This window comes from Phacochoerus africanus, chromosome 5 (assembly GCF_016906955.1).
Source record: "Phacochoerus africanus isolate WHEZ1 chromosome 5, ROS_Pafr_v1, whole genome shotgun sequence".
Classification (NCBI taxonomy): Eukaryota; Metazoa; Chordata; class Mammalia; order Artiodactyla; family Suidae; genus Phacochoerus; species Phacochoerus africanus.
The window spans coordinates 113,015,736-113,143,928 of record NC_062548.1 but is presented as its reverse complement, the minus strand read 5'-3'; the positions used below and the strand labels follow the sequence as shown (position 1 = coordinate 113,143,928).

The 128,193-nt window shown below is 46.9% G+C and overlaps 1 protein-coding gene and 1 non-coding gene across 3 annotated transcripts; both read right to left on the bottom strand.

The window, feature by feature from the left end:
* Positions 1–29,685: 29,685 nt before the first annotated feature.
* On the bottom strand, positions 29,686–118,520 carry CAPN13 (calpain 13). Of its 2 annotated transcripts, XM_047779230.1 has the most exons (23): positions 118,348–118,520; positions 98,066–98,295; positions 89,436–89,514; positions 87,565–87,680; positions 76,154–76,287; positions 70,506–70,680; positions 69,349–69,423; positions 64,470–64,555; positions 61,197–61,271; positions 60,034–60,179; positions 57,892–58,025; positions 56,618–56,629; positions 54,131–54,333; positions 53,056–53,092; positions 52,412–52,474; positions 50,232–50,289; positions 50,078–50,136; positions 48,438–48,506; positions 46,288–46,363; positions 44,255–44,383; positions 42,960–43,015; positions 42,355–42,412; positions 29,686–30,132 (listed from the first exon to the last, which is right to left on the bottom strand). In XM_047779230.1, exons 2-22 carry the CDS (start codon positions 98,261–98,263, stop codon positions 42,386–42,388), a joined length of 2,007 nt encoding a protein of 668 aa, XP_047635186.1. In that variant the 5' UTR covers positions 98,264–98,295; positions 118,348–118,520; the 3' UTR covers positions 29,686–30,132; positions 42,355–42,385. The 2 variants fall into 2 exon arrangements, with proteins under 2 accessions (XP_047635186.1, XP_047635187.1); XM_047779231.1 differs by lacking the exon at positions 118,348–118,520 and having other exon boundaries at positions 52,412–52,468; positions 60,031–60,179; positions 98,066–98,284.
* LOC125128581 (U6 spliceosomal RNA) lies at positions 116,473–116,579 on the bottom strand. The gene has a single exon (XR_007135280.1). It is a non-coding gene; the product is annotated as a U6 spliceosomal RNA (small nuclear RNA).
* Positions 118,521–128,193: the final 9,673 nt, after the last annotated feature.

Below are 128,193 nucleotides of genomic sequence, written 5' to 3'. Positions count from 1 at the left end.
TGTTAGCCCTCCCAGAACCTGCGCCCCCCCCCCCTCCCCAAGTCTTCCTCAAGCAAAAAGGAAGGACCGCAGCTTTTGCCTGGTTTCAGGAAGCCAGGCACTCTCGGGTCTCTATTTAGCCATGCCTGTTAACATGCAGAGCCGATCCGGAGCCTTCCACCTTACTCCACGCTCCGGATGGAGTTTGGCACTGGTGTGGAATGGTCTGAGTGGTGTGTGCAAGGAGGCAGTGGAGGGGGCAGCAGCAACACCCCACCCTAGTGGCAAATATCTGCAGCTGGAAGAGCCCAGCATCCCCATAGAATCACAGTGAACAGGCGAACCGTATTTTCAAGTCAGCCTGGATGTCCAGCGTTGTGCCACTTGCCAGATGAGTCACATGGCACTCCAGTGAGCTAGACCACTTCTCCATGTGGGGATCAGAAAAAGTCACAACAGCCAGCAGAGTCACCTCGCTGGGGAAGGATACAGGTCCCGGAACTGGCTGGAACTGTGATGCCATCGATGCATTCTCTCCACGCTGGGAAGCTCCTACAGGAATATGTATGTGTACCCTCGGGCCATTCAGAATCTGGTCACAAGCATATTCCTGCCTTCACTGACTTCCAGCTTGTCACAGTTTAGAGGGCAGTTTACTGTGTTTGCCCAGTGGGCTGCCTTGGTTATAGGTTATACATAATTTCTTGTGAGAGTTGTAAAGCTTCCTTTTTTCTTTGGGGTTACATTTTACCCTTTCCACGTCCTTTGCCTTTCTGGGAGAATGTTCTTGGGGATGAGTAACTTTGGTTTGCCAGATGGACTTCCTTTCAACCACTTTCCATATTTTATTTTTATTTTATTTAATTTTATTTATTTTATTTTATTTTATTTATTATTTATTTATTTTTGTCTTTTCTAGGGCTGCACCCTTGGCATATGGAGGTTCCCAGGCTAGGGGTCCAATCGGAGCTGCAGCTGCTGACCTAGCCACAGCCACAGCCACGCCAGATCCAAGCCGCGTCTGCAACCTACACCACAGCTCATGGCAACACCGGATCCTTAACCCACTGAGCAAGGCCAGGGATTGAACCCACAACCTCATGGTTCTTTGTCGGATTTGTTAACCCCTGAACAATGACGGGAACTCCCACTTTCCACATTTTAAAGATGCCTTATGCTTATATATATTTTTGAGGGAGTTCCCGTAGTGTTCAGTGGTTGGAGAAACCGACTAGCATCCATGAGGATGCAGGTTCGATCCCTGGCCTTACTCAGTGGGTTAAGGATGCGGCATTACTGTGAACTGTGGAGTAGGTTGCAGACTCAGCTCAGATCCCTCATTGCTGTGGCTGTGGTATAGGCCAGCGGCTACAGCTCTGATTCAACCCCTAGCCTGGGAACCTCCATATGCTGCAGGTGCAACCCTAAAAAGACAAAAAACAAAAAACAAAAAAACAAAAAAAAAGAAGAAGAAGAAATATGTTTGAGATTCGAGGCTACATCATTGCTTTTTACTGCAAATTCCTGCCCATGTGCCATGGCTTCATGGTTTGAGGGGACTGAATGAAATCTGCCCGTTAGCTGAGATCATCAGAGCAACATTTTGAAAAGTCAGGTCCATGTCCCCCATCAGTGTTCTCCCCAAAAATGTAGACTGCTGAATCTGGATGCAAACACACACTGATTACAAATCTGGGTGGGGCAGGACAAGGCCATGGGATCTGCATTTTTTGCAATTGCAGCAGGTGATACGGGTACACTGTAAAGTGTGGGAACCACCATCCCAGTGGAAGGAGCAGGAGGAGTGAGCCTCCCAGATGTCCTCAAAGGCCGTGTCTCTGTGCACATCTCAATCCAGGGAACCCACGCTGTAGGAAGGACCCCGTGCTGGGTCTTCTCACCTGCCCTGGTGGCCTTCGGTAAATTTCCTATCAGGCAGCATCCGATGGCCATTCTGAAGGCAAGCTGCACTAGCTGAGTTGGACTCTGCAGAGACCTATTCAGCCTAGGATGAGGCTGAGCAGGCAGAAGGTGACACTTAGGAGATTGGTGCTCCCCCCTCATTTCCCACATGGAAGCAACATTAAAAATGATGACATTCAAAGTGTACCATGAGATGAACAGATGAGGCGTCCCAAGGCTGCAAGATGCTGGTCTAAGAGGCTCCAGCCTCCACAAGCCTGGTCCAGCTGCCCTGAGGGCTGAGGAGATGGAATGCTCTGCCCCCCTGTCCCCCCGTGTGTCTGGAGTCCTGCCTAGATGTCTGTTGCTCTCGCCCAGGTAAGAAAGGAATAATGGCCTGCAGGAACAGAGAGGTGGAGATGAAGCAGCAGATGTTGAAGGTGGGAATTTTAGACTTAACAGCTGATTGGCTGGGGGGAAAATAGAAGAGAAGGCTTCAGAGGGCTGTGGGGTCTCAGCCCAGCTGGGAGGTGGGGCCTCGGACAGGGCAAGGACAGAATCTAGACTTGTTGCTGCAGAGCTGTTCCTTCTCACCTCTCTCCTCCGTGTCCTGGCTGAAATCACATGCTTTTTCCTGGTCATCTGTTCCAGGGGCTATCGAGGGAAACTGAAGGACAGCAGTGCTCCAGGTGTTGGGGCAGAAGGCTGCTTTCTCCTCCACAGCCTCTTCACTCCTGCCAATGATGGAGAGTAAAATAGGTGCTTCCCCTTTTATTTCTTAATCAAATATGGCACACATAAGCCAGGTACCTTGTGCCATGACCTGCCAGGGGCTGAGATAGAGGGTTTATCGCTGGACTTTTTCATCCCTAAATCATTGTTTTGTGTGTTTTTTGAAATCACCACTGACACAGTCATCTCAGCACACTGACATGACCCATTTGCTTTTTTTGTTGTTGTTTGTTTCTTTAGGACCACACCCATGGCATATGTAAGTTCCCAGGCTGGGGTGGGGGTTGAATTGGAGTTGTAGCTGCTAGCCTATGCCACAGGCACGCCAGATTCAAGCTGCATTCTGCAACCTATGCCACAGCTGCCGTCAACGCTGGATCCTTGACTCATTGAGTGAGGCCAGGGATTGAACCCGCACCGTCATGGATACTAGCTGGGCTCGTTAGCTGTTGAGCCACAATGGGCACTCTGACCCATTTGCTCTTTATAGCAATCTTAGCTGTGGGCAGGTCAGGCTTCTCATTTGCATTTTACATTACATCCCAGGCTCAGAAGCTCCTAGGCTGCATTCAAGTCTTCCGGCCAGTAGGTGGCGAGCAGGGCACTGCGATGCCCCGAGGACCTAGGTCCTGGTGTTCTTTGTGATCCAATGAATCACCAAATTCTTTAGCTCATAGTGCAACCCTTTCTACGATCTGCACCCCTCAACCCACCTGCTGGCCCTTAATATAATGACAGGTGGCGGGGCGGGGGGTGGGGGTGGTTCCCAGGCAGGGGACAAAAACAAAAAAATTTGCTTTAAACCCAGGGGTGGATTCAGTTTTGCGAAGCTTGAAGTTTGTACAATTTTGGAAAGCATCTTTGGAAGGAAAAAGAAGAAGAAACATACTACTTACGGAAATTTCACAGAACACTCAGGGCTGTGCAGTTGAGGGGCCCTGAAGATGACGCTCCATCAGCTCCCCGATCATCTGCCTCTGCTCAGGGCTGATGAGGGCGTGCAAAACCTGGGGTCATTTTTCCCTTCTGCTCTCATCTGGCTCGGCACAAGTGCAAAATCACAGTATCTTTGCATCTGAAAAAGGCAGTGTCATCCCAAGGCCCTCGAGGCCCTTTTCTAAATGTCGAGCTAATTATTAGATGATTAGATAATAGCTACAGTGTGTGCCGTCTGGGTCAGCTGCTGCAGCTGCTACCAAAATACCCCGCGGACGCTGAGTGACACATCTGCAAAGATGGGAAGGACTAAGTGCTTCAGGCCTGGATGCTGAAAAGAAGCTCCTTGGTCCCCTTTGTCAGGGCAACATCTCGGAGGCAGAGGATGGGCGGGGCGTGTGTGGCGGGACAAGGCTGTTGCAGGTGCAAATATCTTGCTCAGGGAAAGGGTAGCCGCAGAATTTCCTGAACCAGCTAAGCTCTTTACCTGCATCATTTCTTTTAATCTCCCAACCAGGCTATTAGTATTATTCATTAAGAAATAAAACAAATAAAATAAGATATCCTAGCAGAAAAGGAGTTCTCTTGTGGTGCCACAGGTTAAGGATTTGGCGTTGTCACTGCAGAGGCTCAAGTCACTCCTGTGGTGTGAATTTGATCCCTGGTCCAGGAACTTCCACATGCCTTGGAGCAGCCAAAAATATAAAATAAAATAAAATATGAATTAAGGCCACCCAGCTAGTAAGTGGGAGAACTAGTATTTGAACCCAGAACTCATGTGAAGAGTGCCCTGGGCTAAGATGCCTCTCTCTCTCTGTCTTTTTTTTTTTTTTTTTTTAGGGCTGCACCTGCATCATACGGAGGTTCCCAGGCTAGGGGTCGAATTGGAGCTACAGTTGCCAGCCTACAGCACAGCCACAGCAACGCAGGATCTGAGCCAGGTCCGTAGCCTAGACCAGAGCTCATGGCAATGCCGGATCCCTAACCCACTGAGGGAGGCCAGGGATGGAACCCACAACCTCATGGTTCCTAGTTGGATTCGTTTCCGCTGCACCATGATGAGAACTCCACCTCTCTCTTGTTTTATTCACACAACTTACCTTGAATTTTTAGTAATTTTTTTTTTCTTTTAGGGCTGCATCTGCGTCATATGGAAGTTCAGGCTAGGGGTCAAATTGGAGCTGCAACTGCTGGCCTACACCACAGCCACAGCAACGTGGCAACACTGGATTCTTAACCCACTAGGTGAGGCCAGGGATTGAACCCACATCCTCATGGATACTAGTTGGTTTCTTAACCTGCTGAGCCACAATGGGAATGCCTTACAATGCATTTTAAATAACACCCCCACCTGCCCCCAAGACCTGCCCGTGGTCAGGACTTCCATGGGCCGGGCAGTATGGAAAGTCATGCTGCCCATAAGGTGACACAGTAGCACAGCCCCTCTGGTCCCCAGAGAGCCCTTACATTGGGTGGATGATTTGCAGATGCACGCTGGAAACCTGGGCTCTCCCTGGAGATTTCCGGGAAGGGGGGAGGGAGGAAGGGCATCTGATGGGGTGGGGTGAAGGGGGGGAGGTCAGGCAGCTGCTAGAAACCCCCTTTCCCAAATCCAGCCAGGGCAGCTCCACCTTCATCTGATGGGCTGGGCTGGGCTTCCTGATAAACTTTGTATTTGGACCAAGGGACCTGAACCCCCAAATGTCACGGGACCACGTGGATCCTCCCAGGCCTGCACCCACCATACTGCCTTTGTAGGGGGAGGATGACACCAGGTTCTTCGGGGCCAGCAGACCGTGAACTTCTCTGTTAAGGCAATCTGGTGAAGCTTATCCCCTCCTCTGAGCAGTATTTGCAAATGCATTAGAAGACATGAGACTACAAAGGAAACCAATCACACTGAAATACAGTTATCAAAATATTTTTTAAGACCTCACATCTGTGATAGAGTATGGCAAGTGCTTCTTTGTTAACACATTAATGAGATCTAGTGACAGGTCTAACCACCACCCTAATTCCTCAGCCAAGATGAGCTTCCCCAGTAATTGAGGATATCTGCAGCCAGTGCCCTGTGATAGAAAGAGTTTCTGGGATTTCTACTGGGGACAAATCATAGATGCTGGGAAAACATCTGAGGTCCCTTGCCTACATCCGTAATAGAAGGAAGTGTTAAATGTTGGCTGAAGATTGGTGAAAATAAAGATGTCATATTTTTTCCCATTCAAGTGTTCAGATTCTTTGAATTCTGTCCGTGGGCCGCGCAGCCCCTAATGGAAATCCATCAGGATGGTGCATATCTGCCAACCAAATTCGTATCCCTAATGCCAATGTTGGTATGTTTTTCTGGAGCAGCTGGCACAATGGCCCAGCTTGGCCATGCTGTGCTCATTCCCGGTAACCAGCGAAGGGGCGTGCTTCTCAGCATCTTTTCCCACTAGCTTGTGATCAGCTGCCCCTGGCCCCGAGACTGTCTTTAACTGTCCCTCTACCAAGGAAAGCTGCAAAAGAGGCCTGCAGCACTGGGTCCATGGGCCTCACCCTCTGCCCCAAGATCAGACACTCACTCCCATCCCAGCCTGTCCCCATATGCACGCTGCAAGCTCACTCCTCAAGAAGGAGACTCCAGAATCATCCATCAGGTGGCTCACTCTGCCCTGTCAAAATAACAGAACATCTCTGCTGCAAAAGCATGAGATTAGGCAGACTCCAGAGAGCTATTTCGGGACGAATGGTTTCTTTTCCTCCCTCTGATGGCTGGTGTTCAGACTCATTCACAGAATGCCACAGAGGTCAAGGGAGCCGAGGAGAGGGTGGGGTTTTCTCCCCGCGCCAGGGGCGGGGTGGGGAGACCAGGGCTCAGAGAAGGGCACAGCACGCCTCCCCTCCTTCTCAGGACGGAATAGATAGGTGTTTGCAATTTTTCAGAAACCCCATAGCGGTGCCCAGTCACCTTTGGGGCAGCCCCCTGTTTGGTGGGCTCGTAGCTCAGGCAGGAAGATGGCAAATGGCAGAGCTGGGTCTGGATGAGCCCAGACAGAGTCAAGGATGTCAGAGCCAGAAGGGACCCCAGAGGGCGTGCAGCCCACCCCCCTCATTGCCCAGATGAAGAGCCCAGACCGTATGCCCAGAGCCAACACCGGCAGCCCTGCGCCCCTCTCCACGGGCCTCACCCTCAAGGGCTCAGCGAGCCCTCTGGGCTGTGTAGTAGCTCCTGCCACCAAGGGTCTAAACAAAGGGACTGTAGCTCCCCCGCCTGCGGGACACTCCCTGCTTGTCTGCCCCTGCAGTGCTGCACTGACGCATCTTCCCGCCTTGGCGCTGGAGGTGCGCCACCCTTGCCACAGCACCACCCAGAGCTGGTCCAGGGGAAAGGGCTGCTCCTGATGGTGACCTTGCCCCAGGGCTTTATGGGTTGGTGAGTCCTGAGGGGACCAGCCTGTGTTTTCCAAGCTTATATGGTTCATCCCGACCCTTGCTTCAAATTTCTCCAACACGAGACACCTCCTCCAACCCTCTGCCATGGGTCACCTGCAAATGTCTGCAGATCTGTGCCCTGCCACGTCTCTGAAGACAGGGGCAAACTCCCCATTCTGATGCAGCCCAGCCACTCCCTCTGGGCCTTCTCTCCGGCTTTCTCAGGCTCCTTCAGACTCTGCTGGGCAGAGGGCTGAGCACACGAGTTCTTCATGCGGTGCAGGAGGGAGGATGGTGTGGGGCCCTTGACTCCCTCTTTCTGGCTCTTTCCCTGTGGGCAGCCCCCAGCCTTGGCTCCAGGGGTCCCATCCTCCCGGCTCTCCTCCCTGGCCTGTGAGATTCTTTTATTTTTTTGTCTTTTGTCTTTTTTTTTTTTTTTTTAGGGCTGCACCTGCGGCATATGGAGGTTCCCAAGCTAGGGGTCCAATCCGAGCTGTAGCCTCCCGCCTATGCCACAGCCACAGCAACATGGGATCCGAGCAGCATCTGCAACCTACACCACAGCTCAAGGCAATGCTGGATCCTTAACCCACTGAGTGAGGCCAGGGACCAAACCCGCCACTTCATGGTTCCTAGTCAGATTCGTTTCCGCTGCGCCATGACAGGAACTCCGGCCTGTGAGATTCTTTCTCATGAAAGCCTGTAAGCTCCTTCACCCCAAGCAGACATGCCCAGAGCTCTCCCTGCTCTGGAAGGTTGCCCAGGATCTGAGCCTTAAGCTGGAAGAGCAGCAGCTCCCCATCTCCCAAGTCAGGGAGTGGGAAAGGGGTTCAGAGCTGTGGCCTCCCTGGAGGCTGAGGGTGGTGACACGGGCCCTGAAGCGGGCCTTGCATGTGGAGCCGTGAGAGCAGCTGGTGCACGTCCTAAAAGAAAGCCACTCGACGGCCCTTGTTTGGGCCAGGAGCCCCGGGGGCTCACAGAACAGGTAGTGGAGGCTCTGTGGGGGTGGGCCAGTGGGCCAATAAAACCCAGACCTCCAGACCCCTCTGGCTTCGACCTGGGCCTGCTGCTCCCTTCACACAGGAGAGTGGGCAGGCCTAAGAGAAGCTGTCTGTTCCTACACAGTTTGGGGGGCCTCCTCCCCAGCTCTCTGGTCCCTTTTGTCCCCTTGTGCTGAAGCTGCATGGAGCAAAGAGTGCTCCGAGTGTGGCCGGGGTGGGAAGAGCCACAGAGGTGAAGCTCTGCACACACCTTCCCCACCTAGAACCTTCTCAGCCTGCCCAGTGCCCACCTTCTCTCTCACCATTCCCTTCCGTCCCTTCCTGAGTTCCAGCCAGAACTGCCCAGTGACACCCAAACACGGCAGGCATCTGCAGGCCTTTGCACGTGGCCTCGCATGGCTTAGCCACCCTCAAGCCCAGTTCAAACACCAGCCACTCGGCAGAGCTCCCTCCACGAGGGCCTGACCGTGTCTTGCTCTTTGAACCTCCAGTACCAGCCACAAAGCTGGGCTCAAAGGACGTGTTCAGAAAATCATCATTATTCTTTTGTCTGTTGTCTTTATAGGGCCGCACCCGTAGCACATGGAGGTTCCCAGGCTAGTGGTTGAATCGGAGTTACAGCTGCCGGCCTACAGCAACAGGGGATCCAAACCGCATCTGCAACCTACTCCACAGCTCATGGCAACGCCACATCCTTAACCCACTGAGCGAGGCCAGGGATCGAACGCGCGTCCTCACGGATACTAGTCGGGTTCATTAACCACTGAGCCATGGCAGAAACACCCCAGAAAAATCTTTACTGAACGACTTAGGCACCAGCTGTGTACCAAGCCCTCTGCACCATCCGGAGCATAAGACAACTTCATAAGCCAGGAGGGGAAACAAGAGGCCGACCCTGCCTGGAAGGAGAGGTACTGCCTGAACTGGACACACCAACGAGCAGGACTCAAGAAAACAGAAGAAAAACAGAATGTGAGTGTGGTTTATATCACCTCCAGAGGGGGGCAGGCCACCAGCTCATTTGTTCCAATGCGGGACCAAAATGTTGGTTTTCTATTTCGATTTATTTTTAGCCTTTTACTTTGTTGTGTTTATATTTTTCGAAAGCCTTAATGTACATCAGAGGGGTTCCCGTTATGGCTCAGCGGGTTGAGAACCTGACTAGGATCCATGAAGATGCAAGTTCTATCCCTGGCCTCGCTCAGTGAGTTGGGGATCCAGCGTTGCCGTGAGCTGTGGCAGAGGTCACAGACACGGCTCGGACCTGGCGTGGCTGTGGCTGTGGCTGTGGCGTAGGCAGGTGTCTGCAGCTCCGATTTGACCCCTAGCCTGGGAACTTCCAGATGCCATGGGTGTGGTCCTAAAAAGAAAAAAAAAAAAGAAATTAATGTGCACAGTCTATTTGTACAGTCATTTATGCCATTTAATTCCAATATAAATGTGCATTTATTGGAGGGCATGCCGAAAGCTGTTTTACTGATAAGAGGGTTGGTTTAAACTGTGCTGGGTGAGAGCCTCTGGCAGGAGAATCAGGAGCGCCGCCTGGGGGTCTGCCCCGCCCCTCATCCCCTACCTCCCCACAAGGGACACAGTCCCCTCAGTGCTCTCACTTCCTTCCCGCCCATCTGTGCTCCTGAACCAGCTACCTGCTGCTCTAGCCCCTGTCACTCCGAGCCATCACCCCCCAGGCCTGGGCATCCAGCAAGCGAGGCACTCAGGTTGCCCTGTACTCACTGTTACCCCCAGCAGAGGGTCTCAGCCCTGCCTCTGGGGAGAAGTGCTAGAATGGGTCTCAGCCCAGCCAACCTGGGAAGCAGTTCCAATGCTGGGAAAGCAGATGGAATGATTTTCTGTTCAGCTTTCCCAACAGAAACCACTTGGAATTTTATGTCCCTGAACATATCGTTTCCATGTTCCACGTTTCTGCTCAAATTCTTCTCCCTGCTGTCCAGGAGCCTTTAACTTTGCAAATAGCCCTTCCTTGGCCACGCTGGGGAGGTTAGAGCCATCCGTCCCTCCCTCCAGCGTTTTATTTCAGTAGGGATTCTTGAAGTCCCTGCTGAGAGCCTCGCCTGGGGACAGGTACCTGCGATTCCAGACAAAGTCAACCAGAGGGGAGGCAGGCAGAGATGCCTCTTACCGGACCTCATTTTAAACTTTGTGCCAGGTACCGGGCTGGGCACTGTGTAATGTCACTGGTCCTCCCAGCAGACCTGTGACATATAGGCTAACATCCTCATTTTACAAATGAGGAAACGGAGGTGTTGGAGGCTGGGGAGTGTCCCCTGTCCCTGCCTGAGCTGCCCGTGTCCTAATCCTCAGAGCCTGGGAGCAGGTTCCCATCCACGGCAAAGGGCTTTGCAGATGTGATTGAGGATGTGGGGATGCGGAGATTGTCCTGGATTATCCAGAGGGACCCAGTGAAACCACAAGGAGTCTTCTTAGATGGAGGCAGGAGGGCCAGAGTCGGAGACAGAGATGTAGTGATAGGGCAGGGGTCCAAGTGATGCAGGGCTGGGGGCCAAGGATTGCAGGAAGCCTCTAGAAGCTGGAAAAGGCAAGGAAATGAATTCTCCCCATGAGCCAAAAGGAGCAAGCCCTTCGGACACCTTGGTTTTAACCCAGGGAGACTGATTTTGGCACCTTTCCTCCAGAACTGTAGGATGATGCATTTGTGTTGTTTAAGGAACTTAGCTGGTGGCCTTTCATTCCGGCAGCAATAAGAAACTAAGATACAAGGCACTACTTTTCCCAAGGCCACAGGGCTGGGGAGTGGCTGAGGTGGGATTTGAACCCAGGTTTAAATCTGGGTTTGATCTGACTCTATGGGTCCAAGAGATGTTAAGAAAGTTTTTGTCAGGGCTCAGAGCCCATGAGCTGAAGATGCTCTTCCTTGGCCAGGTGAGAGGTGTCCCCAGCCTACAGCAGAGTTGGAGGGACAGATGCTTGAGGCCCTGGACGGGGGCTCCAGGCTGAGTCAGGAGGTGAGGGGGGTGCTGGCTGCAGTGAAGCTCATACCTGCAAAATGACGCCCTCTCTCCTCCTAGAGGACCTGCAATGATCTGACAACCCTTGGTTCCTACAGGGCTTAGGGACTACAGCTGGCCAAAGCATCTGCTAATGGGCAGGGCTGGTCTGGGTGCTGACAGAACCTCTACCCTCCTCCATGGGGTGGCGGGGTGGCCTTCCCAGACACTCTTGGAAGAGACAATGCCTGACTCTGCCATGACCAACCATGGGACCCTGGATCAATCACTGAGTCACTCCTGTCCTCAGTCTACCCACCTGAAAAATGGGCTGGCAATGCCTACTCACCAGGCTGTTGGATGACTGATGCCATGTGGGTCTAAGAGAGCTGAGTCTCAGCTGGCACGCAGTGCTGTGATGACCATACCTCCCCCTTTGTCAAATGTTGGGGTCCACTGTGGCTATTAGGTGCCTCTGCTGTATTGGTGGCCAAAGAAATTTTTTCTTTTTATCTCCTTTTTAAAATTGTTTAGATTTTTAAAAATTATAGTGGATTTGCAATGTCAATTTCTGCTGTATGGCAAAGTGGCCCAGTTGCCAAGCAATTTTAATGGCACTCTTGAGTCCAAGTCATGGGTCCTTAGCTCCAAGTGCCTGCTCCAGTCATGCCACCTGGTCAATACAACTCTGTGGGACTGCGCTCCTGTTCTGAGCTTTCATTCTCCGGTAACACAGAGAAGTGGTCTCTCAGCCTCTTTCCTGGGCCGGGGGGGTGACATCTGGTGACTTGGCCCCTCTGGCCAGCAGCTCTTGGTCCTCACTCTTCCTCCTGATGGTTGTCAGGAGCACAGGGGACAGAGGAACAGCAGGGGAGAGCCAGCAGGGGCAGCCTCTTCAAGTCAGTCTTTCCAGATTTGTTTTGAAAGTTTCACTCAGTGACACACGTACCCATGTCACTATATTTATCTGTGAGAGAGGCAGGATATTTTTAAACGGATGTAATTTCTGGCTCTTTCCCTCTAAAAAAAAAAAAATGTTTCTCATTCCTATTCATTTCTTCCTGCCTCTGCTCCTGCCTCTCACACACTCCCTTTGCACAAACATATCTATGTGCGCACACAGGCACACACGTACACACACACGCAGAAAGACAGACCCTTGGTTCAACAACTAACTATTCTGAGACTCCGTGATTGACTTAGACCCAGTTAACGTGATGGATAAGAGAAAGACAGATAGACAGAGGGAACAGAGAGAAATTAGATTAAGTGACCAAACCCACAGTGGAGAAATTGTGGGTTTGGACATTTATTTTTTTCCCCCTTCTAACCTTACTGAAGACACACTTAGTTGAATGGAAATCGGCCGAGAGCAGGAGAGAAGGCTCAAGAGGCACCTGCCAGGGCCGGGGTCTGGGGTCTGGGGTCTGTGGTCCAGGGTCCCGGGGCTGGGATAAGCACTTTGCTCCCTGGCTTCCATGAAGTAGCCAAGCAGACAAACCAGACTTGGAACTGACCCGAAGCGGAGTGCAGGGGTGAAAAACCCGAAGCAAGGTTCCGGAGGGCAGGGCAAGCTTGAGAAACAATAAGATGAACTGTGACAAGGATGGACACTTTCGTTTCTGCATTTTAGCAAAAATAAATAACCTGCAGATGTCTCCAGGAAGTAACTCGGAGGGGGCGGCTAGGAGATGTGGAAACTCGACTGGGGGCATCTGCAACCTCATGATGCATAGATTCAGGGTGTGAGAGGTCCAGGCAGCTGGGGTCACAGAGATTTTCTTCTATGTTCCTTCTAGAAGCTTTATAATTTTAGGCATGACATTTAGGTACATTTAGGTCCACTTCGAGGTCATTTTTGTATAGGGTGGGAAGTATGGCTTAAGGTTTGCTTTTAAGTTTTTTTTTTTGCATAAGGATAGTCAACGGTTTCAGCATCATTTATGAAAAGGAACCTCCTTTCTCCATTGAATTGCCTTTGCACTTTTGTGAAAAATCAGTGGACTAAATATGTGGATTGACTTCTGGATTCTGTTCCACTGAGAGTTACATATAAAATGTATTTTTATATTATATAAATATATATAGCAAATTTTCTGCAAAAGTATACATACATAAAATATATATAAGGTAATTTATTTTTATATTTTATATATGGATACCCATACCTTCAAATATTAATGTATTATTATTATATATGAGTATTATTTGCATTTATTTACATATGTATTTCCTCCCAAACCAAACTGACTTCTTTTTTTTTTTTTTTTGTCTTCTTGTCATTTCTTGGGCTGCTTTCATGGCGTATGGAGGTTCCCAGGCTAGGGGTCTAATCGGAGCTGTAGCCACCAGCCTACACCAGAGTCACAGCAATATAGGATCTGAGCTGCGTCTGCAACCTACACCACAGCTTATGGCAATGCCGGATCCTTAACCCACTAGGAAAGGCCAGGGATTGAACCTGCAACCTCATTGTTCCTAGTCGGATTCGTTAACCACTGCACCACAACGGGAACTCCCACACTGACCTCTTTATCATAGCTTTATAGAAAGTCTAGTAATTCTTGAAATCAAATAATGTGGTGCCTCCAATTTGCCTCTTACTTTACAAAGTTGGTTTGGCTATTCAAGTTCCTCTGCCTTTCCATATATATGTTAACATTAACTTGTCAATTTCTTTTTTTTTTTTACGATTTTTATTTTTTCCATTATAGCTGGTTTACAGTGTTCTGTCAACTCTCCACAGCCCAGAAAGATGACCCAGTCACACATAGATGTACACATTCTTTTTTCTCACATTATCATGCTCCATCGTAAGTGACTAGATACAGTTCTCAGTGCTATATTCATTTTTATTCATTCAAAAATATTTGTTAAGCATCTATTATGTGTCCTCTATGAGATTTTTTCTTTTACTTTTTATAATCATTTTTATTTTTTTCCATTATAGCTGGTTTACAGTCTTCTGTCAATTTTCTATTGCACAGCAAGGTGACCCAGTCACACATACATATATACTTTTTTTTTCTCACATAATCATGCTCCGTCATAAGTGACTAGACATAGTTCCCAGGGCTACACAGCAGGATCTCATTGCTTATCCATTCCAAAGGCAATAGTTTGCATCTATTAACCCCAAATTCCCAATCCATCCTACTCACTTCCCCTCCGCCTTGGCAACCACAGGTCTGTTCTCCAAGTCCATGAGTTTCTTTTCTGTGGAAAGGTTCATGTGTGCAGTATATTGTATTCCACATGTAAGTGATATCATATGGTATTTGTCTTTCTCTTTCTGACTTGCTTCGTTTAGTATGAGAGTCTTTGTTCCATCTATACTAAATTTCTATTAACAATTTTTGCTGGGAGTTTTACTGGAATTGCACCAACCATACAGATCAACTTGGGTTGAGCCGCCATACTCAATTCAGAGTAACAAGCCCTCACTCTGGGGCTTCCCTGGGCCCTTGTCTCTCAGGGAAAATTTCTCTTCATGCTCTTGATCCTCCCCTGGCAATGGTTTGCTGTTAGTTGTTACTCAACACTTGCTAGGCTGGGGTTGGTGTGGGGGCAGCCTCTGCTGTTCTGCTCTGGTTTCCGTCTCCGGCAGGTGCAATGTCTTAGAGGGGTCCTATTGCAGTGATCCTGCCCTTCCCACATCCGTTGGGGGCGCAGGGGTCTGTGTGGATTTCTCCCTTCACACCAGGGTAGAGGGATCTTCGGTGATGGATCATCTCTCTTCCCTTCTCTCTGTGGCCACGGATTGTCACCTATGCCCTAAGGATGCTATTTGTTGCCCTTTCCCCAGTGGTTGTATATTTTTCCCATAAGGGACACAGGGAGAAGGATCTGTGTAGAACTTCATGCTTTTCTGGAAGCACTCATCCCCCTGCCCCCCCAGACCTGAACCGAGACAGGTCTTCAGGGTCTCTTCCCCTCCCCCCATCCATGGAGAAGAGCCTGCAGGTGGCTGTGCATTTCTCTGAAGTCTGCAGCTTGCAAGGGCGCTATGCATTCATGCAGGCTCCACAAGTGGCTTTAGCAATTCAAAAAAAAAAAAATCTGACTGGATCATTTTTTCCAGCTTGTGTGGCATCCAACATCTTCAACAGGTAAGCAAGGAGCTGTGTCACATCTCTCCTTGGAGGTGCCTGTTTTCCCTTAGATTTCAGCTTAGTTTATTGCCCTCCATCTCAGTTCTCTGATGCGTTCAAGAAAAGGTGTCATTTGGAGTTCCCGTTGTGGCGCAGTAGTTAACGAATCCGACTAGGAACCATGAAGTTTCAGGTTCAAGCCCTGGCCTTGCTCAGTGGGTTAAGGATCCGGCATTGCCTTGAGTTGTGGTGTAGGTTGCAGACGCGGCTCGGATCCCGCGTTGCTGTGGCTCTGGCGTAGACTGGCAGCTACAGCTCCGATTAGATCCCTAACCTGGGAACCTCCATATGCTGTGAGTGTGGCCATAGAAAAGACAAAAAAAAAAAAAGAAAAAAAAAAAGAAAAGAAAAGGTGTCATCTTGTAAATTATTTGGTATTTGCTTTGGGTTAGGATGAGAGCACCGCTCTTTACAGAGTTCTGCACCCTAAGTGGGAACCAGAAATCCAACAGCCTTTTGCGTTTCAAAGTCTGGAGGCTTACTTTATCCAGCAATGTAAGAAAATCTTTAAAAATAGCATCTGTATTTTGACTTTGGATTCTTTGAGAGTACACATCGCTCCACATAGTTACAGCAAGAGACAGATACACGTCTTCATTTTTGTCTCATGCCACTGTTTCCTTTTTGTTCTTTGTTCTTCTGTGTATTTTTAAGTTGTGGAAGGTCTCTATGCTCTCACATGGTTCAACATTCAAACGGCTAAGCAATAAAAAGTTCCACTCCCCCTCCTCGGCTCCCCCACCCAGTTCTCACCAGGAAGCCAGTGATACACATTTCTTGTTATCCTTCCAGAAATATCTGATGCAATTACAAGAAGATACCACTATTCTTTCCCCACTTACTTTCACATGTATTTTACCCACTGTCCTATTGCCTCGCTTCTCCCTTCTAGCAACACCGGTGCTGGAGAACATTTTCTGATCTTTTCTCATTTTTGTGGCTACAAGGGACCCCACTGTTGAGCTACCATCTCTGGTCACTCCCCACCGATGGCCATTTAGTCTTTTCCTGCCTCTTACACTGTTTACAAACAAGGCTGTAAGGTCATTTCCCTTCTGTGCTGAGATTCCCTGTAGCGAGCATTTCTGTTTGTGGGATTTCTGGGTGTATTTGGATTGCAGGTCTTGCCAAACAGCCCTCGACATCAATTCAGATTCTTACTCACAAAGCACAGGAGGGCCGGCTTCCTACACTTTTGCCAAAACAGAGCATTCCCATCCTTTTGGATCTCTGCCAATCTGATTGAGCAAAAGCAGTATCTCAGTGCAGTTTTAATTTGCATCTATCTTCATAAGCGTTAAGCTGGATGCCCTTACACTGGTGACAGAGACCTTTTCATTTCCCTTTCTGTGCCCCCTGTGCAGGTGGGGGAGATGTGGAATTGGGTCCGGATCAGGAGGGCTCTTCCGCTCTGCTTCCTCCAGAGTCAGCCCAACAGTTCTGTTGTCATTATTTTATGTGTAATGGGGTTCCTGCATGAATTTTTTTTTTTTCCTTTTTGGCCACCCCATGGCAGGTGGAGGTCCCGGGCCAGAGATCAAATCTGAGCTGCAGTTGTGATCTCAGCCGCAGCTACGGCAATGCCAGATCCTTAACCCACTGTGCTGGGCTGGGCATTGAGCCTGAGTCCCAACGCTCCTGAGAGGCCACCGATCCCATTGTGCCACAGAGGGAACTCCATCCTACATGAAATTGTATTGTGAGTAAAATGTTTCTGTTATGTTCAAAAAGTTAGAAAACTATTGATCAAATGCCATGTAATTTAATCATAGGAATAAAGACCCTCTATTCTATTCCTTTTGTCTCCTCAGACACCAGGCTCCTCGGAACAACTCCAGTGAACAGTGGTGAGGACTTCTAGGCCAAGGGATGAGTGAGATTTCAGACATTGTCAATAAAACTCACTTCTAGGAATGTGAGCTTCGGCCTCTGTATCTCACACAAGAGCTGCCAGGAGACAGCGGCTCAGGCTCCAGCCTCTGGGCTGTGGTGGAAGGACTGTGTTGCAGGACTGGGGCTGGCAGGGGTCTTCCTGCTAGGAGGCAACTCCCTGCTGGCCCAGGGCTAGCTTCCGTGCTTTGGGCTAAGCAGGCAGGACCCCAGGGAAGGTCTGGAACCCTTCATCCTGAAGAGTGCAAGAGAGTTTAGTTTGTATTTTTGTTTGTCAGTATGTCACAGACAGAGGGAACGAAACAAGATTCTGGTGATGAGCCAGCACCGGGGGGCACTAAGGGCACAGCTGTGAGCCCAGAGTGGCGCTGGATCGTGCAGAGGCAGGGAGTCAGGCCCTGCGCTTACATCTCCAGGAGGGAGCTCAGTTTGCCCAGGGAGGGGGAGCCCATCTTACCTCCTCAGGGGCATGGTGCCTGCTGACTCGTGGGTCACCAAAAATACTGCAAATGTGCCTCAAAGATGAAATCATTTATCCCGGTTCATGGAACTGACACCTGCAGCCTCTCTCTGTCAACTCCCCTGTCTGGGCGCATCTGGGAGCACCCTGTCTGACCCACTAGGCTGGTCCATCCCTTCCAGGGATGCAGGGCTGCCTGACCCAGCCCGCCTGCTTCCATGGCTCCTTCGTCTCTCCAGCTCTGAACCTGACAGTGGCCGCCCTGCCATCTCTCCCGCAGGGAGCTCGCCTTCTCAGAGGCGCAGGTGCTCAGCCCCTCCCCCATACCTGAACTGCGGCTGCGCCAGGAGCCCCCAGACCCGCTCGCACAGCCGCAGTGGCTCTCCCACTCTTGTATCGCTCCATCAGTGAGAGGAGCTGCTGCCCTGGGGCCCAGGGCTCCAGAGGTGGGAGAGAGAGCAGCGCCGTGGTCATCACTGAGGGGTGGGGGTGGCAGGGAGACACTAGGTTAACCACAGCTAACCAGCTCTGATGGCTCGTTAGATCTCGTTAGAGTCTAGGCTCTGCCTTAAGCTCTTTAAATATGTTACCTTCTTAAATCCTCATATGCATTTCTACAAGGCAAGACTTTTTTTTTTTTTTTTTTTTTTTGGCTATAGCGTGCCATGCCTTGATGTGGGATGTTAATTCCCAGTCCAGGGATTGAACCCCAGCTGCAGCAGTGAAAGTACCAGGTCCTAAACCCTAGAGCATCAGGAAGCTCCCCATTTTTATCCCCATTGACAAGAGGAGGAAACTGAAGCCCTGACTTCAAACAAGAGCACCACTCTGAGAATCGTGAAGTGGGGAGGATGGGGAGGGCCCTGGCTTCTCAGCTGCTGGCGGCCACCTGCCTGTCCAGGCCCCCCGCCATGCACACACCTAGGCTTCTCCCGCCTTGCTGTCCAGGGAGACTCGCTGGAAGGCGGAAGGAAGGCAGACTCAGGGACAAGGCTGTGGTCCCCAGTGTGCCCAGGGCAGACCCGCTGGCCGCGGGGCCACAGCAGGACACAGGTCTGCACATGTGCCTTCCCAGGGGTATTTGGGCCCCCAGGGATTAGAGGCCACCAGCTGCAAATGCAATCGCTAAAGAGTTCAGTTCAAAGAGGATTAGCCGGGGATTTAGAGGAAGTTTTCTCCAAATCACTGTGGCTCCCGGAGGTGAAGATTACTTGGGGATCGGATGAGGTCCTGTTGGATGAGCAGAACGAGACAGCAGGACATCAAGCGCTCACTTTCCTGGGGCTCCCAGCACCCTCAAGAGAGCCCAGGCTGCGCTTCATGGCAGCGGGGGCCTTGGCCCATGGGATCTTCCTGGGAGACGCGGCCCTGCAGGCAAGGTGCTCTCCTGGGGGCGGGCCCTGGCTTCCGGTCCCTTCTTCCCTCCTCGGGCCCTGCAGTCCCCACCCACTGAGTGAGGCTCCTGTAACCTGTAACCCACCAGGAAGCCGGGCTGCCTGCCGGGGAGCGTTTGATTTTAGGCTCTGCCCTATCACGGATCCTCCTGCCTGAGCCCATCACTCAGGTACTGAACCTCCTTCCATATGATCTTACAAGGCTTAAAGGAAGGTGTTTCCCGCGCGTGCCCAGCATGGGAAAAGCTCGATACACAGTCTATGGCTATTGTCACTCAAGGGTCCCTGCCAGCACTCACCTTCTGTGAAGTGACAGTCTGGGAAAGATGGCTCCCGCCCACGGCCCCATGCTGCCACCTGGCGGTCACAGGGAAGGAAATGAAACCCGATTGAAGAGGGCGAGGAAGACAAGGATGTGGGGGTTTCATCCAGGCACTGTCCTGACGCTTTACCTGGATTCTCTTGCATCTAAGGACAGGGTCTCTAACAGCTCATATTCAATAAAGTGGTACTGCTGTTTATGTGGCCAGAAATGCTACTTGTGTCATTTTACTTAATCTTACAACTCCTTTTCAGGGAGAGATTTATTTAGAGGACCGCAAGGTTCAGAGATGTTAAGTAGCTTTCCAAGATCACACAGCAAGGAGATGTCAGAGCTGGAATTGGAACGCTATCTGGAGCCAAGCTCATGCTCATTTAAGCACTCCGTGCTCCCCCCAGGGACGCTCTGGTCGCTCTCCTGAGGAGGGCGTTTGGCAGGGAGAACACGTGTGACCACAGAGCGGGGCTCAAAGGGAATCAAACGTTTGGTCATGAGTATCCCCTTTTGTCCTGCATCAGCCCTGGACAGGCACTGAGGGCAAGGTCACAGCCCTGGAGTCTGGGAGTCATCTAAGCACTTTGCAAACAAGTGCTCCCTTCCCACGTGGTGGGCGCAGACGTGGGGACTTAAAAGGCAGAGGCTGGGAGCAGGTGCACGCGTCTGGGAACCTTGATCAAGGGAACCTCTTCATTTTCATCTTTATACTTTGCATTTTATATTTGTCCCAAGGCAGTGGAGCTACACGGAAGAAAACATAATATATCACAATAGCAAGGACCGTCACGAGTGTCATGCTTGCAGTAGGCACTCTGTCGGGTATGCAGAGAAAGAAGAAAGGAAGGGATCCGGTCTGGGGAAAATGAGGCACAGAGCGGGCAGAGGTGCTCCCAAGGTCACACAGCTGCCAGAGCTGTGTCTAAATTTGGGGGCCCTGGACACCCCCCTGTGCTCTTTCTACTCCACTGAATGGTGCCCAGACTGGCTGGAAGGAGCAGGAAGGCCCATGTGCCAGACGAAGGCACTGGGGAGCAATTGAGGGCTTTAGAGCAGGGGATGGCCAGCCAGATTTATGCTTTTCCCAAACAGCCAGTCCCTCTGGTTCCTTCTGTTGGCCACAAGAACGTTTATCTGGGGGCAGGGGGACTGATCTTACAAATCCTACACCTGGTCCTGTGATCATATCCAGTCCTGGGCCATACGTGCCACCCAGTCTTCTGATTTAATAACACTTGGCCCGGTCTGGTCCTCTGTTCTTACACCTGCCCGCACCCCCAGAGGGCTCCCTGAGGGAGATGAGATGACAGAGATGAGCATCACGTTTCTTCCACTGCCGGGGTCCAGCTGGCTCTGCACCCAGTGACCAGTCCCTCCGTCAGCTGCCAGGGACCCCGCCGTGTACCAAGTCTGGGATAGGCCTTTTCCCAACCTCATCTTATTTAACAAATCTCACAACAATATTAAGAGGCAGCAGTTTTTTGTTCTCTTTTAAATAGACTAGTTTTTAGAGCAGTTTTAGGTTTAAAGAAAAATTGAGCAGCAAGTATAGAGATCGCTTATACCCCTTGACCACACATTCCTATCTGCCTGCCCATAGCCTGCCCCACCACCAACATCCCCCCATCAACATCCCCCACCATCAACATCCCCCCATCAACATCCCCCATCAACGTCCCCCCATCAACCTCCCCACCGTCAACATCCCCCCATCAATATCCCCCTATCAATATCCCCCATCAACGTCCCCCCATCAACCTCCCCACCATCAACATCCCCCCATCAATATCCCCCTATCAACATCCCCATCAACGTCCCCCCATCAACCTCCCCACCGTCAACATCCCCCCCATCAACATCCCCCACCATCAACATCCCTCCATCAACATCCCCCATCAATGTCCCCCATCAACCTCCCCACCGTCAACATCCCCCCATCAACATCCCCCTATCAACATCCCCCCATCAACCTCTCCACCGTCAACATCCCTCCATCAACATCCCCCATCAACGTCCCCCCATCAACCTCCCCCATCAACCTCCCCCCATCAACATCCCATCAATGTACCCCCCATCAACCTCCCCACCATCAACATCCCCCCAAACATCCCCCATCAACCTCCCCACTATCAACATCCCCCCAAACATCCCCCATCAATATCCCCCCATCAATCTCTCCACCATCTACATCCCCCCATCAACATCCCCACCATCAACCTCCCCCCAAACATCCCCCCATCAACATCCCCCCATCAACATCCCCACCATCAATCTCTCCACCATCTATATCCCCGCCATCAACATCCCCCACCATCTACATCACCCACCATCAATCTCCCCACCAGAGTGGTACACATGCCACAATCAATGAACTACACCAACATGTCATCATTACCCAAAGGCCGCAGTTTGTATTAGGATTCAGTCTTGGTTATTACAGTTCTGCGGGTTTGTGTGACAGAGCAGGACTCTCTGGGCCCTCCTGGGACCGACCCCTCCCCTACATCCTCTGCTTTAGCTCCTCTCTGAAGTACCTAGATAACAGTCTCCAAGGCACACTTCCCGAGAGATGCTAAACCCCCACCAAATGGAAGATGTTAACTACTTGAAGACCACAAGCCCACAGTCCCCAGGCCTCCTGGAGCCTCAGATTGATCAAGTTCACTCCTGCGTCTCCACCCTGTTCCCTCACGATCAGTCAGTCAGAGGATGTGCCTGAGCTGACCACACACCCTGTGACCACCCATCCCCCCACCCAACTTGACCTTTAAAAACCTTGTGCTGAAACCCTCCAAGGAATTCGGACTTTTTGAGCACTAGCTACCCTGGACTCCTTGCTTGGGGTCTGCAATAAACGCTGCACTTTCCTTCACCACAACCCGGTGTCAGTAGATTGGCTTAACTGCTTGTGGTCAAGCGGACCCAGGGACCCAAGCTTGGTTCCATAACATTTGGACAAGAAGGTGGTATTTTTTTTTTTTTATTAGAGTATACTTGATTTACAGAGTTGTGTCAATTCCTGCTGTACAGCATAGTGACCCAGTAATACATGTATATACCTTCTTTTTCTCATACTGTCTTCCATCATGGTCCATCTCAAGAGACTGGACATAGTTCCCTGTGCTGTACAGTAGCACCCATTGCTTATCCATCCTAAACATAATAGTTTGCATCAACCCATCCCAAACTCCCCTGTCCATCCCACATCCTCCCTCCTTCCCCCTGCAACCAAAAGTCTGCTCTCCATGTCCATGGTCTGTTTCTGTTTTGTAGATAGGGTCATTTGTGTCAAACATACAACAGAAAATTACTCAGCCATAAAAAAGGACAAAATAATGCCATTTGCGGCAACATGGATGCAACTAGAGATTGTCATGCTAAGCAAAGTAAGTCAGAAAGAGAAAGATAAATACCATATGATATCACTTATATGTGGAATCTGAAATACGGCACAAGAGGTGGTATTTTTAAATGCTTGTTTACAGAGGAAGGCAGCTGGGCTAGAGGGGTAGGGCCAAGAGCCCAGAGGTGGCAGAGGGTCTGAGCCTGGATCTTTCTGACTCTACACGGGGCCACAGTGTTTCCTGTGTGGGCCCACGTTTGGAGAGAAACCCGAGAAGGCAGAGCTAGTGGGCATCACAGATGCACCTGGGCTAGTTTTTTTTTTTTTTTGCTTTTTAGGGCCGCAGCACTTGCTGCATATGGAGATTCTCAGGCTAGGGGTCAAAGTGGAGCTACAGCTGCTGGCCTACACCACAGCCACAACAACACAAGATCCAAGCCGTGGCTTGTGACCTACACCACAGCTCATGGCAATGCCAGATCCTTAACCCCTGAGCGAGGCCAAGGATCAAACCTGCGTCCTCATGGATGCTAGTCAGATTTGTTTCTGCTGAGCCATGAAGGGAACTCCATTTTTTTTTTTTTTAAGTTTTTGCTTTGTGCTCACCAGGCCTAAGGCAGGCGATACTGAGTTTTCTCACATCTTGGGCACTGTGATGGGGAAGAAGTTAAGCACGTCTCACCCTGTTATGGGATTAAACAGGCTGGCACTTAAGACTTTTCTAAACACCTCCCCTTCTGAGATGTGATGTTACAGGGGGCTGTTTCCACAGTGACTCGGGAGAATTGGTCAGATAGTGTAACATTCATAATCCAATAACTGCTGAACTGGATTCCTGTTCCTTAGGAAGGCTCCCTCACAACCCCTCTCACCTCCAAGCCCATGTCTGGCAGGCCCAGGGCATGGCCTCGGCAGCCCCTTCTCCCCTCCGGGGCCCTCCTAGGGTTTCCTGGCCTGAGTTCTGGCCCTTCCGCTGGCTCTGCTGAACCAGCCTCCCTGGGGCAGCGAACGCTCAGCCCCTCACCCCACACAGGGGCTCCAAACCAGGAGCTGGTTCCTCTCCCCAGGCCATGAACCTGACTTTGGAGTGAGGCCCAGGGGTGCCTGAATTTCAGCTCTGCCCCTTGTGCCTGTGTGGTGTTGGGACAGACCCCCAGTTTCCGTGTCCCCAACTGTAGTGTTAGTCCTTGCAGGTGGGGTTAAGGATTGGCAAGAGTTAGGCATAGTTCCTGGCACAGTGGTAGGTACTTGAAAGTTGGATGGCTCTTATTCCTGAGCCAAGTGGGCCTGTCTGGCATGTTCTAGCTCTGAAATACCTCCTGTCCTAAAGGGCTGCCAGGCCAGGGGGCCAGAGGTCCTGAGCCCATCTTCCCATTTTCCCACTTTCCCACTGACAAGTAGGAATCAATTCAGCCTCTGTTAGAGTCATCACAGCTTCATCACCCATGAAGCAGATCCACGTGCCCTATTTGATTTTCATTTCAGAAGCCAGATATCAATACTGATCTTTCTGTGGGGGTGCTGGGGCTGAGAGGACTTGTTAGCATGAAGTCCCCCTCCTTTTTGCAAAGGCCAGGCAGCACCTCATGTTTCACCTCTAGCCCAGTGGAGGCTGCTGCTCCTTTCTTGGGGTGCAGCTGGACTCCTGGGGAGCGCATTCAAGGCAGAGTCCTGCTCCTCTACAATCTATTGAATTGGGACCTGCAGAGAAACCTAGGAGGCTCTGTTTTCACCAAGCTTTCCCAGTGATTCTGCTTTGGGAATCACTATCTTAGAGCAGCCCTAGGGCATCTGCCTCACTGGCCAAGAAGCAGTGTCTGAAAGGTTTATGTGAGTTCATGGAGGAGGAGGGTAGAAAGCAGGATCTTACTGTCCTTCCTCCTTTAGAGATGGAGCCACTGTTCCCCTGGGAGTATGAGCCCAGATTCTAGAGTCACAGAGCCATTTAAATACCAGCTCAGCCACTTGTATTAGCTGCATGGCTTTTTCAATTTCCTTCTCACTTGCAGTGTCTTCTTAACATTCAGATGGGAATTCTATTACCTATTTGAAGGAATGATGCTTGAGAGTATATGAGATTGGTGAGAGAAACACCTGCCATGGAGTAGCTGTGCCTGTTATCAATTTGTTGCCTTTCAACTTCCAATTCACCCTTCTTTGCCCTGTTTTGTAATAGTGGAGCCGGACCCTGTCAACGTTTCTCTTTTGCCAGCTGGTGTAATGTCGGGCTTCGTCAGTAGAGGGTGCTAGAGGGACGCTGCAAGACTTACAGAGGACAGGCTCCCCTTCCTGGCTCCAGTGTTTTTTTCTTCCTATAGCGTGACTGCCAGCAGCACCTAAGCTGTCTCACCCAGGGGTGCTTTCTCCAGGGGCACCTGTGGGCTGGAGCCCCAGTGAACTTTTCCACCATCCAGTGGGCTGCAGCCACATTCTCTCCAAAGTAATCTGAATCTCATCCAAGTTCTTCCATCTTTGAGTTGCCTCCCTCATCTTTAGAGGTAGCAGCTGCTCTAAGCATTTTCTATTCCTGTATTTCTTAGAGTCCTCCAGTGCCCCTTTTAGTAGTTAACTACCTTTCACTAGTTAACAATTCTTTGTATTAAAATTTCCCTCTTCAAACAGCAAGCATGATTTTCATCTTCTGACTGAACCCTGATTAAGATACAGTAGGAATTTTAAAATGATAGTTCAGGAGTTCCTGTTGTGGCTCAGCGGTTAATGAACCCAACTAGTATCCATGAGGAAGCAGGTTTGATCCCTGGCCTTGCTCAGTGGGTTAAGGATCCGGCATTGCCATGAGATGTGGTGTAGGTTGCAGACACAGCTTGGATCTGGGTTGCTGTGGCTGTGGTGTAGGCCGGCGGCTACAGATCTGATTTGACCCCTAGCCTGGGAACCGCCGTATGCCACAAGTATGACCCTAGAAAAGACAAAAATAAAAAAGATAGATCATGTGCCCTCCATCCCTCCAAAAGTGTGTTCACAGACATGATTTAATAGTCAGGGGGAAATTACCACACAGTACCAAAAGCTGTGGCAATTCTAGAAATTGCATCCCCAACCTGAATGCCTGGCTTCCTTCTTCAAGGGGTTCCAGGGTGCTACCACTGGATGTTTTTTGGGGGCAGTTTGGGGAAGTCATAGGAGTGATGGTGACATGAACACAGTCATATTGGAAAGCACTATGGTTTCCGTGGATGTCACTCAAAGATTATGCTTGAGAAAGACTAATAAATACAGACCAGAAATTCGTGATAAGGGACATGCCTCAAGAGGCAGGAAGCCTAGTTCTTCTAGGGTAAGAATGATGTAGGACTCAGGAAAGACCTCAAAAGCTCAGCCTCCGCATCCTCAGCCACGCTAAAATATCATGAGTGCTTGAGCCCAGGGGCGCGGGCATTCAGAAGCTTCAGCACAAAACCCTCTTTCTACGCTTTGTGGCTTGTGGGGGGTCAGTATAGGGAGGGAAGTATGTTAAAAAGCATCCATCTACATTGTTCTTTAGGGATACGCAAACCCTATGGATCCTACCCATAGGGCAAGATTCTGGTACCCAAAGTGGGCAAGAGCAGGTAAAGTCCTCCCACCCTCCCCGGTAGAAGTCTGGCTCAGTGTGGCTTCTTTCTGGATGGTTCTGTTACTTTTTCCCACCTCAGGAGCTGGCAGCTGGGTTAGAGGCAGGCCTTGGATGGAATATCTATGGTCCACGGTGTGGCCGTGTGGTCCTGTCTCAAGGCTGTTTGGAGGTGGGTGTGTGGCAGGACTGTGCTTGATCATGTGGGTGGGATCCCAGGGTTCCAGTGGTAAACCCTGGGCTGTGCCTTCCCAGTAGGGACATCCTGCCCACCGCATGGACCTAGGATCCCTGACTACACACCTGAGTCATGGCAGACCAGAGAACGAGGCAGCTGGAAGAGAAGGACTTAAGGGCCAAACTCGCATTTGAAGAAACTGAGTAGAATCAGACAGAGAGGAAGTGCATGACTGAGATTACAACTCCGGGCCCCGCATTACTCGCACTGAAGGGTAACACTGCCCTTTAGCCAAGAGGAGGATGGAGCTTTTTGTGGCAGGTGCTGAGAAGTGGGGCTTGGCTGTGATTATTGGAGATGGCCACCAGGTGTCACTGTCTCACCACAGTGGTTGCACTGCAGCCTGGATTCTGCCTTTGCAGGGCAATGTCAAAGCTAATAACCAACTCCAGGTGACTGAAGGGGCATTGTTTCTTCATTCTATGCATCTAATTCTTATGTATGTATGTATGTATGTATGTATGTATGTATGTATGTATTTATTTATGCTTTTTAGGGCCACACCTCTTGCAACACATGGAAGTTCCCAGGCTAGGGGCTGAATTGGAGCTGTAGCTGCCATCCTACACCACAGTCATGGCAAATGGGTGATCTGAGCTGCGCCTGCGACCTACACTGCAGCTCATGGCAATGCCGGATCCTTAACCAATTGAGCCAGACCAGGGATCAAACCGCATCCTCATGGATACTAGTCAGGTTTTTACCACTGAGCCACAACAGGAACTCTCTATAGTTCTTTTTTAAATTGCAATATATTATTTTCAGGTGAACTACAAAATTATTTGACATTTGCATACAGTATGAAACGGCCACCATGATAAGTCTAGTAACCATCTGTCCCCATTCAAAGTTGTTACAATATTATTGACCATATTCCTTATGCTGTATTACAGAGTGAAGGGGCTTTTGAATTTCCATCATTGAAAAACGTCATAAAAGGAGCAGCAACTCTCAGGTTGAGGGAGAAGAGCACTGCTTATTTCCCAGAGAGTGGATCCCACTAAGAGCTGTTGCTAATGCATTGCTAGGGGCTTTTTTTCCTGCCTAAATCCTGCCCTTCATGGTGACAGTGGCTTAGAATCCTTAGGATCTGGCTCCCTAAGGGTATACCATGGAAGGGACCTTAGAGATTTTTAGGTTCAGCCCTTCCATTTTAAAGAAGGAAGCCCAGAAAGAGAGGGCTGGATGGAGGCAGAAACAGGACTTGAACCGGAGACTCCAGAGGCCTTGCCCAGTGCTCTGACCACTCCACTGTGCTCCCCGTCTTTACATTACACATGCCTAGTCCACCATTCTCTTAGCTCTACTGAGCACTGACTATTTGTCATTTTCATTTCTTTGTGTCTGGACAGAATTGGAAACTTAGAGACATAAGATGACATAGCATGTCAGTGATCCATCAGAGTGTGCAGCTGGGGCTCAGTTTCCTTCCTCTTGGTCAAGAATATATACCAATGTCATCCATTTTTAATGAACAAAAAGGGCAGAAATAAAATGAGAATTCAGACAGAGTCAGACAGATGATGGCACCATTCCACAGATAGGGCAGCTCAGACGGCAAGCTCTGGCCAGGCTGGCTGGAGCCCACACTGGGTACTGAAATGGGAAGGAACTTTTGGAAGGTGGATGCTTCAAAGCTGTGACCACCAGGGGACAGTGTTTTTAACCATAGTCTGCTTGGTCAAAGAGACTTTTTTTGAGCACTGAAGAAAGTAAATCTTTTAAGGGAACTGAGGAGTGTTTGAAATGAGAGTCTAAGTGTGGGGGAAAAAAAAGAAAGATATATCAGTCTGGACTTGAACTTGATCTCTGAAAGGCAGCCATTTTATCATTTTGCCTGTCTCTTTTCTTACTCCGGCAGCTATATAGTTGACACAGCTGTAAAGTTGGAAAATTATATCTTCGTGCCCAGCCCCTTTCCCATGGCCCTTCTCCCGTGGCCCAGAGTTGTTCGTAATCTTAGAAACCCTCTTTGGGGACATTCAGTGGTCTCAGAAAGAATGGTCCAGAATCTGGCTGGGGTGCCCCAGCCTGTGCAGCCTCAAGCCTCCCTCCTCTGCACTGCCCTCCACCAGGCTGCAGAGTCGACCCAACTGCCCATCCTGCGTCAGGCTTCTCAGATTCAGACATCACCTGCTCTGCTGCAGCCCAGGGCCGCTGCTGTACTCATTACCCACTGCTCTGCTGGGATATTAAGCACTTTTGGCTCGGCTGGGGGATGGTTAATCAACAACCTTGTCAGAGTGATGGATTCTTCTAGGATTATTGCTTAATTAGCTTGTTTAGAGGTAAAAATCAACTAGGACATCAGTTCTTTGGGAGCTTGGAGGAGGGGAGCAGCGAGTGGAGAGGGGATGGGAAGGGATCTGAATTATCCCAGGCAGCAGCGTGGGGCCGAGGTGGGGGGTGGGGAGGGGGGGGCGGAAGGCCCTGACCAGAGCAGACTTTAAGCTTGAACACTTCAGGCATTTCACAGCCACCCTGGCTGCTGCAGCTCAGAGCATCTCCACCATTCAGTGGAGCTGTAAATGCAGCAGTTCTTGAAAGGTCACCCAAGGACCACAGGCATCACTTGTGAACTTAAAAAAAAAAAAAAAAGAAAAGAAAAAAGAAAAAGGATTCCCAGACCTAGCTAGCATCAGACTTTCTGGATCAGAATTTCTGAAGATTTTTAGAAAAGTTGCCCCAGGTGATCTTTAAGCACAATGAGGTTTGAGAGCTACAGCCCTGATTGGTGCCGGGCAAGTCAATATTTCCACTGGCCAAGGATTTCAAATGCTTGGGCTCTATGGCTATCACTCCCATTAATGTCCATAAAACCCCAGTCTTCTTTCTCTTTTTGGCTGTGCCTGTGACACATGGGAGTTTCCAGGCCAGAGATCAAACCCACACCACAGCAGCAACCCAAGCTGCTGCAGGGACAACACTGAATCCTTAACCTGTTGTGCCACAAGGAAACTCCCTTCTTCCTTCTGTTTTCATCTCCTGGTTTCTGTCTTGGCCTGTCTCTCCCCTCTTGTTTGTCTGTATTGCTCCCTGCCACACCTCATTTATCTGCCCCCTACCTGCCCACACCAACCGCCTTCTGATGGTTCCTCCCTTCTCATTCTCTACACACACACACACACACACACACAATTTGCAAGGATTCCCCACTGGAGTGACACTTCCAGGAATGAGTACTCAAGTTCTCTTGAGTGGGGTCTGGCCTGCTCACTCCCTGGAACCTCTTCTGAACTCTAGGGGGTCATGGTCCTTTGGGGAACCTCTGATGACCACTTTCTGGGTCAGGAGAGAGGGAAGTGCCTGCCCTGTTGGCTGGATTTCCCCTCCCCCGAAGGTATTTTTCATCCTGAACTAAGATCCTATTTGTCACAGAGTGGAAGACCTTTCTGAGAACCATGTTTTATTTTGCCATTTGGCTGTGAAACAGTTGGGATTCAGACAGTGGAGGGTATGATTAATTCTGCAAATGCCAGACGGACTGCTCTTGTGTCACGCACAGCGCCCTGTGGGTGGGCAGGCTGGTTCCTTCTGGCTTTTCCAAGAAATGGGGTGGCCTAATGGGAGGGGTCTGAGATGCAGCCTCTCTCCTGATTCCCCACAAGGGAACATCTCTGGCTTCATTCTCCAGGGAGTCCAGGCTGGTGTCCCAAAGTGTTCAGATGACTTGTTCGGTGACCTCAGGTTCACCAGAGCTTGACCCGGCCGAGGACCCAGCCTAGGCTCCTCAAAGGTGGCTTTGACTATGTTCCAGGCAGGGCAGGCTTTGACACAGCACACCCACGGGAGCGGCACAGCCCACTGGAACAGGAGCCAGATTCTTGGGACTTGTCCTAGAGAAAGACACAGATGCTCAAAGGCAGAAGGCCCAGGGTAAGGAAGGAAGCTTTTCTTCCTTTGAGTGACCACAGAAGCCAGGCCCCAGTCCTGCAGATGCTACTCAGAACCTTCAGACAACAGAGGGAGTAGTGTACCACCTGCTGGCAAGGCTGGACCAGCTCCATCACACCCCTGCCTCCAAAGGATGGAAATGTCTCCACTCATTCTTCTAAATTCCCTGAAGGTACCCTACCCACCTGCTCTGCCCTGTGTGCAAACCACAATCTCTCTAGCACCTGAGAGCCTGCTACTGGAGGGAAGGCTGGGGAGTGGAGGTGCCTTCGAACCTGGACAGGTTGGAAGGGCTGAGAACAGGGGCAACTAGAACAACAACAGCTCTGTCCTTTGGTCCAGCTGAGCTCAGGTCTGCTGGCTGTGGACCCCAAAGAAGAGTAGCTTTTCTTAAGGGCTCTAGGATGAAAGTGACATTCTTGCATACACTTTTTTTCCCTACAACTACAACCAACCACCTTTTCTGCCCACATGATAAAGAAGTAATCTCAACTCTACTTCTGCTTCCCTCTTCTTCTCTTGAGTCTTTTTATTTTTTTCTTTTTAGGGCTGCACCTGCAGCATATGTAAGTTCCCAGGCCAGGGGTCAAATCAGAGCTTCAGCTGTAGCCTATGCCACACCCGCAGCCATTGTCACATGGGATCCTAGCTATAAACTGCAGCTCAAGGCCATGCCAAATCCTTAATCCAGTGAGTGAGGCCAGGGATCGAACCCGAATCCTCACAGAGACTATGTCGGGTTCTTAACTCTCTGAGCCATAACAGGAACTCCTTCTCTTGGGTCTTAAACTCTTATCTCTCAGATTATTTGCTAGTTTGCTTAATTATTTTTCATGACATCCCAGCCCAAGGTCCATCATTTAAAAATCAAATAGTATTACAAGGCATGGAGAGAAAACAGCAGTCCCCAGCCCTGTTCCTATCCAGACTTTCCCTCTTCAAATGCTTTCTTCTGATGCTTATCTCATTTCTAAGTAACATGCTTAGACAGTTACCCTCTGACTTACCCATTTTAAATGCCTATTGACGTCTCAGGATGGAAGACGGGCTGGGGGCTTCCAACCCTGTGTCTTCTCTCCCTCTCTCTGTCCTCTAACATATTTATGTCACATTTTTGTGAAATCAATATTCAATCTTTATTTTCTTACAGTTACATATGTACAGTTCACTGCAGACTGAAGAACTCCTCTAGGCTCACATTTCCTTTCTTTGAGAATTCTTTGTTCATCCAGGAGTTAATAATTACCTCATTTTAAAAAATCTGCTTAGTCCATGTCATTATCCTAATAATTCTTCCAAAACCCTCCAGCAGAATTTCAAAATCCTTAAGAACACTTTTTTTCCATGATTAATTGATAAGAAAAAACTACTGGTTCCTTGCTTTCCCCCAAAGGTGGCTCTTCCTGCTCCCCACTGGGCTTCTCTCGCTCTTGTGGGGGCGACACAGCCCTGGGCGTTGGATTTGTCCTTGCTAGGGAAGGATCTAGGCTGGGCCTCCTGTTTCTTGGATTTCAAGTCTTCCTCCTTCTTGGTTTATGCCCTTGGAGGATTCACGTTATTGTCCTGGCTGGGTACGTTTTTCTTTAAAAGCCAGCTCTGGAAAGCCAGACACCCTAGGTGTGAAGGGTGCCTGGGGTGTGTTTGTCAAAGGAGGTGGGGAGTGTTCTTATCACTGGAGGCAAACCCAGACTCCCAATTCTCAGAAAGAATTTCCTCCATCTGAAGGCTGGAGAGATGGATTTATTAGGGTAGAAGCAGATCTACTCTTGTGAAAACTGCTGTTGGTACATCAGCAGCATCAGGGCTATGGCTGCCCATAGTGCTCCCTCATGCAGAGGAGGAGGAGGTGGCCTGTTCCTTAAGACACATTATATCTGCGTGGGAGGAAATTGTTCTCAGTGCCAACTGTGTTGGAATAAGGCCCTTTACTGCCATGTTGACAGTAGAGCCACATGAGTGCAGATGACGTGAGCCAGACAAACTGTCAGCGGGGTGTGACTTGCAGGGCTCCAAACCTCTAGACTCTAAAATCAGTTAAGATCGACACAGCTTCAAATGTCCAAGGACCATGGACAACGGCACTGAGTTTTAGCATCCTTTAAAGTCAGAACTTGATAGCTTTGAACGATTTTAACATAAACATTGCTGCCAGGGTGACAATGGAGGTGCATGCTTTGTTCAAAACAAAACAGGTATGATGGGGGGTGGGGGGAGAGGAGATGTCTGATTGCACATGGTGATACCCTAAGTTACTCAGTCAGAGGGGGGCAAATGGGTTGAAGAGGAGAGCGAGAGGAACAGAAGTGTTCTTACAGTGGGAGTAACCTCAGCTTGGCTCTTGAGTCTAAGGGCAGGTAGAAGCTTCTTTACACAGTTTGTAGGGAGCAGCCCAACATGGATGCAGAATTCAGCCTCCCCAGTCATAGCTCATCCAACTAGGCCTTCACTTTTTCCAGCAACTGCTTCCCCGCTCAGAGGACCAAATGAGCCAGGAGAGGGCATTTCCCTCTGGACTAGTGCTGGCCAAAGTGAGCCTGAGAGGGGTGGGAATCCTGGGAGAAAGTCGCTCTGAAATAGCAAAGGAAGGGATTGCTGGCCAGAGTGGAAATGTTCTTGGGACTCAGGAAAGCAGATTTCAAAAGGGTGAGAGGCTCAATAGACAATAGCCTTTATAAAAGAATATAGATCGTGATGGATTGGAGGTGATAACAAGATAAGGTTACCTATCGGCTCTCCAGTAACTCCAATGGGGAAGAAAATAGACATAGCTGAAATAGCAGAAGACATGAGTTTAAGATGACATTTATAAAAGTTGGGATGAGAACAGAACAAAGGAAGACACAAACCTCAGTCATTTCGGAGATCATTACTGAGTGGTTTCTCTACATGCTAAGGAGACAGAACCAATAAGACACACCTAGGCTTCCAGTGTAGTGGGAAATACAGAGATCAAGTAAGTAATTAAAAGTGTGTTGATTCAGCAAACTACAGATGGAGGGGAACTTTCTCAACTTGACAAATGGTGTTTACAAAACCCCACAGCTAACATCACACTTATCAGTGAAAGGGTGTTTTCTCCAAAGATCAGGAACACAAGAATGTTTGCTTTCTCCACCTCTGCTCAGTGTGGGAAGTTCTAGCCAGGACAATCAGACAAGAAGAAAAAAAAAAAAAAAAGTAAAAGTCATCCAGAGTGGAATGGAGGAAATAAAGCTAGCTCTGTTTTCAGAAATTCCCCAAAAAACTATTAGAACTAAGAAATAAACTCAGAAAGGTGGAAAAATATACAAAAATCAATTTTATTTCTGTGTATTAGCAATGAATGATTTAAAAATGAAGTTATGTATAATAACGTCAAATTGAGCAAAATGCTTAGGAATACTTTTTTTTTTTTTTTTTTTTTGCTTTGTAAGGCCACACCCATGGCATATGGAAGTTCCCAGGCTAGGGGTCAAATCAAAGCTACAGCTGCTGGCCTACACCACAGCCACAGCAATGCAGGATCTGAGCCATGTCTGTGACCTATACCACAGCTCACGGCAATGCCCGATCCTTAACCCACTGAGCCAGACCAGGGATTGAACCTGCATCCTCATGGATCCTAGTTGGGTTCATTACCACTGAGCCATGATGGGAACCCCCTAGGAATAAATTTAACAAAAGAAGTGTATGACTTCTACACTGGAAACCATAAAATGTTGAAAGAAATTAAAGACGATCCAAAAGTAATGGAGAGACATTTCAAGTTCATGGATCAGAAAACATATTGTGAAGATGGCAGTGCTCCCCAAATTGATCTACAGATTTACATGATTGCCATAAAAATCCCAGCTGACTTTATTTTCTGCAAAATCTGTCAGGCTGACCCTAAAACTCAAATGTTTTAGGAAGGAACACAGAATCGCCAAAGTAATATTGAAAAAGAAAATCAAAATCAAATTGGAAGACTCATGCTTCCTGATTTCAAACATACTATAAGACCACAGTAATCAACAGAGTGTGGTACTGTCATAAGGACAGACATTTAGATCAATGGATTAGAATTGAAAGTTCGGGAATAAATCCTTATGCTATGATAAATTGATTTTTTGAAAGGGTGCCAAGACAATAAAACAGGGCAAATAATAGTCTCTTCAATAAATGTGCTGGTGCAAATCAAAACTACTCTGAGGCACCACCTCACACCTGTCAGAATGGCCATCAGTAACAAGTCAACAAATAAATCCTGGAAAGCATGTGGAGAAAAGTGTACTCTCCTTCACTGTTGGTGGGAATGTAAATTGGTACAACCACTATGGAAAACGGTATGGAGGTACCTCAGAAAACTAAATATAGAACTACCATATGACCCAGCAATCCCACTCTTGGGCATATATCCATATATCCTTGAAAAAGATACATGCACCTGTATGTTCACTGTAGCACTATTCACAATAGCCAAGACATGGAAACAAACTAAATGTCCAATGGCAGATGAATGGATTAAGAAGCTGAATACCTCTCAGCCCTAAAAAGAACAAAATAATGCCATTTGCAGCAACATGGATGGAACTAGAGACTCTCATACTAAATGAAATCAGTCAGGAAGAGAAAGACAAATACCATATGATATCACTTATATCTAGAATCTAATATATGGCACAAATGAACCTTTCCACAGAAAAGAAACAAACTCCTGGACTTGGAGAACAGACTTGTGGTTGCCAAAGGCGAGGGGGAAGGAGTGGGACAGACTGGGAGACTGGGGTTAATAGATGCAAACTATTGCACTTGGAGTAGATAAGCCATGAGATCCTGCTGTATAGCACAGGGAACTATATCTAGTCACTTATGATGGAACATGATGGAGGATAATGTGAGAAAAAGAATGTATATATATATATATGTGTGTGTGTGTGTGTGTGTGTGTGACTGTGTCACTTTGCTGTTCAGTAGAAATTGACAGAATACAGTAAACCAAGTGTAATGGAAAAAATAAAAATCATTAATAAAAAATAAAATAATGGTGCTGGGCAAAAGAATGAGTTTAGATCAATAATATCCCACTGTATACAAAAATTACCATAAAATGGATCAAAGATCCAAATGTAAAAACTAAACTACAAAATTCTTAGGAGAAAAACATAGGAGTATATATTCCTGATCTCGGTTGACACAATGATCTCTTAGATACCATTCCAAAAGTGTAAGTGACAAAAGAAAAACAGATCCATTGGACTTTATCAAAATTAGAAAATCTGAAAATAATATCATCAAGAAACTTAAAAGATAACCTAACAGAACGGGAGAAAAATTTTGCAAGTCACATATGTGATAAGGGTCTTGTAACTAGAGTGCATAGATAAAGAACACTTACAACTCAATAACAAAATGATAAATAACCCAATTTAGAAAACTGACAAAAGATGTGATTAGTCATTTCTCCAAAGAAGACAGACAAATGGCCAATAAACAACAACGAGATACTCAACAGCACAAGCTATCAGGGATCTACAAATCAAAAGCACAATGAGGGAGTTCCCGTTGTGGCTCAGTGGGTTATGAACCCAAAGTATCTGTAAAGATGCAGGTTCAGTCCTTGGCCTTGCTCAGTGGGATAAGGATCTGGCATTGCATGAGCTGTGGCGTAGGTCACAGATGTGGCTCAGACCCTATGTTGCTATGACTGTGGCTGTGGCTGGCCAGCTGCAGCTCCAATTTGACCCCTAGCCTAGGAACTTCCAGATGCCACATGTATGTACAGCCGTAAAAAAGCAACCCCCCTCACAAAAAACAAACCCCACAATGAGATATCACTTCATACCCTCTAAGATGGCTATAATAAAAAAGACAATGAAAAGTGTTGGTGAGATGAAGGCACTTAAAGATGATTCTGAGAAATGGTGCTCTTAGACTGTAAGAATTACTATTATTAAAATGACCATACTACCCAAAGTAATGTTACAGATTTAATGCAATCCCTATCAAACTACCCAGAACATTTTTCACAGAAGTAGAACACATAATCCTAAAATGTATATAGAACCACAAAAAAGCCCACATTGTCAAAGCAATCCTGAGGAAAAAAGAACAAAGCTGGAGGTATAACCCTTCCAGGCTTTAGACAATGCTACAAAGCTACAGTAATCAAAACTGTGGTCCTGGCACAAAGACAGACATACAGTTCAATGGAACAGAATAGAGAGCCCAGAAATAAACCAGCCTATCTACAGTCAATTAACCTATGATAGAGGAATCAAGAATATACAATTAAGAAAAGACAGACTCTTAAAATAAGTAGTGTTGGGAAAACTGGACAGCCTTAGATAAAATCATGAGATTTAAACATTCCCTCACATTATACAAAAAAACTAAATTCAAATTGGTTTAAAGAACCAAATGCAAGACCTGAAACCATAAACGACTCTGACAAGAGACCATACTGAGAACACTCTTTGACAGGAATCATAGCAATATTTTCTTGGATCAGTCTCCTAAGGCAAAAGAAATAAAAGCAAAAATAAACACTTTTGCACAGCAAAGAAAACTATCAACACAATGAAAAGATAACTTATGGAAAGAGAGAAAATATTTGCAAATGATGTAACCTACAAGGGCTTTGTTCAAAACATACAAACAACTCATACAACTCAATGTAAAAAAAAAAAAAAACCCAATCCAATAAAAATGGGCAGAAGACTTAGGCATTTGCCAAAACAAGACATACAGATGGCCTACAGGCACATGAAAAGATGCTCAACATTGCTAATTATTAGAGAAATGCAAATTAAGACCAGTTAGGTATCCCTTCACATCTGTCAGAATGGCTGTCATCAAAAAGTCTACAAATAACAAATCTTGGAGAAAGTGTGAAGAAAAGGGAACCCTGGTACACTGCTGGTGAGAATGTAAGTTGGTGCAGCCAATACTGTGCAGAACAGTATTTATGTTCCTCAAAAAACCAAAAATAGACCTGCCATATGTTTTAGGAATTCCACTCCTGGGTATATAGCTAGAAAAAATGAAAACTCTCTAATTCAAAAAGATAATGCACCCCAATTTTCATAGCAGCACTATTGACAGTAGCCAAGACGTGGGAGCAACCCAGCACTCATCAACAGATGATTGGCTTAAGAAGATGTGATATATACTTAGCCATAAAAATACAATACATACTTAGCCATAAAAAAGAATAAAATATTCCTATTTGCAGCAATGTGGATGGACCTAGAGAATATTATGCTTAATGAAATTATGTCAGAGAAAGACAAATACTCTATATATCACATATGTGGAATCTAAAAAATAATACAAATGAAAGCATATGAAAAACAGAAGTAGACTCAGGGACATAGAAAACAAACTTATTGGTTTGCAAAGGGAAGAGGAAGTAGGGAGGGACAAATTAGGAGTGTGGGATTAACAGGTACAAACTACCATATATAAAAGAGATGAGCAACAAAGATACACTATTCAGCACAAGGAATGGTACTATTATCTTAGAATAATCACCTAAAAGGGAATATAATTTTCAAAAATACTGACTTACTATGCTGTATACCTGAAAATAACACGATACTGTAAATCAACTATACTTCAATTAAAAAAAAAGTGTTGGCAATGATGTGGAGAAATTGAACCTCTCGTTCACTGCTAGTAAGAATGTAAAATGGTGCAGCTGCTTTGGAAAGCAGTTTGGCAGATGCTCAAAATGTTATACATCTAGTTACCATATGATCCAGCAAGTCTACTCCTAAGTATACAGATGAAATGCAGTGAAAACATACATCCATGGAAAAACTTGTACACAAACATTCACAGCAGGATTATCCACAATAGTCAAAAAGTAGAAGCTGCTTAAATGTCCATCAACTAAGGGTGAATAAAAGATGGTATATCTATAAAATGGAATATTATTTGGCACTAAAAAGGAATGAAGTACTGATACATGCTACCAACTGGATGAACCTTGAAAATACTGTGCTACATGTAAGAAGTCAGCCACAAAAGACCACGTAGTTACATGATTCCAATGATATAAAATGTCCAGAATTGGCAAATCGGTAGATTCAGAAAGTAGATTAGTGGTTGCCTAGGACCAGAGGGATGGACGAAAATAGGAAGTGACTGCTAATGGGCATGGGGTTTCTTTTCGTGATGATAAAAAATGTTCTAAAATTATATTGGGGTGACAGTTGCAAAGCTCTGTGACTATACTGAAAACCATTGAACTGTATATTTTAAATGGGTAAAAGGTAAGCTATGTGAATTATTTCTCAACAGGGCTTTAAAAAAAGGAAGGAGTGGGCAACAGCAACAAAAAAGTGTTTTGAATGCCCTGACTGGGGAAGTGGTTTACATGGATAAGTAATATGGGAAACTAGGGCCAAGACCTGAAGGATCAAGAATTAGGTAACTAACCCAGAGCTGTGCAGACAATAAGGATGAAGGATGAGGTTGGAAAAAGAACAGAACATGGAAGGAAATAAAGGTAATGGTGGTGGGGTGGGAGTAGAGGTCAGGAAGGGGGAGGGACTCAAGGTGTCGTAAGACAGGTGGACAGGGGCCGATCATGCAGATCATGTTCATGACTTTAGACTTTTCCTGGGTATCAACAGCAAGGCATTGAAGGGTTTTAACCTGGGGAGTACAATGGTTGGATTTGAATTTTTTTTTTTTTTTTTTTTTTGCTTTTTAGGGCTGCATCCCAGGCTAGGGGGTCTAATCAGAGCTACAGCTGCTGGCCTACACCACAGTCACAGCAATGCCAGATCTGAGCCACGTCTGTGACCCACAACAGAGCTCATGGCAATGCCGGATCCTTAACCCACTGAGCAAGGCCAGGGATCGAACCCGTAACCTCATGGTTCCTAGTCGGATTCGTTTCCACTGCGCTGTGACAGAAACTCCTGGATTTGAAATTTTTAAAGTGCACTTTGTATGAAATCAATTTAAGGAACATGGGTGGATATGGGAAAATCAGATAGGGGGCCAATGCAAAAGACAAGGGAGAAAGATGACATCTGAGAAATCCGAGTTTGAAGAGAAAGCAGGAGGTGAGGACATGCAGACAGTTAGGTCTTAGATGAAGTTTAGCTGTAAAGGGAGGAGAGAGATGGAGTTGGAAGGAACTATGAGATGGCAGAAATTTAAAAGATAAACGTGTGTCAATGGGAATTGGAAGACTCCAGAAGAGAGGGGAAAGAATTCATTCCATCAGGCCCCTGTGAAGGTGAGAGGTAATGAGATTAGAACATCCTCAGAGAAATAGTCCCTTTAGCATCACGAGATGGTTACAGATGAAAGTGGGTTTGCACAGGTAGAGGCAGAACTTCATCCTCCTGACTTGGATTCTTCTAAGCAAGGCATGAGCCAGGCGTGAGCGGAGGTGGTGGATCTGAGCTCAGCCCAACTCTTATCTCCCCGAGGTCTGACGGTTTCTATTGCCCCGCATATTAGCCTCCCCTGTAAGCAGTGCTTGCCTTTCCCTTTTGGAACTTCAATGAAAAATTTTAGAATTAAACTGAACCACGATTCCACACCATACACAAATGCAAAATGGATGAAAGACTTGAACGTAAGACCTGAAATTATAAAACTCTTAGAAGAACACATTGGGGATAAGCTCCTTGACATTGGTCTTGCCGAAGATTTTTTTGGGGGTATTCTACATCGAAAGCAAAAGCAACAAAAGCAAAAATAAACAAGGGAGACTATATCAAACTAAAAAGCTTCTGCAGAGGTAAAGGAAATTATTAACAAAGTAAAAAGGCAACCCACTGAGTGGGAGAAAAATATCCGAAAATCAAATATCTGATAAAGATGATAAAGAACTCATATGACTCAATAGAAAAAGCCCAATCTGATTTGAAAATGGGCAGAGGATCTGAATAGACACTTTTTCAGAGAAGACATACAAATAGCCAACAGGTACAAGAAAACATGCTCGGGAGTTCCTGTTGTGGTGCAGCGGAAACGAATCTGACTAGGAACCATGAGGTTGCGGGTTCAATCCCTCACTTTGCTCAGTGGGTTAAGGATCCTGCATTGCCGTGAGCTATGATGTAGGTTGCAGACGCGGCTTGGATTTGGTATTGCTGTGGCCCTGGCGTAGGCCAGCAGCTACAGCTCCGATTAGACCCCTAGCCTGGGAATCTCCATATGCCTCGGGTGCAGCTCGAGCATCACTAATCATCAGAGAAATGCAAATCAAAACCACAATGAGGTATTGCCTCACACCTGTTAGAATCACTATTATCAAAAGGAGAAATGTGGACGATACGGAGAAAGGGCAACACTGTCTAGTGCTGGTGGGAATGTAAATTGGTGCAGCCGCTGTGGAGAACTGTATGGAGGTTAAAAAGTTAGTAATAGGCTCTGAGCAGCCACCCTCCACAGGAAGCTGAACCAACCCCGAGGGGCATCGGACACACCCCACTGGAGTGAGCACAGCACGCCACCTTTCACGTGTGTCCAGAAAGACTGTGAGCTGTGCATCTTGCCCTCAGAGGAGGGCCTCCCATGACCAGCTGCCTGCACATCGCCCACTGACTGCCTAGCTGGTGATGTCTTTCTGCCTTGAAGCCTCGCTCAGGCCATCTAATGTATCCATGTGAATGACGGGCTCGTCAACAGCCCACAAGACATGACGGCCTCTCAGAATCACTCCAGGCTCAGCTCCTATGCTGTCTCCTAGAGACACATCACAACTTCCAGGCCAAGTGAGTCATAGCATCATCTTTGTGGGAACCTCTGTGTTAGCCTTCGCTACACAGCTTTGTGACTGATCTACTGTTTACACCTCTGTCTCTTTCACTTCACAGCAAGGCGCTCCAGGGCAAGGACCAAGTTTGATTTCCCTGAAGACCTGTATGTCCAGCTGTCCACAGGGGTGTCCCACAAGCTCATCACCAGGTCCAGAGCTGAACTCAATCTGAAGCACGCCCTTAGGGTCCATATCGCTCCCAAGCCTCTTTTGTTGCACCCGGTATATTAGAGTGTAGTTTCCTATTTATGAGACTGCCTCTCCCACTAGGTAGTAAGCAGAAACCATGTGAATTTTATTTATCTTTGTATCCCTGGAATCCAGCACAGTACCTCCCATATAGGAACAATTAATAAACAGTCACTAAACTGAAAAACATTAATAATAGAACTACCGTATGATTCGATAATTCTACTTCTGGGTATTTATCCAAAGAAAACAAAAACACTAACTTGAAAAGATATAGGCATCCTCACGTTCATTGCAGCATTATTTATAATAGCCAAGACATGGAAACAACATACGTCTCCATCAATGGATGAATGGATAAAGAAAATGTGGTATACGTGTGTGTGTGTGCGCGCGCACGCGCGTGTGTGTGTATACATATATAACCAAATATTATTATTCAGCCATAGAAAAGAAGGAAGTCTTGCCATTTGTGACAACGTGGATGAACCTCAAAGGCATTATCCTAAGTGAAATAAGTCAGAGAAAGACAAACACTGCGTGATTTCACTTACATGCAGAATCTAATAAAAAAAATCTAATAATCTAATAAAAAAGTGCACTCGTAATTACTGAGAACAGAGTTGGGGTAGCCATTGGTAGGGAGTGAGGGGGTTGGTCAAAATGAGTGGAAGGCGGTCAAAAGGTGCAAACTTCCAGTTATGAGATACATAAGTTTTGGGGCTATAACATACAGCAGGGTGCCTATAGTTAGCAATACTGTTGTATATTTGAAAGTTGCTAAAAGAGTAAATTATAAAAGTTCTTATCACAAAGAAAATAACTTATAACTATGTGAGATGATAGATTTAACCAAACTTATCGGGTAATCATTTCACAATATAGACACATATCAAATCATTATCTTGTAGGCCCACAATGGATACAATATTAAATGTCGATTGTATCTCAGTAAAAACAAATTTGAAATAAGAATTCTAAATCTCTCACTTATAACTTCCAGACGCTCTTTCATGAATGCCCACTGGTCTACATGCTTGGATGAAATCTGCAGCATTGGCCTTGAAACTCATGGGCCAAGCAGCTAAACCTTGGTTCGTACAGGTTTAAGGGCTCTGTAATCTCTGCGGGGGGTGAGGGGTTGCCCCCAGGGAGAGAGTCATGTGTGCAGTGCAGGGGAAGACGCATTGTGTCGCTGGGATGAAATGATTCTAAAGTTGCCATGCCTTACCTGGGCTCTGGGGTCTGTTCTACTGCTTGCTTCAGTTGTACATCACCAGGTTCATCCACTGAGAAATAAGCATCGTCATTAGAATCAGTCTTTAAACTTATTAGCTTAATACATGGAAGGGCAAATGGTCACCTCTTCCCTTGAAAGATCTCTGACTAGTCTCATGAACGTTTTCCAGCTAATTCCAGCTGAAGCAGGAGGTCTCGTCTCCCTGTTATAGCATTTCTTCTACTATTCCCTGAGGGGCAGCTGGGGTTGACCACTTGGCTGGGCCAGGAGGCTCTTTCTGAAACTCACTGGAAGTAAGTTTAATGCACAGGGAGCTCCGCAGGTGTTCCTTAGTTCTCTCTTGGATTTATGACTCCCACCTAATCCTCTGCTTTATTAAGCTATTGGAAAAAAATAAAATCTGTCTGCCAAGATCCTAAAGCAGCCTTGGCAGTCAGCAATATATAAAGGCAGTAATTGGAGGCAGGGGGCCAGCAGCTTGGCTGGCCTTTCACAGACTGATCAATAGGCTCAGGGAGAGAAAGGCCCCCTGGAATCAGAAGAGGAGAGCTGGCCTGGGGCTGGGCCCTGTCTCTGGGAGGGGAAGGTAAGCTCACCTCCATTTTTGTCAGGTAGAGTCCTTTTCCATCCTGGGAGAGATTCTGGAAAGCTTCTAGGGTAAAGAGGAGGAGAGGAATCAGGACAGGCCTGGGCCCACGTGAGAGTAAAACCAGTGTGGGGATTCTCTGAGGAAGCCCCTGAGGGCGCTCAACCTCCCGTCTTCTCCTTCCAGCCCAACTCACCCCCAAGGGTCAGCTCAGGGCTCATCTCTTGAAACAGCCCTCTGGCTGCTCTGCCTCCCATCTCCCACCCCTTCCAGCTTCCTTGCACTTTGTACCCTCCACACTTGGCCATGGGGAGGTGTGGTCTTGTCATAGGAAGTATTTCAGGGAGTTCCCATCGTGGCTCAGCAGAAACACATCTGACTAGTATCCATGAGGATGCAGGTTTGATCCCTGGCCTTGCTCAGTGAGTCAGGGGTCCAGCGTTGCTGTGAGCTATGGTGTAGGTTGTAGATGAGGCTCAGATCCTGTGTGGCTGTGACATAGGCCACCAGCTGCACCTCCAATTCAACCCCTAGCCTGGGAAGCTCCATATACTAAAAAAAAAAAGAGCGTATTTCAGGGGCACCTTCCTTGTCAACCTGCAAATTCTCTGGAGCAAGGGTTATGCCCCTGGCTTCTCTTTTATCCTCCCAGGGCTCTGTTCTCTCCACCTTACTAACTGCGTAGCACAGAGCTGTGGGGTCCAGAGCTGTGGGGGTTGGTGCCACGTTGCAAGGGTGGTGCCAGGATGAGAGTGGAGGCCAGATCCTGCTCCTGCCTCAACCACAGCAGCTCCATTTGGAGGGATATTATGGCTCGGGGTTTCACGTGAGATGTCATTTAGAACAAAGGGGCATGCTGCTAAACGTGTCAAAACCTCTGGCCTACATGGTTGGATTTCTGAGGCCTTAGGGGAGACCTGCCCCCCACCTCCTTGCAGTCCTTCTAGCAGAGGCCAAATTATCTACTGCATGACTAAGGAGCAGGTTTAAACCGTAAACAGAGTTTGGAGAGGGGCCACAGTGATTTAACCAGAAAAAGATGCCGAGTAGGGTGGTGAGTGATCTGGGACTGGCGTTGGGGGGATGTCCTGGGGAGAGAAGGCTGCAGCGGGGGAGGGTGGGGACACCCGCCATCTACACCATCACAATGGCTCTGTCCCTTGGGGCAAGGGCTCCTAGGCAGGACTCCAGCCCACCCGTTACAGAGGCCTTGCCCAGGCCTGGGGCCTGAGCCCACTCCTGGTCCTCTCCTGTGTTCTCTGGTCACTGTGAAGGCCTCCAGGGTGGCTCCCAGGTGACACTTACTGGCCATGGCTTCGAGCCGTATCAGGAAGCAGACCAGGCTGGGGAAGCTGACCCTGCCGGTGCTGTCGCTGTAACGGAGGCTCATGAGGTCCAGAAGCTCGCTGGTGACAGAGACCCCTGCAAGGAAGTCTGGGCACAGGGTGAGCCGGTGAGCAGGGAGGAGGCCGGGACTGCCAGGCCAGGTCTGAGAAACCTGTGCTGGGGCCTCGTGACTTTCTATCATGTCCCCCCCTCAGCCAAGCTCGGTGGCCAGTCCTCTCCTTCTCCAGGTATTTATAATTCTCTCATTGCCTCTTGCTTGTTGACTGCTGGGCCCCCTACTCAAGACATTCCAGACTCTTCATAGTCCTCTGATAATTCCTACGGGGGATGGGAGCTGCCAGGACACCTGAAAAGTTGGCTCCCAGCTCTGCCTCTGTGGGGCCTCTCTCTGCCAGTGACCTTGGCCGGCAGCCTTCCTCCCCTGGCCCAGGACTGCATGCGGGTCTTAGGTGTGGATGCTGGAGGAGGGATTCAGCCCTGGCTTGGTCATCCAGGGACGAGGCTGGTCCTCAGAGCACAGACCACAGATGGAAAGGGCAGAGGTGCCCTGATCTGTCGTTAGGAGCTCCGGGGAGGCTGTGACTGCTGAGTTAACAAGGCAGACTGAAAATTATTGGGGCCTGGGCACCCTGGGGAGCCAGCACAACCCTGCAAACCAAACCATCCATCAAGGGGACAAGTCTGGTGGCCTGCAGGCCCCATACAGCCAGAGAGATGTTTGGTTTCTCCTGCAGGGTTAATCAAATGTGAATTTGAATGCCTTTAGATAGGGCATGCCTCTCCAGCCTGCACATTCTCAAATCACCTCCTTTTTTTTAAATTTTTTACACAAGCTCCATTGTCCCTTTCAGTTACCGGCCTGACCCCTGCATGTTTTTCAGCAGAATTGTAACTATTCTCTTTCTCCCTTTTACTATTCTGGAGTCATTAGTGAGGCCACCTTTCAAGATTTCATCTTTGACTAGCTATTCAGCGGCTCTCCAAGTGTGACCCCCAGATCAGGAGCTTTGGCCTCCTGGGGAACCTGTCAGAAATACAAATTCTTGAGCCCCACCCAAGCCAAGTCCTGAATCACAAACTTTGCCCGGGCAGGCCGGGGGTGGGGGGTGAGGCTCACCTGTCTGAGCTTTAACAAGCCCTCAGGGGGTCTGATGTGAGGAGCTCAAGTTTGAGAACCATAGCCCTCTGCTGTGCAGAATTAAGGGGAGGATATAGAGGCCGAAGTGGGGGTGGGGGCGGGGTGGGGGCAAGCAGCTCATGTTTCTACCCGCTTTCCAGGCCCAGAGCCCAGGAGGGAGACCTACAGAGGCTGCTCTTCCAGCGGGAACCTGCAGGAAGCCTATTTCACCTTTCACTAAGGAAGGGAGCAACTTCCCAAATTAATCATGTCCTCACTTAACCATGAACCCCACGGCTACAGCGTCCCCACGGATTTCTGCCCTTCCCAGCTTGAGAGCTGTTGAGACAATCAAATGAGATGACGTGAGTGGAAGGTTTTGCTCAACTAGGTACAGAGCATTTCTGCAACTGCCCTCTGCTGTCACTGGCCTTATCCCAGGACTGAAAGCTCCGGCCTCCTTGAAGCAGGTAGACACCATCGGACTTCACTTAGCCCCAGACCCTCTGTGAAGGTATTTAACCCTGACGGCCCAGATGCAGTGAGGGAAGCCTCTTCAAGGCAAGCTCCATTTCTGGCAGGGTATCAGCTACGTGGGGTTATTTCTGCACACGTAGAGCTATGCTGGGGAGAAAAGGCAATCGGGAGAATTGACGGGCAGGCGGGAAGTGAGGCAGGGGAGGAGGGTGTCTGAGGCTGGGCCTGGGAGGCCCCCAGAGGCAGGTGGAAACCAGGGAGGGCGTGGCACCTGCGCTCTGCTCCCTCCCCCCTGCCCGGTACCTCTGCCAGCCTTGCCGATACCATGTGAGGGATGAAGACACCCCCCTACATCGCCACCCCCAGTCATCACGGCTCAGAGGGGCCCCTGATTTACCTGTGTCCTGTATGGCCTTCTGCAAATCTGAGCTCAGGAAAACTCCGGAGTTCTTCTGGGCGTTCCAGAAAACACTCTGATGTGGGAGAGGAAGCAAAAGTCTGTGTGAGTCCCAGTGCCCACCTGGAGGAGGAGGTCCCAGGTAGAGGGAAGTCCTGGAAAAATCTCATTCTCGTCCCCAGAGGGCTGCTTGACTAAAGCACAAGTGGGCCCCAGGCGCACAGCTGAGGGTGGGGAAGGCGGGGTGGGCTCCGCTTGATGAAGCCCCCGCCTGGCCGCCAGCTTTGGGGCTGGGGCCCCTCTCCCAGACCCACATCTTCCTCCTCCTAACCTGCCCTCCTTCCTCTTCCTCATGCCCCAGACTGGGCTCCTGCTGCCCAGGGCAGCTTGCTGCTTGCTTCCCAGGGAGCTGGTGAGCTCCCTAAGGTTTGCCCAGAACCAGAGTTAACAGCTCAGGCTTCACAGCCAAATTGCTGAGTGTAAATCCTGGCTTGACCTCCAGAGCTAATCTTTCTAGGCCTCAGTCTCCCCCTCTGGCACAGGGCCAACTGCAGGACCCACTGCTGCAAGGAGTGCAGGAGCACATCTCTGTAAAGTTCTGGGGGCAGTGGGTGCTCTGTGGGCAACTCGAAGGTGGGTGAGGACGGCATCTGGCACCAGGCGTGGCCGCAGTGGAGTCACCCTAACACCTCCATTCTGTCCAGGGTGGCTCTCCATTTGCCCAGAATGCTCCCTAATTCTCACCCACTCTCAGCATCTCCCTATTTTCTTTTTCTTTTTTGGCTGTTTAGGGTCGCGCCCATGGCATATGCGGGTTCCTAGGCGAGAGGTCATATTGGAGCAACAGCTGCTGGCCACAGCAACACAGGATCTGAGCCATATCTGCGATCTACACCACAGCTCACGGCAACACCGGATCCTTAACCCACTGAGCCAGGCCAGGGATCAAACCGCATCCTTATATACTCGTCAGATTTGTTTCCGCTGTGCCACCGTGGGAACACCCCTCCTATTTTCCAGGTGAGGACACGCAAGCTCAGGCAGGCAAGTGATCTGCCTTGGATTAAGCGGGCAAGCCCCACAGGACTGAACTCAGGGCTCCTAATTTTGGCTGCCGCTCAGCTGCCGCACAGGAGCGGCTGCAAAGAAAAATACCCCAATGTAGGTGGGGCGATCATGGGAGACAATGATGGTGAAGGAGGAGCCTGAGATCTTTTTCTGGCCTCGTGTGGCTTTCGATGAGTACAGAGACCTGGTGAGCTCTCCATTCGTATGGACTCACTCATTCAGTCACCCATTCGTTGGGTCACTTGTTCCGCATTTCTGCACACCTGCTGTGTGCTGGACCCTATGGAAGGCACTGGGGAAAAGGGTGAATGTGAGGGATCCCTGCCCTGGAGGACCCTGCAACCTAATGGGAGGACGGTCAGCCATTGCAGGGGCCATCGAGAAACCCAATGACCCGATCAGGGATTAGGGGATATACCTCACATGTAAACATACATTGAGTGTTTTTATTTTATTGTGGGGGGGTTCAAGTGTTACGAGGAGATGGGGGGACTAACTGGGTCTGGGGAGGGGGCAAGGCGCCCAGGGGAGGCCTCGCAGGGAAGGAGATTTGGGGGCCAGGCTCGGAGTCCCATCACTGGGGTCTGAATGAGTAGTGGGATGGGTGACAGGGCTTCTCTGGCCCCCGAAGCAGGGTCCCAACTCAGAGGTTCTTGTATAAGATCTGATGAGTTTTGACTTTGTCCTGAGAACAATGGTGAGGTTACACTGAGGCTGAAGCCCACATCAGTGATGCTGGCGCCTCTCTTGGCAGACTGCAGAGAAGGGAATGGGGAGAATGAAGGGCCCTGGGGGAGAAAGGAAGAGGGCAGGGCTAGCTGGCAGTTTTAGTTCCAGGCCCCCCGGGACCCGCTTCTCCTCCAGCTTCCTAAAGAGGGCCTCAGCCTACCCCTGGGCTGGGCATTGCCTTGTGCCTTCTAGTGGTCCAGGCCTGTCTCCCTGTGCAAAACCCTCTGCTCCTCGAGGGTGGGGGTGAGCTTCCTCTTTTACAGCCCTCAGCCCTGGTGCAGGATCAGGCACCCAGTAAAAGATGTGCTGAGCCCGACGGAATGAGCGTGCTAGTCAAAAGAACATCCTGGTACCTGGCAGTGGACAAGACGGCGCCACAGCCTCGAAAACTCCTGTTCGTTAAGCCGCCCGTTCACCTCCAGCTGGTGGGGAGCTAAGAGTCAAGGAGTCCTGCGTGGAGTGAGCAGAGGGGCTGCAGGAAGGAGCAGCTCCATCCATCAACCAGCAACGTGGTCAGTCCAGCATCATCTGGATTTGGCCCCGTGCCAGGTGGCTCCCTGAGCTTCTGAAAGGGACCTGGCTTAGATTTATTTTACAGGGGAAAATGGGCATTGGCAAAAGGAAGCCCTGAGAAAGAGAGTCAGCATCACTTGCACCCAGGGGTGGAGAGAGCGCCTCAAACATAGCTTCCCCAGTGGCAGTGGGGCCCCTGGCAGGGGGAGCAGGGGTGGAGGTCACTGTAACTCCTGAGGCCACAGAGGTGAGTGCATGCATCGCTGGTGTTCACCGGGCTGCATTCTGTGCGTTGAAGCCAGCCCTGGTCACTCCATACGATGGGCTTAACTGAGAACCAATGAAAAACTTCTGATCTCTGAAGTACTGGAGGGGAGCTAGCAGGTGAGCAGGAGGAAGGGGAGAAAAGCCCTGTCTGCTGTGCGGGGGTCTGGCAGACATGCCCCTCCCCAGGGTAACCTGCCCCAGCCTGTGGGGGTGCCGAGGGCCATTCTGATTCACCTGCAGGGATGAGCCGTGTCTCTGAGTGATTCTGCAGCATAGCCAGCAGAGACAGGGCCTGATTGATGATTTCATCGAGAAGGCCTCTTGTTCGACAGTGGCTGGCTTCACATCCCCACTCAAGCCTTGTTAAGAGTGAAAGAGCTGGGGGATCTGGGTCACTCCAGGGAGACAGCACACACCCCCAAGGGGAGAGCTGCAAGGCAGCAGCTGGGGGTCACGCCCACGTGGAGATGGAGCGGCAGGGGAGAAATGGCCCATCAGAGAGTGGAAGTCAGGATGGGAGTCAGGAGGCCCAAGCTTGTGTCCCAGCTCTGCCACTTGTGGCACAGAACGTGGCCAAGTCACTGCACTGCCCCAGCCTAGTTGTATCTGCAAATGCAGCAGAGTAGTAATAATGGGGTGTAACTGCCTAGCAGACGGAGGAGTTTTCTACAAGAGTTGGTGCCTGTTATCTTTATTGAACTAGAAGCTTGTTGAGCAAGCAATTTAAATAGCAAGAACTCCTCCAGTGGTGAGGAGAGGGGTGGAAGGAAAACAGCTCCCATTGGTGCTACGAGGAGGCAGTAAAAGACAACGTTAGAACATAGACCTCGGAGGCTGAAAACTCCAATTTCACATCCAGGCACAAGTTCCGACTAGCTGTGTGACCTGGGTGAATGACTAAACCTCTCTGAACACCTGTTTTTTCCCCACTGTATCATGGACTAAGACTTCTTCTATCATAGGGGCTAGTATAAGAATTACAAGGGGAAAAAATATATATATATATATATATATACACACACCACTATAATGTTTGATGCCTGATAGAGGGTAAGAATGGCTATTACTGCTGTGATTGCTCTGGAGAGTTCGAGAGTTGATACAGAATCCCAGAAGCCTGGGCTCTTTGGTGAGCCCTTAGACGCCTAGGGAAGCCCACAGAGCAGATGCTCTTAGAGTTGGGGGAGGGGAAGGGAATAACTCCAAAGGATACATCCATCAGAGCCACGATGCTCCGGCACTCATCCAAAGAGAATGTGTCCCCTGGAGATCCTGGGGGGGGGGGGACAGGAAGGATCAAAAAGTCAGGGAGGGTGACACTGGGCCAGCGTAGCTATGGGGAGGGGGTTGGGGCGAGAGGTCCTTACCTTTCAGGAATTCCTGGTTGAGGAGACTCTGAAGCTGGGTAGCGTCCAAGAACGGTCCCTGATTCAAACGAGGAAGGGATGCAGGAGTCATGTGGGTGCGCAGGAGCTGAGGGGACACCTGCCTGACAATAAAAGCCCTGGGATTTCTGAGCCCTTAGTTCCCACCCACCACGTGCCCATCGAACCCTTGTCCGGAATTGCCTTTCCCGATTGCTCCAGGCCAGTAACTCCCTCCCTGAACATCTGCAGTGCTGATTACTCCTGCCATTCGATACCTGGTGCTGGTCCCCTTGCATTTCTCTCTTCATTCATGACTGGGCTGAAAGCAGTGTTTGCTTCCTCCCCACCGAACCTGGCACTTGGGAGCCCCTCAGGAGAAGTATTGTTGAAGGGTCAATTCAGCCCTGCAGGTGTGTTTTCCATCTGCTTCCAGAAAACATGACTGCAGTGTGTGTGTGTGTGTGTGTGTGTGCGCGCGTGTGTGTACATGCGCACGCACGGGGGAGATTAAAAACACCAGGAATCCAAGCTAAGAGAAGCTGCTCTGAGCATATAACATAGCATCAGTCTTCCTCGCCACAGAAGCAGAAAGAGTGACATCATGGTTTTCCTCGGATAAAAAAAAAACAAAAAACAGGATGCAACTGAGGTTGTAGGGAGAGAAACTTTTCCTGGCCTGAACTTCTGGAGGCGTTAGCCAAGTTCCCTTTTCTGCTGGGGACGCTGAGCAGCTTTATGGGCAGCAGCTTTCAGGACAATTTTACAGAGAAGCAGAGCTGACCTACATGCAGCCGCTTCTTGCATACAGCCTGTGGACAAGGGGTGCATACGATGTCACCCCTGCCCTCAGGAGTCCTCAAAGCGGGGGACATTCACCAGGCAGGTTTTGCATCAGGTGGAGTGCCTTCTGAACCAGCCCACTTACGGGCCTGAGTCCTGGGTGGGAGTTGTTTTCAAGGCATTTCATACGGACCTGCTCTCTACAACATGTACCCTTATTCCTCCTTTTTTTTATTGTTGTCGTTTGTGTGTTTTATTTTTTTAATGGCCACACCTGCAGTATATGGAGTCCCTGGGTCAGGGATTGAATCCGAGCCATAGTTGTGGCCATGCCAGATCTTTTAATGCACTGCACTGGGCTAGGAATTGAACCTGTGACTCCGCAGTGACCCAAGCCATTGCAGTCAGATTCTTAATCAACTGCACCATGACAGGAACTCCCATTTCTCCTTGCGTTTAATCTCTGGGCCCAGGCTGAATAACTAACTTCCCTTGGGGCTGCCTCCTGCTGCCACGGCCCTATTAGCCTTCTGAATGCCTGGCCTCTTTCTGTCCTTGGCCCCTGCCTGCCTGAGGCACGGCACACACGATCAGCTGTACCATGTCCTGCTTCCCACACCAACATAACCACTAATGGTAAAAAGCCCAAGGTGCAGAGTCCTTGGCAGTTGTTTTTATCCTGACAAGTCAGGGAGTTCTTTACGAAGGTTTATTAAACTCTTAGGAAAAGCCCCTCTGACATAGGTGGCTTGACAGGAAGAAGGCTGTTGGTGTTTTCTTTTTCTTTTTTCTTTTTTTGGTTTTTAGGGCCGCACTCGCAGTATACGGAGGTTCCCAGGCTAGGGGTCTAATTGGAGCTATGGCTGCTGGCCTATACCACAGCCACACAATGCCAGATCCGAGCCACGTCTGCAACCTACACCGCAGCCCACGTCAATGCCAGATCCTTAACCCACTGAGCTGAGGCCAGGGATCGAAGCTGTGTCCTCATGGATGCTAGTCAGATTCGTTAACTGCTGAGCCAAATGGGAACTTCAGTTGCTGTTTTCTGAAGCTGGCCAGCATCCCAGGGGAAGGATGCCAGGGTTGGTGGGAGGTGGCAGAGCTGGAGAAGGAAAGATTTCAGGAGCGATGGCCAATTGCTTGTTTAAAGATTTAAAAAGCTCAACCCCTGTAATTAGCCCCTCCCTTTCCAAACTCTATGCTCCATCCCAGATGTCACCCAGAGGGGGCGCCCCTTCTCTCCAGATCCGTTCTGGAGACATCCAGGCAGAGAGGCCAACACAAGCTACCCATGATGTCACGTTCCTCTCTGTATCCTGACGAGGACCTGAGAGAGGTTTGTCTCCCTCTGGCCCCTCCATCACCTGTCCTGTGTGGAGCCCCTCCAAGTACTGTACCTGCTGAGCGTATCTGTAGAACATGCTCTGTGGGGTGTCATTTTCTGGAAGACTTGCCTGGATCTAAGGGAGAGGAGCCAACATCACATTTCTGGGGAAGGAGGGCTCCTGTCTTCTATCTCGGGTCCTCACCCACGAGGAGGGCCCACAAACCTCCTACCTGCATCTGTGACAGCAGCTCCATCTAGCAATCAGATATAATCTTTTTGGGGAATGGGAAAATAGAAGTTTGTGAAAGGAAGATGGTTGGGTCCAGCCTGGTCTTTGAAGCCTGGTCTTGTCCCTTTGAGCCATCACCAGCCCATGATGGTGTCTCTTTTTTTTTTTTTAATTCAACGAATTTATTATAGAGTTGTGCAGCCATCATCAAGACCTAATTTTGGAACATTTCCATCCCAAACCCCCAACCTGTCCCCTTCAGTAACTACATGTTTCTCAAAGTCTATGAGTCTGTTTCTGTTCTGCAAATAAATTCATTTGTATCCTTTTTTTTTTTTCTAGATTCCACATATAAGTGATAGCATGTTGTCTCTGTTTTCATTGGTCAGTGGTGAGGCAAGAAGGAAGGACATAGAAAAGCTCTTGGAGATGGGATGGGACCCAAAGAAGTTGGCCAACCAAGCCTTGCTGTACCGCACACCTACCTTCAGTGGTCTGAGGTTGAGATTGCTGTCCTGGTTCCTAGAAAATCAGGGGACAGTGTGACAAGGATGGCCAGCCCACTATTCAAAGGAGGCTTGTGTTTACATAGGGAGGGTACCCCGGTGGTGGCATCTGGACATTTCTGCCAAGGACAGGAGTGGAGAGCCCTCAGCAGAGCAGGATGTGAAGTGGGCAGCCTGGCGGTCAGCAGACCGATAAGCATCACTGCCTTGTGTCCAGTCTTCTGGGTGGAGATCATCTGGTCTTCCCATCATTTAGCAACTTGTTTCTTTCACAACCAGATAGACTCATCTAGTAACCCCTGTTGCCAGGATGGCAAACAAGCTTTGTCATATGTTCCAGCTCAGACTGGTGGCACAGTGACCATCTGGCATGCTGGACTGAGAAGGCCTCATCCATGCCCAGCTGTAAAGACCATCATGATTGCAATGTCTGCTTAGGGCCAAGAAGGGACGTGGCACCCAGCATGGTCTGGGATTTCTGATCCCCTTCTTGACCACCTGACTTGGCAGTGAAGACCCTCCACCATCAGACTCTCATGCAGGCCCATCTTTTACTATCTTCCTGACGCTCCCCTGCCCCATTCTGGCCACATTTCAAACAAGGGCCCTGCATGCCATGTACCACCTTCCTGTGCATATGGCCAACATCACTTATTCTTCAACAAGCCCTGCGCTCACCCACCTCCCAGCTTCTGCCCATATGCTTTTTTTCCAGCCTGCATTGCCGTCCCCTTGGAAACATTGCTGTGTTTTCCATTAAGGACTGGCTTACAAGCCACTTCCCCCTAGAAGCCTTCCTCGGTCCGTCCTGCCAGAGGTGGAAACCTCAGCTCTGTTGTCCCACGTGACCCTGCATTTCCGAGCAATGGCCTCATCCTGTCTGTGGCTACTTACTGGTCCACAGACTCTCTCCTTGGCCCCCTTATTTGAGCTCCTGGAGACTAGGGGGAGGGGATCCATCTCAGCTGACACAGTGCTTTGCTACCCAGAATGATGCAATGTGTTCTTATAAAATTAAATCAATAAAACATGTAGAATCCCAGAAGTTCTGTACCTGTCACTGTCCGGCATCTTCAGGAAGATGCGGAGCAGGAACTCAACTGCTTCTCTATCTGGGGAGACGACCACCACGTAGGTCCCAGGGCTCAGGCTGAAGCACTCGGTAAGGTTGCGCGTGGTTTCAGAAACGATGCCCTTCTCGGCAATTCTGAACGTGGAAAAAAAGGTGGACGGCAACCTCTCTCCGAAGAGCTGGAACTGGGGGGAGACGTGAGAGTGAAGGGTAAGGAAGCCCCTGTGTGCGCAGGGGCCCCAGCCCTCAGCTGCCAGGAGCGACCCCCCACCCCCAGACCCTTCTCCATCCAACAAAACAGAGGCCCTGAAGAGGGAGACAGCGCTTACCTGAAGTCTCAAAATGCAATAGTGTTGAGACTGTTATTTACTCTAGACACTAACAATGCAATGAATTCGGAGAAATATGACACATGGTTTTACCTCGTTAAATCTTACAGCATCCCGGGCTTCCGGGTTTATCTCTCTGCTTATATATAAAGACAACTCCCATGAAAACTAGTGAGATTTTTCCAATACTGAATTACTTGCAGAGGCCGTAAAGCAACCTTCTCTCCTGACCCTTCTGCAGAGCACTCTTTGGCCCCTGTAACTCTGTGGGGCTGGAGTCCTCTCACTCCATTTCATCTTCCAGCTGAGCCCTGAAATGCCTTCTCATTGGAGAATAATAGTCCCTGATCATTTTCCTTTTATTTCAATATTTTCTTAGAGATAAAACAATAAATATAATGCAGTTCCTATTACCGGATGTCACATACATATGACATAATAAAAACCCCTTACTAAATAAATTTTCTCCAATACAGTTGAGATGGGGATTCCATTTAGAATGGTTACGCAGCGTGAAATGACTGCTTGTGAGCTCTGCCTTGGGGGAAAACAGGGAGATGTTCTTTTCAGGGCATGGGGACAGGGCTGGGCTACCGAGATGAGGCCACCGTCGCTGGTGGGCAGCAGGGGGCAGTGCGGAGCCTCCAAAGTGATTCTGCTGACGTTCACAGCAGCCCCGGTGGGTTTGGAATTTGACTGGCTTGGGCCTTTCTGGCAAAAGCAATGATGAGATCGGTTCTCCTCCCAAGAGTCAGCTCTGTTCTGTGGCTCGGGGTGTATGTATATGCACACATGCATGTGCACGTGGGGAGGGGTATGCAGCAGAGGTGTGTGTGTGTGTGTGTGTGTGTGTGTGTATACATGCATGTGCACTTGGGGAGGCGGTGTGTACACAGGTGTGTGTGTGGGGGGGTCTTTGAGCTGCAATCACAAGACCTCACCCTGTACTTCTCAGGCTGGGGCTCATGCCTTTTCCTGGATCAAGTCCTCACCTCGTTCTCCAGTTCTGGGAACTAGAAGCCTGACCTGCTCCTTGCACCTGAATGCTTCCCTTGAAGCCCTTCCTGAAGTTCTCATTCTATGACTGGGGTGATGAAGACTGGAGTCTGATCCTGAATCCAGCTCTGTGGCTGGGCCACATCATGATGGACAGGCATCCTTGCTGTCTGCTTTCTGCCTAGGCTTCCGAGTAACCTCTGCTTGGAGACCCCCTGTCCCAGCCTCTGGCTCCCTGTTGGGGAAGGGCTGGAGGAGCCTCCCTGGACCTGCCAGCTGGCTGCAGTCACCACCCATTGGCTGTGGCTCCATCCCTGCTCCCCTCTCCATCCTCCGTCCTGAACAGCACTGCAGAGCTCACATCTGTTTAAGGAGTTTGCATGCCTGTGAGGTTACGTTTCCCAAACTCCGTCTTTCCTTCTCCATCCTTACCTTTATTTTGGGTCACTCTCACCAATGCCAAGCTAGAATATCCACTCTCGGGGTGAGGGGGTGGCAATGGAGTTTTAAGAAATGGCTGGACGATGTGCCTTGAAGTTGCCCTTGCATCACATGTGTCCTGGTTGTGGTGGCTAACAAAGAGTGCAGGAGGCTAGGAGTTCCCATCGTGGCACAGCGGAAATGAATCTGACTAGTATCCATGAGGATGCAGGTTTGATCCCTGGCCTCGCTCAGTGCATTAAGGATCTAGTGTCGCCAATTTGACCCCCAGCCTGGGAACCTCCATATGCCTTGGGTGTGGCCCTAAAAAAGCAAAACAAACAAAAAAGAAGAATACAGGAGGCTAAAGATTCCCTGAGGTACCCCCATTAGCCCTGCCTCTCAACTTAAAAGGAACTGGTGGCATCAGTCTTATCTCTCAGGGGCCAAATGCTTGAGGATGGTTTCATGGTTGCAGCCTCTCTGGAACATGAAACCAGAGAGCAGCCTAAGGAACCCAATGTTTAGGCCAGGACAGTTGAAATACTTCCTGCACCACTGGCCTGTTTGGGGGTCCTAAGCTTGCATCTATTACAGGACATTACAAGACTGGATTGGCAGCCACCAAACAGCGAGGCCACTGGTGTTGGAAGAGGCTTAACACCACTGAGGTGGCAGCAGAGATGCATCTTGGGGTGGGGCGCAGGCACAGTGGTGGCCATACCTGAGAGTCAACCTGTGGGAAGAGAAGAAAGGCAGGTTCAGGAACCCAACCCAAAAGGTGAGCAGATCCAAGCAGCCTGGCTCAGGGCCCATCAGGCCTTCTTCTTGCGTATTCAGCCTGTTCCCTGGAACACCCAGGACGGGGGTGGGGGGTGGCGAAAGGGGACCATCACTCATTCCCCAAGGGGAGCTGTGACAGAGGAAACCCAGGCTATGGTAGGGAGCATGAAGGGGAAGGAAATTGAGTCAGGGACAGGTGTCTGAGAAAAGAGACGCTCCCTTTGTCATCTCAGCCAGCCGTGGTCCTTCTTCACAGCAATGATGATAAAATCAGAAGGAAAAGGAAGGCAGTGATGGGGACTGGAGGTGAGACAGAACCTGGATCAAATGTAAGGTCTCCAACATTGAAGCTCCAAGGAGAAGGGCGCTTATTCCATCAGAGCGCTGTAAACTGCTGTAATTATGATGGAAACGTGTTCCAGGCAGCCCAGAAACAGTGTTTGCAAGGATGTATGTGTGTGTCTGAATGGGGAAATACCTACTGTCCAGTCTGTCCATGTGACAGAAGGAAGCACTGAAGATGCAGTCCCATTTTTAAGCCACTTCATGGTTTGCAAAATACATCCGTGCAATACGTTGGACAGCCGCAGTAATCCTAAGCCAATGCTAGGCTCCTTAGTTTATGGATATAGAAACCAAGGCTCAGAAGTCTAAGCAGCAGAGGAGAGAATAGAGCAAGCTGTGTTGCTTCGATGACAAAAGGAGTGTGAGTGTGTGTGGCGGTGGGGGTGGGGGTGGGGGTGGGGGGGATGGCCCCTTAGGAGCTGAAGGGCTGGCTGGAAGCACCATGAGAGGGGAGGGGAGGCTGGGAGGAAGAAAACCTGGCCTTGGATGAGTGGCCAAGCAGGTTCTTGGAAGCCAACCATGGAATTTTGACCAGACTAGTAGTCTAAGCATAAGAGAAAAAGGTACCTCCAGGCTATATACCCAGGATTGATTTTTTTTTTCCTTTAAACTCCTCCCAGAGTTTAAGCCAATGACTCTTACACATTCATGTGCATAAGGAAGCCCCTTGCAAAGTCCATCAAATCCAATCTCCTCTTTGTCTCAGGTTTTCCTGCAGATTCACAGAGCTGGACCAGACGAATGCTATGGCCCTTGGGGTTTTATCTCTGAGTCTCTGGCTGAGTGAAATCACCCAGCTGAGCCGGCTCTCCCTGCCCAAGGTGTACAGAAACATCCCCAGAGGGCAAGCCCCAAAGCAGGCGGTCTCACCTTGAACACCTCGAACTTTAGTGGAAAGGTCCTGCCTTTTGCCTTTACATTTTGTGGCTTGATGTTGAAGGACACGATGACATTGTTGGTTTCCATGCTGTCTGGCACAGAGAAGACGTGCTGCCTCTGGGGTTCTGCATGAAAAAGAGCAATAACTGGACCTCAGCTCGGCTCCCAAGATTCTGGAATGGGATCAGGACCACTGCGCAGAGCCAATCCCAGTTCAGAGGGCTGTGGTGGAAACTCTGGATTTGGACACCAAAGGCCTGGGTCCCAGTCTCCGCAGTTACTAGCTGGGGCACACACTGCTTTATTTCGGGAGTCTCAGTCTCTCCCTATTAAAAACAAGGGGGGGGGGGGAGTTCCCACTGGGGCTCAGTGGGTTAAGAACCCAACATAGTGTCCATGAGGATGAGAGTTTGATCCCTGGCCTCCCTCAGTGGGTTAAGGATCCTGCGTTGCCGTGAGCTACAGTGATGAAGCTCAGATCCCATGTTGCTGTGGTTGTGGCCTAGGCCAGTAGCTGCAGCTTCTACTTGACCCCTAGCCTGAGAACTTCCATATGCTGCAGGTGCAGTCCTAAAAGGATAAGAAGAAAAAAAAAGAAGGGGAAGTATAGTCCTTACTTGGTGAAAATGTTTCTTACCCTGTAAAGTTGAGGGCTATTTTTATAATAATAAATGGAATTCCAGAGGCCTCACGTACACATGAGCTCATACACTGATGACAACCGTGGAGCTACGAAAAGATGTCAATCCCCCAGGCACCAATGGGGACAGAAGAGAGGCAGAGAAATGGCCATTCATAGAACCCTGCTACCAATGAGTCCTCACCAAAGCCAGAGTGAGACAACTAATGTGAAAGCCATTAGATTCAAATGCATGAGTGATAACATATGAAAAATAAATGAAGATAAGCCCACATGGAAATGAATTAGTAGACATCAGAAGGTTCGGGTCACAAATGGGAAGCTCTGAAAGGGGAATGTGGAAATGCAGACGACCTTCGTGGATATTGGCTTTTTGTAAGGATTGAACAACATGATAACGCTCAAGGGCAGCGAGTACGCGGCAGGTGCCTGCAGCTGCCGCTCTTCCCTCTCTCCTTTGTAAGGAATTACTAAAGGGGATGCCAATGTATAATTGTGGTTAATTGATTGACATGCACTCCCTCTAGGGAAGAGGGCTTTGGCCCTACAGGTACAGCTCAGGAAGGTGAATCCACAAATTGGCTGTCCAAGAGTGACTTGGTTTCTGAGTCTGCCCATGATCTCCTGATGACTAGGTTCTCTGACCAGCAGAGTGAAGAGCCTGCAGGTGTGGGGTCATTCAGTCAGACTATTCTTGATAGGCAGGTGCCAGGGAGAGGGAACGAACATGTCGTGGTGCAAACACACACACGTGCAGGAACACACATATCAATACGTTGTTTGCATAGCCTTTCCTAACAAGGACGTGTAAGCATACTCAGGTTCATTTCCAGAGGGCGCTATTTCACCCATCCAAGTCACTAACGGGGAGCAGGAGGTGCCTTGAGAATATGTCACTCTCTTAAAGTCACATCATTAAGATTCTCTCTTGGACAGGTTCTGAGGTGCCCACCTCTGGGACTTCAGGGTGGTGCTGCAGGCTATACTAACCACCACGGGGCAGGAATATACTCCCTTCTGTCTGCATGGTGCTTGGTGGTTTCAAGGGGCAGGTAGAGATGACTATTTCCACTGTATACAAGTGGGGGTGCTGAGGATGGAGACACCAGCTTTATTCCCAGAGTCACACAGCCCAAATGTGTCAAAGACAATGATTTAACCCAGTCTGACTTTGGTCCAGTGTTCTTTCCACAGCTCCCCCAATGTCCTGAAGGGCAGTGGGCCTGTTCTGCTCCTGGGAGAGGGTGGAAGTCAGCAGAAAGACAATGGGAAAGCATGAAAGGCAAGGTGGGCACACTGGAGAGTGTCCTGCCCACCCCCACCAGCAGTCATTTTCCATGGAGAAGTGTAGCTGTCCCCTTGGGCTGACAACTCCCTCTTCTTTCTTCAGGCCAGGTGGTCTAGAATCAAGAATCATTGAGAGCTTGAAGCCAGGATAGGGCAAAGGCTGCCAGCTTCCTGTCTGGCAGAATCATTACAAATATCACAACTACCTGCAGTATTTCCTGGGATTATGTGGTTCTTAAGCGTCACTTGGGACCATCTTTCATGGGGCGTGTTTCCATGGTCCAGGCTGATTGGAACTTGGTTACATACAAATAGGCAGGAGAAGTTCTCTTGGAAATCTCGACATGACATCCTGTTATAAAGAGGCACATCATTAATGACCACTAGGGGAGGTTCCCATTATTTCACTGTACCTTTGCCTGCCAACTACAGTATCCATTGACTTACCACTGTGCTACCCAAAGACCAGAGCCTATTCTGGTTCATTTGCACTCAGGTACACTTCTGCTTTCTCCAGGGTTTGGGAGGACAAGGACAGAGTCAAAGTTTGAGTTCTGCAAGTCCCTCCCCTGGCCAGCAAGATAATTGCCCATCTGTTTCTGTTATGGGCCCTACCTGCTGCTGAGAAAATCACCTTTCCCTCGGGCCCTTTGTCAAATGCACTGTTGAGGTCTTATCAAAATACAGTGGATTCAACACCTAAAATCTCACTGGGTTCTGTGATTAAAGATGAGATACTGGAAACATTTTTCCTTCTAATTTATATTTGTCCCTCTGATTCTTAATTACTTAGACCCGGCCTCATTTTCAGACATGCTAAATTTTATTTAAATATATCACTGTATAAAACAGACAACCCATCAAGGAATTGTCCATCTCAGCCTTTAAGATGTGATCATAGGTCTGAGAATGTGTTTTAAGACATTCTACTTACATAGCTGCTGTGTGATAACACCAGTGTCTCACCCAGAACTCTAGAGTCGTGGCTGGGTGGCTAACACCCTGCTGCTCTTTTACAGTTCATGCCAGGAAAGATTGCGGTGCTCCAGGGTCCCAACAGGGTGGCACAGAAGTGATGGCATGGCATCCTAGTTTCCAGGAAACTGTTGGTTTCAAAGCTTTAATGCCAATATTCCCTTTCACTATTAACATTTCCTAGAAGATCTAATATCTCAGAGCTGAATGGCCTTTCATGCAAAGAGAGACCTGCACAATTTCCTTTCCAAAGCTTTGGAGAAAACAGGCACCTCCACTTAGGTCTCTGCAAAGTGAATCGTGATGCTCATAAAAGTTTGGGGAAGAGGGTGAGGATTGAGGGTTTGGGCAATAGTTAAAGATACACATATATAATTTTAAAAAGAGTAAGTACCAAAACTCGCCATTGTCCTTATTCTCATACAGTTGGCTTTTCCGTGGGTCATGGGTTTCCTGCCACTCTGGAGACCTGGGCATGGAGAGACAGACCATAAGATGAGACCTTCCTGGGATGTTTCATTTCACCCATATGTGGCCCAACAGGCCTCCAGTGGTTCCTGAGTACGATGGCTTCCAAGCTGCCCCTAGCCTGATCCTCTTTGCTGAGCTTTAGATGGATACACCTGAAGGTCCACCCCTTATCTTCACCAGAGACCCACTGTGACCTTGAAATCAACCTGTCTATCTCACCCTGTACTCATCCTCTGCCTCCTCCTACTGCCTGAGTAAGAGCACGGTGGATTATTCTCTTATGCATCCCCATATCTAGGCCATCACCAATCGCATATTAATGATTTATTGATTCTACCTCCTAAACCCCTCTCAAAGCCAGCTAATTACTTATACCCTGACTGCTGTTTTCAAGTTCAAGAACCCTCATCTCCCACTTGGACTTCTCACTGTCCCCCAACTCAGTCCTGCCCACTTTCCTATTCACTTTCCACACCTCTAACCAAAACGATCCTAAAACAGAAATCTGATTAGGGCACGTCCCTGCTTCGAACACAGCAGTGCTTCCCTTTTACTCTCAGGGTGAAGTCAGATTCTTAACCCATTGCACCACAGCAGGAACTCCCGTCATAAGGCTTTCACATGTGCCTTGGCACATAGTAGGACGCCATGACTTTTTTGCTTGCTTAAGTAATAATTAAAGCTGTCAACTTCACCGGGCTAATGTGTTCCAGAGCTAGTTCCTAGGGTCTGCAGTGAAGGAGGAGACCCTCGCAGGCAGCAGGGAGCAGCTGTTCCTTCCCAGCCTGCCTCTCAAAGTGGAGGCGAGCTCACAGATGATGGGCCCCCGGAGGGTAATGAGATCTTTCTCTGGGAGTGACTTGCGTGGAGGGCCTAGGTCACCTCTGTGCTAAGAGAGCAAGGCAGGGAACACTCAGGCTTCTGGCTGCAGGCTGAGCCAGTCAGATGTGTTACTGTAAAATGGCAATTTTATAATTAAGTGATAATTACATTTTCTGCAGTGTGTAAGGGAAAATAAATGTAGTGTAAATCAATATGCTATTGATTCATGCAAGTTTGCCTTTAAGTGTGTGTGACTGAAATTTCCATTATGGTTGAGATCAGACCATCCGCTCTCTCCATCCGTCTCCACTCCTTAAAAAGTAGGGAGGAAATCGACCAGCACACGGATACGGCGATGGTGCAGCCCTGACGCTTTCTTCCAGCCTCGTTCTGGTGGGGGAATGGGGAACCTTGGCACTCAGCCAGGGTACATGATCCTCAGGGTAGGGCTGCAGGTCTGCCCCCATCCCTGCTCTGCACACATCTCCCTGTTCAAAAACCTTCCTGAGACCCCTGCCTATAGCCGAGACATCCAAACTTCTCAGCTGGATCGGGCTGTCTGGCTCTGCCTCCCAACACTTCTCTGCCAGGTTCCTCTGCCTCAGGCCAGCATGTTGGCCCTGAACACATTACAAATGTTCCTGGCTCAGTGCAGTGGCCGACACCTCCTGCCTGCCTAGGGATCACTTCCAAAGAGAGTCATCCTTTTTTTTTTTCCCTTTGGCAGTTCAACCCTACCTATGAGGCTTTCCCTGAGGAAGCCCACCCACAGGACGCTTCTCTTCCCTGATCTCTGGGTCCCTGGCTGCCTTCTCTGGCCACTTGACCTTCAGCCTGGGGGACTGTGGGCAGAGCATCAACTCACCTGATGTTCTTGCCTTTTCTACTCATGGGGAATGTGTCACTGACATTTGCCCTTCTCCCACGCCTAGTGCAACAGCCAGCCCCGAACTGGGGATTCTGGCCAAGCGGATCACCCCCCGGGAATCCGTATTGGGCAGCTTGGGGTGACGATTGGGAGGGAAGACTGGAAAGGGTCAAGGATACCCCCCGAGGAGGAAGAGAGAATAGAGGCAAGATTAAAGGAGAGAGGGAGGCAGGGAGTGAGAATATGGTCCAGGGGTTCATGGTTTTGCAAGTTTATTCCCCTTCTGGTGGAGACAGGAGAGGTTGGGGGCAGGGGGTAAGAATTCAGCTGCCCTGTTCTCCAGGGGGCATTTGAGGTCACAGCCAGGTTTATTCTATGAATCCACGTTGCTCGCTTCCTTCCTCCCCCTCCCCGCCCCCCAACACACGCATTCCTCTCCTTCACCTCCATCATTGTTCATCTTATCGGGGCTCACAGAGGATCGGGTGGCCTCTGTCACCACCCAGTCTGGGGCACCAAGCTCAGGGTGGGGACACTCTGCTTTTGCCTCCAGAACACTCTTCTCACTGCATTGATTTTCACTGCCTGCTGGGGCCTGTTCTCTTGGTGGTCTGAACGCACCGCATTTTTCCTTGCAGATCACGTTCTCTCTCGCACTAGGCTGCTGCAGCCGATGTGTTTCAACACTTTCTGGGGATCCGCACAGGCCCTCGGAGATGTGCAGGGGTGGGCTTCCGGCTGCCAGAGAAGCCGGTCCCCTGTGCCTGGCCCTCCACCCCTCTCAGGACTCTCATCTCATTCTTCGTCAGCAAAAGAGTGGGGACCAGGGCTGAGTCCTCCTGGCAGCTGAGAAATGCCAGCCCAGCCCTCCAGGCATGAAGGACCACACAGCGGGGTCTCCGTGGATCAGCAAGCAGCTGCCTAAGACACAGCCAGCAGAGGCATCCAAGACTCAGCTCCGTTCACTCCAGTACATGTGGGAATCCGGACCAGACAACCCAGAGGGACTAAGTCAAAAAACCAGCCAGATCTTTGCCTCAGTCCCTCAATTCCCCCAAGAATGAAGTCTTTCCATCCTGATAACATGGAAGGATCAGCATGCCATGGCATCCTTTCATGGAATGAGTCCCCTCCTCTCCATCTCCACCTGCTAGGTAGAATCTGGCTCCTGCTCAGACCCCACACCTTTTTATTTTTTAAGTTATTCGGAGTATATGGGCTCCTGGCTCTAGACTATAACCTAGAGGACAGACACCATCTCTTGTCAACTGTACGTAGCCCGCAGCACCCGCCCAGCACAGTGTACAGAGCACACAGTAGGTGTCTAATAGATGCTTGGAGAAAGGCATCATGGGAGTGTGAGATGGACTGACAGTCACACAAAGGTGTGGGCTGGACAGATCTGCAGTGAGACCCACACCAGGCATGACAGATGTTGCCCTCACGGAACAGGGTCTCTGTCACCCCCGTCTCCAAGAAGGAGAGAGAGGTTTCCAGAAGCCATACCCATCACTCCAGGGTCCTTTCCATTCCATCCTGCCCCAGGGGTTCCACAGGCGGATAAGATATTCCCAGCTCTTCCTGTACTGAATCTGCAAAGAAGAACAGAAAAGGAAAACTATCAGTGTTCTCCAGCAAAAGTCAGCAGAAAGAGGGGTCACACATGCAGCTGCTTTTCACCTCCAAGGACTAATTTAACTTTTGACCTCATTTGTCTGCAGCCAGAAAAAAAAGTTGAAAGGAAAAAAAAAAATCAATGTCTCTGCCTGTGTGGAGTTGGAATGAGATGGTGGAGGAAATGGCCCCTCTTTCCACTCAGCACCTTGAAGGGCAGATGCAACTTCCTCCTTCTGCGTGGCTGCATCCTAAGACCTGTGCGAGCTAAGATTTAATAGCAGATAAATATCTGGTGATGGTGCCTCGGGCTGCAGAGGGGAGGTCTTTTGGTTCCCAGCTTCCTCCACGTGCTGTCACAGCTGGCACCTCTATTCTACAGAAATAGCTGCTTCCTTGCTGGTGGCCCCCTGGGAGCCGAGCTAGGGTCTCCACGGCGTGGTCCTGAGTGAGGCCAGGAGGCAGCTGATCTGAGCAAGACCAGGACAGCCTGGGATATGAGCCCTCCTCTGTCTGCGACTCCGGGGCTGCATCTGCCCCACCAGCCCACCAAAAGCATAGAAAAGAGAGCCGTGTGTGGGGTGAGGGCTCGCCACTAGGCCTGGCTGAGTGTGTGGTGGGTGCTGCAGCCTTTAATGCTCCAACATGGGTGTTCATATAATCCCCATTGTGCAGAGGATGCAGCTGAGCATCTGAGAGGTTAACAAACTTCCCAAGGCCACAGAGTAAGGGGCAGAGGAGGAATTCTGACTCCAGCCGCTGTCGGCCTCCAAAGCCCAGGCTCTTAATTTTAGAATTGGGAGTGGATAAAGGATGCAGCTGCTTCAGGGCCCAGCCCATTCTCAGATGTGGTCAAATCCCTGACCTTGCGTGTAGACTCAGGGATGGCACATGATCACCGGTAGGGCAGTGCCTATGGTCAGACGAGGGCCCAAGAACCTGTTTTGGGTAAGGTTTTCTGTCTGCTTCTCTCTGGCTGACCCCACCGTGGAAGGTGCTCTGACTTTAAATGCCACGTGGGATGGGGGTGCCCCTCTCCACCCCCCAACCCCAGGCACTCCAGGCTTTGCACATGCTGCATTGTTAACCGCCAGTATGTGATGCAGTCCATGGAATAGGGACCTGAGGAATGATCGTGGCCCAAAGAGCTTAATGAGCCACCCCCAGTGCCTCAGGGACAGTCAGGGGCTCAGGTAGGCACAGGGGACAAGGGCGGCCAGCAACCAGAAGGGGCTGAGAGCAGGGCTAAATGAGGCATGCAGAGAAACACGTACCCCCTTCCCCAGGGGAGTCACCGACCCAGCTAGGTGACTAATAAAAAATGCCAATTTCATTTATCTTCCTGTCTGCATCCCGCCCAGAGGGAGGATGAGCAGATTAAAAAGCACACTGCATTTATGGGCTGGTTTAATCTTAGCAGTTGTGGTCAGAGTTATAACCTCCTCTTTTTAGAGGAAAACCTTTAATCAAGTCCTTGGGCCATCTGACTGTGTCACTTCTTTGTGACAGTGCTGTGTTGGTGATCACATGGGCCTCAGGGATCATATTCAAGGCCAAGGTCACGGCTGCGTCTGAGAATGGGCGGGCTCACGTGCTTCACTCTCCTGGCGACTGACTGTACCCTGACCCTGGTCAGATCTCTTAGAAAGGGTGCCACTGAGGAGTTCCCTTCGTGGCTCAGCAGTTAATGGATCTGACTAGCATTCATGAGGACACAGGTTTGATCCCTGGCCTCTCTCAGTGGGTTAAGGATCTGGCATTGCCGTGAGCTGTGGTGTAGGTCACAGAAGTGGCTCAGATCCTGCCTTGCTGTGGCCCTGGTGTAGGCTGGTGACTGTAGCTCCAATTGGATCCTTAGTCTGGGAACCTCCGTATGCTGCAGGTGCGGCTCTAAAAAGACAGAAAGACAAAAGAAAAAAGGGGGGGGGGTATCACTGAGCAAGGTGTGATCGAGGTTATCGCTCCTAAGACAATACTTCCTTAAAAATATTCTCTTGAATGCTAGTTCCATAGGCAGGAAATCTAGATAGAATGGTTCATGGATAATGGTAGATAAAGTCCAAACTTTTACTGTTAATACAGGCCTTATCAGAGCCTTTAAAATGCTAGTATCGATCATGAATCTCCAAGTAAGGGAACCAGTGAGTAGTATTTGGAAAAGTGCTTTCCCAGAACATCTCACCCAGCTTGCGCTACTTAGAGCACACGCTGGAAAGTCTCAGCATCACAGAATGGGAGGAATGGTGGGAATGGACCAGACAGGACAGACTTCATCACCCACCGTCCCAGAAGAGGTGTCATATTCAGACCATTCAGTGTATTACAAGAACAACTCAAAGTGTGTGCTGTGGGGGAGCAAACATCTGGGCTGCGGGCAGAATCATTGGGAGCTCAAACTCCAGCTGAGCCCACACTTGGACTCCTGAGTTCATCTCTATGACCTTGGCTCTCGGTGTTTACTTGGTGGCTCTGTAACCTGGCAATCACTGCCATTCCCATGCTCAGTCTCCTGAATTCACTTTCCATGGCTATCTGGCCCTCTGGATACACAAATCCCTTCTCTCCTGTGTTCAGAGGAGAAACAAAGACAATCTCAGTATATAACAGGCCCTTGCCCAGGAACGGCAGGTGCTTCATGCAGGTTCCACGGCTCCCTCCTTTTATGTCCAGCACATCCAGGCATCGTTCATTGATCCAAATCTGAAAGCAGAGTCAAAATCTTGTCAACATAGTAATCCAGGAAGCATTGCCTGGATCAGGGCTGGCAACAAGGAAACTGATTTGCTATCCTTAGCCTAGACTTGTCCATCTCTGGGATGGGGAGCTACATGGAGCAGAATGTCCATCTGTGGCCAGATGTGATGATGGCATAGTCTGTCTCCATGGAGAAGTCAGAAAAGGGCGGGGGAGATTCCAGAGGAAGAACATCCAGAGCCTGTTGGCCTGGGACCTCTTTTGGCCCGGGTTATCAGGGCCTCTTCCTTGATTGTGGGCAATGTCTTTCAAGCTCCTGGCATATGTTCCTTCATGGAGGATCAGTGATGCCATCTTCACGGGCCAAGGACAAATGCATCCATTCACTCACGCAAGCGCATTCACGCACTGATTCAGTAAGCACCAATTAGATGTCTGTTCGCTCCAGGTGCTGTGCAGAGGAAGCGTTTTGGTACTGATTTTCTTAGGGAGACCGGTCATGGAAGATACGGCTTCTGTTTTGCAGATGGGAACGTTCACCCAGACAAAAAACAATGGAGAAGCTGGCCTAAGTCAGTGAACGGGAGACACAGATCGACACCAGAGAGGGGAAGGCAAAGATGAGAATCAGGCCAGAAAGAGAAGCTGATACTCTGCATTCCTTGGCCCATAAATACCTGCGAAAAATGGACCCTGGGGTTTGCATCGCGGTCTCTTGGGGCCGAGGAGACATGATTAGATCTCAGGAATTCTGAGAAACACAGAGATGGGGAATATTTTCAGGAAGTCCTCACAGGGCCAGGAAGGGCTGTCCCCACACAGCGGCATGATAAACAGAGAGAGAAGTCAGAAGACTTGGTGTCCGGGCCCAGCTATTCTGAGCAGCTCTGTAACCCTGACCTTCCCGTCTCCGGCCTCAGCTTCTCATCTACAAATGGAGGAGGCTGGACTCTGGCAGTTTTCCAGACATGGGGATTATGCACTTTTGTTCACCCAACATCGGCAGTTGCATCAAAGAGAAGGAACGTCCCCCAGTAGCCACCTCCTTTCTTTGGTGGGAATATAGTTTCAGCTGGGCAGACGGTGGCACAACTAGACAGTGTGTTTCCCAGATGCCTTTGGGCCTCGGTGTGGCACTTGAGTAGATCCAGACTGCTAGGACCCGAGGGGGAAATGGTGTGTGCCTTTGCTGATATGTGCCTTCCTTGCGTGAATGTCCCCAGCCTCTTTCTTCCACTCCAGATGGGAGGTGAGGGGACCTGGAGCAGCGGCCCTGAGCTCACAGGTAGAAGCCCCACATTACAGATGCCACTGCTGCCTACCAGCTCTGGAAACACTGCTTCCCTGAGAGAGAAGTGAACTTTATCTTGTTTGAGACTCGAATTTCAGGGTGTCTCTGTCAGAGAAAGCTAGTTGGTATGTAACAAATAAAACTCTCTCAGGGCAAAACTTCCTCTAAAGTCAACTGGGTTGTTAATTATTCCCCCCCCCCCTCCTTCCTTCCTTCCTTCCTTCCTTCCTTCCTTCCTTTCTCCCTCCCTCTCTCTTTCTTTGATTTTCAGGGCACATGTGCAGCATGTGGAAGTTCCTAGGCTAGGGACTGAATCGAAGCTACAGCTGCCCGCCACAGCCACAGCCACTCAGAATCTGAGCCACATCTGTCTTCTATGCCACAGTTTGGAGCAATGCGGGATCCTTAACCCTCTGAGTGAGGCCAGGGATTGAACCAGCATCCTCATGAATATCAGTCTGGTTTGTAACCTGTTGCGCCACAACGGGAATTCTCAATTGTGCTTTTTTCTGGGCTGATCCCCCAGTCTAGTGAGACACCCAGCCTGTCCGGGGTGGCCCAAGGAGAGCAAAACCTGGTTGGGTCCCTGAGGGATGAGAGTTCTGGCACCAGGACCTCTGGATGACAAGAGGGAAGGAGGCTGTCCATGGTGGGCCTGGACATGGGGGAGGCAAGGGTGATTGATACTGATACTCATTTCAGCTTCATTGGGCTCGCTGAGGCCTGGGATTCTGGTGGTTTAGTGGAGCAAGGACACGGGGGTACAGTGTTCACGGGGAGCCTTACCTTCTCGGCGCCAGTCACCGTGTAGGCATGCCGACTCACCAGCCCATTCATCATCATCGTGGACTCACTGGTGGGCTTTGAAGGAGAAAAGTAGACCAAGCATTAAATAGTCACACATTCTTCAAACAAAACAAAACAAAACTGAAAAGCACAATTCAATCAGCAGCTGAGCTGTGGCCAGATGAGAGGCAGCCCACTGACTCACGTTGGCAGGGCATATGTTCCTGGGGCTCGTTCCTAGAGAGGCAGAGCTGGAAGGATGTGGGGTAGCTGTTGATGCCCCAGCATTTCATACCTCAGGAGACTACCCCATGCTGGACAGAACCCCACCAAGGCCTGAGGACTTAGGCTGCTTGCTCCTCCAACCGTTCATCATCGAGACATGACATCAAACATACCTGCTGGGCATCATGTAGGAGTCAGGAAGACCCACCACCTCCAGGCTGTGAGTGACTGGGGTTTAAAGTGCGTCTGAGGTTTCAGGTGGCATTTCAGACTAGGGACATGTGACTCAAAGCCCACATGGTTCAAGAGCAAAGGAAGTGTTCTCATGGATCAGGTGTGGGCTGGAGTTCTCCTATGGTAGCAGATTAAGGATCTGGCATTGTCACAGCAGCAGCTTGGGTTGCTGCTGTGGCGCAGGTTTGATCCCTGGCCTGGGAACTTCTGCACGCTGCAGGTGTGGCCAAAAAGAAAAGCTGTGGGCTGTCTCAGAAGACAGGAGGGAGGAATAACTTGGAGGGTCATCCAAGCTTCTCATCACGGGGCGCTCTGTCCTTGGGATGCTGCCTTTAGAGCCAGTGAGTATCAAAGGACCCCTGCTCACTCGGGACCCCACCACTTCTGGTCACGGGGAAGCATGAGGCCAAAGCTTCAGGGTCAGACAACAGCACTTGAACCCTTGCTCCGCCACTTCCTGGCTGTGTGGTGGTGAGCATTTTACTTAGCCTCTCTGAGCCCATTTCCTGTTCTGTAAGTTAAGTCCACAGCCCCTGTTTCAGATGCAGGGTTCAGTGAGGTGCTGCTGGTAAAGCACAGCATCAGCCCTCCATGGCTGAACCTGGCCATTCCCCGGATGAACTGAATGGGCCAGTGGCTGAACACTCCTGGGCGAGGAAAGGCTTGAACCAGTGGAATGAGATTCCTGGTCTACTCACCCCGGCCAGGGTGCCGCAGGTCATGAGAGAGCCTGCCTCGGCTGCTGTCTTCACCATCATCATTAGGTCAGACGAGGAGGAGTGCAGGCGGATGTTGGTGACCACCCCTCCCGAGAGGTCCATCAGGGCGTCAGAGAGGTAGCCATAGTGCAGGTTGGCATAGGACCCATGAAACCTGGGAAGGAGAAAGGCAGATCAACCCCTGGGGTGCCTTTGGTGCCCCCAGGGAGGGAGGTTGCACACAGGACCCCTGAACATTTCCCACGGGAAGGACTTCCCAACCCATCCACCTTGTGTTCTCCTGGATGAAGGTTCTAGCAATGTGCCACCCTTAGTATCTCCCTACAGGTGGCAGACTTGTGTAGAGGTTAGCAAGGCAGGTGCCAGAGCCACAGGCCAGGGGCTGAATCCCAGTCTCACCAGATATTTAGCTGCTTGACCTTGGACAAGTTACTTAACCTCCTAGGGCTGGGCTTAGCATAGTGCCAGGCACATAGGAAGCCTTTAATAAATATTGGCTTTTTTTTTTTTTTTTTTTTGTCTTTTAGGGCTGCACCTGCAGCACAGGGAGGTTCCCAGGCTAGGGGTCAAATCAGAGCTGTAGCCGTCAGCCTATGCCAGAGCCACAGCAACTCGGGATCTGAGCCGTGTCTGCGACCTACACCACAGCTCATGGCAATGCCGGATCCTTAACCCACTAAGAGAGGACAGGGATCTAACCTGCGTCCTCATGGATGGTAGTTGGATTCGTTAACCACTGAACCATGACAGGAATTCCAATACTGGCCATGATTATGGTGAGGATCCATGGTTTCCTGTTCAGTTTAACAACAGTGATAAGTACTGGCTATGTGCAGGGTACATGCCTGAGTGTGCAGTGATGGGGGAGACTCCAATCCTGCCTTCCAAGAGCTCATGGTCAATAGCTCAGATGCCCGCTGTGGCCACAGGTAGCCTCTGTTTTCACTCTGTGTGGAGCTTGATCCAGTACCCTCACTCCCTTTGCAAGAATTAACCGACTCCCCCCCTACCCCAGAATCATCAGAGAGGTGACATTACTGAAGGTGACACAGCTGAGGACGAGGCTGATGTAATACATCTCCAAAGCAAACCACCTGAAACTCAGGCTTGTTCTCCCAGGCACCTCTTCCCGCCCTCTCCTGGGGTTTCTGCCTCTGGACCCACACCCTGAGAAATGCCCAGCCATCTTGCCCCTATCTTGCCTTCAGCCCAATCCTCCCCCAACCCTAGCAGCGGCAGTCACCTACGAATGAGGGGGCCCTCTCTCCAGATTTAAGAGCCAATCTGCCCAGGGCAACTCTTGGCCCCTCTTGTCATAAGCCCTCCATCCCAGGCAGGAGGCTGAGCTTTCCAAGGCCCCCTCTGCTCAGCCACAGATGGGTGGGAGGTGGTGCCCTGCTCAGTGGGCTCTTGCGGCAGTGCTGCTGGGTGAAGCCTGCACAACAGGTGGAGTGTCTGGCTCACAGAGGTGCACTTGCTTCGAGCATCATCAAGACAGCAAGTCCGTGTTTCCCTGCCTCCACCGCTCAACTGGGTTCCCCTCCACAATAGCACTCACCACCTGGATGGTCTCCCCTTAGAGCCGCACCACAGGTAGCTTTGCCCTCCGTGGGCATTTATTTGCTGTGAGAGTGCCTGGATCCCCTGGGAACAGAGAGGTAGGGACTGGGGGGTCCCGGGAAGGCTTCTGAGAGTGGGCACAACTCTGAGTGGGGTTTTATCCAGGTAAGAACAGCAGGACAAGCATTCCAAGGCAGAATTAAATCAGGGAGGCCTCTGGATCCGGGAGAGCGTGGCTGAGCAGGGCTGGAGATGGGCTGACTGGTGTTCTGGGAGAGAGGGTGGATCGATGGGTCACAAGGAGAAGCACTGATGCAAAGGCCAGAAGAGGTCAGATTTGTTTTGAGAACCCAAGTTCCTGTTGATGGAGTGAACTGGAAAGGCTCTCATGGGATCTTAACATACAGGCAGGACAAACCCACAACTACATGGAGCTGAGGCCAGGCCAGGCTGGAGACCCTGCTTCCCGGTGCCAAAGTTGTGCAGTGGGCATGTTCCCCTCCAATGCCTGGTCACTTGGGCTTCTGGCCTGGGACCTAGGCTTCCCTGTCCCTGACAGACAAGCAGAGGCCAAGCGCCTCACAGGTGGGTGGCAGCAGGAAAGCTCTGCTCTGGCAGGCTTTGCGGTTACACAAAATGTGTGTGTGTGTCAGGTGTGGGTCTCTCCTTTCTGCTGCCTTGACTGGGGGGCCCACGGTCCAGGCAAGACCCCTGCTGGGGCTCAGCGCTCACCTGCATCAACTCTGGGGCCTCTCTCCCACCCCAGTCACCACACTTCCTTCTCTGCCATTCTCTCCTCCTGGGGATCACCCAGAACGCATGTAAACTCACTTCAGCACATTCGTACCAAGCAGCCACTCTCAGCAGAACCCCGTCCCAGGCACACCCTGTGGATGGCTTAGAAAGCCTTGTGTTAACAAAAGCTAAGGATGCACAGAGCCAAGGGCCCTGCTACAAACACAGATGGATCTCTCCTTGTTATGAAACTAGTTCTAAATCTTATCTTTCTGTCCCTCCCTCTCTCTGGCCAGGGTTTATTGTCTGATAAGAGACTCTTATCTCTGCAGTGTTTGTTTAGTCAGTTGAAAAGCTCCCCTTTGATCACCATCTTGCCCAGGTGGGTCTCAGGGCCTGATTCACGTGATTTTCCACATATTTTCTGGCTCTGGGTCCTAGATTAAGAGGGTTTTACTGAGGGTGCTGGGAGGTCACCCAGCCTGGAACCCATCTCAGAGCCTGCCAGCATGACCTTCCACGCTGCCAGACTCCCTTCTGGCTTCAAATAGGGCTGCACTGGAGCCATGACAGAGAGACAGAAAGCAGCTGCGGGTTATGTCCCATCACTTCAGGGCCACCCCCTCAGTGTCTATGGGCCTGATCCGATGTCATGCTCCCATACTCCCCCACCCCCCCCCCAAGGTCACCACAGATTCCCGACACAAGGGGAGGGACCCTTAGCCAATGGCCCCTCTCCTGGCATCTTCCACAGCCTTCTCTCGCTGTGTCTCCACCACGGCCACGAAGCCTGTTCCAGCCACGGCTGGGTGTTTGGACAAGGAACTCCCTCTGCTTTGTAAACATGAGCTCACGGATCCTGCCGAGGCTTTGGTGACATGGCAGCTCTTCTCAGCCCCCTTCGCTGACAGGAGATAGGAAGAGGGGGAAAGACAGACAGCACTGTGTTTGCCACACCTGTCACAACATCTTGTCACCTGAACCTGGCAGTTCTGAAAGAGCCTTGTTCTCATCCCTCGGCATCAGCCTCCTTTTGGGGAAATGTCTATCTGCCTGGCAACGATACGAGAGAGGGAAGAATTCAGATGTCAAATTAGAGCCAGAAAGGATGCTGGAAGGTTGCAATTCTGAGCCACAGAGCTCCCAGGGAGGATCGGGGGATCAAGCCTACCAGATCTTGTTCCCTGTTCTCCTATTTTATGATTTCTGGGGGGAGGGGAGACCTGCAAACAGATTTTTTTTTTTTTTTCTCCCCACATCTGGCTCACTTGATCAATTCATTTCCAGATTCCCGGTTGAAAGTCAGGAGTTCTCTGGGAACTGTCTACACCCTGGGAGGGAAAGAGGACCGTCTCCACCTGGACAGGTAGGCTCTCCGTGACTGTGCTATAGTCCCTGGGCCAGACACTGAGTTCCAAAGAAGCAGAAAGATAAATCCTCTTCCTATAGGACTGACGGTATCCAGGGATGATGGAAAAGCCTGTGACTGGGGAGGACAGAACAGTCCCAGCTTGGCCTCAAACACTGGGTGACTGTGAGCAAGTCATTTCACCCCCTGAGCCTCAGTTTCCTTATCATTCAAAAAAGATGGGGTTGGATGCTGACAGAGGCCCCATCCAGCTCTGGAGTGCTCTAATTCTATTTGATTTTCTCCTGCATTCTGTATCCTCCTTCTTTGGATGGAAGGAAACGCTTTTAAATAGCTTTGGAGTTTTTTTCTCCTGCACTAGATTTCTTCAGGCAGTGGAATGTGGGTTCCGGGTCCAGTTTTCCATTTCTTTTCAAGCTGGATGATTGCTTTAGGTCAGCTGTTAACAAAATGGGGTCAAAGTCATCATTTCATCCGCCAGCTTTCTAATTCTCCAAGCAAACTGCCTTGCCCCCTTCCCCCTTTCAATAAGGGAAAAAAAGAGGCCCTGGAGTGGTGAGCTCTGAATCCACCCTGGAAAGATAATGGCAGCGTTTGCATAAGTAGCTTAGAAGTGAATTAACCTCCCCAAACATATGGATTATTTCAACCACCTCGCCTGTTATCTGGGCTTCGCTCTCAAATGCTGACGACCTGCTCTTCCTGACACAGGAAATGAACAACAGCTTTAGTTTTGCCCAGGTTGGCTCAAAAGAAAAAATGCACAAAAAGAGCCCTTGAGATGTGCCCTCTGGAAGCTCAGGGACTGGGGTGGTCTATGGGGGTCCTTACTATTTCTCAGGGTCCAGGAGGGGACAGGACAGGGTCTTCAGTCTTGCCAAATGATGTCCCCTAGCTAAACCACCAAAGACCTGGGTAGCCTCAGATCAGCCCCTTTCACCTGCCATCACATCACTATTCGGAGTCTTGGCTTCCCCATTTGTCACATGAAGGGTTGGTTAGGGCCGTCTTTGGGGAACCTGATTTGGGAACATTCTCCATTATCCCTTTTCTCCTGAAACATGTGGCCCTCTGTCCTTTTGTCCCCTAGCATTGAGTTCCCTCACCTGTGTCCCTGATACGTCCCTCACCTGTGTGGGTCTTGATGACAGCGACCTGTTACACATACACTTGTACACACCCACCTGAGCTAGCCTGGGAATCTCTATTCCAGCACCCAGCCCTGTGCCTGGACTATGATTAAATGTACCATAAACATCTGTTGAATAAAAGCAACTCAAATTGTCTAAGTATAACATGTGGCTTGAGGAGTTTATAAGTCCTTGAGCTTATTAACACCAGAAGGTAGCCTCTGACTCATGGTGTTTGGGCCAGATAATAATTAGGAGCTCTCACCCTACCCCCACATAAATGCAATCTTATAGCAGCCACACCGGCTCCCCAATTATGCTGCCCCTGGGTCACTGCTCAAATCATTCCCATTGCTGGGGATGTCCCCTGCCCCCCTCCCCAGCTCCTCTCCTTTTGCTGAACTCTTACCTATCCTTCAAGGCCTCACTCAATGCCAGCTCCTCTGTGCAGAAAGTCATAATTGTCATCTCTCTCCTCTGCCCTTGCAGCAGATCTTGAACAGGATACTATTTTATCTGGCTCTGTTCACCAGCCCTTACAGTAGTATCATTGTCAGCACCCATCTCTTTCCAGCCCTGCCCACCCCCTCACCCCTGCTACCTGCCTCTGATTCTCTCCCAATGGCTCCATCACAGCCTTGTACACAGTGAATGTTTATAGAGGATGCCTGGCAAGATGGCAAAGGCTCTGATGCTCCCAGGGGCATCGGTTGCATTGACCAGAGCTGCCAAAAGTCCTAGGCCCAGCTGGTGGGGAGCATCTGTCAGGGCAAGTGGCTGGGCAGGCAGGGCCAGCATCCAGGCCCTGGGCAGAGGGGCCACCACATCCTTACTTGGCGTAAGCTTTCTCCAGCAGGCACGGCCAAAACTCCCGTTTGTTGCGAGGATGCACAAAGAGGAACTCCTTGTTCAGGACAGGTAGGCGGTCGTCGATCACCACTTCCACCCACTGGCCACACTGCCAGAACTGGAGGAGAGATTCAAGAACAGATGCCTTAGGAGAGCTGGGGCAGGAGAGCACTCCAGCCCCCAACCCAGACCAAAAGATGATAACCACCACAGCCACACCACCGCCACAAGGCCACAATGTAGTCTATCCGAAACAAAATCCCAGCTTGGTTTGGTGAAGAGGGGACTGGCTTGTCCTCTCCAGGGACAGCTGAACCCCAGATCGAGTTAATCAAGGAAAATACAGGCAGGAAGAAAGGAAACTTGAGCTCTATCTGGACTTTCCTATTAACTCCTGCCTCACTTTGGCAAGTCCTTTGTGAGCTTCAGATGCACACAGACTCCCCGGTACATCTTGTGTACAAAATGGCAGCAGGTGCTGAATACCAAAGGGGACAGGAGATACAGAGCTTTGTGATGGAGAAGAAGAGCCTTCCTGGAGCTGAGGGCTTGAGGGAGGAGGCAGGATTCCAGCAGGCAGCGAGGAGCAGGGAAGTCATCCCAGAGGGCACGGGCGGAGGTCTGGAGGCTGGATGGTGAGGTTGCTCAGGAGGACTGAGCCATTACAGCCTCGCCCTGGCCCTCCTCTCCTCAGGACAAGCTGGCCCTGCCATCACAGCAGCAGAAATGAAGTGGGCTGGACTGCTGCTGCCATGAACGCAAATGAACCAGATGTTCCTCTCCAAAACAGACTGTTTCAATCTTCAACATCCAACTCTTAATGGGTCACCCGGGGACATTGCCAAATGAGGAAAATTCATAACAAAGCCAGCTTTTTAGAGTTTGTTTGCTGGTCTCTGGATAAGCAACAGGGCTTTCGGCTCAGGCTTGTCTTTGAGGCAGGCAAGCCTCCGAGAGGTGGGCTGGGAGTAAAGCTGGGTGGATGTGATCCATCATCTGCTCGGTGGTGATGGGGAGCTGTCCTCATGGGCTTGTCCACAGCTGGGTGTCCCAGATGTTGGACTGCTGCATCCAGATAAGGGGGCACTTTTGAAGCAGAGATGGAGACCAAGACAGAGATGTCAGTGGCCACAAAACAAAGAAGGTGTTCTCAGTTTCTAATGAACCAGTGCCCTGGTGCTGGCACAGCGGTGCATCTGTGACCCAATCGTAGTAAGATGCATGGGCAGGCGAGGCTGGGAGGCACGCTATTACAATGAGATCATGAAACCTGTCTAAAGCACCAAGGAAGCTAACCCTATCTCCTAGGAGGGTACTAGAAGGACAGGTGGATCTGGATTTGGGGTTTCACTGGATAGTGAAGGATAGCAGGCAGTGTCTAGCCAGTGGAACTGTGCTCAAGTCCTGTTTTTGCCTTTAGTTACCTAAGCAATAGATATTGGGTAAGACACTGAATTCTCCATGACCCAGTTTCCTCATCTGTCAAATATCAGTAAGAGTAAGAACTGCCTCATACTGTGACTGGGATCAGATGAGAGTGTGAAAGTGAGGGCACAGTTTTGAAAGGAGGAACAGTCTTTCATTTTTGAAAGTTTTACAGTTGATTTACAATGTTGTGATAATTTCTACTGTACAACAAAGTGATTCAGTTATACATGTACACACATCCATTCTCTTTTAGATTCTTTTCCCACATAGATTATCACAAAATATTGAGTAGAGTTTGCTGTACTACACAGCAGGTCCCCATTGGCCTATCATTTCATATAACTCAGTGTGCATATGCCAAACCCAAACCCCCAGTCCATCCACCCCACAACCTCCACCCCACTGCCAACGTGTAACCATACACGCCTGTTTTATGTTCTACAAATGTTTGTTTGTATCCTTTTTTTTTTTTTTAGATTTCACATATAAGTGATGACATGTGATGTTTGTCTTTCACCGTCTGACTGACTTCACTTAGAAGTAACAGTTTTGGGTTTTTGTCTTTTTAGGGGCATATCCATGGTACATGGAGGTTCCCATGCTAGGGGTCGAATCAGAGCTACAGCTGCTGGCCTATGCCACAGCCATAGCAACTCAGGAAATGAGCTGCATCTGCAACCTACGCCACAGCTCATGGCAACATCAGATCCCTAACTCACTGAGCAAGGCCAGGGATTGAACCCCTCATCCTCATGGATATTAGTCGGGTTCGTTAACCACTGAGCCACGACACAAACTCCAGAAGGAAGAGTTTTTCAACAGCCTTTTTGTTCAACGCTTAGGATAATGTCTGGCACAGAGTAGGCCATCATGAATAAGTGAGTTCTGGCTTGCATGACCTCCTCTGGTTGGTTCCACTTTCACTCGCATCTTCCCACACCAGTAACACTGATCAGACCTGTTCTCTCCTTACAAGGGGAACCTCAGATAAGAACACTGATCCTAGAGAGGATATAAATGGCTTGACTGATGGTCAAGAAAGAGGCTACAGGCCTGTGTTTCCTGGTTCACCTCTCTGGGGTAGGAGGGTTAGAATCTGGATCTGGACAATGTCTGCGTACCGCCCCCACCACCAAGATGCAGGCTGGTGTCATTTGGCTCATACTCAAGTGTCTAAAGGAAGACAGAAGTGTTTTGGGCAAAGCATCCAAGTCGCCCAGGGAGTGGACCCTTTCCAAAGAGCAGTGCCCAGGCTCAGAATGATGAGGTGTACAGAGGTCAGCACTGTAGCTATTTCTGAGGAACTGTGGGACTTTTTCCACCATCCAGAAGGGCAGAGCATGTCCTCCTTGGGCCTATTTGTCCTAACCACCTGTCAGTCCACCAACACTTGCAGCCATGAGGTCAGCCCAGACATAGCTAAATCCTGAATCTTCTAGCTAACTTTTGAGTGTGATCCTGGCACCAGCAATATCAGCCTCATTGAGGAGCTTGTGAGAAGACCTCACACGCAAATAATTGGACCTGAAAGAACAGGAGGACACTCAGAAAAAATGGAGAAAAGTAGCTGAGCCGAAAAAGAGGCAGGTCTTCATAATGAAAGGGCTCACTGAATTCCAGGCAAGATTAATTTTAAAAAGGCATACATCTGGGAACTCCTAACTGTGGCACAATGGGATTGGCAGCAAATTGGGAGCACCGGGAAATGGGTTCGATCCCCAGCCCAGCACAGTGGGTTAAGGACCCAGTGTTGACACAGCTGCAGCTTAGTTTGCAGCTCATCTCAGATCTGATCCCTGGCCTGGGAACTCCATATGCTATGGGGTGTCCCAAAAAAGGCATATATCTGGACATATCCTATAGAAATTTCTGAACTGAGAGAGAGCGCCTCTTATAACTTTTCAACTGTAAAGAATATAAACTTGCATATGAGTTCAAGGGACTATACTAGCACTGGATTTTTCTTTTGAAACATTGGAAATACAAGACAATGGAAAAATGTTTACAGATACTTGAGGAAAGGGAATGTGATCCAAGAATCCTAAACTCAACTGAAATATTTTTCAGTAAAAGCAAGTAAAAAGATTCATGTCATCTGAGGAAACTACTCAAGGAACACCTCCTACCTAATGAGGATGAAATTAGAGCAAAAATCTTAAGTCTGGGAAATGAAGTCTGAAAGAAACAATAGTGCACAATGAGTTTTAAATATGCTTTGAAAAAGAAACGTACTTGTAACATAGTGAAAGTGATTGTAACATAGAGAAAATGAAATTGGTAGTGAAAGGATGAGCAAAGACATAATAGGGAAAGGTAAGTAATAGGAACCTGGAATAGTAATATGAATATCAGATAAAGAGGAATTCAAGACCCAAAGCATTAAATATAACAAAGAGGGGTATTGTATAAGCTTTTCTCCAACAACCAGAGAGCAGGAACATAAACCTCTGGAAACCAAAGAATATAACAGGAAAAGAACAAAGCCAGAACACCTGAAAACAGAAGAGGAACCCTCCAAACTCTAACTTTGTGGAAGAACTTTAATTCACCTATTTTAGAATGTGACAAGACAAATAGGTAAAAAAATAAGCCAAGATAAAAGAAATTATTGAAAATAATACAATCTGCAAACCAGAGAGTTTTATTCCACATGTCAAACTCATGACCACTGGATAATATATACTCATTTCATATATCCATGAAGCATTTATAAAAACTGTTGCAGGCCTGGCTATGAATAAAACTTTGATAATTTCTTCAAATGTTGAGGTTTTATGGATTATATTCTCTGATCATAAAATAATGTCTAAAATTCAATAAATTAAGAGGTGATCCCCCATAAAACTTAATTAAAACTAAAACATCATCAAAAAAACCTAAAACATATTATCTTAAAATTAATAAAAGACATCTGATATCTATGAATCTGTGGACATATGAAACCTATGGATATAGATAAGACTTTAAAAGAAAATTTAGTCTTAAAAGATTTTCTCATGAAGGAAAAACAGATTTTAAGTGTACAGTTTCAGAAAACAAGAAAAAAAAAACCAATAAAATTAACCAAGAGAAAGTAAATGGGAATTAATAGAAAAAATTGACATTAATTATATAGAAAAATAAAAACGAGAAAGGAAAAGGTGTAACTGACACCACAGAAGTACAAAGGATGAAAAGGGACCACTATAAGCAACTATATCCCAATAAAATGACACACTAGATGAAATGAACACATTCTTAGAAAGATAAACAATCTTCTGAGACTGAACCAACAAGAAATAGGAAATATCAATAGACAAATCACAAGTTCTGAAATGGAATTATGATTTAAAAACTTCCAAAAAATAAAAGTCCAGGACCAGATGGCTTTATAGGTGAATTCTATCGAATATTTAGAGAAGAGGTAACACCTATTCTTCTGAAACTTCTCCAAAAAAATTTGCAGAGGGAACACTCCCAAGTTCATTCTATGAGGCCACCATTACCCTTAAACCAGACCAGCCAACGATACAAGAAAAAAGAGAACTATAAGCCAATATAACTGATGAACATAAGTGCAAAAATCCTCAGCAAAATATTAGCAAACAGAGGAGTTACCATCATGGCTCAGTGGTTAATGAACCCAACTAGAATCCATGAGAACACAGGTTTGCTCCTTGGCCTCACTCAGTAGGTTAAGGATCTGGCATTGCCATGAGCTGGGGTGTAGGTTGCAGATGTGGCTTGGATCCTGAGTTGTTGAGGCTGTGGTGTAGGCCAGTACCTACAGCTCTGATTGGACCCCTAGCCTAGGAACCTCCACATGCTGTGGGTACAGCCCTAAAAATACAAAAAGACAAAAAAATATTAGCAAACAGAATCCAAATATATATTAAAAAAGACCATACACCACGATCAAGTGGGATTTATCCCAGGGATGCAAGTATTCTTTGATATCTGCAAATCAATCTGTGTGATACACCACATTAACAAACTGAAGAATAAAAACCATATGGTCATCTCGATAGATGCAGGGAAACCTTTTCACAAAATTCAACACCCATTTCTGATTAAAAACTCTCCAGAGAGTGGCCAGAGAGTGAACCTACCTCAACATAATAAAAGCTATATATGACAAACCCACAGCTAATATCATTCTCAATGGTGAGAAGCTGAAAGAATTTCTGCTAAGATCAGGAAAAAGACAAGGATTTCCACTCTTACCACTGTTATTTAACACAGTTTTGGAAATGCTAGCCATGGCAATTAAAGAAGAAAAATAAATGAAAGGAAGCCAAATTGGAAAAGAAGTAAAACTGTCACTGTTTGCAGATAACATGCAGAAAACTCTAAAGACACTACCAGGAAACTGTCAGAGCTCATCAGTGAATTCAGCAAAGTTGCAGGATACAAAATTAACACACAGAAATATTTTGCATTTCTATATACTAACAATGACAGATCAGAAAGAGAAATTAAGGAAACAATCCTATTTTTCATTGCATCAAAGAGAATAAACTCCTAGGTTTACCTAGGAGTAAACCTACCTAAAGAGACAAAAGAACTGTAGTCTGAAAGTTATAAGACAGTGATAAAAGAAGTTAGATGACACGAACAGATGGAAAGATATGCCATGATTTTGGTTTGAACAAAATCAATATTTTCAAAATGACTATACTACCCAAAGCAATCTATAGATTCAGTGCAATCACTATTAAATTACCAATGACATCCTTCACAGAACTAGAACAGAATATTTTAAAATCTGTATAGAAACACAAAGGACTCTGAATAGCTAAAGCAATCTTGAAAAAGGAAAATGGAACTGGAGGACTCAGGCTCCCTGACTTCAGACTATACCACAAAGCTACAGTCATCAAAATGGTAGGGTACTGGCACAGAAAACAGAAATACAGATCAATGGAACAGGATAGTAAGCGCAGAAATACACCTAAGCACCTATGGTCAACTCATCAATGACAAAGAAGGCAAGAACATACAGTGGAGGAAAGACAGTCTCTTCAATAAGTGGTGCTGGGAAAATTGGACAGCTACATGTAAAAGAATGAAATTAGAACATTCTCTAACACCATACACAAATATAAACTCAAAACAGATTAAGAACCTAAACATAAGGCTGGATACTATAAAACTCCTAGAGGAAAACACAGGCAGAACACTCTTTGGCATAAATCATGGCAATATCTTTTTTGATTCACCTCCTATAGTAATGAAAATAAAAATGAAAATAAACAAATGAGACTTTATTAAACTTAAAACCTGTTGCACAGCAAAGGAAACCATAAAAAAGTGAAAAGACAACCTGCAGAAGAAAAATCATTGCAAATGAAGCAACAAAGGGATTAAACTTGAAAATACACAAATATCTCATGAAACTTTATATAAACTTTATATAAAACATTTTATATAAACTTTATATGTAAGTTTAATACAAACCTTTTATATAAGGTTATTATTAATATAAACCTTATATGAAGAAATTACAACCCAACTAAAAAATGGGCAGATGATTTAAATAGATATTTCTTCAAAGAAGATAGGAGATGGCCGAAAACACATGAAAAGATGCTCAACATCATTAATTATATCAGAGAAATGCAAATCAAAACTACAATGAAGCATCACTTCACACCAGTCAGAATGGCCATCATCAAAAAATCTATAAACAATAAATGCTAGAGAGGGTGTGGAGAAAAGGAAACTCTCCTACACTGCTGGTGGGAATGTAAATTACTGCAACCACTATGGAGGACAGCTCCTTAAAACAACTAAATGTAGAACTACCATATGATCTAGCAATCCCACTCCTGGACATCTATCTAGAGAAAAGCATAATTCAAAAAGATACATGCACCCCAATGTTTGCTGCAGCACTATTTACTATAGCCAAGACATGGAAGCAACCTAAATGTCCATCAACAGAGGAATGGATAAAGATGTGGTACACACATACACACACACACACACATTTGCAGCAACAGGTTCATGATGGAGTTATGTGGTAACTGGACAAAATGAAACACAAAGCTGCAAGACAAAAGCAGGGGGAGAGACTATTAAATTGTAACAACATACCTTGTATCTTCCCTGTTTCTTCCTCCATCAGGAACCTGTGCTAGAAATAGAATGTGCTAAAAATAGAAACTACCCCTTTCCCTATATATATAAGCAGCTGCTCCCTAAACTGCTCAGAGCCTGAGTTTTCTCTGCTCAGTGCTCCCTGCCACTCTGTTGGTCTATAAACCTGCTTGAGCTCTCATTGCTCCCTGCTCCCATCTCTGCATTCTTCTTCCCTCTCCATTTCTAACAACTGGAATATTACTCAGCCATAAAAAGAATGAAGTAATGCCATTTGCAGCAACATGGATGGATTTAGAGATTATCATATAAATGAAGTTAAGTCAGACAGAAAAAGACAAACATTGCATGATATCACTTATATGTGGAACTGAATAAAAATGATACAAAATAACATTTATAAAATAGAAATAAGCTCCCAGATTTCAAAACCAATTTTATGGTTACCATGGGGGAAACCTAGGGGTCAGGCAGGAATTAGGAGAATGGGAATAATATATAAAATAGATAATTAACAAGAAGCTACTATATAGCACAAGGAAATCTACTCAATAGTTTATAGTAACTTGTATGGGAAAAAAGAGTATATATATGGCTTATTCACTTTGCTGTACATCTAAAACTGATACGACCTTGTAAGTTAACTATGCTCCAATAAAATTTTTAAAAATATGTTAAAATAGTTATTTTATTATTTTATTTTATTTTATGACCCAGTTACACATACAAGTATAGATTCTTTTTTTCTCACATTATCATGCTCCATCGTAAGTGACTAGACACAGTTCCCAGGCCTACACAGCAGGATCTCAATGCCAGTCCATTCCAAAGGCAATAGTCTGCATCTATTAACCCCAAGTTCCCAATCCATCCCATTCTCTCCCCCTCCCCCTTGGCAACCACAAATCTATTCTCCAAGTCCATGATTTTCTTCTCTGTGGAAAGGTTCACTTGCACCATATTTTAGATACCAGATATAAGTGATATCATATGGTATTTGTTTCTCTCTGACTTACTTCACTTAGTATGAGAGTCTCCAGTTCCATCCATGTTGCTGCAAATGGCTTTATCTTGTTCTTTTTATGGCTGAGTAGTATTCCATTGTGTATATATATCACATCTCCCTAATCCAATCATCTGTCGAAGGACATCTGGGTTGTTTCTATGTCTTGGCTATTGTGAATAGTGCTGCAATGATCATGCGGGTGCACGTGTCTGTTTCAAGGTAGGTTTTGTCTGGATATATGCCCATGAGTGGGATTGCTGGGTCATATGGTAGTTCTATGTATTATTTTCTAAGAAACATCCATAATGTTTTCCATAGTGTTTGTACCAGCTTACATTCCCACCAACAGTGCAGGAGGGTTCCCTATTCTCCACACCCTCTCTAGCATTTTTTCGTGGACTTACTAATGATGGCCATTCTTACTATTGTGAGGTGGCATCTCATGGTAGTTTTTTTGTTTTTGTTTTTGTCTTTTGCCTTTTTAGGGCCACACCCACGGCATATGGAGGTTCCCAGGCTAGGGGTCTAATAGGAGTTGTTGCTGCTGGCCTATACCACAGCCACAGCAACACTGGATTTGAGTCGCGTCTGCGACCTACACCACAGCTCACAGCAATGCTGGATCCTTAAATCCTGAGTGAGGCCAGGATTCGAACCTGAAACATCATGGTTCCTAGTTGGATTTGTTTCCGCTGTGCTAGGAAGGGAACTCCCCTCATGGTAGTTTTGATGTGTATTTCTCTAAAAATCAGTGATGTTAAGCATTTTTTCATGTGCTTGTTGGCCATCTGTATATCTTCTTTGGAGAAATGTCTATCCAGGTCTTTTGCCCACTTTTCAATTGGGTTGTTGGTTTTTTTGCTGTTGAGTTGTATAAGTTGTTTGTATATTTTAGAGATTAAGCCCTTGTCAGTTGCATCATCTTGAACTATTTTCTCCCATTCTTTAAGTTGTCTTTTTGTTTTCTTTTTGGTTTCCTTTGCTGTGCACATTAAAATAATTTTAATTTAAAAGAGAAAAAAACAAAGGAAAAACAATAGAAAAGAACAATGAAAACCAAAAGTTGTCATTCAAAAACCTATACAATAGATTGGTTGGATTAAGGGGAAAAAAAGGAAAAATAAAAATATAGCTATATGCTATATTTTAAATCTACTGAAAAGTAGATTTAACCATAGATTAGAAGAAATTACATCAATTTTCAGAGAATTATATAAGCAAGTTTGGGGCAATAAATTTGGAACTCCAGAAGAAACGATTGGTTTCCTGGCAAAATATAAATTTTAAGAATTACCTCCAGAAGAAATAAGAGGCTCAAGCAGATCAATAGCTATTGAACATGTAGGAAGAGTTAAAGAAATCAAATTTCAAAAGGAAGCAGGTTCTGATGATTTTAACTATTGTCTATTTTACCTTCAAAGAACAGATAATCAATAATGAACAAGCATTATATAAATTATTTTACATCAAAGTATGTAAATCTCAATGGATTCATGTTAAAAAGCTAGCATAACTTGATAATAAACACAACAGATGACTGGAAACCAATTCTATAGATACTAAAATTTTAATAAAATTTTTAGCCAATTAAATCCAACTGTGGATTAAAAGAATGGTCTATCAGGAAAGTATGTCACTAAAATTAAGAGAAGGCAGGATTTTGCTCTAGACACTCATATTCAAAATTGCAACCTTCGAATTAATGTGGCAAGGCAAAAGAGCTAAATAAGTTCTATAAATATTGAAAGAAGAGACAAAATTATCTTTATCTGAAGATAATATTAGATAACTAATATCTAGAAAAAATCCAGACACTACTAACAAAAAATATTAGAACTAATAAAGGAATTGGTAAGGTGGCTAGATACAATTCAATATAAAGTAAAGAATAGCTTTCCTCCTTTCAGCAACATCTAGTTAGAAAAATCATTCACATTAGCTACGGAAGCTGTAAAAATATCTGAGAATATATTTACCAAGAAGGGTACAGCAACCAATATCAAAACATAACTATAATATTTTATTGACTGGCATAAAACAAGTTCTAAATAAATGTAAAGATACAGCATGTTTTTTGGAAAGGAATAATTAAAATGATAAAAATCTAATTTTTCCAAATTACTACATAAATTTAATGCTGCTGTATTCCACATGACAGTGGCTTTTCTTTTTAATAAAGACACAATGATTTAAAAATTCTCAAAGAAGAATAAATGGGCAAGAATTACCAAGATAAAATGTTTTCGAGAAAAGAATAATGAGTAAGAAGGATAACTCATTCTACCAGATGTTATAACTCACTCTAAAGCTACTATGATCAACATAACAAGATTGAGTACAAGAAAAGACAGACAAACTCTCAATGGTGTACATTCTTTTTTGTTTTTTTTTTGTTTTTTTTTTAGGGCCACACTCAAAGCATGTGGAGGTTCCCAGGTTAGGGGTTGAATTGGAACTATAGCTGCTGGCCTATGCCGCAGCCATAGCCACGCCAGATCTGAGCCATGTCTGCGACCTACACCACAGCTCATGGCAACATCTGATCCTTAATCCACCGAGCAAGGCCAGGGATCTAACCCGCATCCTCAAGGATGCTAGTCAGATTCGTTAACCGCTGAGCCAACCCCTCAATGGCACACATTCTTGACCAATGACTCTTTTGTGATTTTTTCTGCCCTTCTTTTTATTTACATGTAAACAGTTCAAGCCTCATCTTCCCTACATGCTGTGAGATATGAGCTCAAATCCTTTCTGGTAACTTAGAATAACACATAAATGTCTCTTTCACATCTCGGGCTGCCAGACCAAGAGAACATTCAAGGCAGTTGCCTCCCTGTGCTCACAGAGAATCCCATTTAAGGAGCACCCCAGCAGGGCACATACCCGGAAAAGGAAAATCCCCGCATAGTGGTAGGAAAAGCTTTGATCTGTCAAGATCTTCTGCAGATGCTGTGGGTTCTGTGTCAAGGAGCCCAGTGCTGCCAGGAACCAGCAATCTCCTGTGAGGGAACACAAGCCATGAGAAGCAGACTGGACTCACCTGGGAGTCCCACCCCATGCATTGCAGAGTCAGCACATCACCTTCTGAATGACGCTTTTTTTTTTTTTTTTTTTCCCTGTTGGAGAGAGGAGAACTGGGGAGAGATTCACTGGGGTCAGTTCCAAGCAAGATAGAGAAGGTGCTATGGAGGTGCTTATGGTGGTGGTGGTTATGGTGATGATGGTATTGGTGATGGCGGTGGTAGTGGTGGTTATGGGGGTGTTGGTGATGACGGCTATGGAGAGGTGATGGGTATTGGTATTGGTGATATGATGATGGTGATGGTAGTGAGGTCAGGAGAGTCCCAGTCAGGCTTTGGCATACCTGGGGCCAAGTTGTTTTCTGGTATGCATTTTGCCAGAGGTAGCCAGAACTAAAGATACAGTGATTTTGGTGGCCAGTGTCAGTGGCAATGGCACTCTCTACAATTGGAGAAAACAGATTTATGTTTTTCTTGGCTAGTATTCACCCAGTTCCTACCCCCGTCGAGGCCTTTCTATTCCACCCAGGGGTTCTCCCCTTTCCCTCCTTGAGGGAAACATGGCCTTGAGTTTCTCCTTGAAGTTCCCCCTGAGCCCTTTTGAGCAAGCTCATCCCCTTCTCCTGAGTCTTCTTTCCACCTTGAATACCCTTTCATGTCAGGCACGGTGCTGGGGGTAGAAGCCACAAAGACACCCTCAGAGAGGTCCCTTCTCCAGTTAGGTTAAACCCTGATAAGAGGTTACTGGCTGGTGGGGACTTTTCCCAACACAGAAAGCCAGCCAGGTAGGCTTCTATCGTTTTGGCCCAAGATGCTGTTTCACCAGGTGAAGTCCAAGTGCAGACGAAAATTGGAAGTTGACATTTTAAGGACATAGAATCTGTTCTCAGAAGAGGTACTTTGTTTTTTTTTGGGGGGGGGGGTCACATCCTTGGCCTATGATAGTTCCCAGGCTAGGGGCTGAATCAGAGCTACAGCTGCCAGCCTACACCACAACCACAGCAATGCCAGATCCGAGCTGTGTTTGCAAACTACACCACAGCTCACTGCAATGCTGGGTCCTTAACCCAATGAGCAGGGCCAGGGATTGAACCCATGTCCTCATGGATACTAGTTGGGTTCGTTTCCGCTGAGCTAGAATGGGACTCCAAAAGAGGCACTGTCTTATTCTGCTGTGTCTCTTGGCTCCTTGTACACACCTGTCTGGCATGTGTGTGTGTGGGGGGGGATCAAATAGCCCTGGATTTAAACCCAACTCTCTTAGCTATTACTTATGTAACATTAAGGAAATTATTTAACCTCTGGGACCTTCATTTTTACATATATAGAGTGGGGATATTGCAGGGTGTTAATGAAACCGCATGTGAAAATCTCTGGCAGAGCGTGCAGAAGTTCAATAAAATATTTGCTTCCCTTTTCTGAGTCTCTCATTCCTTCCCCTTTTCCAGCAACTAAGGCGTCTCTCTACTCAGTCTCAGATTAAGCCTGTATCTATTTTCTCCTTTTCTTTGATCATTCCTCCCCGCCTAGGGCTCTGCATACCCACTGCTGAGTGGACTTGCGGGCGTGAGGAGTCCGTTCACAGCAACACAGAGGGTGCCAGCTATGCCTCCTGAGAAGCTGGGGGAGCACTCTGTGGTCCAGAGGGACACTGTCCACTCCTCTCTACCTGGTGGCTGACTTCAGGCAGCCTGCCTTGCTCCAGGACTAGGAAGGAAGAGGTTAAGCTTTTACCTGCATCTCCTTGTTGGATGTCGAATCTGCTGGCACCTTCCAGGATGAAGTGAGGCTCTGATTTACCCTTCAATAAATCCTTAGAAAAGAAGGAGAAGAGCCATGAGCATCCTTCATTTCTCTATCTCCCTGTGTGGTACCCAAGACATCACTCACCTTGTCTTTGAGGGTTAGAGGTGACTTCTTAAAGAGGTATTTAAAATCTGAGTTAGGAAAATTCCCCTCACTCTGCAGGTTTTATTGGTAATGGTGAGGCAGATGTCAAAGGGCTGTATATGTAACTGACCAGATAGGCAATAAATGCATAAGCAAAGTGCATGAAGAGGTAAAGACTCAGGATCCTTACATCAATGATCAGCCATCCTGGTCCCAACAGCAGGTTTTTATTAAGAGTTTACAAACAATGGAAAAAGAATAGGAAGCACTTATGAAAGGAAAATTTTATAAGCCTAATCACACGTTCCTTGTGAAATGTCATCTCTTGGAAGCGAGTGCAGACATTCTAGGCTCCAGGTCCAAGACCGGCCATGTGCTGTACAGGATGTACTCAGGTCTTAGCCTGTGCTCTGGAAGAGCCCAGGCAGCCTCTAAGTTTCCCATTTCTGGGAGACCACAAGATTAGCATCCTCTCCGTGCAGCTCTTCCTGGATTTCCAATGCATGGATTTGCATGATCTGGTAATTGTTCCTGTATCATTTCTTTTTACATTGACAAATAAGTCCCCAGAGAGCAAGACTGTAAAGTGGAAATGGATTTGTCTGTTCAACAGCCATGAATGTGTGGAGTCCCGTATCTTGTTGAGATTTGTGAGCCCTTTGTAAACTATGGTTTCCTGGTGGAGCAGCCACGGGGCAAACAAAGGTGTCCACGTCTGTAAACACATCAGTCAGCCCACCTCACCAGACTTCCTCCCACCGCCCTCTCCGCAGATAAGTGGCCCCCTCCAATGGCCAGGACGGGGGCACTCAGGCCCAGGCCCTTGCAGTAGAGGCAACCAGCTGACCTTCTGCCCTACCCTTGGTTGCACAGAACTCGGGTCTCTCCTGACACAGGCAGGGAGGGCCATGGAGGGAGTGATGCTCCCAGTGTCCAAGCAACGTTGGGAACTTCCTGTAGAAGCCGTCCCCTCCCCTTCTACTTGAAAAAGGAGCCCAAGGTCTCAGTAGAGGCCAGCTGAAGATCATCCACTCAGGAATTGAAGAGTGGAGGTCGTTTGGTTGGGATGGGGAACGATGACAGCGTGTCTCAGCTTTCTTGGCCCCACCAACAGCCGCAGCTTCTTTGCCATGTGCTCCTGGTTTAGGCCAGGTGATGGGCAGAGGAGGGGTGAGCGTGCTGAGAGTCAGTTCAGAGGAGCCAGGGGTGGAATCTTGCCTGCATTTTCCCCTGGGTGACCATGAGCAATTTCCTTTACTTTACTGAGCCTCAGTTTCTTCATATGCACAATGGGAGGGTCAAATGAGAAAGCCATTAGGGCCCTGGCTGTCGTTACCAAACCCTTGCTGAGGACTAGATGCTTCATTCACAAGGGTCTCCAGACAGACTTGGCAAGCAGGAGTCTTAACATTTACAGATGAGGAAGGATGTGAAATACTTAGTGTGGCGTCAGACAAGGGACCTGTTCAATAAATATCGATTCCCTGCTTCTGTAATATTTGCAAAATTACAAAGACTGTGCTTATGGATAAACCCAGAACCTCAAATGCATCCATTATTAAATGAGAGAGACTAAAAACGTGAATTAAGCAGTCAATGCATAGGTATTAAAAGGAAAAAAGAGCCTTATAAATATAGGTGGAAGGAAATGATAAAGAGAACAATTGGTAAATTACAGAATAGAGGAAGAGCAAGATCAGTAAAGCGAATAAATACATTGTTGTATTTGGGGAGAAGGTTGACTTAGACCCAACCTTTGGCTAATATGGTAGAGAAACCCAAATAGAAACAGAAAGGAGGTTTTGCCAACACCTATTTAGCAATATGTAAACATGATGTAAAATTCTACACTAATCAGTTTAAACATACTGATGATTTTCTGACAAATATTAACATGGCCCCAAATGATCCAAGTTGGTAAATAACATGAAAATGAATACCTTTGAAACAGTATGTTGTGCTTTGTTCTCTCAAACTTGGAGGGAATAAGCATTTCCTATGTTGCTTACAGTTTCAGTGTTGAAAAGAATTCTGCTACCATTTATACGGAAATATACCAAAATAAATATCTCACAAATGAATCAACAATAAATCATACAACTAACCCACTATCATCAGGTAAGGTTTGCCATAGCTAATGCTACAAAATGGCATTTACATGGGCCAAAGGAGAAACAACTGATATCCTTCCAATAAATGCCATGAAGGGATTTGATAAATGCATAACCACTTCCTCTGGTTTACCGAAATAATAAAATGAAAAATACCAAAATTGTATTTAATTAGCCTACTTTAATGTCATGAAAATTAAGTGATAATTACTTCCAATCAATTGTCAATGGCAAACCCTAGAACTAGGTGCATCAAAGCTGGGCATAAAACTAGCCTTGTTGTCTCCTGTCCTGAGCTGCCTGTCCCTTCCTCATTCTGGGCTTTAGAGGGTCCTGGGTGATCCAAAAAGAGCAAAAACATAGGGAGAGACAGAAATTATACCCAGAAACATTTCAATCTGCTGGGCTAACTTACTGAGACCAGACCCATAGAGAAAATAGGTCAAGATGGTTAGGAAGCTAAAAATACCTTGGATTTGGGCAGGTCCCCTGTCACCAGGTGGGCTGGGCACAGGGCAGTGAGCGAATGTGATAAGACCGACGATGGGCAGGGTCACCACCTTGAGTGTGACTCAGGATCACTTGGGAGCTTTGCAAAAACTGCAGGATGCCACTTCCCACAACTTGGATTTACTAGGTCAACTGAAGGTGGAGTTCGGGATTCAAACAGCTCCCCAGGTGATTTTGAGGCTCAGCCAGGGCAAGGAATAGGTTCAGAGGGGTTGAGAGATTTATTTTAGATCCTGCAGGAAGCAGGCTGTGAATCAGGCACTCTGCCTCCATTGTCCCTTCCCCATGGACCATACCAGCAAGCAGGGTCTTCAGGGTTTTCTGATTCTGTGAGATGGACTGGCCTTTGGGGGTCTCTGCAGCATCACTGGTACTGAAGGAAGCTGTGATGGTTCATTTTATGTGTCAACCCAGTGGGCTCATGGGGTGCCCAGATGTGTGTAAGAGTGTTTCCAGATAAAATTAGCATTTGAGTCAGTGGACTCAGTAAAGACAACTGCCCTCTCCAAAGTGGCTGAGCATCATGCTGACTATTGAGAGCCTGAATGGAACGAAAGGTAGAGGAAAGGAGAAATCACCCTTCTCTGCCTGAATGCTCAGCTGGGACATTGGTCTTCTTTCCTAGGACACCATCACCCTCCGTCCCACACCCTCCCCCAGGTCTCAAGGCTTCCCACTTGGATTAAACCACACCGTTGGCTTTCCTAGGTGTCCAGCTTGCAGATAGCAGATTGTGGGGGTGTCTCAGCCTGCATAATTGTGTGCCAATTCCTCACAATAAATATATCAATATGATGTCTCTATAGAGTTCCTGTTAGTTATGTCCTATAAGAGATCATGACCCCTCTTCTCTCCCTATCCCTCTTCCCTTCCCATACTCATCCCCATATCTGAAGTGGTACCAAACCAGGCACTGTCCTGCAATCCTCTCTGGAGGTGGCTCTTTTTAATGTGACATCACTTCGCAGGTTTTAGACTGCGATTCCTGCATTCTTTCCAAAGGCTCTTCATGCCCTCCCCCAGATGGTGTGCTGCTCTGGGGTGAGGAAGCACCAGGTTTAGTGTGCTGGCATGTTCAGACACAGGCCCTTTCAGAGGGTGGCCAGAGTTCAGGCTGGGCCAGGTGGCAGCGTCACTCCCCTTTCTATTTTTGCTGGAGAGCTGTGCTTTATTGGAATCAAAGTTCTTTGGCTCAATGGCAGTTGGCTGTGTTGGCATGGTCTCTTCCGCTTGCCTTCTGTTACCTGCTGCCTTCACACAACCTACATGCACAGTGCCACTCTGTTAACCCCTTCCTTTCTGGAATAACTCATGTTGGTCCCAAGGTGAATCATTTCTAGTAAATGATCCTTTCAGAAACTCTGCCCTGGCTATTTGGAAGATGAACCTTGTTGCCTGGGTAGGTGACACCTCATGCTGAGACAGCCACAGGCCAGAATCCACAGTGGGTCTGGGTGCTAAGCCCCCATCAGGCAACATGTTTTGGGCCCAAAGCCCATTCTGCAGTTGAGCAGTGAAATGTTTTTCACTAAAGAACAGAGACAAAGATGAAATTTTAATCCCCCAGTCTGACACATTGGCAGCTCTACTGTGAAAATCTACATCTATGCTTCTGCACTCTCCAATTATGATTGCTGTAAGCCATATTGGCTACTTATATTTAAATTAATTACGTTAGCCACATTTCAATTGCTCAATACCACCCTGTGACTAGTGGCTATGGTATTGGCCGAAAGGCCTTTTCCATCACTGTACAAAGTTCTACTGGACAGTGATATATCGAATGAGGATAATAGCATCTACCTCATAGGCCTGTTACAGTAATTAAATGAAAATGCTGTATATAACATACTTAGATTAATACCTAGTCTATGTACATGCTTGATAAATGGAATTTGTCATTATCCATGAAATAAAATTTTTAGAAGAAAATGACTCTAAGTACCAAATTTAATTCAGGGAACCATAACAGAGTCTCCGCATCTAAGTGTAATTCTCAGCCTTGTTTCTTGCTAAGACTGGGGCTACAGGAAGCATCGAGGCAGATGAGGAGTTGGGTTCTGTCAGTGCCGTTTGCTCCATGTCTTTTGCACATGTCATGGGCTTTTGAAGAACCTGATTGCCTGCTGGTTAGGGGGAGTAGGTTAGACATTCCTTAAATCCAGAGAAGCTGAAATGGGCAACAGAAGGAGCTTCTACCACAGCAGAATGGATTAGGTTAATTGTTAGAAGAGGGAGGGTGAGAAGAAGGGAGAAGCAGACAAAAGGAGAGAGAAAGAACATGAACCATGAGATATCAAACAACCTTTCTTCTTCATGCGGTGTAGAAAGCCAAGCCTAGTTTCACGTCCCTGACTCTTGCACTGTTGTTGAACCTACTGAGTTGGACTGTGCACTCAAGGTAGAATAGTAACCATGAAGCTCTCCGATTGTCTAGCAAAGCCTAGAATGCAGAGATGGCCTAAGGAGACTTGGTGCCAGCTCAGTCACTGCATAAATGAAGTTTAGGAAATAACATTTGGGCCTTTGATCAGGCTCGGTGCAAGCTTTAGATTGGGAGGCAAACTTCTAAAAGTAGTGAAAGGCAGCAGAATGTAGTGAAAGGCAGACTATCCACATTCCCTGCCACCAGGGTACCCCCGGCCTCCCAGATGGTTTCCTTTGACCCACATTTCTCCCTAAAAGCATTTACTGAACTTGGCTGAGGGCTGAACTGAGAAGTCTGGACTTTGAAAGCCCAAAGAATCCAAGTGATGGCCCCTGTGCCTGCTACCCTGGGCCATCCCTCCCAAACTCATAGCAACAATAGCTGGTGTTTAGTAAGTGCTTACAATGTGCTAGAAAATGTGCTAAATATTGTTGTCATTTATTCCTTAAAATAATCTTGTTAGGTACTGTACCATTTTTTTGTCTTTTTAGGGTGCAGCCTCAGCATATGGAGGTTCCCAGGTTAGAGGCTGAATTGGAGCTGTAGCTGCTGGCCTATGCCACAGCCACAGCAACACAGGATCCAAGCCGTGTCTGCGACCTACACCACTGCTCACGCAACACCAGATCCTTAACCCACTAAGCAAGGTCAGGGATTGAACCGGCAACCTCATGGTTACTAGGTGGGTTTGCTAACCACTGAGCCATGACGGGAACTCTGGTACTGGTACCATTTTTAATCCTTATTCTTTTCACCTAAAAAAAAAAAAATGGAAAAAAAGGAAGAAACTAGACATAGATGGATTCCTGGCTACACCAGATGAGGTAGGAGATCCTACTAGTGCATAAAATATTATTAGCAGCAAAGAGGAATCCAAAACATACCATGTGCTTATGAATGAAGCTTTATGGGAGGTTTCAGAATCAGACCCCAGGGTTTAAATCCCAACTCTAATACTTTGGGCAGGTCACTTAAACCTCTATTTCAGTTTCTCATCTATAATACGGGCTAATAATGGTACCTCCTCATAGAGTTATTGTGAAGAGTCAAAACACCTAAAGCCAGGACTGTCATGTGGTCAGCACTGCGTAAGTTTTGGCCATTGGATTGGGCCATACTGGCTAGGGCTCCTCTTCTCAGGCTCCTTGCAGTCACAGCTGTGAGCCATGGCAGTAGGAGTCAGCACCATGGTGAAGGGGTGAAGACACTGGTTTTCTCCTTTACCATCTTACTTGGAAAAGAAGCCAACCCAAGAATTCTCTATTACATATATGGAGTTTGAAACCCATGCCAGGCACCTGTGGACAGAGCCATTCACTCACTCATTCATTTATCCAAATCCAACAGAGTGTTATAGGCACACAATCCTATGTGAGGAAAAGGGCAGCATGGGAAGCCAGGAATTTTAGTCTAACTCCTGAATCTTTCCCTCACAAACTGTGTCACACTGTGCAAGTCACAACACCTGTCTGAACTGTTCCCTTATAAAATTGGGAATGAACTAAGGAAACAAAGAGAAGACATGTGGAAAGCTCTGGAAAATATCATACAAGTGTAGGTGCAGCCAATTGTGGTGAGGAACATAAAGAAATATGACATAGCCACATTCAAGTTTAAAAGAAATGTTGGAGTGAAAAATGACCCTCAGTAGAGTTTTTGGTTGGGTAAGCTTTTAGATGAGAAGAAGACCGGAAGTAAAATATATTTGGCCTCTGGCTGCCTCTATCTTGGGCTCTTGGCATGATTCCATGTGAATGATTTCATTTCCGTTTGCCTCAGTTTCTCTTTGACCCCCAAAGACACCACAAGTGGAGAAGTTGCTAGAATTAGATAATTAAAAACTCCCAACCCTGTCTAAATAAAAATGTTATAAATTCTTCGACACTATAAATATGGTCTCACATCTATTGCTCAGTACCTTGTGAAAAAAAGCATTCTAAAAGAATCTCATCTGAAAATAACAAAGGAAGAAAAATATAATCTTTCCAAGCTTTAAATAGAGTTCTCTGCTCTGTTCTCCTGAGGAGTGAAGGCCAGAGAAAGGGTGTCATTATTGGGGACTTACTGCCTCTGGCTGGTTAGATGGATCTTAGAAGCCTGAGGCACCTTCCTCTTCACCTAAAGCAGCATCCTAGGATATACCTGATCCCCACTAACCCTCCTCTTCCCCAAAGCCACAAATCAGTCCTGGGTTAGGACAAGAGTTGGTACCTCCAGAGTTGACATCTTGTTCCAGGTCATCAGAAAATACCTATTCTGGAAATTCTCCCTGTGGCACAGTGGGTTATGATCCAGTTTGTCTCTGGCAGTGCTGGTTTGATCCCCAGCCTGGCACAGTTATGATTAAGGATCTGGTGCTGCAGCAGCTGTGGTGTAGACTGCAGCTGTGCTCAGATTTGATCCCTGGCCCGGGAATTTCCATATGCCGCAGGGGCAGCAAAAAGATAATAATCTATTCTGTATGATCTAATCTGGCTTTACTGACTTTGTTCCCCAGGGCATGTGGTGTTTAATCCACATTAGCAACTGATGTAACCATTAGTTTACTAGACATTATATTCTTTCCTCTTATTCTAGGTTCTTCTCTTTGCTTTTGGAAGCATGAACAGGAGGTTTAAGCATCAGGGCCCTCATAGTGGCTCTTACCTGGGTCCTTTGAATCAAAGGACCTGATAAGATTATGAGAATATTGAGTGGGCTGAGAAATTTTTCTTGGAGTTTCAGGCCCTAAAACTGGGATAGTCCTACAAAAACCAACAGGGCTTACCTGACTACAAGGTGGCGTTAGTGGTCATATGCTGGGGTGGAGGAGTCAAGGGCGGGGTTCAACATTGCCCCAAATATCTCCCTAATTTTATAGCTGATGTCTAAAATTCTTTTATAGGTGATCAGCTTTTACAAGTTCAAAAATGCAAATATAAACGAGAGAGGCAAGACATTTGTTTAAATTCATCCTATTGTGTAAGTGACTGACATATTGTCTTCCTTTTGAGTAAATTCTAACAGGGAAAGAAAAAAGATAAAGATAGTGATAGCTGAAGAGAATAAAGAAAGATGAAGACTGACAGATGGGCTCATTCACGGAGATTGAAGAGATCCCCAGCTACTACCATCTTCATATCCATGCTTGTCCATTTTTTACATGGGAACACTGAGGCATGTAACTCAGTGTCATGCTGTGTTAGAACTGGTTTAGAACCCAGGGGGTCCTGCGTCCTGGTCCAGGGTCTTTCCATCCCGCTGAGGATAGAGCACTGCAGCTAAGGGACCAGATGAATTTCAGTCTCCTAGTTTGGTTTGGGCCATCCCTGAAAAGCAGGTCTCAGGACCATCCCTTCAGGGGGAGGTACCATGGGAGGCAGCTCAGAGGGCCCAGGAGCTGGAGTTGGGTGTGTTCCTGGGTGGGGGGGGGGAGTCTCACTTACCTTGGGGCGTATCCAGCTTAGGTTGGAGAGGTTCTTGCCCTTGAGCAGCTGTAGACCTATGGAATAAGTGTCAGCAGGAAACGTCTCATCCTCAAATAGCACTCCTCTTTTTAGGCAATGATCCCGCAAGGAGTAAAAGTCCTGTTCCTTGAGCTTGATGACAGAGGTTTGGGTTAGAGGCTCCTGGTTGCGTGCCATGACTCTCCTTAGAAAAGGTAAAAGGTCTTCCCCTTTTGGTGAGAAAAAGAGATATTTTTAGGGATGAACCATCAATCTTTTGCATCGTTGGATGGAAGCCTTGGAGGTGTATCCAGAAGTCGCCCAGCTTTACTGGTGGGGAGATGAGACCCAGATCAGTGCTCTTCCTGGTAACACAGCCATTTGGTGGGTGAGCCCAGACTAGAATCCCAGCATCCTTTCTCCCAGTCCAGTTTTCAATCTGCTGTACCCAACAGCCTCTCGGTATGCTTTTATGGGCACAACAGATTATTTGTATGTTAATAAACATTTATTGAGTACTGACCTGTGCCAGCCATTTTTCTGAATGCCGGCAATCCAAAGATAAATACAACATGATCTTTACCCCCTGTGGGCTCTTTATCATGAGGGAAAAATAGATTAGACATTTCAAAAGTTAGCTATCATTCCACAGAAACTACCTAATTAAAAATGTGTACAAAGTCCCATAGATATAAAGAGGAGGAGATAGAAAGTGCTGTGGAGAGTCTGGGATGATTCTCCCTCAAGCACTGACATTGGAATTGGCCTTGAGAAAAAAGAATTTGCCAGGTGGAGAACGGGCAGGTAGATTAAACCAAACAAACAAGTCCCTCCAGGTGCCCTGAGTAGCAAGGACACGGAAGACCAGGAGCTGAATTGGAAAGGTCATGCATCTTAGAGGGAACAGGAGGGTCAGTAGGGTGGGGGTTGGAGGTAGAGAGCATTGGTAGACACGGCCAGGAAGGTAAGAAAAATTGTTTAGAAAGCTGGATTGTTTTTTTACACTCTGCCAGCACTGCAGGGCCATTGAAGAGGCAGATCATGATCAGATCTGTGTATGGATTATGGGGAAAATTGGAGGCCATGTGGCGGGATGGGTAAGATCTGATGCAGAGAGGGGGCTAGGAGGCTGCTGCATTTGTCTACAACTGGGAGAGACAGTGTTAGTGCACTGGTGGTGGAGAGACAGATTTCAGTGCCATTTTAGAGATAGAACCAGTAGGATTTGATAATGAATATAAAGGCTGAAGGTTTAAGATGTGGGGCAGGAAAAAAGAAAAGGCAGTACGGTGAACAATTGAATGAGTTTTGAAGTTTGCTTTCTGCTCTCACCTCCTACCTTCTGGTCCTGCAACAATGAGGTAGTGTTCAAGCCTGTGAGTCTATTTCTCCACCTGTATGACTAAATGATACCAACCTCAGAGGGTTTATTGTGGATTTCAATGATGTTCGACCTAACATTTTGAACAGAGTGGCTGGCATACAGCAGGCAATCAATAAGTGCTGGCATCCTAATTTCTCCAAAGAGAAGTCAAGGAAGTCTCGGCTTTCTTGTTCAGGAAGCCATAGAGGTATAACCGAGGCCATCTACCAAAATACGCATCACATCCTCCATCTGTGAGACAAGCTGGCTTGGATCTGAATCCTTAATCCACATTTACTAGCTGTGGGACTTGAAAAACTTCCTTAGCCTTTATTTATTTATTTATTTGGAAGCTTTGTTTTATTTTTTCTTTCTTTTTTGTTATGATTATTATTTTTTTAATAGTTATTTCCCCCCCTTAGCCTTTAAACAGTGCTTTTCAAGTTTCTGTGACAAAGGTCTGCTTAAATGACACAAAAGACCTCAAGGTCCATATGTCCCATCCATACCCACTTCACAGGGAAAAAGGAATCAGATGATGACAAATAAGTAGAGAGAAACATTAATGAACAACTCATAAAGGATCAAGATTTTGGATCATAGAAAAAATGCAAATAAAATTTTCTCACAATATATAATAGTAGTATGTCGCAAATTATTTAGGTAACACAAATTCAAAGGCAGAATAGTAGCAATGAGGTAAACTGTACATGCATTTTGGAGGTAATTATGCATACTATTCCTAGCTAGTAATGTAAGAACAATTTATTTTTGAACTATTAGTTTGGACCATGTGAAACTGCTATATCTATAGTTCAAAAGTGGTTGAATATAATCATCAGTTTCATAGGGTTTAACCTAAGGTAAGAAATGGTTGAATATGGGCAATTTCATTTGGTTTAGCCCAGGATAATATATACATTTCTTCAATCTAGTTTTTGGGAAAATAACAGGTAAAAATATGTCAGTGTATCTCACCACCCACTCTAGGGTTAAGAGGAGAACACATAATAAAATAGTGATAAAGCTGAATAACAGTAAGGTATCATTCAAGAACAAGAAGACAGTAACAGAAATTGGTTGCCAATTTAAGACAAAGGCAATGACACCTGATAAGGGAGAGTTGTGACAAGTGTGGGTCAGCCAGCCAACTCTGCATACGCTTAGGGACAGTGGAGCCTACATAGCACTGCCAAGCCATCTACCTACAATTATGGGACTATTATTAAATGGCCCTTAACTGTAGGTAAAAATGAGTCTGAAGAATTTGGCTTGACTTCTCCAACAGAATCTTGCAAAAAGCCTTAGTTTCCAGGCTCACCTGCAGGGCCCTGGACTGGCTGACTTTAGGAATCCCCCTTTTAAGGCTCACTTCTTCCTTTGTGAAATGCAGATGACATTAACATGCATGCTGTAGAGTTGTCCTAAGACTCAGATGAAACCCTGCTTGCCAAATACTTATCACCATGACTGGTAAATAGAAAGTGCTCAATGACCAGTGGTTATTAGGATGATAGTGATGATGATGATGATTTTAATTTTATGGCCACACCCACAGCCTATGGAAGTCCCTAGGACAGGGATTGAATCTGAGCCACAGCTGTGACCTATGCTGCAGCTGTGGCAATGTTGGATCCTTTAACCCACTGTACTGTACCTGGGATCAAACCTGAACCTCCCCAGTGACCCAAGTCCCTGCAGTTGGATTCTTAACCCACTGTACCACAGCAGGAACTCTGAGTATGATGAACATTATTATTTTGGTCATGAAAGGACTGTGCAGAAGCCTCACACCTTCTAAGAGGAAGATTTGCAATATAAGCCACAGGCCAAGTTCAGAGAGGCCTGCAGGGATGAAGGTCAGGGGTGGGGCATCAGATACATAACCTCATCTCTGCAGTCACTAACTGAGAGCCCGGGAAGGGGAGGGCTCTGGGAGACAGGCAGCAGGCCTGGGTGGCTGCTGCCAGAGGAGGTAGTCTCCTGTTGCGGGAAGGAAGAGAATCTTGATGGGGAAAAGATAAGACAGGCTGGAAGGGGAGCCTCCTCTACATACACAGACCTCACACCTACAGGATTCACCTTCCACTCTCTGAATTACTTATGGCTTTGCCGGGAACAGCCTGTAGACTCAATTTCTCAGGCAGGAAGGGTTTATAGCACTTGACAACATTTCACTGTGTGTGTAATAGAAAAGGCCAACCAATTCTCCAACCTGTCACTTTGGGGAGGGCTCTTTGGCTTATTTCTTTTCTTCTATATCCTACATGCCTCACTTTGTAAGACAAACAAAGTCAGAAGATGGCTCAGTTGGCTTGATAAAGAAAGAAATATAAAAGGTCTACTTGGTATTCAGAATAAAAATCAGTCTTGCTTCTGGGGCATCTCTTGGGTCTAGTGAGAAAAATGGCAGAGGAGGAGCTAGAAAAATGGCAGAGTTGCATAAAGTTCTTTTTTTTAATATGAAGTATAGTTGATTTACAATGTTGTGTTAGTTTCAAGTGTACAGCAAAGTGATTCAGTTATATATATATATATATTTCAAATTCTTTACCTTTATAGCTTATTACAAGATATTGAGTATAGTTCTCTGTGCTATACAGTCAATCATTTTGCTTATCTATTTTACATATAGTAGTTTGTATCTGTTAAAATCATGCTCCTCATTTATCCCTCCCCCCTTCCTTTCAACTTTGGTAACCATAAGTTTGTTTTCTGTGTCCCTGAGTCTGTTTCTATTTTTTATATAGATTCATTTGTATTAATTTTTAGATTTCACATATAAGTGATATAATGTTTGCCTTCCTTTGACTTACTTCACTTAGTATGACATTCTCTAGGTTCATCCATATTGTTGCAAATGGCATTATTTTGTTCTTTTTTTATGGCTGAACAACATTCCACCCTACATGTATACCACATCTTCTTAAACCAATCATCTGTTGATGAGTGCCTGTGTTGTTTCTATGTCCTGGCTATTGTAAATAGGGTTGCTATGAACACTGGGGTGCATGTACCTTTTCAAATTAGAGTTTTCATCTTTTCTGGATATACCCAGGTGTGGGATTGCTGGATCATATGGTAGTTCTATTTTTAGTTTTTAAGGAAACCTCCATACTGTTTTCCATAGTGGCTGCACCAATTTACACTTCCACCAATGGTGTAGGAGGGTTCCTGTTTCTTCACACACTATCTAGCATTTGTTATTTGTAGACTTTTTAATGATGGCCATTCTGACTGGTAAGAGGTGATACCTCATTGTAGTTTGACTTGCATTTCTCTAATAATTAGCAATGTTGAGCATCTTTTCATGTGTCTATTGGCCATCTGTATTTCTTCTTTGCAGATATGTCTATTTAAGTCTTCCACCCAATTCTTGATTGAGTTGTCTTTTTTGATATTAAATTATATGTGCTATTTATATTTTGGATATTAGCTGATATAAATTTCTTAAGGTTGGAATGGATCCAGACCAGCACACCAGGAGTTAAATAAATGAAGTAAGATTTGAATCACTTCCCACAGATGGTGAGCTAGAACATATAGTCTGAGCTTAATCAGGTTAATTCTTGCTTTGAAAAAAAAAAAATCAACATTCTTGGGAGTTCCTATTGTGGCTCAGAGGGTTACTAACCCAACTAGTATCCATAAGGATGTAGGTTCGATCCCTGGCCTTGCTTAGTGGGTTTGGGGGTCCAGTGTTGCCATGAGCTGTGGTGTAGGTTGCAGACAAGGCTTGGATCCTGCATTGCTGTGGCTGTGGTGTAGCTGTAGCTCCAATTCAACCCCTAGCCTCGGACCTTCCATATGCCACAGGTGTGGCCAGAAAAAAAAGAAAAGAAAGGAAAAAAAGAAACTTGAAAAGTCAAGAAAACCATGACTAGATACTTCCAAATCAAGCTGTTGAAAACCAAAGATAAAGAAAAAAATCTTGAAAGAAGGTGGAGAAGAATAACATATTAAATAGAAGGGAACAATGGTGACAATAATGACAGGATGGTCATCAGAAGCCATGGAGGACAGAAAAGAGTGGAATAACTTTAGCATGCTGAAAGAAAGAAATGTCAACGTAGAATTCTATATCCAGTGAAAATTTCAGGAATAAAAGTAAAGACATTTAGAATAAACAAAAACTAAGAGGTATCAGGCAAAGACATGCCTCAGAAGAAATGACAAGGGAAGTTTTTTAATCTGAAGGGCAATAATAACAGGGAAATTGAATTTTCAGAAATGGCATATAGTAAATATCTGAATAAATATATAGGACCTTTTTCCATTAATTCTTTAAAATACATATAAGTATTTATAGAAAAAATTATAAAATTATTGGGAGAGGCAACAAATATATGCAGATATAATTTATATGACAGTAATTGCATAAGGAACAGTGGAAGAAAATTAAAGAGATCTATATGGTTTATATTTTCTGTATTTTACAATGAAGTGATACAATAGAATGTGAAAGGTTAGGTATGTGTATTCTAATTTCTATATAACTACTAACAAGATAGTAAAAAGAGATATCACCAAAACCCAGCAACTAATTTAAAATGGAATATGAAATACATATTCAAATAATCAACAGAAATCAATTAAGGCAGAATAGTGGATAAAACAAACAAAATAGACCTAAATCCAACCATATTAATAATTAAATGTTAACTGGATTTCAGTAAAAGACAGACTGACAAAATAGATAAAAAAGCAAGATTCAATTATATGCTACCTATAAAAGACACATTTTAAATATGAAGACACAAATAATTTGAAAACAAACAGATAAAAAGAAATAATACCATACAAACAGTAAGCATTAGAAGGCTGGGGTGGATGTTAATAGACTGATCAGTTAGACTTCATAACAAAGAGTGTTACCAGTGACAAAGCAGAGCATTTAATATTGGTAAAAAATACATCAGGAAAAAATGAAATCATAAATATGTAGGCACTTAATAATAGAACCTGAAAATATATTAACCATAACTTTGAATTAAAGGGAGAAAGGAATAATTCCACAATTACATTAAGAGATTTCAGCATGCATTTTCAGGAATTAATTGACAAATTAGACAAAAAATGTTAGTGAAAACATAGAATATCTGAATAACACCATACATCTCAATATAATTGACACATATACTACACTGCATCGATAAGCTGAAGTATATACTTTCTTTTCAAATGTATGATATACATTCACTAAAATAGAAAATATGCTGCACCATGAAACAGTGTTATTTCCAAGGATCAAATCACACAGAATATTCTCTAACCATTAACAGAATTAAAATTAGCAGTAAGAAACAATATTAAGAAAACCCCAAGTATTGGAATTAAACACTTCTAAATAATCATGAGTCAAAGATGACATCATAAGGGAAATAAGCAAACACAAAACAAATAAAGGAAATAAATAATAAAGACAAGAGCAGAAATTAATAAAGGAGAAAAACAGTAAAGAATATTAACAAAGCAAAAAATTGCTTCTTTGAAAAGATCAACAAAATTGACAAACCCAGAGTCAAACTAGGCAAGGATAAAAGAGTGAGAACATGAACAACCAATATTATCATTGGTAAAGGAGTTATCACCACATATCTTACAAACATTAGAGAGCTAATAAGAAACTATTAGGAATAAGTTAATGCCAACAGATTTGTTAAGTTATACAACATGGATAAATTTCTGAAAAAATATAACCTACCAAAGTTGATACAAGGAGAAACAGAAAATCTGAATAACCCTCTATCTAACAAAGAAATTGAATTTGTTATTAAAATCTTTCCCAAGAAGAAACCCCCAGATGCAGGTGGTTTCACTAAGTGAATTCTATCATACCTTCAATTGAAAAATAGCACTAATCTTACACAAACTTCTTCAGAACTAAAGAAGGATAAGCCACTAAATTTATTTTATCAGGTTAGTATAACACTAACAACCAAGTCTTATAAAGGAATCCATCCTCCAGGGAAAAAAAATCTACAAGTCAATATACATCATGAGCAGAGATGGCAAAGATCCTTAACAAAATACTAGCAAATCAAATCCAACTGTGCAAAAAAAGAAAAGAAAAAGGGTAATACATCAAGATTAAGTTGTACTTATTTCAGGGATGTAAGGTTGGTTAAATCAATCTGTAATTAACCATATTAAAAGGCTAAAAAGAAAACCAGTAATTGAATTAGAATTATTTGACAAAATTCAACATATACTTATGGTAGAAACTTCTCAGAGGAGAGTTATCTAGAAAAAGTAGGTAGTATCCTCCAACTGATGAAAGACATCTATGAAAAAAAATCTACAGCTAAATCATACTTAATGATGGACAAGTATTTTTTCCACTTTTGATTATAACTGAGGCAAGAATGCCTATTGTCACTTCTATTTAACACTGTACCTGAGATCCTTGCCATTTCAATTAAGAAAGTAAAAGGCAAAAGATCCGAAAGAAGAAAAAAAATGGTCCTTGTTATTTAGATTGTAGAAAATTCATTCTGGGAAATCTACAAAACTACTACTAGAATTAATGATTGAATTTAGCACAGTCACAAGATACAAGCAGCAAACAATAGGAAGATAGTAGCATTTATTAAAAATATTTTGGGGAAAAAATCTAACTAAAGACATCTAAGTTCTCTATATCAAAAACTACAAAACATTGCTGAAAAAAATCACAGAAGACCTAAATAAATGAAGGGACAGATCAAGTGTGAGTAGAAAGACAGATTAGGTTCATCAACTGAAGACTCAGTATTACCAAGATGGCAATCCTCTCCTTATTAATCTCTGAATTCAACACAATCCTAACCAATATTCTAGCATGCTCTTCTTTTAGAAATTGACAAACTGCTTCTAAAATTTACATCTAATGTAAAGGACCTAGAATAACCAAGGAATTAAAAAAATAAAAAGTTGGAGGGCTTAGCTGACCTGACCTGATTTCAATACTTGTTATAAACCTATAGATTTGGCAAAAAGATAGATACATAGATTAATGGAGCAGAGTACAAAATTCATAAATAGTCCAAAACATATATGGCCAATTAACTTTTGACAAGGTTGCAAAGCAATTCATGGGGATAGAAAGGTCTTTCAAAAATTAATGCTGGTGCAACAGGATATCCATGTGGGGAAAAAAATGAACTCTTACTACATACCATACACAAAAATCAAATCAGAATGATCACTAACCTCAAGATAAAACTTAATATTATAGTACAGCTGAAAGAAAACTTAAGAGAAAATATTTGCAATCTTGGCATAGGTAATGTTTCTTTGATAAAACTTAAAAATACAAGTCTTAGAAGAAAAAAAATGGATAAATTAAATTTCATCAAAAGTGTGAAAAACACCATTAAAAAAACAAAAATGCAAACCAGAGACCAGAGAAAACATTCACAAGATAAACATCGCAAAGGACTTACATCCAGAATATATAAAGAACACTTACAAATACATAAAGAATTTTGTACACTTTAGCAATCAACATATAAAAATAGGCAATAACTAATGCGAGCAAACGTTCCACACCATAATCAGTGAAATGCAAATTAACACTACCATGAAATAGAACCACACACACATTAGAAAGACTACAATTAAAAATACTGACTATACTAAGTGTTGGGGAGGAGGTGGGAGAGCTGGAACTTTCAGATTACTACTGGCACATGTGTGAAATGGTACAACCACTGAAAGGGATTTCTGGGTTTAGAGTATGCATGTATTCAACTTCATGAAATGCCACAGTATTTTCCAAGGTTGTACCAATCATAATCTCGCCAGCAGTGTAAACAAGTTCCCACTGCCTTATCTCCTCACTAATGCTCTATATGGGCAGGATTCTTATTTGCATTACCTGGAGGGAGTAAAATTGCAGTTCCTTGCAGTCTTATAATTTATGTCTCCCTGATTACTGGTAGGACTGAACACCTTTCATATGTTTATTCTTCATTCACATTCCCTCTTGTATGAAATGAATATTCAGATCTTATGCCCATTTGTCTACAGGTATCTTTTTTCTTATTGATTTGTAGAATTTCTTTATTTACTCTGAATATTCATATTTTGATGGTCATATTGTTGTAAACATCTTCTTCCAGTTAGTAGCTTGTATTTTTACTTTCTTTACAGTGTCTTTGGATGAACACGGATATTCTTCACACTGGACAAATTTAAATCTGTTATCAATCTTTGCTTAGAAGTTTAATTTTTATTAACTGAACTGAATATTAATTCTTATGGGACTATTAATATAAGAAACTTTGTGAGAGAGTCTCTCTTTAAAAACAGGAAGTTTATTTGTAATTAATGTATTTAATCTCTGATTTTGAAAACTTTTTATAGCTCTATAATAATATTTTTAAGAAATATGATATTCAGAGTAAAATTCCGAAGTGGACTTGCGAAGAAAAACTTTGAGTACTTTAGGAAATGATGTGTGTATTTCTAGAAGCAAATATAGCCTTACCAAAATCAATTTCTTAACTTTCCTCTTTTTTTTTTTTGGCCTCTAAACATAGAGTTCCAACTTCAGAGGAACAGGAGAAGCCTATATACATGATCATATGTGTTGAGTTATATATTACATATACACATATTCATAAAGAAGTATTGATTTTTAAAAAGTATTTGATAAAATTACCTTTTATTCCTTATATATAAAATGTTAAAGCCAGACTAGCACGCTAGACTGGATAAGTTGTATCCTATAGTATTGTACAGAAGTGCAGTGTAGTGTGGCACAAATAAAATAGAATATATATAATTCACAGTTTGAAGCAGAGATCCAAATAATTCTGAATTATCTTGGAATCACTGCATTGCAATAGTCACAGAACTCTGACTCTTGTCCTAACATTTTTATCTTGGTTCTAGATGAAGCTGTTGAAATGAAAATGAAGATACTTTTCAACTCTTTCAACATTTTTAATAATAGCAAGAAAACAAAAACCATTAACCAAGCAGATGGCAGAATCAAGATTCTAAAAGAACTCAAAAGCAAGAAGATGGAATTTAACCAAGGAAACTGCAAATCTGTCTTCACATTTAAAAGTTAACCGTGCAAGTAAACAGTGAGTGGGATCTGCCTTGGCTAAATTTCATTTCAAAAATATTTGGTATGGCTTACTCGACTTTCTACTTTAAAGAGGCCATGTGGTGAGCAATTTGGCACAATGTGAACTGCTAAGACAGCAGTAAGGGGTTGCTCTAGACAGGATGGCTTCAGCCCCCTGCACAGAGCTGCCCTTGGCCTTACATGGACATCAAACCCACTGTGTTCACTTCTGAGGACCACATTTCAAGAGGTACGTAACATCCTCAGTGGTAGCTAAAGAAAGGTCTTAGAGTAGCAAGGGGTGCTTGGTCAGAGAGGAAGCAGTCTGCTCGCAGGGAGTTTCCTGGCTTGCAGTTATAGCCACTGAGAAAAGGTGATGGCTTTTTCTAATTGGCACAAACATGCCATTAGCGAAGCACACAGGGAACCTAGAGATTACTTCCTGGGAAGTTGGAAATCTAGAAAAATGTTTATTGAGAGAATTTATTGGGAGAGAGAGAGAGTGAAGGACTTAGAGTGACTGTCAGATCCAGCCCTACAGTCCTGATCTCCACCCCTCTAGAATAAGCTTAGTCTGAGACAGTACGATTGAACCACCTCTGATCCCACAGTTGGGGTCCCCCCTGCTGCTTCCCTGCCTCCGAAGGTCTCACGACCATCACCCTGTCAGGATCTCTTTGGGTGCCCACTCCCGGCCCTTTGGGCACAGCAGGCATTGGCCAGTTATCTCCTGGACTTCCAACAGTAGACCTATGTCCCCAGAATTGAGTCCAATATAATAGCCACTGGCCATCTGTGGCTTTTAAGCCCTTGAAATATGGCAAGTACAACTAAGGAACTGAACTTTAATTAACTTACATTATCTACCTACTTATCTTTTTATGGTCATACCTGTGGCATATGGAAGTTCCTGGCAGGGTCAAATCAGAGCTGCAACTGAGGCCTACACTATGCCACGGCCACACCAGATCCGAGCTGCATCTGTGACCTTGCATAGCCAGATCCTTCACCCACTGAACAAGGCCATGGATGGAAGCCGCATCCTCATGGAGACTATGTCAGGTCCCTAACCCACTGAGCCATAATGAGAACTCCCCAACTTACCCTTAAATGCCTCACAAGGCTAGTGGCTGCCTTCTTGGCCAGCACCAAAGGAAAGAGTTGCTAATAGCATGAATAACTACAGAGCAAGGCGGGCATGAGTGCTCTTCAATGGAACTAGTTCAGTTGAAGTCAGATGATTATAAAAGGTGGGTGCAAAAGAATCTCTGTTTTGGCCAGATCTTCTCACCTGGATCTGCTGTGGTTCTCTCCACTCAGCTGATTTTCTTCAGTATCATCCTTTTGCCACCAAATCATCCAGTCACTTTCTGCCGGTGATATGGTAGGACAGACCTCCCAGTGACAAGTGCAGGGCTTGCCCTAGTGACTGTGCCTCCAGGATGAGCTTAGCACACCCCAGCAACAAAGGAAGATTCTGTTTGCATCTTGTTTTCAATCCACTGAGAAACAGGAAGCGGTGTTCAATTGCTCCCAGCTGGGAGCATGCACACAGCTCTCTCCTGACTGGTGTTTTTCAGAACAATGGAAATAAATCTGATGTAATGTAGCAGAACACGACAAGGGACGGTGTTCCCCTTAACAAATACTCATTTGAAATGGTGCCCACACCCCGCACGAGGAGCGATCTATTTCCCACAACAGTGTTCCGGCAAAACCCATTACTAATTCCACAACTCAAATTAAAACTAACAGAGCTTGAAGGCTGGGGCTGATGTGCTCTCTGCTGACAAGGAGCAAGGAAGGGTGGGGGAAGGGACCTGGCGCACTGGCGTGTGTATGTGTTTAATTATACTGTTTAACACATCGAGAATAATTTAGCCACCCGAGTGGGGAAAATAAGGCACTTAACTGCTCTCTGGCGGAAAAAAAAGCCCCACGTGAGCCACTCTCAGCTGTGTACCACCTCACACACCTCAGGGCTTTGTGGGAAAGAGAGAGAGGGAGAGGGAAAGAGGGAGGGGGAGGGGAAGGGAGAGAAGGAGCGGGGAGGGAGGGAGAGAGGAAGGGGGAGGGAGAGAAGAAGGGGAGGAGGGAGGGAGAGAAGAAGGGGAGGAGGGAGAGAGGGGGGAGGAGGCGGAGGGAGAGAGAAGGATGAGAGAGAAGGAGCAGAGAGAGAGGAGGGAGAAGATTAACGAGAGACAGAGTAAAGAGGGAGGAGTGGGAGGGAGGGAGAAAGAGCGGGAAAAAAAGGAATTTTGTGCATAAGCAAATCTACTGTGAGTTGGAGAGACACTGACTATTTCTCAAGGAGAGGTGGTATGAAGTGGCATCAAGGTGAAAATGAACATCAATTTTGAGTTTTAAAATGGAACGAAACACCTAGACCAGCGCTTTGCCTGGGTCAGTACCCCACTTCAGAGTCATCACAGCAAGTTTCCCTGCCCGGCTTGGTGGCCTGAAAGCCTTGAATGGGGCTTGTGGCCCCCAGAAAGGCAGCCTCAAAGAAAGACCACACAGGGCAAGGGCTCTCACGGCAGAAGAGGAAACTGAGGCTTGAGATCAAACCAGATGCATTTGGACAGCACTTGGAATAGACACCTGCCCAGGACCCAGCTTCAAGGCTGGTGATCTGGCATGGAAGCAAAGCTTGTCCTGGTCACTGCCAAGGGGCATCTTGCCGTCCTTCCACTAGGGCTTAGTGGGGTCGAAGATAATCTCTAAGCCAGGGCCACGGGAGAGGGAGTCATGAAAGAACGCTCCCCTGCGGTCTCAGATTTAGAGAGTGCCAAAGCTTCCCAGATGAGGAACAGAAGCCAGCGGAGTGAGGGCTTGAATAGAACTATCCACTGCTTGACAGTGACTCTGGGTTCAGTAGGCCAACTGCCAAGGAGAACAGCCTGGCAGGAGGGCAGGAAGCAGAAATCGCTCTGCGTGGCCCATAGATGGTGCCACCCTACCCTCTTCTTGTTGGTGGCCTCGCCATGTAGACCTGACTTCTTCGGGGGACACAGAGACCTCAGCCAGTGAGTCCCTCCCAGGGCACCCTGTGGGGTAATGAAGGGAGCACCTGCCTGGCAGAAGGGAGTGTGGGCTGCTCCACAAAGCCCTGAGCCTCGCTTCTCCTCTGGCCTCAGTTTCCCATTTGAAACACTGAGAAAGCAGGACTTCCTCTTAAGTGCTTTGCAGCTGTCATGCTCTGTCTCTGTGTTTTTGGACCTGAGAATGTTCTGCTTATGGACTCTATCTGATATTGTTGGACAGGCCGATAAACAGGAACCCACTCAACACAGTATTCCTTGCAGTTAAGTTAGGCTCATCATGTGCAAACACAAAAAAGGAAATGCCTTTTCATGAAACAATTCTTCCCACCCCTGAAGTGTTTTTCCATGTCATTCAATCACAAAGAGGCCTAGAAAGTTCCTGAGCAGACTGTCGATGTATTCTGAGGACAAGGCAGAGCCTTCTTTCTGGTTCTATAATGATATGTGTCCCCAGAAACACCATATAATACTTGGTATGATCTTGGATTTCTGGGCATGGTTTTTTTCCCCTCTGTGAAGAGAGGATATACTCCCACTTAGCTAATTCAAGCTCCTTCTTAAGCAAATTAGGGGGATTTAGGAAGCTGGGGCCTGTCATATATCAAAGTATAATCTGCTTAAGAGCTACAATTTCCAACCCATATTCCCCAGGTTGTTCCAGACGGCTCGCTTCCCAGCGGCACAAACCAGAGAGGACGAGACAGGCACTGTGTGCATTGAGTTTAGGGCCCTTAAAAAATTTCTTTGGAGGAGTTCCTGTCGTTGGTGAACCCAACTAGCATCCATGAGGACACGAGTTTGATTCCTGGCCTTGCTCAGTGGGTTAAGGATCCAGCCTTGCCATGAGCTGTGGTGTAGGTCGCAGTCGTGGCTCAGGTCCCGTGTTGCTGTGGCTGTGGTGTAGGCTGCGGCTGCAGCTCTGATTCGCCCCCTAGCCTGGGAACCTCCATATGCCACTGGCGTGGCCCTAAAAGACAAAAAAAAAAAAAAATTTCTTTGAAAGTTGGAGCCACATTTAGACAATCAATGCATTCTTAAAGGCTTTCCTCTCCGCCTATCTTCTTAGGCTTTCGGCGAAGTGAGACAAAGAGAAAGAGTTAATGGATAAGACAGAGACAAGGAGTGGGATGGGGAGACCCAGACGGAGTGGGGCAGAGAGACAAAGACAGGACAGCCTCCAGGGGAGATGGACATGGTGAGGAAGAGAGTGAGAGGAACGAGAGGGCCAAGATGCGGACAAAGTCCAGGAACGAAAGGCATCCACTTGCGACTCCAGCATATGATGGCACCCAAACTGTACCCAAACACCTGTCTTCTCCCCTCCAGAGGCAAGCATTCAAGTCTCCCCCAGAGAAGAGATGCGTAGCGGCTGAGTCTCTGTGATGAGGTTCTGTGAAGCCCCCCTCTCTGGAACAGACCCACAAGGGAAGATCCAGGGTGATGCCTCTGTCTATACTCAGGGGACAGAAAAGGGTACCAGCAGGTGGACCTTGGGCATTCCAGTCTGTGCCTGGCCACCTCTGGGCATCTCAGGCCTGTGGAGGCCAGAGAGGGGAGTGGGCAGAGGCCTGGAGCCTGGTTCTGCTACTGTCACCCCCTGCCCCGTGGTGTGGGGGTAGGGGGCTGCGGAGAGAGGTACAGTGGCACTAGCAGCCACGCACTGTAAGGGAGCCTTATCCCACCAGCTCTGGCATGTGATGATAGCCTGGCACAAGAAGGCCCAGGCCAGGCTACTTGCTCTGAGACTGTTGTGAAGACAAACTTCCATCCAAGTGGCTGGGGTCAGGCTTGAGGGACTGGGGATAGGGCACGGGCCAGCCCCATGGGAGGGCAGAAGTATTTTGAAGACAAGAGCTTTCTGAGTTCAATCTGATGAAGAGCATCATGAAAGAGTGAATTCAGAATACAACTCTGCGTGTGAACGTGTGTGAACATGTGTGGATAAGCAGGTGCATGAAAAGCAGGTTGAGGGGGGTTTAAAGCCCCTAGGATTTCCATGCCCCTTCCTTCATCATTTCTCGCCCCCACCCTTAAAAATTCCAAGAAGTGGAGTTCCCGTCATGGCGCAGTGGTTAACGAATCCGACTAGGAACCATGAGGTTGTGGGTTCGGTCCCTGCCCTTGCTCAGTGGGTTAACGATCCGGCGTTGCCGTGAGCTATGGTGTAGGTTGCAGACGCGGCTCGGATCCCGCGTTGCTGTGGCTCTGGCGTAGGCCGGTGGCTGCAGCTCCGATTAGACCCCTAGCCTGGGAACCTCCATATGCCGCGGGAGTGGCCCAAGAAATATAGCAACAACAACAACAACAAAAAAAGACAAAAAAAAAAAATTCCAAGAAGGCTGGAGCCTTTGAAGGTGGAGGCTGGGGTAAAAAGGAGAGACCATAGGCAGAGAAAGGAGCAGAAATGGTCTAGGAGCCCGTTTTAAGGGGGGGTTCTGAAGGGGAGGTGGTGGGAAGGACAGGCCAGGTGGGAGAGGGACTGCCTCCATCCCCCCAGCCTGAGATGGGATGGAGACACTGCCACAGCAACCTTGGCCTCCCTCCTGCTGCCTGGGCTACAGGCCGGAACAGGTGAGGGGGCAGGGAGTCACAGGCAGATCCTGTGCCCATCTGGATAAAGGAGGAAGGCAGGGTTCTGAAAGAGCATCAGAGGGAGATGGCAGCGCTGGACCAGGATGGACTCTGAGGCACCTGGCTGCATCCTAGAAGCCAGCCCATCCTGAATGCCTCTGCCCTGAATTTTTCCCCAGGCCAATACCAGAGGAATTTGCTTTGGTTCCTAAAAGGAAGCTGGAGATTTTAGAGCTGGAGCTTTATGATGTAGCTCAGCTGGTTGGCAGCCTCTTAGCTAAGGATTAGACTCAGGAGAAGGCAGGACTCTTGGCTAAGAGGACAAGGGGACGTGTTCCTGGGACCTCTGACCTCAGGCGCTGAGAGCCAATCAGATCCAGATGTGGGTCATTGGCTGTGCTGCCTGAAGGCGGGTGTGTGGTCAGCTCTGATGGAGATGGGCCCCAGGCTGTCTAGTCCCCAGGTGGTGATGGGGTCTGGCTCAGTTCTCTGCATTGCCTGGGAGTTCCTGGTTGGGCTGGACTCATTGGCATGGCAGGGCTGACCTAGCCAGTGACCAGGGGGCAGTACTAACCAAGGGACCATACTTTCAGAGAGAAATCAAACAAAAAAGTCTTGGCCACTTTCAATTTTAAGGGTCTCTTGTGGCCGACTTAGCAGAGTAAGAATTTTAGCCCCAATGCTACAGTTGTCCTCTAGCCCAAGGACTCAGGGACAGCCCACCACCCTGATCATTAGCCTTGGTACACAAAACATCTCAGAGAGACCTTACCAGAGGGGGAAGCAGTGAGGCAAGCCTTTACTTCCACACCCCTACATCATCTCAAATATTTGCACTTATTAGCTAAATCGATTGCTCCTGGGGCAACTCAGGAGCTGCATGAGATGACCTGCTGCTGCCTTTCCACATGAGCCTCGTGGATTACAAGGGGGTTGGAAGGCTCCTTAGGGATCACTTTCTTCAGCTATCTTAATAATGCCTGGCTGAACTCTCCTGGTTGTTTATTGGGAGAGCAAGCTTCATAGATTAGTGAGCCTGCATGTCCTCACATTCTATTACAGAATTCTTTATTCAAAAGGTGTGTGCTAAGTAAGAAGCCGTCCATGGCAGAGAAGCGCTTCCGGAGAATTTGGGAACAGAGATGGTGATCAAACCCAGGGTCCCCACGATCCAAAGCAATGCTTCCAACCAGCGTGGGGTACGGGAGGTGCTGATGCACTCGGTTCAGTCTGTTTCTTTATTTGGGCCTTTATATGTCAGACTGAATCATGACTTTTCAAAGAGGGGAAGGCAGAAGGCAATATTCACTCATGCTTTTGATCATCTTTGCATCAAGGAGCTCCCAGCAGCAGCTCCTGGAATTGGTGTTCCATGTACCGTGTTTATCCGAGAGAGAGTCCCCAAGGGTGGCAGGACAAAAACAAAAAACAAAACAAAACACAGTATTCTCCTTTTGATTCTGCTCTAGTTTTTTGCATGGCCATGGCTTTCTTACTGTCTGTCAATGGCAGGGTCTGCATTGTAAAGGTTTGGGAGATTGAAGGATGCACTCAGTCTGACCTCCTCCCAACACTGAGGAGAGATGGGATGGCCCAGTCTACCCCAGAACTCCTTCATGGTCATCTCATGGGAGAAAGAGGTGCCTTCCTAGGATCAGGAAATGCTAGTGCCTTGCCCAGTGTCCTGCAAATAATGATACTTTGATCTGTAATGGACTAATCTTATGTGCTATCTCAGACTCTCTTGGTCTCTGGGACTCTGAGCTCTCTTTGGGGGCTGACTGTGGGCAAATAAGTGGCTCTTCTGACCACTCCTGAACTCAGATGAGGTGCCAAGCCTTATGGAGGAGGATTGGGGTTTCCCAGTGGCTGCCATGCAGCCAGAGGGCACAAGCCAGTGGTTCAGAAGCATTAATGACCCATGGGGCAAACTTTGACCAGTAAGAGATGGGAGACAAAAGGGAGCCCACATGTAAATTTCCTCTTTCACCTCTCTCACGTAGACTATTCCAAGGCAAGGTTATTTCTGCAAAGCTAGAACACAGATGTCCTGTTTTAGCCAAGTAGCAAGCAGCCCATGCCTCTTCGTGAAGAGAGATGGGAGGCATGTCACTTTGAATTACTTCCCATCCTCCTCTCCTCACAGAGTTTCTTCAGGGTGTCCCATTTCCCTCACTCTCACAGCCCTGGTATTGCCCCTCCCAGTGAAGCTTAGCACTTCACCTTTTCCTCAAACTTTGTTTTGTAGAGAACCCAGGCTCAAATAATATCCACAGTTACAACTAAAATGTTTTCAACACTTACCATGTGCCAGGCAATGCTAAACACTTTACATATATTATCTAGACAGATGCTATTGTTATTATTTTTTTTAAATATGGAATGCTTCATGAATTGGCGTGTCATCCTTGCGCAGGGGCCATGCTAATTTTCTCTGTATTGTTCCAATTTTAGTATATGTGCTGCCGAAGCGAGCACTATTGTTATGTTTTAGGGATGAGGGAACTGGGACCCAGAGAGGTTATGTAACATGCCCAAATTATAATATCAGAGAACACACAATGGTAGCATCAAGCTGTGCTAGGCAGAGACTAAGCCCTCAGAGGCAGTAGGATGACCATTAATTTGTATGTTTCCTACTAGTATCTTTTCTTCCAAAGCATTCTTTCCAGTGAATCATTCACTGAATCTTACCAATGAAGAAATCAAAGAGGGAATCAGAAAATACGCCAAATCAAATGAAAATGGAAACACAACACTCAAAAAACCTATGAGATACAGCAAAAGCGGTTCAAAGAGGGGAGTACACAGTGATACAGTTCTTCAAGAAGCAAGAACATGTCAAACAACCTAACCTACCTCCTAAAAAAATTGGAAAAAGAATGAACAGAGCCCGAAGTCAGAAGGAAAGACATGAAAATCAGAGAGGAAGTAAATAAAACATATCAAAAAGATAATAGAAGAGATTAATGAAACCAAGAGCTGGTTTTTTTTGTTTGTTTTTTTGGAAAAGATAAACAAAATTGATTAACTTTTGCCAGGCTCGCAAAGATGAGAGGATCCAAGTAAACAAAATAAAAAAAAAAGAATTAACAAGCAATACTGCAGAAATACCAAAAAAAAAAAAAGGAAAATACTATGAATAGTTATATGCTAACAAATTGGACAATGTAGAAGACACAGACAAGTTTCTGGAAACATACAGTGTGCCAGGAACAACATAACCCAACTCTCATTTGCATCTTGCTTAGCAGAAAATCATTTACTAGGTACCTTTCTTATTCCATCTGCAAACTGGGGATAAGGAGGTTACATTACATAAAATTCTTGCCTATTAGACAACTGGTAGATTACTACATCTTCAAAAACCAATATGCTAATAATTGAACCCTCCTGTAGCTGTCACCCATAAAAACAAAGTTTAGGTCCAATTGGGTACAGGTGGGCCAATTCAAGAAGCTCTGCTGATGGAAGGTTCAGATCATGCCATCTGGGAGTCATCAAAGTGCTGTTTCTGTCCCGGCAAAAACAGGGCATTTAGTGGGTCATAAGTCAACTGTAACTGTGGAGGAAAAATATCTGTACTCATTCTAACCTGGTTAACTTGGGTTCATGCAACACAGCTGGGGCTCTGTCTCCCTGGTGACAGAGTCACATCTCAAAGAGTCCACAACTTTTTGCAACCACAGCAGCACAAGCATTGACTGGGAAACAGCTTTAAGGCAACAGGAAGCATCTGAATCTCCAAAGTGTTGCTCGGCCTTTTGTGATGAAAGTAGTTTTGCCAATTGTTAAAATTATTAATTCAGGTCATTAGAAAATGAAAGGCAAACCCCAGGCCCAACTCCTCCCTTGGGCAAATATTAACCACCAACTGTGTGTCAGAAACTACACAATGGTGAGCAAAGACATGGTTCCTGCCGTTAGGGTAACTTTATGACAGTCCCCCAGGTGGTAATGGAATAAGAAGAAAGCCAAGGTGACTCAGGGATGGAGGGATCTCTCACTGTAGGAAATGTGCAAAGTTTAGGTTATCTTAGTCAACTCACCCTTTGCCCTTGTTTGCTTAATTCTTGTCCTTGGACTCTTTGCATCAAAGATAACTGCTTTTCAGAGCTACTGAATACACATCTCTGGAGAGTCAGAGTACAGAGCTAAGGCACACTCTGGGGAAATTTACATGCTCACTAAAGTTCAAAGCACCGTCTTGGTCCAAAGCCCTGGAAGGTCACCACTCAGACTATACCTGTTTCCCAGATGACGGAGCTTAGTCGGCAGGATTCCTGCAGGGTGGGCCCCACAGCTCAGCAGCAGCAGCTTTGCAGGATGGAGAAGGGCGCAGGGGACTGGTGGCCAGGACAGTGGCAGTCACTTTGGAGAAAGGGCTGGCGGTCCGTCTGGGCAGCGCTACTGTTGCCTGCTTCTTCCCCTTAGACTCTTCCTTATATGGGCAGAGCAGGTGTGCTCCACCTTAGTTAAACAATGACTCCAGCCTGTGGCCAGGGTGCCTCCAGGTGAGGATATTGGATTTAACTGGAAGTCTTCCCCAAGACTTGCTCCACCCCAAGCCTTTCTCCACCTGCTCCTATCATACTTCCTAGAGCCCCAGCGTTGTCTTTCTTGGCTGCCTGAGTTGTGGTCTTACATTGTTCCCAGATAATTCCATTTCTTTCTTTTTTACTTTGGAGGATATGCTGAGAGAAGAAGGGAAGGGCCCTCCCTCGCGCCTCATTCTCACGCTGGACATGCCATCACCACATCAAGTGCAGACGCTCAAAGCAAATCCCTTCAGATGGGCTTTTCTGCAGAAAGAGCATCTTCTTTCTGCAAATAAATGCAGAGCCCATTAACCCGAGGGCATGGAGAGACCCGGGGAAGGTTTCTGCCTCAACCCTGCTTAATGGATCGTGGAGAAAGGGATGAGGCGCAGAAAGCAGAGGCTTCCTGACTGCAGAACCCTAACAGCATGGCTCACCCTACATCATGGGGGTCAACTGAAAAAAACGCATAGCCTCAAAGTTGAGAATTCCGTTTCATTTGGAGATCTTCCTGAAGACTTAAGCCAGAGGGCCGCCTCTGAGATAGCTCTGAGGAGCCAGGGTGTATAGGTTTTTGCAACAAAGCCCAGGTAGTCAGAATATCAAAGAGAACTGTTAATTAAAGAAAACCAGGGAGTTCCCGTCGTGGCGCAGTGGTTAACGAATCCGACTAGGAACAATGAGGTTGTGGGTTCGGTCCCTGCCCTTGCTCAGTGGGTTAATGATCCGGCGTTGCCGTGAGCTGTGGTGTAGGTCGCAGATGTGGCTCAGATCTTGCTGCTGTGGCTCTGGTGTAGGCCGGCAGCTACAGCTCCGATTCGACCCCTAGCCTGGGAACCTCCATATGCCACTGGAGCGGCCCAAAAAATGGCAAAAAGACAAAAAAATTAAAAAAAATAAAAATAAAAAATAAAGAAAAAAAAAAGAAAACCAGATATCTCAAGTTAAGGAATTTAGTGCTTCTCTCTGTATGGGAAGATGCAAGGGTCTGGGCTCATTGAAATCATTCCTTATTTCTGGATTTTTTTTTTTTTTTGGCTTTTTAGGGCCACATCTAGGAGGTTCCCAGGCTAGGGGTCTAATCAGAGCTTTAGTCATCAGCCTATGCCACAGCCATAGCAACACAGGATCCGAGCTGCATCTATGATCTACACCACAGTTCATGGCAACACCAGGTCCTTAACTCACCGAGCAAGGCCAGGGATCAAACCAGCAACCTCATGGTTCCCAGTCAGATTTGTTTCCACTGTGCCATGATGGGAACTCTTGAAATCATTCCTTTGACAGGCTCCTCAGCTGTCTAGGGCCAGAATCCCATGCTTTCCCATCCCAATTCCCTCGGAGTACACCACCTGGGGTGGCTGTGGTGGTTGAGGGCTGCTTGATGGCTGCAAGGCAACATTTTTCACTCCCATAGGCAAGGACGATGAAATAGGTAAAGCAAGAAAAAATGTGGGAATCACCAGGAACTGAGGTGACTGGATCCATCTGCACGTTGTGATGGTTGGGAAGAGGCGGGACCTGGGGCATGGAACGAAGAGCCAGAGCATTTGTGAAGTGGCTTGGACCACCTCCCGTGGGAGGCAGCTCAGTGGATGAGGTGGGGTCACGTGATGACTGGGTGGTTTTATTTGTTTGTTTTTTAGGGCTACACCCACAGCACGTGGAAGTTCCCAGGCTAGGTGTTGAATCAGAGCTGCAGCTGCCAGCCTACACCACAGCCACAGTAACACAGGATCCGAGCCACATCTGCAACCTACACTGCAGCTTGCAGCAGTGCTGGATCCTAAACCCTTAACCCAAGCTGCAACCTCATGGATACTAGTTGGATTTTTAATCTGCTGAACCACGGTGGGAATGCCTCAATGGCTAGGTTTTGACCCCAGTTCTACAATTTTGGGCTGACTTGGGTAAGTCCCATCCTCTCTGAGCCTTAATTGACGGTGCAGTGAGGATTATAATTCTCATTTGTCTCCCTCACATTTTTATTTCCTGGGATGCCTACACCCCAGGGAATACACTCTGTCAGAACTTTCACCAAAAATAGAGTGAGAATCATAAACACACAGTTCTACGAATATAATTAATGAAAAAATAGACATATATTTGTGGTATTTGCCTCAAAACACCAGATTCTGGAGACAACGCTTCCTCCTGCCCTCTCTTCCTTTTTCACTTTCTTCCTTCCACCCATATATTCTTGTCTCTGTGCCTGCTTCCCCCTCTCCCCACTCCATCATTTCCTTTATGAATTATTTCTTGGTGGCCAGCTGGGCCAGGCACTGCGTGAGGCCCAGGGGACAAAGTAAGCCCCGGTTGTTTTGAAACTGGTGAAAGAGACACACAGGAAACAAGTACTCCCCCAAATCAGCTGAATAGTGTCACTTGTGGTCAGGGTTGTAGAGGGCATTTACAGATCCATGAGAGTGTAACAGAGGGAAACTTCATCTTGACAGAGGGGTTGTGGGAGGCCCCGCTAAGGAGTGATAGATGGTGGGGAGCCCACCAAGAGAAGAGGGTAGCAAGGTGGTCCAGGTGGGGGGTGAGCATGGTGAGAGAGGACAAATCCCAAGTGGACAGCCTGATGGATTTGCATGAAGTGAAAGCACCCAGAGTAAGAGACAACATGACCAGAACCCCAGAGCCCCTCTGGGACCCCTCCTTCCCATCACTATCCTCCAGCATAGCCCCAGGGTAAACTCTTCCCAGTCTTGTGCAATTCAATAAGCTCCATCTCTTCCTCCTTTATCAGAAAACAAAGTTAGTGTTGATTTAGGGGATTAAATCAAATGTTCCTGCAAAATATGACAAAGGAGATTATTATGGTAAGGCAAACAGGTATACAGAGTATTTGCCATGTAATCAGATTGGATCATCTAACAGATTTCATGTATTTTTACATTCTTCTGTGGGTGGAAAAGGTCAAGTCAACAAAGCAAGATTATTTTTCTTAGTGCCAAGACATGCGCAGTGCAGGCTTACGCAGCTTGAGGGCTGTGCCTCGGGCTGCATGCTGGACAATAAGGAACTGGCAAGCCATGCTCTTAGGCTCACAGCAATGGGTGACAAATCGAACATGATGGTCAAGAGAAGCATTATAAATATTCAAGTTTTCCAACCAAAGTGTTCTAGCATTACCAGTTATTTATCATGGAATTTTGGACAAGCTACTTAATGCTAAGCCTGTTTCCTTACCTCCAAAATAGTGATGATAACAGAATCTAACTCATGGGCCATCATGAGAATAAAAATATAAAAGCAAAGGCAGGTGAATTGTTTACCACTAAGTTTGATACATAGTAACTATGCAATAAAGGGCGGCTATTATTTAGTAAAACCAGACATAGTACCTGGCTGGTGGGAGTTTAGGGGAATGAGGTTAGGAGAGAGGTTGGGACATGTAAGGTGGAAATTATGGACTGTCCTGGGAAGGGTAAGGGTGATGCCCCAGGCCTGGGAAGGAAAGCCTGACACTGAGAAAGAGAAAGTCCAGAAAGGGAGTGAAACTCATCTGCATTCATTCATTTATTCAGTTCTGTTTCAATAACAGGTAAGTCTACACACTTAGGTATCATCTGAAAGGCCAACAGAACCTGGCATTGTATTCTTGGTGTTGCCACACGCTGCTGATGTGACAAAGACAGAGGCATCTTGCCAAGGAGAAATGAGCTCTGCTACCCAGGTGGAGACCTTCATGATGGGGGGAGGGGAGGGCGGAAAGAAGGTGGATCCCTTCCCTGCCTTCTGATATAGTGGCCACGGTGGAAGAGGAAACGGGGAAACCCAAGTCCTGCTTATACGAAAGGACACGAGACCAGCGCCCTGAGAGATGTGTGTCTGTGTTGGGGCAGGGTCACTGGGCACTGCTATGCCCCCGCTAGTGTTCCAGCATCCCTCGGGGTAAGCTCCGTCAGTGGAAAGCAGTGGACCCAGGCCCAAAGGTGGTCACTGCCATTGTAGCCCAAGGAGGAAGCATGGACCAGAACCGTCCCAAGTCCACAAATAGGTGAGGGAATAGGACACAAGCCTATTATTACTGCTTCCTTCTTGGACTGCATCCCCAGGAAAGGATTTCTCGGAAATTGGAGGCTAGATGGCTTAGGGCAGTCACATACCGGGGTGGGTTAGAGTAAGCTGACACCCTACTTTCATGCTGGAGCTACCCCAGGGGCCTGTGGAAAACCCCATCTTCTTCCCAAAAGGAAGAAGGAGTGGAGTAGGGTCAAGTACAGATAAGAAAGGGTCACAGTCGGTGTGGAATGGCTTGAAGAGAGAGGAAGGGCATTTGGTAACCACGTGGGAAACCACGCTTCCCGGGAAAAGTCAGTGATTGACCTTGGAGGTGAGCAGACCTCAGGGAGGAAGAGGCAGCATGCCCAGGATGAAGGATGACAAGCAGCTTCTTGCAGGAACTATAAAGCATCACCCCAAATTCACTGAACCTGGTGAATTCAGCACCAACCTAAGTTCACACGGGGCTGTGGTGGGACTGCTTAGTTTTGAACCATTTGCCTGAAAAGAGGCTCTCAGGCATGATGGCAGAGACCTCCAGGGATGCTCTAAGTAAATGATTCTGGAGAGGCTGGGTAACCCAGTGCAGTGTCTGCCTGTGGATTTCTGGGTTCCCCTTCTGTCTCCCAATGAAATGAGCAAGGAAACTTATCTAAAAGGATGCCTATGCTCATCTGGGGGGATGGAAGGAAAGGAATGTCCTGAAGAGGGTGTCTGTATTTATAAGCTAGTCTTGGGGCAACACGAGGAATTACAACAGAGCAAATAAATGAATCTTTGGTGGGGGGTTGGGGTGGGAATGAGAGCAGTGGGCGTGCTTAGAGAAAAAGAGGAAAGGAAACCCTGCATCTGAACCAGCAGAAAAGTCTGCACAGCACTCTTTATGGGACTGCTAACTGTCCACTGACACACTCTCTATGAAAGATGATCAAAATCATTTCATTATTATGGATGCTGGTGCCACTACTAAGTAACCAAATGAGGAAGTTAAAGCTGTCAAGTACTGTGTCTGAGGACTACACAGAGGGGTCTTAGCAAGATCAGACATCAGGAGTTCCCATTGTGGCACAGTGGAAACAAATCTGACTAGGAACCATGAGGTTGCAGGTTCGATCCCTGGCCTCGCTCAGTGGGTTAAGGACCCAGTGTTGCCATGAACTGTGGTGTAGTTTGCAGACGAGGCTTGGATCTGGTGTTGCCGTGGCATAGGCTTGCAGCTGTAGCTCTGATTAGACCCCTAGCCCTGAGAGCCTCCATATGCCATGAGTGCAGCCCTAAAAGCCAAAAAAAAAAAAAAAAAAGAAGAAGATCAGACTTCAGTCAAGCTCCATTATGTCACATTATGTCACTTATGACTCCAAAATGCCAAGACAGGAGGTCAAAGACATAGTTGTGCTTCTTTGATAATAAGATGCTGCTGGGGTGGGGCAGACAAGCCTATTAATATCTATTTTTATCCACCTTAGTCAGAGCCATGCTTACGTCTTGAGAGGACAATCATGAGACAATGGGCAAAGCGTGAAGTACAGTGTGTTCCATGGCAAATTCTGCATCTGAACAATCAAGCTTTATTCATTTCTTGTTTGCTCATCATGTTAACCTTTTATTATGCAAAACTGTTGATTCGATTGCACAATGCAAAAAAAAATGTTGGGGGCAACTCACAAGCCATGTTTACCAGATCTGCTAAAAGGGGGGGGAAAAAAAAGAAAGAATTTGCTGAAGAGGATTCTCAGGCTCTGCTCAGATCCTCATTGGCAAACTGATCTGGTCATCCAGGAACCCGAACACCTATGCCAGTGTGTGTTAGAGAACCAGGAGCAGGAGAGCACTCCTTTGGAAAGCAGCAGAACTTTCCTATCAGCAAACTGGTGCATAGGAGAAACTTCCCTGAAAGTGAGCTCTCAGTAGCAGTTCTCAAACAGGCGCACAAGATTCATTGGATGTGGCAGGGGGGTTAAAAAGGATTTCTAAGCCTCACCTCAGAGATTCCTATTTAGAAGGTTGGGGTGGGGCCAAAGAATCCACAGGTTTCACAAGCATCTCAGAGGATCGTGCATTGAGAATGGATCCTTGTAGTAGCCTTGTTGGGGCTGGTCTACTACTTAGAAAGGCCACCCACTCATCACATGCACACAAGGGCCCTGCTGGGACACTGGTGCTATCAGAGGGGTCTTCCAGCCTTCACAGGGTCAGGAGGTGGGTCTCCCTTCTGTGAGCCCCGCCCAGGGCCCAGGAAGTGGTAACTCAGGGTCTGTCCAGCAGGGGGCAGAGTAAACTTGTAGATTAGTTTTCTCTGCCTGCCCACCTGTCAGCCTAACACTTCCCCATGGTGCCTATGCATTAGAATCACCTGGGAAGATTAAAAACATGCTTATGCCTAGGCCCTATCCCTGATCAGTCAAGGCAGAATCTTGATGAGAAAGGGTGCTTCCGCCAGCAATGTAGTTGAAAAGATCCTCGGGTGAGTCTAATGTGCATCCAGGATTGAGAACTTTAGCGTTAGTCTCTTTCTCATTCCCTGGGTTCCTTTTCTCCTGACTCCTTCATGTGTGGGGGCACTTCCAATAGTTCAGTGCTTGGACTCCATCCTCTGGCTGCCTAAAGACCCGAGCTCTGCCTCCTCAACCAGACCTGTGCTTTCTCAGAGTGCCCGATGCCTCCCCTACACGCATTCCTCTCTTCCCTCGGGGTGGTGCTGGTGCGGGGGGCATATGCCAGTCTTCAAGAGTCCTAGAGGGAAGAGGGGGCACTTCTGTATCTCCTTCATTCTCAGCGTGTTAATGACTAATGGTCTAATGGTCATAAGATGAGTTTCAGAGAAACAGGCTGTGAGAAGGAGGTTTATGTGCACAACGTTTACTAGGGAGTGATGTTGGGACCAGTATGTGTAAGGTAAGGGAATGAAGGAAGAAGTATGGGGTAGGGGAGGTTATGGATAGAAGCGAATGGATAGAGGCCACTGCAGCAAATGTCTCAGCTGACCCCATGGACTCTGGCTGGTCCTTCAGAATTATTCTACTTTGAGGGCAAGAAGGAAAGCCTTTTATGGACCAGTAGCAGGATGCAGGCTGCCTTTGGGGAGGGGGCCTGACCTCAGATGTGGTGATTCCCTTCAGTCAAGGGCAATTCAGGGAAATGCCTGGAGAAGAACCCAACTGAGAGACATCAGGTGTCAACACACCCAGAAGGAGGGGGATGACATTTGGGACCAAATGTCTCTCTGTCCTGAATCAGGGTCTCCCTGCCATACCACATCATCCACTACAACAACCATATCCACAGCCATTCTCTTCCTCTTTTTTAGAGAAGCCTGCCAATAGAAGAGAATATCTAATTAGTTTTCTCAAGGAAGGGAAGCATCTCTGTGAGCTTGAGACGCAATTGAGTGTGGTATAAAAACTTTGGATTTGGACTGGAATCCCAGCATGACCCCTTACTTACCTTAGGCAAGTCGCCTAAAATCTCTAGGCCTCCATTGACTTGTCTTTAAAGTGGGGCTGATGAATTAGTACCTTGTAGAGTCTCTTAGGATTAACTGCAATGGGTAGGCAAGTATCCGGGACAGCAGACTACGCATGAGCAGAGCCTTACCCATCTGGGCTCACGCTCCCCATCTCTGACCCCACCGGATGCTAAGGATAAGGCTGAGCTATATGTCTCCAGTTCATGCTGCTTGTCCTGAGAGCTGAGACACTGAGAGAAAACTGGTAATGTCCCTGGAGGGACTCTGCCCCGTGTCTGGTCCTAGATTTCCTTGACTCTCAGATTCCCACTTTTCTCACTGGCATACCAAGAAGTGCCTTGACCAATTTTCCTTTCATTGGTGGCCTGGCAAGAGGGAGCTTATAATTTGGGGAGAGTATATAATGGTAAATAAGAACCCCTCCCCCAACCCTCCTGGACCTGAATAAATCCCAAAGCAATGTGGAGGATAACCACCAGCGGAGCCAAAGAATTGACTGCAACTAGATTTCCGCTTCATCAATGGAGTTGCCAGTCTCCCAAATAATATTCATAATGAAGTTGATTAACAACCAGCCTTAGCAAAGTGCTGTGAGACTATCAAATGAAAAAAAAAAAGTAGGGCTCAAAATAATATATTCAATATAATTTCAACTATGTTATAGAATGGTTTGAGAAAATTCTGGAAGCAAAAATGTCAAGATGTCAAATAACTGCCTCGGTATGGTAAGATTGTGATTGATTGCTTTTAAGTCTCTTTACATGTTTCTGTAGTTATAATATTTTCCACAATGAGCAGGGGTGAGGAAAGAAAAGAAGAAAGAAAATGGAAAATGAATTCCCACCAGAAGGCACACACACGCCAGTGCTTCCCATTGGCTTTTCCCACTGGTGAGGATGGGCTTGCAGGGGGCATGCAAAGCTGGATGTCCATCTCACTTTTGTGGCCTCAAATGTCTGTGTTAGCAAAACGGAAACTTGTGCTAGTAAGTGCTTGAAATTTGACTGCTGAGTATTTCGGAGGAGGCTTACTGTCAGCTGCAGGCTGCCTCCTATGTAGGGTGGTTTCCCAGCTCTCACAGGTTAATTTTTCAGGATAAATAGGACAACATGTAGTTCTGTATGAGCAGTTTTCCTGGTGGGATAGTGAGAGAGACTGCAGCTCAGATGTGGCCTGAGGTTGAAGTGTGAGAAGGCTGGTATACCAGATGTCTGAGGAGATCAGACTCTGTAAGTAGCACTGAGAGGACTCAGAGGTCTATGGTGGTGGAAGCAGGCTCTGGTGGGTCCTAGTAAGTCCTACCTGTCTTCAAAACATACTCACCTTGTGATGGTTCACTGTTCCTCTAGGTCCTATGAGCCTTGCCTTGGGACCTTTGGGTCAGGTATCATTTCACTGGTTTCAAGTGTTTTTCAAATGTTTAACCCATTATTGAGAGAATCCTTAGTAGAGAGTCAGGCACACAGGAAATGAACATTAAATGGCTAGCTTTTGATGAAGGAGAAGGGATATTTTAAACTTAGGATATTTTAGAGCTAGAAGACAGCCTTAAGACGACCTTGTCCTACACTTTCATTTTAAGGGGAGCCCCAGAAAGGTTTAACCTCTAGCCTGACTTTGACCTCTATCTGAAATGAGACTAACATTCTGCAATGGTAGGCTGTTGAAATATGTTGTGGGTTGAATTACCTGCTCCAAAACAAGATAGGTTAGAATCCTAACCCTCAGTGCCTCAGAATGTGACCTTGTTTGGAGAGATGGCCTTTATAGATGCGATCAAGTTAAATTTTGGTCATTTGGGTGGACCATAATCTAACATGACTGGTGTCCTTATATATAAAGAGGAAAATGTGGATGCGGATTCAGATACACACAGAGGAAGAAGGCTACTCAAAGACTGGAGTTACTGATGCCCAAGCCAAGGAAATACCAGAAGCTACAAAAGATGCCTGGAACAGATCTTCTTGGGCACCTTCAGAGGGAGCATCATCTTGCTGATGCCTTGACCATGGACTTATAGACTCCAGAACTCTGAGAATAGATTTCTGGTATTTAAGCCATCAGTTTGTGGTGGTAG

Bases quoted from the DNA above. Each gene is read 5' to 3' on its own strand.
- CAPN13 (XM_047779230.1), bottom strand. From the start codon at position 98,263: ATGGCACGCAACCAGGAGCCTCTAACCCAAACCTCTGTCATCAAGCTC. The intron at 70,681-76,153 runs GTAAGGATGTGG...TCTCCTTCCCAG, and splicing joins CTGGAGAAAGCTTACGCCAA to GTTTCATGGGTCCTATGCCA. The intron at 58,026-60,033 runs GTAGTTGTGATA...TTTTTCATGCAG, and splicing joins AATCCCAGGAAATACTGCAG to AACCCCAGAGGCAGCACGTC.